Raw genomic sequence first — 144179 nt, forward strand, 5'->3', positions numbered from 1 at the left:
CCACTGTGGACAAGGGTCTCCTGTGCCTTGATGTACCTGCGACGGTGGCTGCCTGTCGGGCCGGCGCATCGCCTCGGTAGCCGTCCTGCGACGCTGCTCGCTGCTGAGGAGCTGGGGTGCTCCACCAGCGGCGGGCGATGGCCCTCGTCTGAAATAATTAGCCACGACCCAGCTCAGTCTGGCCTGGGCTGCTCGTTACTGCCTCCCACGCGACCCGCCCCCCCGCATACTGGCGCGTAATTGTCGCTCGTCGTGGCCGTGCTCCAGAATCCTGCCGGGGACGCTGCCAGCGTCATTATCTGAGGAAGCTCCACTCACAAGGCACCCGCCGCCCAGCCTTAATGAACGCTCTTGATCGCGGTCACGGAGCTAGCCGGACAAGTGCACTAATTTTCGCAAGTACGGCGTGGACAGTAGTCTATTCAACCCAGGAATGCATAATGCCGTACAGTGAATGGCTCTGAGCACTATAGGACTTAACATCTGAGGTCATCAGTCCCCTAGAATTTAGAACTACTTAAACCTATCTAACCGAAGGACATCACACACATCCATGCCCGAGGCAGGATTCGAACCGGCGACCGCAGCAATCGCGCAGTTCCGGACTGAAGCGCCTAGAACCGCTAGGCCACCGCGGCCGCTCCGTATAGTGTGTGGCGCATGGCACGTACAGGCACGGCTCCAGGGGGCGTGGGTGGGGATCGGGCTGGGGATGATGGGGAGGGGGGGGGGCGAGGTTCGTCATGACATTCTCTCCCGCCCCCCCTCTCCAAAAAAAGCACAGTAGAAGTATTTATATTTTTACATATTTCTATCATTTTTCAAATTTCCAGAATGAGATTCGAGTTCGAGTCTCGGTCGGGCACTCAGTTGTAATCTGCCAGGAAGTTTCATTTTTCAAATTAATAGGTTGGTGCGTAAGTTCGTAGCATTTTTCTGTAAGTTTAGTAAACAAAACAGATACGCATAAAGGAGACTTTTGTCATCAGTAATATATTCTTCTTCACAATTTACATCAGGCAACACTGGAATAACTTTTCGATCCCACGACTGTAGGAATCACACAGTTTTGGGCAGAACAATCTGACGAGCCATTATAGATGACATCATATTTACGCCAGTGCTGTAACACACTCTTTATTTCACGATTGCAATTTCGGCCTTAGGCCATTATCAAGTGCAGATTTTTGTCACTTTAAGCCATGTCAACTTAAAATGTGCTCACACATTTATATGTCGTTGTCATTACTGTCAAACAGTGCATAAGTGACTAGTGATGGGCTAACGAACATGAGTGTCTACAGACTATGTTGTTTTATGACATATGGATATGTGTGCTCGCAATGTGTAACAGCGTCACGAATGTATTTAATATCCTATTTTAACAAATACTATCACTTCTCCAGCACGAACGCGAGAAAACTCCCCCTTTACAAGTGGACGCAACACTCGTCTCTGACAGTGTTCTAGCAGTAGTGGTCACCAAAAGATCCTGAGGAAGATCCCAGCGGAGAGGTCGAAACGTCGAACATTTTAGAAGAAACATGACGCGGCCTAATAACCCAGTAGATTTTAACTTCATCTGGAACGTTTTGTTTTACTTCTTACTTGAGCATAGCTGCTCTAAATTATGACTATTGCCTTTTTAGCAATGTAGCCTTACTATTTATTAAAATTTCATTCTGATGAAGACACCATAGTAGGTGTCGAAACATATGCACCTAACAGTTATTTGCAACCGGTTGGCTGTATAATCTTTTGTTGAAACTAGTATATTCTTGCGAAGTAGCGGCGATGTTTAAAACTATAAGTAAAAGAAAAGAATGGTTGAGCCCAAAAAAAGCAGCGCCTCTTCGTACAAATATCCGAGCGCATTCACAAAAGATAAAATGTTGTGTATCTGGTGGAACTAGGCTAATATTCCCGCTCTGATGCAGAAGAAGGGGCGTTGGTAGCTCATCTCCTGTGGATACCATTGGCGGTCCATTGTCATTGGATAGAAAGGCACTATTCCACACTTATGCTAGAGAAGGGTTATTGGTTGAAATGCGTGCTACCGCCATTGGTTGGTCGTCACCAGTGGCTAGATTCGAAACGGACAGAGCAAGGGAGGGGGAATGTTTACCCAAAATATTATTGTTCGCCGAGGTGACTTGCAGCGCGTTGTTTATGCCGCTCATACATCACGGCCGCGTATTTACTTCCTTGATGGCGGGGAGCCACGATGCCGGAAGCCATAGCCGTCCTCTCTATTGAAATTAGATGCATTCTTAGAAATTTCCACCGCTTCTCGGACCTTTCTTCTATAAATGTTTGTTTCTTTAGCCAGTACACGTCCGTTATTAAAATCGATGTCAGAGCCACGGTTCTCGTGATGTTCCCCTACTGCCGATTTTGCACTTTGTTTTACCCGCATGTGCCGTTCGTGTTCCTTAATGCGTTCTTTTACAGTTCTTCCCGTTTCGCCTATATACACTTTGCCGCAGCCACATGACACTTGATAGACGCCTGCATTGTGGAGGTAATCAGGTGCATCCGTCTTCCGTCGGAAAAAGTATTTTATTTTGTTTTGACTAAACAAAGATGTCTGAATACCATTTTTCTTTAAAATTCTGCTTATGTGGTCAGTGACCCCAGAGACGAACGGAAACCGGACGGAGTGATAAGGCGGTTCCTCGTCATTCTTATTAGCGGTATAAATATTCTGCCCATAAGCCCTGTCGATTGAATAACTATCATACCCATTTGCCTTCAATGTCCTCTTTAAAAAATTCAACTCCGATTCCAAGTTGTCGTCATCGCTGATACGGAAGGCACGTGAAGGCAGAGTGTTGAGTACTGCTTACTTCTGGGCTGGGTGGTGGTGCGAAGAGGCATCTAAATACCTGTTTGTGTTAGTCGGCTTTCTGTTCACTCTGTGACCTAGAGTGTTATCAGATCTTCTGTATACCAACACATCTAGGAACGGGAGACCGACCTCACTCTCAACCTCCTAGGTGAATTTGATTTAGTCGGCTGGTGGGTCCGAGCGGTTCTAGGCGCTTCAGTCTGGAACCGCGCGACCGCTACGGTCGCAGGTTCGAATCCTGCCTCGGGCATGGATTTGTGTGATGTCCTGTGTTAAGTTTAAGTAGTTCTAAGTTCTAGGGGACTGATGACCTTAGATGTTAAGTCCCATAGTGCTCAGAGCCATTTGAACCATTTTTTCAATTTGATTTTGGGATTAATTCCATTTAAGAAATTATGGAACGCATGAAGTTCTTCTTCGCTGTGTGGCCACATAACAAATGTATCGTCCACATAGCGGAGCCAGCAAGAAGGCTTCAAAGGAGCACTACTTAACGCTTGTTGCTCAAAATGTTCCATAAAAACGTCAACTGCAACTGGCGAAATGGGTGAACCCCTAGCAAGGCCGTCAGCCTGTTCATAGAATTCACCATTGTATTTAAAATAGCTCGAACGAAGACATAGTTCAATTAAGTGACAAACATCTGGAGCAACATTCTCTCCTATGATCTCCATTGTATCTAATACTGGGACGTTAGTAAATAACGATCGAAGCTAACAAGAATGTCACCTGCAGATATCCTCCGTGTGCGTATAATTTCTAAAAAAATGTTTCGAATCTTTTATAAAAGTATTTGTTTTACCAACTACATGTCTCAGTTTGCCAGATAAATGACGTGCTAAAAAATAAGATTTTAACTTCAGTGACAACGGCCACGAAAGCCTGCAGACTTACATAAAACGTTCCAGTCTTTGCTACGTGTGCCCAGCTGGGAACGACATCAGACTGATGAAGGCACCCTTAGTAGGTTTCTAGTAGGTGTCGAAACCTAGATCAATGTAGCTAACATTTATTTGCAACCAGTTGGCTGTATAATCCTATGTTGAAATCTTTTCCTTAAGTTAGCATAAAGACACCAATTCTCGTCACATGTTCTGATGCAGGGTATGAACGGACGGTGCTGTTTGCGAGCCAACTGATGACGAACAAGCTGAGATGCTCATATGGCCACCCGCAAATTTTTCTGGTTTTGGCTTAGAGCATGCGGTTCCCACACATCCGATTTTTGAACCTTCCCCACTGCATGCAAATGTCTAACGATGGTGGAATGATCGCAGTTCATCACATTTGCCAGTTCTCAATTACAGTGACGTGGATCGTTGTGGATAAATCGTTTAAACGTTCTTCATCAAACCCGAATTTCTTCCTGAACGTGGAGAGTCACTAACACCGAAACGATCCTCCTTAAAACGACAAAACTTTTTTCTTGCCGTGCTCTGTCCAGTGGCAGAATCCCCATACACGGAACAAATGTTTCTGGGTGCCTCCGCTGCTGTCGCCCCTCTATTGAACTCAAACATAAGAATATGTCGAAAATGTGCCGATTTCTCCACTTGCCACTCCATTATCTAGCGTCCATAGCACCACACACTATCTCCACATCATAAAATGACAATATGTAAATTCAGACATCAACACTGAACTACAAATTAAAAATGATAATCTATTAATAAAGCGATAGCAACCAGAAGACCAACGTGCAAAACAAGAACACTACGAACTTGCTCACCAACCTAATACGCAACTAAACACCGGAGGATAAAGTACCCCGAAAACTAAGTGTCTCTCAAATGGCAAGGAATTCTAGCAATTAAGGTCGCTTCAGTATACTAGTGTGGCTACCTGTAAAAGGCGCGGTAGTCTGTGCTAACAGCAGCTGGCGGGCTTTAGCGACAGTAACACGTCACACGCTATGCAAGTTTGAAATAGAACTAAAGAAATGGATCGTAATAAATTAGTTGCGTAGATGCTCTTTAACAGTTGCCTGAAGCAAAAGGAGAAGTAGGATGCAATATCTTCATGAAGTCAACATCATCAGGGCATTCTTTGTACATTTTGAGGACTCGAGAAACAATGGTGATATATTATTCAACTGTTTTAGGATGAGTATGCAAACTTTTGACGATCTGCACGTAAGAATAAAGGACTCAATCCAAAGCCGCAACACATCAAAGAATATATCCGACCTCTAAGCATGTTGACAGTCACAGCCAGGAAATAAAAGATTCTAAATTTTGTTTCAAAGGGTTTTAATTATTATAGTATTATGTATTTGACAGATATTTAAAAACCAAAGACGTATGCATTAAAACATAATATTATAATAGACAAAAATCTTAAATGCGAAACAGTGCTTAAGAAAAGTTTTAAATATTAAATTTAGAAACTGAATTAAGTTATGAGGTTTCGGATGATCTGAGACAACCGGAGATACACAAAATGTCCTTGTAAAGCCTGGGTAACGGAGATGTGGGATATGATGTTGACTGGCTAGTCTGTTCTGCATGGTGTCCATAGGATGTTCAAATGGCTCTGAGCATTATGGGACTTAACTTCTGAGGTCAACAGTCCCCTAGAACTATTTAAACCTAACTAACCTAAGAACATCACACACATCCATGCCCGAGACAGGATTCGAACCTGCAACCGTAGCGGTCGCGCGGTTCCAGACTGTAGCGTCTAGAACCGCTCGGCCACCCCGGCCGGCGTCCATAGGATGTCCTACGATGAGCAGTCACGTTTGCATTTAGTAGCTTGTTTGCGCGTTTTAACTTCAGAAACAATTTATCATACTCTCAACTGGAATTTCACTGTGTCATCGTAGCCGGAACCGTCTAAGGACGGAGTTATCCCACTGAAAAACACCGAGCGAGGTGTCGCAGTGGCTAGCATTCGGGAGGACGACGGGTAAACCCACTGTCCGGCCATCCTGATTTAGGTTTTCCGTGATTTCCCTAAATCGCTTCGGGCAAATGCCGGGATGGTTCCTTTGAAAGGGCACGGCCGACTTCCTTCGACGTCCTTCCCTAATCCGATGAGACCGATGACCTTGCTGTCTGGTCTCTTCCCCCAAACGACCCAACCAAGCAACCAACTGAAAAACGACGCACACGGATCAAACTTTGGCATAAGGACACCAGTTCGCTCTAGTTGATCTGGATCTGGTTTCCTTCCTTTCGTTTTAAGTAATGTTGGTTTCCAAAATGTGTACCGAGCGAGTTGGCGCAGTGGTTAGTACTCTTGTCTCGGATTCGTGGGGGGAGGACGACGGTTCAAACCCGCGTCCGGTCATCCGATTTACAGCAGGTTTTCTGTGATTTCCCTAAATCGCTTCCGGCAAATGCCGGGATGATTCCTTTGAAAGGGCACGGCCGACTCCCTTCCTCAGCCTTCCCTAACCCAATGGGACCGATGATCTCGCTGTTTGGTCCACTCCCCCAAATCAACCAACTAACCAAAATTATTTCTACGTCCGTCATGATAAAAATATATAACAATTTCACGCGAAAGAACATTAAAGCATTGGAGACTAGAACAAACGCCAAATACATACATACACTTGTTCGCCCACTGCTTCAATCTTGCTCACCAGTGTGGGATCCGTACCAGATAGGGTTGATAGAAGAGATGGAGAAGATCCAACGGAGAGCAGCGCGCTTCGTTACAGGATCATTTAGTAATCACGAAAGCGTTACGGAGATGATAGATAAACTCCAGTGGAAGACTTTGCAGGAGAGACGCTCAGTAGCTCGTTACGGGCTTTTGTTGAAGTTTCGAGAACATACCTTCACCGAGGAGTCAAGCAGTATATTGCTCCCTCCAACGTATATCTCGCGAAGAGACCATGAGGATAAAATCAGAGAGATTAGAGCCCACACAGAGGCATACCAACAATCTTTCTTTCCGCGAACAATGCGAGACTGGAATAGAAGGGAGAGCCGATAAAATGTTCAAATGTGCGTGACATCTAATTGGAGTTAACTGCTAAGGTCATTAGTCCCTAAGCTTACATACTATTTAACCTAAAGTATCCTAAGGACAAACACACACACCCATGCCCGAGGGACGACTCGAACCTTCGCCGGGACCAGCCCCAGGAGAACCGATAGAGATACTCAAAGTACCCTCCGCCACACACCGTCCGGTGGCTTGCGGAGTATGGATGTAGATGTAGATGTAGATGTACAGCCAGATGTGAACGCCAGCAATGCCAAGCTGCCACTCCATTGGTCGGTTCAGTTTGTCGTTTGTAACTGTCGGGTTTGACAGTAGGGGCTGCCAGCTCCCTAAGGCATCGACATGGCAGCCGTGCGCCGTTTAGCCAGTGCCGGGCAAGTATGAAATGTCTCACAGAATGTACCTCCCGACAACCGTGTACTGGCGCTGTATGTACGGCAGCCGGACAAGTGCGAAACGACCCTTACGAGCCATGTTTAATACAGGATAATTTTCAGTTGCTAGCGTAAAGATCTGGCCACATGGATGGGCTTGCCGCCTGACCAGTAACATTCCTACAAGATAAAATGCGCATATGCACCGTCTGACCTGCTATGAACAACAAATCCAACACAGTTCGAAAACCCGCAGGTAGAACCAGCAAACAGTAAAGGACGAATAGACGAATAACATAAGGTAGATGAGAAAACGCTCTCCACGCCCGCGGTGACTCCGTCGCCGTGGTATCCTTATATTTAACGGCGGCCTACACTTCCAGATCGGCTGGTATCGTTCCTTCTTCGGTAGGGGCTTCAGAAGCAGGAACATTCCGTTCAGCTGATGCGAGAGCGACTGAGGGCCGCCGTTCCACAGACGCACTGACGACGCCCCGTCCAGGGTTTCAGGCACTGAAACGTTGATTTCCTCAACAGGCAGTGTATCATTTTCCCGTTCCGACGTCGTACGGCGCCTGCTTTTGTGTCGTTTAGAGTAGCGTTATTGCCGGCCGGAGTGGCCGTGCGGTTCTAGGCGCTACATTCTGGAACCGAGCGACCGCTACGGTCGCAGGTTCGAATCCTGCCTCGGGCATGGATGTGTGTGATGTCAAATGGTTCAAATGGCTGAGCACTATGGGACTCAACTGCTGTGGTTATCAGTCCGCTAGAACTTAGAACTACTTAAACCTAACTAACCTAAGGACATCACACACATCCATGCCCGAGGCAGGATTCGAACCTGCGACCGTAGCAGTCGCACGGTTCCGGACTGCGCGCCTAGAACCGCGAGACCACCGCGGCCGGCTGTTTGATGTCCTTAGGTTAGTTAGGTTTAACTAGTTCTAAGTTCTAGGGGACTAATGACCTCAGAAGTTGAGTCCCATAGTGCTCAGAGCCGAGCCATTTGAACCACTACACTGGTGCAAATCTGCAACGCACCAGATTACTTTAAACTAAAAATTTTAACAACTCACACAAACTATGCACCCCGTAGGAGGGATGGAAATGGTACAAAAGACTCACATTAAAAAAATTTCTTGTCACCGAAAGTGCAACTTGTTTTTAAAAGAAAACTGTTACGGTGGAAGGGTGGCAACTTTATATGCTAAAATAATCATTTAAATAAAAACTCATGAAATGCAGTCTTACATAAAATGTACAAACATGCTCTACATTACACAAAAACCGCCTCTCAATATGATAGGCAAGATAAAAAATATATTTCAGCAATTCGGCCTTTACACCTTAAGCAATAAATTCGTTAACAACGAATCCGACAAACATGACAGAGGCAGCTATAACGTACGGCAGGCCGACAGACAGACAGACAGACATTAACTGCCTAACAAATGCGGACGGGAGTCAGACGAGCAAGCTGGGGACTAGAGACTGACCAAGAAAACAAGTAGAATTTAACAAGTAAGTGAAACAACATATCACGAATCACTTAACTTCTAATAAACTGCGATATCTGGCGAAGACATGGCGCAGCACCCCCAAAACGCTCTCCCGAAACGTCCGCTGCCAGCCGCTTCAACGGACGCAGGAAGGCGCGCCGATCTCCCGTCTCACGGCGCCGCACCTCGCACCGGCCAAACCGATATCGTGGGTTGACTCCTGTTGCGAAGCCACTACCCGTCGCTATACGACGCGACCCACTGGACTGACGTGGCGACCTCACATGCGCTCAAGGCGGACAAGTCATCTCGTGTCTCAGTGAGGGACCGACCAACCGATCGATCCAACCGCCAATGACCATTGCCTGAACAAACTCGAGCAGACTGGCGGCCTAACACATACTAGCACTCCGGGCGACAGACAGACACTGACTGCCCCACACTGACCCGGCTGACCAACTGACCAGACTCGCCCCCTAGCGAGCTCATAGCGCCCCTTAAATGCACGTGCACAGGCTACCCTTCCCCTTTCCCGCCAGAGGGAGACACCAAAGCTGCGACTGCCACAGCGGCGCCACCGCCAGAAACGAAGGGCGACTGCTTCACGCTACGCTCTGCGGCGCGCTCTTCAAAACAGCAAATTTTACCACGGATCACTGATGTGTCCCTCTTTTCCACACGCAGAACAAGTACGTGGCTGTACGTCGTACATGATTACTGCCCGGCATCCGCTGAGGGTCACATAAGACGGAACATGGTTGCACAGATCAACTGTGATCTGTCGCACCCCGTTAAGAACAGGGTATGTGCGGAAGTGGGCCCAGCGTTCTGCCTTATGATCGTGAACAGCGCCCTATGACCGGAAAGCCGCTATGACGTCCTCTGCAGGTACCTCGAATGGCAATCCGAACACCAAATAGTTCTAACGTCTGATCCCAAATGTTCGACTTTGACCACACCGACATAGTTCGGAAACGGATTCACTGTTTGGTCGCATTCAAAATGAGCTCGCATGCAGCGTCATTGATCATTTTAACGTAAACGATGTTGCTGCGAATCGACAGGTGGATACCCAGAAGCTCCGATGGAGGGATCTTCGCCTCCACATGAGGGAAACGTTCTACATCTAAGGCTTTCGGTCGTGCAAAGTCTGTGCAAAAGTTGAAACGTAATTTCACCAGCTGCGACATAGTCGCGTATACGAACAGTGATCCAATAGTGTCAGATGTTTTTTATTCCAGTCTTTGATCAGGATATCAATTCTTTTGACGATGACCGGTTTCAGTCCGTAATGACCATCCTTAGATCTACAATATACAAATATATACACCTAGTGAGCAGTGTGTCTTTCAACACAATACAGCAATACGTATCACAATATAATATCATAAAACCACGGAAATGTACAGCCTTGCTTGATGATTTATGTCGAGAACAGTAGGCATTTGCCTTACTTCCATACGTTAGTCGCTCTAATCCTGTAACTGATTATGTCCTACCTATTCATGGAATGTATAGCCAGACTATATAATTTTATTTATTGACTGTTAATATGTTGTTTAAACGTTTTCTGTGGGAGACTATCACGAAAGCCCTATAGAGGTTCAGTTCTTACGATCGGTGCGCGCCTACATAACATCCTGGCGGCCGACCCAACAGAGGGCGCTCATCATTGATCTGTCTTTTTTCAGCTGTCATACAGACATTTATCTTTCATAGGTAATTTATAGGTTGCTACTGGCTGCGTATTACATATATTAATTTGACACCGTAAATTCACCAAAAAGAGGGTCGGACCTATTATCTTCATATATTTCCGTTTAATAATTTTATATGGGTAACTGTATTCGTCTTTTACTTTATCACAATTGGTTTCTGTGATAGTTATCAATATTTAAAAGTCTGCTTCATGTATTTTACCTAATGTGTTTTTATCAGATTATGTTTTTTGCGTAAGTGATGACTAAATCCAAGCCCACAGTAGCGACATCTAGGTAGGATGTAGGCAAACAGATTTCTGGTAGCTACTGTACTTAAGTAGCCAGTAACAATAATGACTGTGTGGACGATGTGGCGTATTCTGTACCTTATTTTAGATCTATGTGACGATGCTGTGCTGACTATATTTATATGTTTTGACGATGCCATTATGGCCTTATCACTTTATGACGTGGTGTAGAAAAGGTACGTTTTACCGTATTTTTATCTGTGCATTTCCCTGGTTTTATTATAGTATATTGTGATACGTATTGCTGTATTGTGTTGAAAGACATACTGCGGGCTAGGTGTATATATTTGTATATTGTAGATCTGAGGATGGTCATTAAGGACTGAAACCGGCCATCGTCAGAAGAATTGATATTGTAATCAAAGACTGGAATAAAAAACATTTGAAACATAATGTCGATTTTCTGAACTTATTTGCCATTATCTCAGTGCGCGAAGCCCGTGCGCAAGCTAAGTCGCAATGTAAACAAATACAAGCTCACACGCTCCGCAGGCGGAAATACGGCACGTCCACTCCGGGCGACCGCTAAAGCCAGACCGTATTGCAGTATCTACAGCCGTAGTGAACTTCCAAGCGTATCTCTTCATTCACTAGTACTTCCATATCGCATTTTTTGCGTATTAATTCTTCCGGGCTAATATCTTGAACTTCAGCCTACTCTTCAACACTACTACATTGTGATCTGAGTCTGTATCTGGTTCTGTGTACACGTTACAATCTACCATTTGATTTCGGAATCTCTGCTTGACCGTGATGTAATCTTAAGTGAAATCCTCCCGTATCTTCCGGCCGTTGCAAGTATACCTCCTCCTCTTGCGATTTTTGAACAGAGTATTCGCTGTTACTCGGTGAAATGTATTGCAGAACTCAACAACTTTCAAAAAATGGCTCTGAGCACTATGGGACTCAACTGCTGAGGTTATTAGTCCCCTAGAACTTAGAACTAGTTAAACCTAACTAACCTAAGGACATCACAAACATCCACGCCCGAGGCAGGATTCGAACCTGCGACCGTTGCGGTCTCGCGGTTCCAGGCTGCAGCGCCTTTAACCGCACGGCCACTTCGGCCGGCCAACAACTTTCTCCTCTCCCTTTGCTAGTACCAAACCCATATTCTCCCGTAACCTTTTCTTCTACTCCTTCCCCCACAACCGCATTCCAGTCCCCCATGACTATTAGATTCTCTTCTCCGTTTACATACTGTATTACCTGTTCCGTCTCCTCGTATACTTTCTCTGTCTCTTCATCTTCAGCTTACTACGTCGGCGTATATACACTGAACTGTTCACAGCAACACACTCTCTGCCCTACCTTCCTATTCATAATGAATCCTACTGCCTCTATAACATTTTTTGCTGTTGTTCATATTACCCTATACTCATCTGACCAGAAATCCTTGTCTTCTTTCCATTTCACTTCACTCACCCCCGCAACATCTAGATCGAGCCTTTGGATTTCCCTTTTCAGATTTTGAAGCTTACCTACCACGTTCAAATTTCTGACAGTCCATACTCCGACTCGTAGAACGTTATCCTTTTGTTGGTTATTGAGTCTTTTTCTCATGGTCATATCCCCTTTTAAAGCCCCCTCCCGGAGATACGAATGGGGGACTATTCCGGAATCTTTTGCCAATGGAGAGATCATCGTATCACTTTTTCAATTAAAGGCCACATGTCCTGTGGATACGTATTATGTGTCTTTAATGCAGTGGTTTCCATTGCTATCTCCTCATGCCGTTGATCATCAATGATTCTTCCGAATTTAGGGCCAGTTTTCGACCCCAAGGGCAAGGGAGTGCCCTGAACCTCTATCTACTCCACCACCCTCTCTGAAAAGGTCATTGGCGGAATGAGGGTGATCTCTTATGCCGGAATGCTGATGATATCCGCGAACATATTGAATACTAATCAAAGACGCTGCTATTTGTTCCGCGTATGTTACGTCGTTGAAGCCCTCTTTGAAGGCTCTTAGCAGTGCCACAGAAAAGTTACATAGCTGCTTTTTTAAATCCGTGTTATAATGCGGCAAAAACATAAAAGATTACTAGCACCCGTCAGAAAATTTACATTGTTTGCTATAACTTAGCGAAACCTTTTAGAGAGGGTTACTAGTTGTGGATGTATCTGGCGTCGCTTGTCGTAGCTTTCTCACCATGTGTAGATGTTGCTGAGAACAACGGCCAACCTTAAATCTGGCGGTTTTTCACAGTTTTCAAGGCAAATATGTAGCTGGTTGCCTTGGTTACATGCTTCGAAGAGAGAGAGAGAGAGCGCAAGTCACGAGTACTTGTGACAGGCGACATTTGTAGTGACAGGGTATCCAGCCACAGCAATAAAATCTCGCTCTTTCTCTCTCTTTGTATCTATATACTATATTCCACATCTTCACAAAACCACTGGATTGGTTTCAACCAAATTTGGAACACACCCTACATATTGTTTGGAAAGAAATACTGTGGGTGTAAGTACCACCTAGGTCCCGTAGGGGCAGAGGTGAAGGAAAAAAAGTTGGGAGCGTCTGACGTCTAGTCTGCCTTGAATGACTGGTATGTTGTGCAGTTGGTATCGGAGTGCATTCCAGCGAGTATATGCGTGGATGGGCAGGCTGAGCAGAGAGAGGTGTTGGACGGCTGGGGGAGCATGAGATGTGCAGAGAAAGGGGAAGAAGGAGGACAGATAGCGGTGGGATTATAAGACGGACGACACAGGGTTGGAGGGGATGGACATGTGAAGATAGAACTTTGAGATGAACAGACAGCGAGAGGCGAAGAGATGGAAAGGTGGATAGGGGGTGGGGGGCGGAGGAGATGGACAGAGGGAGGTGTAAGAAGAGGTGGACAGAGAGAGGGGGCAAAGAGAGGTGCAGAGGGGGGAAGGAGGTATAGTCAGAAAGAGGGGGAGAAAGGGATGATCAGAAAAAGGGCGAGGGGGATGGACAGATAGAGGAGGAGGAGCTGTACAGAGAGAGGGGGAAGAAGAGAGGGGCAGGACATGGGCAGAGAGAGGAGGGAGGAGCTTCAGGTGTAGAAGGCAGGTGGAAGGTAGAGAAGGATAGAGAGCAGGTGGAAAAGGAAGAGGGGAGGAAGAGGGGATGTACAGAGAGAGGGAGAGAAGAAGATGGATAAAGTGGGCGGAGGAGAAGATGGACAGAGAGAGAGGGGAGGAGAAGATTGTGCGGTATATGTGACATATGCGCACGTAGACGACGCTGCGGGTAAAAGACTGGGTACTAAGTAAATAAAAAAATCACCAAATCGTAACCGGCCCAGTTAAGGTACATGATGCTTATGCGTTATTTTACTTCATCATTTGTGACCCCTGTTGCTGTGCCACTCACGGATTCCCAATACACCCATGAAAAAGCGCGACTAACGCTGCAGAGAAAGGAGAAGAAATATGCATCGTCCACTACAGCTGTACCGCTGCGTGGTGGTGCGATGAAAGCGATTCGCCTCCACATGGAACCTGAGACCTCAGCTAAAGGAGGCAGCAGTGGTTCTGCTGGGAGGGGCTACAGTGGACGCGACCTGTACACTTCCTGCTGCCGAGACTGGTCTAGAAGTAAAAGCACTACAACACTGGTTCTTTGGACGCACCACACGACCGTACCCAGAGCAGTTGTGATTTCCTTGTCGCCGCGTGCGTAGCTTGGTGTATTTCCGGGAAAATCGATCAGAATTTCATTTGTTGCATACCACACAACCCCGTGATTACGCACATTTTAATTATTTTTAGCAAAACGTTCTCCACAGATCTATTTTTGCAGAAGTTCATATTTCTACCATAAGCTGCTTTTAGTGAATAATGATCTATCGACGACTGGTTTTGTAAGGTAGTTCCATTTCCAATTCGACGTGAAAAAAAGTATAATAAAAACACCTTATCTATAATAACAGTGGTTTTGTCAAGAAAATTTACATCAAAACCTTCTGTACTACAGTCAAATTTTCTCCACGCCAAATGTCAACACTGGCCCATCACAGCTGTACGGTGTATATCAAAAGGTCTAGCATCTGCAGATTGGACTTTTGCTGTCGAATTAAAAACGGCGATGTTACAAACATGTGCTTTTCAAAGAGGATACTGCGTATTGATTTATGATTGTAATACGACCCCTGTCACAGAGCCCAACGCGTGATGTAAACAGCGACTTGTATACTTCAACAAAAATCGTCTCACAAATTTGACGCTTCATTACAGTTGTAGGTATATACACTGGTGTCCAAAATTAAAGCCGCAAACCACTATTTCTCCTTTCTGTGTCCAACTCGAGATATAATTCTGCGAACTGTCGACACATGTCCGTACGATCCTCTTCTGCACGGAAGATGGCATTCCGGCCAATGGGCAACTCCGCCAACGATGATGTCAGGCCGCGTATCTAACGCGGTAGTGTTTGCCGGGTAGTCCCACATCCACAGTCGCTGTGTACATAGTCACAGACGGTGCGGTATGGCACAGAGAAGACGCTTACTAGATTCTTTGCTTTGGTGGCCATAAGAAGAATGGAACCAGGGCAGTCGCAAACTGCTGTGGCCCAGTGGTTTAATGTGAATCGTTCTGTTGTTTCTCGGAGTGGTAACAGTTTATAGAGTCCGAATCAGTATCCCGGAGGCCAGGGTAGGGTCCAACACGTGTGCACCAGAAAGAGAGGACTGCTGTTTGGCTGTAAGGGCACAACAGTACCGCCTTAGTACTGCACAGCCTCTGGTACGTGACCTCGCAGCATTCACTGGACGAATTGTATCGAGGGAAACGGTGTACAGAGGGCTTCGGCAGAGTGGCCTTTACTGTGGGAGGTCTGCTGTATGTATACCTCTGACACGTCTTCACAGAAGGAAGCGTCTAGAGTGGAGTCTCAACATGGCACCTGGACGGTTGAACAGCGGCCCAATGTTCGTTTCATAGATGAGTTCCGATATGGTCTGGAGAGTGATTCTCGACGGATTCGCATCCTTAGGAAAATTGGAACAGATTTCGAGACCCAAACATTGTGGATAAAGCCTGATATTAAGGAGGATCCCTAATAGTGTTGGCAGGGATTATGCATGTTAACCACTCGAACACCTCTGCGCAACTGTACAAGTGAATCGGCAACGTTCAACTGCTGTCAGGTATCGTGACGAGATCTTGGGACTTCATGTGCGGCTGTTGCGAGGTGCTGATGGATGATAATGTTCGACCTTATAGAACAGGGGTGGTTGATGTTTTCTTGGAAACGGATGATATTGCACGCATAGCGTGGCGTGGGCGCTCTTTCGAGCTGCTCATATAGCATGTCTGGGATGCACTGTGGAGATGGGTTGCATCACGTCGGCATCCACCAACCACTCCCCAAGACTTATGAGCAGCTCTGCAGGAAGAATGGGCGTTATTGCCTCAACATGACATTGATGATGTTATTCACAGCATGCTCCGTCGTTGTCAGGCTTGCATCGCTGCCAGAGGTGGGCACATCACAAACGGAGCACATTAACGAGTTGTCGGAATGTATATGCAAATCCGTTAAGTTGGAAAAAACGAAGAACATTTTTGTCTACCGTTATGTATGTTACTGTTGTTTATGTTCTGCCTTCTTTACATTGTTTCTACTTTACTGTCGCCTGTTTGTGTTGTTTCGTGGCAAAATAAACGCAACGTTGCAAAATTTCCCTTTGTTGCTTTAATTTTGGACACCAGTGTAGTACTTTGGTCTAACTGTAGGTGGCAGGACAGTCAACAGAAGTGTAATTCCTGCGCAGCGCACCCCACTCTCCAACTGCTGTCATTACGTGAGGGGACAAAGGGAATTTGATCATAAAGGACAGCGCAGGATCACATGACTTCTGTGGATGAAGGATGTAAAGGTTGCAGATATTCACTGGCGATTGGTGGCAGTTTGTGGAGAGAGTGCGCCGTCACGAAAAGTGCTCTTGCGACATGACAAAACTCGTTCCACACGAGTCAGAAAACCACGCCTGCCATCGCTGAAATACGGTTCCAGGTACTGATACATCCACTGTATTTCTTGACTTGCCCCCTTTAACTTCTGTAGACACTCCTCGCCTCGAACCACTTTTCTGGAATCTGTCGCATCCACCCCAGGACAGCTGCTCTCAGTTCCTGGAAGTCTGTGAAATAGTTCCGAATTGGTAATAATCAGAAGGGGCCAAGCCAGAGAATACCGTAGCACCTGAAACCCCGTTTCAGGGATGGCAATCATGGTTTTCCGAATCGTATGGGGCCGACTGTTATCGTGCTGCAAGCGCAGTTTTGATGACGATGCACAGTCTCCATACACTAACACCAATCGGATGTAAATATCCGCCTTTTTTACACCCTCGTTCCACAAAAAAACAACGTCGTCCGCTACTGTACTTGATGATCACACTCAGTGTTGTCGGCTCACGCAATAACAGCAGTTGGGAAAATGAACTGTACTGTACAGATTTTAGACTTCTAGTGACTGTCCTGCCACCTACGGTCAGACCAAGTACTACATAGTTGCAACTGCAAGGATGAGTAAACGGCGCACCTGCATGATGGGAAAAAATAAAGTGTAAACCAATATGAAATGTCCTTTATATAATACGTAAAAATGGTACTTTCTACCGAAACTAGTCGTCAGGAAAGCTCTATTCAGCAGAAGCAGCTAAAGTTGATAACATGAATTTCTTCTAGGTATGCTCCACTTTTTTCAGTAAAATACGACCTACATCCGCCAACAGCGTTACCCACGGCGAGAGATGCTGGAGGAGCGCCCTTCACCAATGACTGCGGCCAAGTCACGCTACGTCAGGCAACGATGTAAGCCAGCCTACGTCTTTGTACCGTAAAGCAACGCGTCACACGGAAGTACGGCTGACTGAAGAACGCAGTTGGCGAGACCAACCTCTCGTCGGGCACAGATTCCTTTAGGCTCACAAAGTTTTAGCCCAGTAATGCCCAGGTTCCCCCAAATGATTAGTCATGTTCTCATGTTTGACGAGTAAGCGTCGGGGATGCTTGCGCGCTACCTCTGTCCCATATCTCATACTGCCTGTAAACACCCTTTGCCCTGGGAACTCTGCCAGGATTGGATAGTTACAGACAGTTTTGTGGACTACCCGTCCTGCCTAGGAGCTACATCGGCCTCAGAAGGTAACGTGGACACTAGAGATTCCTACACGTGGCTCGATACCTCAAACGACTGTCCCAGCAATTACCCAACCATCCCCCTCACTTACTTTCCCAGACAGCATCAGCATAACTGTAACTACAGCGATGGTGAAGGGTATCAGACGGATGGGGAATCAAGCAGTACTGGTTAAACAGTCCGATAAGTGGAATAAAGTACATGCAGTTCTGTCAGTTTTGAACGTTCTCAAGCTTTGGTGGAATGGGTCTGTTCGCTGCTGGAAACAGACGCAGTATCAGTTACTTGGCACTACTCTACAGCAGCATAGCAAAGTTTAGCGTCTTATCATGTCAAGAACATCCATTCCTCTACCAGAATAAATTCCTCGTTCAAAAAGTATTGGTAAGATGCTTTCAGTCTTCTGCACTTCTGCTCTGAGAAAATTCTTTGCTACCCGTCGAATCTTCGACATGTTTATAAAGAAGCAGTTTATCGTTCGCATCAACCTGGCTCCACTAAAAGTAACGACACTGCGTGTTATCCTCCAGGGAGTAGCCGTTATTCAGACGTTACTACCACAGTCTAATAAATACAGCCACGACGCTCTCTGCTGCGAAAGCTGTTGCCGTTTGACAGCTGGAGCAACACTAGAGCACCAAGCGGTGAGAAAGGAGACCTGCGTCGGATGGGTACTGTTTGTTTTTAATTATGTTCTACTTAATCAACGGAACAGTGGTTACATTTTTGCGTTAATAAGTTACCAAGGGACATAAATTAGCGTGAAATATTTGTTAAAACAGCAGAATCAAGCTACAATTCATTCATGACGAAATACTTTAGAACTTGTCGATATTTGCAGCTTATTCCGCTGAAAGCAAGATAATATTAACACATTTCAAGCATGAGAAGCATATATTTCTGTTGTATTCCGTTGTTATTATCATTGGCACTTTTGTCGACGTTTAAAAAAATCGTGGAGTCCAGTGATTCGCCGTTTCTTACACTTCAGTTGGCTTTCTAATCTGCGAATATTTTTGTAAATGTAATTACTTTTGCTTCAAAAGCGAAATTTTTGAAGATACTTCTCATTTGTGGCTCAAATTTAGTAACAATATGGATTTGCTTCTGCCTATGTTGGGAAACAGTTTTATTGTTATTGACGATTTATTATCACATCTGCATAGTTTTCCTTAGCCTACAGTTATGGTGGCTTATTTGGTGCCGGCCTCGGTGGCCGTGCGGTTCTAGGCGCTGCAGTCCGGAACCGCGGGACTGCTACGGTCGCAGGTTCGAATCCTGCCTCGGGCATGGATGTGTGTGATGTCCTTAGGTTAGTTAGGTTTAAGTAGTTCTAAGTTCTAGGGGACTGATGACCTAAGATGTTAAGTCCCATAGTGCTCAGAGCCATTTGAACCATTTTTGCTTATTTGGTACGTTAATTAATGTGGGTATTACATTTCGTATTGGTGTCCTACGTTCCATATTCACTGATTTGGCTGAAAGCGTAGCGAACAAAACTCTGCTTTGTTGAATAGATATACGGCGTTTTCCAATAAAAGTGTTTGCTGTCAGTTTTTGTAATTAAAGGAAAATGACACTGTTTAGTAAACGTCTGTTCGTTACAGAGCATCGTAAATAAACTGTCCTGTAATGCACCGTTTCGTGTTTCCCAAGGTCCTGAGGAAACTACATAATTACATACGTCGGGTTTAATTTATTGTTATTGTCGATATTTATGGCAGTACATACACTCCCTATTTTAAGAACTACGTTACAAATCAGTATAAGCGTTAGTATTCGCACTCAACCCATATCGTTGCCGGCCACGGTGTTCTAGAACTTAGAGCTACTTAAACCTGACTAACCTAAGGACATCACACACATCTATGCCCGAGGCAGGATTCGAACCTGCAACCGTAGCAGTCGCGCGGTTCCGGACTGAAGCGCCTAGAACCGCTCGTCCACTATGGCCGGCCCGTTCGGAAAGCCGTGCGTTAGACCGCACGGCCAACCGAGCAGGCATACGCAATGGTACTGCCTCACGTCCCCAAAGCCTACAAATTCCGTGGGATTGTAGAACAGCGGCTTTGTTGTCGTGACAGTGAACGGACACACTCCGCTCTGTGGACGACTTACATGCCACGTAAAGTCATATGATATCGTAAGATAAGAATAACGGAAGAAGGATCTCATCAAAGACCCGTGTTATACGCAAAATTTTTGATAATCTTTGTTTAAACGAGAAACTTCGCTCCAAATTCCATAAAAGACGTCTTCGAAGTACCTAAACACAACGTCAAACATTGCATCAAATATCATTTATAAATGATTTGTGAAAAAGTTCTTTTAATGTGTAATACGGTCTTAACTCATATGGCCGAAAATCTATGGAACTGGGCGTTACGAAGGTACCAGTCACATAAATAATAACATATAGACGTTTGTATAATTATTTATTACGTCACACTCGCTTAGATATACTGTGTGGTCAGGAACAGTCTGAAAATCTTTTAAGAGTGTTGCAGAGTAGGTTTCATGAAAAATAACTGTTGAGAAAAAAATTTCAATATGTTACGCCGTTTCCAAGTTAATTAGCATTGAAGTTAGCAAATCAGGCCGTTGCGCGCGCAAATTCGAGCGCCCCACGAGATAAAATTAGAGTCTGTTCAAATGTGTGTCAAATCTTATGGGACTTAACTGCTAAGGTCATCAGTCCCTAAGATTACACACTACTTAACCTAAATTATCCTAAGGACAAACGCACACACCCATACCCGAGGGAGGACTCGAACCTCCGCCGGAACTAGCCGCACAGTCTATGACTGCAGCGCCTTAGAGCGCGCGGCTTCGAGTCTGTTGTTCTCATAGAGTGGATGACAGCGCACGAGACTGCTCAGCCTCAGGTTCGATCCTTACTATCGTCCCATCTTGTTCTTTTTTTTCCTTTTGTATTGCTCCCTTGTTCGTTTTAGGAAACCAAACGAAGAACACTTTTGGCGACAGCGTCTCTGGCGGGCCTGATTGGTTAAGTTCAATGCTAATAAACTCGGAAAAGGCGCAACATATTGATTTATTTCAACAATTAGTTCTCAGCACAATCTACTCTGCAACATTTGTTACAAGCAGACCGTTTGTGACTACCTTGTGTAAAAAAATTCACATTACTGGGTACAGCTATTAGTTACCATCGTCAAATTTGCTTTGTCCATAAAAAGGTTCGTGCAGAACAAACAAATATGCTTCGGCAGTTTAAATATCATGAAATCATTTAGGAGCGAGGGGTACAGAAAAATGAAGAGGAGGGATTGAAACGGAGAGGATAAACACAAGTGAAGCCGGAGGATAACGTACCGACATTCTACATCCTGTTTTCTGTGATCCATAATGTAAAATTTGTATTTTAAAAAATGGCAATATGTCATTTTTTTAAAAAAAGACGTATGGACACCTCCTTAGTATCGTGGCGTTTAATCTTCATGTAGATTTTCTCCGGGTTCTGATACGTTGAAGTCGACTTTTCCCGAAACTTTGTTATAGTGACAAAAGATACATTTCATTTCCCTACATTTATGTTGGTGCTAGTTTCACATGCTATCGATTTCGAAGCCTTCACTGGACACCTTTAATCAATCGAAATTGACAAAGTTGTTTTGGCACAAATTTACCTAACCATCTCATTAAAACAAATCTACAGGGCTATTACAAATGATTGAAGCGATTTCATAAATTCACTGTAGCTCCATTCATTGACATATGGTCACGACACACTACAGATACGTAGAAAAACTCATACAGTTTTGTTCGGCTGAAGCCGCACTTCAGGTTTCTGCCGCCAGAGCGCTCGAGAGCGCAGTGAGACAAAGTGGCGACAGGAGCCGAGAAAGCGTATGTCGTGCTTGAAATGCACTCACATCAGTCAGTCATAACAGTGCAACGACACTTCAGGACGAAGTTCAACAAAGATCCACCAACTGCTAACTCCATTCGGCGCTGGTATGCGCAGTTTAAAACTTCGGGATGCCTCTGTAAGGGGAAATCAACGGGTCGGCCTGCAGTGAGCGAAGAAACAGTTGAACGCATGCGGGCAAGTTTCACGCGTAGCCCGCGGAAGTCGACGAATAAAGCAAGCAGGGAGCTAAACGTACCACAGCCGACGGTTTGGAAAATCTTACGGAAAAGGCTAAAGCAGAAGCCTTACCGTTTACAATTGCTACAAGCCCTGACACCCGATGACAAAGTCAAACGTTTTGAATTTTCGGCGCGGTTGCAACAGCTCATGGAAGAGGATGCGTTCAGTGCGAAACTTGTTTTCGGTGATGAAGCAACATTTTTTCTTAATGGTGAAGTGAACAGACACAATGTGCGAATCTGGGCGGTAGAGAATCCTCACGCATTCGTGCAGCAAATTCGCAATTCACCAAAAGTTAACGTGTTTTGTGCAATCTCACGGTTTAAAGTTTACGGCTCCTTTTTCTTCTGCGAAAAAAACGTTACAGGACACATGTATCTGGACATGCTGGAAAGTTGGCTCATGCCACAACTGGAGACCGACACCGCCGACTTCATCTTTGAACAGGATGGTGCTCCACCGCACTTCCATCATGATGTTCGGCATTTCTTAAACAGGAGATTGGAAAACCGATGGATCGGTCTTGGTGGAGATCATGATCAGCAATTCATGTCATGGCCTCCACGCTCTCCCTACTTAACCCCATGCGATTTCTTTCTGTGGGGTTATGTGAAAGATTCAGTGTTTAAACCTCCTCTACCAAGAAACGTGCCAGAACTGCGAGCTCGCATCAACGATGCTTTCGAACTCATTGATGGGGACATGCTGCACCGAGTGTGGGAGGAACTTGATTATCGGCTTGATGTCTGCCGAATCACTAAAGGGGCACATATCGAACATTTGTGAATGCCTAAAAAAACTTTTTGAGTTTTTGTATGTGTGCAAAGCATTGTGAAAATATCTCAAATAATAAAGTTATTGTAGAGCTGTGAAATCGCTTCAATCATTTGTAATAACCCTGTATATGTAATCTCTGGGAAGAAAAGTAAATATTTATTTGTCTGATCGGTGTTGAATCAAGTGAAGTAACCGGATAGGTGTCGCACTCACCAAAGATTTCCATGTTGCGGTGAGATCACTGCAAAGATATTGTAACAACGCGACATGTGACAGTAAGATCAGCGATATCGCACTGAAGAGAAATTTCCTTCTAAATGGAGAACAGGAATAGCATTTAACATGTGAAAAGTGGAACAACACAGTGAAAGTAAAAGAGGTAACAGACGCAACTGTTTCGGACGCTTCGTATAACAGTATGCATATATACACAACCAAAGCGTGTGGAAAATGTCATTTTCAGTAAAGGAATTTCACTGACAGGAAGTAAAGCAGTTTACGTGAAACAGATGAGGTACAGCTGTGTGTCGAGCTGTTATTGTATTGTATATGTGTACTGCGTTGAAAACTAGAAGGATAATGTGGCCTCACAACATTTACTATGCGTTAATTCCAGGAAATCTGTACGCAAGTTGTTCAGCGGAAAGAAAGTAAGGGAAAATGCATCCACGCCAGCGACCACTACAATGGGTGATTCTCAACTTGAAACAAAGCGCAGAAAAATGCAGTTGTGAGTTCAGTCTGAAATTTTGAAGAGCTATTCAAGGGAGTAGAATAGTTAGTGAATGTGCTTTTGCAGAGAGTATTGTTTACTAAACGAGCGCAATGGCAGTCTTCACTCGGACGTTTGTCGGTTGTATGGAAGCGTGTTGGTAAGTAATCGCCGTGTTTTAGGATTGAGAGTGTTACTGATTTCTTATTTATAAATCAGATCTCTTTTGTTATCTTCGAAGCTGATCCACCAACATGCCACACGCTCTACTGTGCGGTACGTGGTGAAGGGTAGTTCGTACTAGTTTTGAAGGCTGTGTCTCCTATTCCGTTTACATAGCGTGCGAAGGAAAAAAAAGACAGTTCATGTGCATCCGTTTAAGTGCACTAACCTGTCTTATTATCGTATTCCATACTCTAAATATACGAGGTAGGCAGTAAAACCGTCCTTAACTATCGCTCGTGTAAATGTACCCATCTGGATTTCGCGAGAAAGTAACATACCTGCTAAAATTTTTAGGTTAGACTACTTTTGCCTTAAGAATACTTGCTAACTTTGAGAATGTAGAAATTAAGAACTTAACATGTTTTGCATATTTCGATTCACTGATGTGTTGTGGAATAATACTCTGGGCTAACTCCTCATTCAAAGGCAAAAAGGAATTGAGAGTAACAGAGATATTCACAAGTGCAATATTAGAAGGAGAAATGATCTCCATTACCCTTTAATGAATCTAACTTTCGCACACAGTGGGATTAAATATGAAGCCATAAATCTCTGTGACAATCTAACCATAAAAATAAAATGTCTGGCAGGTAGCAGAAGTGTTTGTTTTCGAATGTAAAGATAATTCTCCTTAGCTTCTTCTTCTGTACCATAGAGGAAACGTGATAGAAAAAAATTAGTCATTCTTACAAAGCAGTAAATGACCAGTGTGCAGCCATATAATGTTTTTCGACATATTTTGTGTTTGTGTGTGTGTGTGTGTGTGTGTGTGTTTTGTATGTTTGTTCTGTTGATATGGACCACGTCATAACATTTATCGTGAATATGATCTATGGAACAAGTTACTAACTATCAGCGTCACATTCCTCCCAAAGAACTACATTTAAGTTCCTCGTACATATATGTTACGCCTTCGTCATGTCTTGTACTGGCCTGATAACAGTCCTTGCGAAACGTCTTAATTCATTCAATATACCCTTTCCTATTTGTTTATTGCGACAGTGCAGTTTTCTAGAATTTTTGCACTATCTACTTGTACACTATTTACTTTGCAGTTTCATCACACTTACCCGAAACTCAAAACAGTTTCTCACCTTCGTTCCATTTCATACCTCTTCACACTATTGCTCTTAAATACACTCTGAGACAGAAAACAAAACGACGGGGCATGAAGGAATTATCCGAATGGGACGGAAATCGGTAGATGTGATGTACATGTACAGACAAACAAATGATTACAAGTTCAGAAAAATTGGATAATTATTTCAAGATAAAGAGCTTCACAAATTGAGCAAATCAGTAACGGGCTGGTCCACCTCTGGCTCTTGTGAGCGGATTTTCGGCTTGGTATTGATTGATAGAGTTATTAGATGTACTCTTGAGAAACGTCGCGCCAAATTCTCTCCAATACCGAGCTGGTTAGCCGGCCTTGCCCATAAAGATCCAAACGTTCTCAATTGCGGAGAGATCCAACGGCCGGCCGGTGTGGCCGAGCGGTTCTAGGCGCTTCAGTCGGTCGCAGGTTCGAATCCTGCCTCGGGCATAGATGTGTGTGATGTCCTTAGGTTAGTTAGGTTTAAGTAGTTCTAAGTTCTAGGGGACTGATGACCTCAGATGTTAAGTCCCACAGTGCTCAGAGCCATTTGAACCATTTCTTTTGATAGATCCAACTACCCTGCTGACTAAGATTGGTTTTGGCAAGCACGAAGACAAGCAGTAGAAACTCTCGCCATGTGCGGCCCGGCATTATCTTGCTGAATTGTAACCCCAAGATGGCTTACCATGAACGGCAACAAAATGGGGCGTATAACATCGTCAGCGTCTCGCCGTGTTGTAAGGATGCCGCGGCTGGCAATCCAAGGCGTCCTGCTATTAAATGAAATGGTACCCCAGACCATCATTTGGGGACGACAGTTAGGTTTATACCCCACCACTGTCTGGGGCGTCTTTAGACACGCCTTCAGGGCTCAGTTCGAAGCAGGACTCATAACTAAAGACATTTGTACTGCAGTCAATGAGATTCCTGGTCGAATGCGCCCGACACCAATGCAAATGGGTTTGCTGGTGTACTGAAGTCAACTGTAGTCGGCGCAAGGAGTGCCGTGAGCTCAGCCTCCTTTCTGTGAACCGCCTATTAATGATCTTTGTGGTCACTAAGGCACCAGTTGCACGTCGTATCGATGATAATGATGAATCCGGGCCTCTGAGTCCTAAAGTTCTTTCGTCTCTCTAGTTCGACCGTTTCCCTTTTGTCCCTATGTTAGGCCGTGGTTCATTCATTCCAGCCAACATACTACTACTATTGGCATCGCTCGTATTCAAATTTCGAGAGATTCGCCGATTACTCCAACCGTCTTTTGAGCCCAGCTACACGTACTTTTCAAATGCAGATATTTGCATATATTGTTCATGCTCCCATCTCCGATGCATAATTACAGCCCAAATGAGTAAAAAGAATTAAATCGCTGTTCGCTGTCCTCGCCAGCTGCGCGGTGAAACTGTGCAGCAGCGTCACACTTTCATCCATCGGTCGCCAAACTTTACAACTTCCTGTTTTCCCTCTATACCCGCAGAACATCAATTTGTGACCAATTTGCACAACTCTATTTGCCAGGGTATTCACTTAATTTCATCCACATTTTAAAAAAGGCTCCGTTTAATACAAGTGGAAATATGTTTTAAGTCGATCTGAATTTCCCTACTGTATCTGAACGATCTTACTTTCCTTCAGACAAAAGTATCGACAGCGAGCAATCTGGGAGAGACTCTGACCTTACCAGATACATCGTTTACGTATAAAGCGAACATTGGCATTCTGATACATTTCTCTGGAGCACACGCGATGTTGTTTTTGTTTCTGTTGAACATTTGCCATCCAGTATAGTGCACTGAGGTTTGTTGGTCAAACATTTTTTCGAGCCAACACATATTTTTTGAAGCTACTTTTCAAGAATCGTTTCTTAGTTATCACTGGACAATATTGCACAGTCTCGACTGACTTTCAGAAATCTGGGATGGTGGAATCTATCGGTTGACTTACATCTATTGTTTGCAAAATATCGTGTGTGAAAGAACCCATTTGTGGAAGAGAAGATTAGAGCCCGTCGACAATGAGGGCTTTAGAGACGGAGCACAAGCTCGGAGAAGGGAAGGACAGAGATGGAAATAGGCTGTGCCCTTTCAAGGGAACCATCCCGGCATTTCCCATAAGCGACTTACGAAAATAGCGGAAATCGAAAATCTGGGAGGCCGGACGAGGGGTTTGCACCGCCATCCTCCCGAATGCGACTCCAGTGTGTTAACCACTGCGCCACCTCGCTCGGTAGCGAATTGCATTTTAGAGTGATTGGTGCTTCCAGAACCCGTGCTGCTTCTTTGAAATAAGTTACTTTCCTTCCAGGAAAGTCTCAATGTTTGACCTTAGAATATGCTGTTGGATCCTACAACAGACGGACTTTAGCAGTATTGCTCTGCAATTCTGTATAACCATTCTCGTACTATTTCTCTAAACGGGAATGACCTACTTCCGTTCCTAGTGAGGTAAGACTCTTGGAATGGGAGAGATCCTCGTTAAGTATGGTGTAGGAGAGGAATTACGAGGCTGAGAGAGCATCCCCGTACAGGCTGTTGCGTCATGGGTGACAGAGTGAGTGTTGGCTGAGGGGGAACGGCAGTGGGTAACAATAAGCTATTGCTGGTCAGAGTGACTATTCACCCACGGTGCACATACTGTCGAGCTCAACGAAGGGACAAGTGAGCCTCACTCGCCTTCCTATCGACCACAGCGTAATGACGCCTGCATATCTTTTGCAGCAAGAACATCCGCCGGAATACAGCGCTCACGGAGTCAGCACGGTGCACCATGTTTTAACGTTCTGTGTGTTGCATGCTGATAGGAGGAAAGCCTTTGGCCTAGCGAGGGACGTGCCGTCCATTTTAGCGATGACGAACCAATGGCACGATAATTGTTGACATTTCATGTGGCAGCCAGAGCGAGAGCACCAGCAGCAGCGAGTACTGTTTGTATAAAGTTTATTTTGCATTTTGTTTACGACCTTCCACTAAGGAAGGGATTCTATTTGTGTTTATCTGCTCTGCATAGTAACTAACAGTTCTTGATAAAACTTTACGTAGTTTTCGTGTTAGATTTCTTAGTGTTTTCTTGATCGTTTAGAACAGAAAGCGCCCTAAAACCGTCTTTTGTTTGTTTCGCGGCCGTTAGCCACTAGTCACTCGAATCAGCAGTTGTCTTGTGACAGCCAGAGCGAGAGCACCAGCAGCAGCGAGTACTGTTTGTATAAAGCGTTTTTGTACTTATTTGCTGCGCTTAGCTTTTAAATAGTTTTTCTGGGAAAACCTAGCGTAGTGAGTGTTTCTTGATTATCAGAGTAGCTCATCAGAAGATTATCTTGGGAATTTGGCACCGTATAGAGTAGGGTAAACATAGTCATGTGTAGGGACTGTGGTTGTTGTGAGCGGACGCAAGGAGAATTGGCCACTCTTCGGGGGCAGGTGGAGGCTTTGTCTGTTAGGCTCATCGAGCTCGAGGCGCAGGCGTCGGCTCGTAGTGGCGTTGGGGCAACTGTGGTGAGACCTATGCCTACTTCGGTGGCCTTGGAATCACATGGAACCCCTGATGTCGCTGCGTCTTCCGGCAGTGAGCATCTTACCGGTCAGCCATCACTCCAGGGTGAATGGCGGACAGTGGTGGGCTCGCGCGTGCCTGGCCGAAAGGCGAAGGTGGGATCTGGCCGCGTGGCAGCTGCCTTACCCCTTTCCAACAGGTACGGGGTGCTTCCTAGTGGTGATGACATCGTTTCCGAGCCACCACAGGATGCCTCGCCTGTTGGGCCAGTGGCCGATTCTCCGGCAAGGTCCCGACAGTCACAGAGGGCGGGCCTGTTAGTTATAGGGAGCTCCAACGTTAGGCGGGTTATGGAGCCCCTCAGGAAAATAGCGGGTAGGTCGGGGAAGAATGCCAGTGTGCACTCGGTGTGCTTGCCGGGGGGTCTCGTCCGTAATGTGGAGGAGGCCCTTCCGGCAGCTATTGAACGCACTGGGTGTGACCGGCTGCAGATAGTAGCACATGTCGGAACGAATGACGCCTGCCGCTTGGGTTCTGAGGCCATCCTTGGTTCCTTCCGGCGGCTGGCTGATTTGGTGAAGACAACCAGCATCGCACGCGGAGTGCAAGCTGAGCTTAATATCTGCAGCATAGTGCCCAGAGTCGATCGCGGTCCTCTGGTTTGGAGCCGTGTGGAGGGTCTAAACCAGAGGCTCAGACGACTCTGCGACTATAATGGTTGCAAATTCATCGACCTCCGTTATTGGGTGGAGAACTGTAGGGCCCCCCTAGACAGGTCAGGCGTGCACTACACACCGGAAGCAGCTACTAGGGTAGCAGAGTACGTGTGGCGTGCACACGGGGTTTTTTTAGGTTAGAGGGACCCCCCCTTGGGCGAAACGATAAAATACCTGACGGCTTACCAGAGAGGACATTATCATCGTTGATAAAGAACGTCCGTCCTCAGAGACCAAAAACAGGAAAAGTTAACGTAATATTGGTAAACTGCAGGAGTATCCAGGGCAAGGTTCCTGAATTAGTATCTCTTATTGAAGGAAATAGTGCGCATATAGTATTAGGAACGGAAAGTTGGTTAAAACCGGAAGTGAACAGTAACGAAATCCTAGACACAGAATGGAATATATACCGCAAGGATAGGATAAACGCCAATGGTGGAGGAGTATTTATAGCAGTAAAGAATTCAATAATATCCAGTGAAGTTATTAGCGAATGCGAATGTGAAATAATCTGGGTTAAGTTAAGTATCAAAGGTGGGTCAGATATGATAGTCGGATGCTTCTATAGACCACCTGCATCAGCAACCGTAGTAGTTGAGCGCCTCAGAGAGAACCTGCAGAACGTCGTGAAGAAGTTTCGTGATCATACTATTGTAATAGGGGGAGACTTCAATCTACCAGGTATAGAATGGGATAGTCACACAATCAGAACTGGAGCCAGGGACAGAGACTCTTGTGACATTATCGTGACTGCCTTGTCCGAGAATTACTTCGAGCAGATAGTTAGAGAACCAACTCGTGAAGCTAACGTTTTAGACCTCATAGCAACAAATAGACCGGAACTTTTCGACTCCGTGAATGTAGAAGAGGGTATCAGTGATCATAAGTCAGTGGTTGCATCAATGACTACAAGTGTAATAAGAAATGCCAAGAAAGGAAGGAAAATATATTTGCTTAACAAGAGTGATAGGGCACAAATCGCAGAATATCTGAGTGACCACCATCAAACGTTCATTTCTGAGGAAGAGGATGTGGAACAAAAATGGAAAAAATTCAGAAACATCGTCCAGTACGCCTTAGATAAGTTCGTACCGACTAAGGTCCAAAGCGAGGGGAAAGATTCACCGTGGTATAACAATCATGTACGAAAGGTACTACGGAAACAAAGAAAGCTTCATCATAGGTTTAAGAGTAGTCGAATCATAGCTGATAAGGAAAAGCTGAACGAAGCGAAAAAGAGCGTAAAGAGAGCAATGAGAGAAGCATTCAACGAATTCGAACATAAAACATTGGCAAACAATCTAAACAAGAACCCTAAAAAGTTTTGGTCATATGTAAAATCGGTAAGCGGATCTAAATCCCCTATTCAGTCACTCGTTGACCACGATGGCACCGAAACAGAGGACGACCGAAGAAAGGCAGAAATACTGAATTCAGTGTTCCGAAACTGTTTCACTGCGGAAAATCGTAACACGGTCCCTGACTTCAGCCGTCGCACGGACGCCAAAATGGAAAATATTGAAATAAACGATATCGGAATTGAAAAACAACTGCTATCACTTAGTAGCGGAAAAGCATCCGGACCAGACGAGATACCCTTAAGATTCTACAGTGATTATGCTAAAGAACTTGCCCCCTTTCTATCAGCAATTTATCGTAGATCGCTGGAAGAACGTAAAGTACCTAGCGACTGGAAGAAAGCGCAAGTCGTTCCCATTTTCAAGAAGGGTCATAAATCAGATGCGAATAATTATAGGCCTATTTCGCTTACGTCAATCTGTTGTAGAATAATGGAACATGTTTTGTGTCCGCAAACAGAGATCATGTGAAACTCAGCTCGCCCTATTTGCCCAAGAAATTCACAGTGCCGTAGACACTGGCGAGCAGATTGATGCCGTATTCCTGGACTTCAGGAAGGCATTTGATACGGTTCCGCACTTACGTTTAGTGAAAAAAATACGAGCTTACGGAATATCGGACCAGGTTTGTGATTGGATTCAGGATTTCCTAGAAGAAAGAACACAACATGTCATTCTTAACGGTTCAAAATCTGCAGATGTAGAGGTAATTTCGGGAGTACCGCAGGGAAGCGTGATAGGACCTTTATTGTTTACAATATACATAAATGACTTAGTTGACAACATCGGTAGCTCCGTGAGGCTATTTGCAGATGACACGGTTGTCTACAAGAAAGTAGCAACATCAGAAGACTCGTACGTACTCCAGGAGGACCTGCAGAGGATTAATGCATGGTGCGACAGCTGGCAGCTTTCCCTAAACGTAGATAAATGTAATATAATGCGCATACATAGGGGCAGAAATCCATTCCAGTACGATTATGCCATAGGTGGTAAATCATTGGAAGCGGTAACGACCGTAAAATACTTAGGAGTTACTATCCGGAGCGATCTGAAGTGGAATGATCACATAAAACAAATAGTGGGAAAAGCAGGCGCCAGGTTGAGATTCATGGGAAGAATTCTAAGAAAATGTGACTCATCGACGAAAGAAGTAGCTTACAAAACGCTTGTTCGTCCGATTCTTGAGTATTGCTCATCAGTATGGGACCCTTACCAGGTTGGATTAATAGAAGAGATAGACATGATCCAGCGAAAAGCAGCGCGATTCGTCATGGGGACATTTAGTCAGCGCGAGAGCGTTACGGAGATGCTGAACAAGCTCCAGTGGCGGACACTTCAAGAAAGGCGTTACGCAATACGGAGAGGTTTATTATCGAAATTACGAGAGAGCACATTCCGGGAAGAGATGGGCAACATATTACTACCGCCCACATATATCTCGCGTAATGATCACAACGAAAAGATCCGAGAAATTAGAGCAAATACGGAGACTTACAAGCAGTAGTTCCTCCCACGCACAATTCGTGAATGGAACAGGGAAGGGGGGATCAGATAGTGGTACAATAAGTACCCTCCGCCACACACCGTAAGGTGGCTCGCGGAGTATAGATGTAGATGTAGATGTAGATCAGAACTCCTGCCCGGTTCAATTGGATATAGGTTTTAATGTGTTTTCTAGTGGCTGGCTCCTCTTTTTGGTTTCGCAGTTATCCTCTGTTTTCTTAATTCTTTGAATAAGTGTCAACAGTATGACTAAGTCTCCTGGCACGTCTATATGTGGCATTTTCTATTGCTGTGGCTATCGTTATGTGGCCTTAGCTTTCCGTTCATTGAGAGTAGCCCTCATTCAGCAGTACCTCCATATCGTGGAAGGGAGTTGATGACGAAGCTGTTTAGCGTCTAACAATTTTAAATCCATCCATCCATGAACTAGAAGAGGAGTTAATTTCGCAGCATATTCAATATAATGTCTAATTGGAGTTTCGTTAGTGCTTCGTACCTTGTTTTTCATTACCGGGAGTGTTGTTTCAAATTGCACGCATGAGGCGGTATAAGATTCTCTACGTGATAGTAGCATCACTCGTGAAAGCATTTTAGGTGCAGAATGTAACATTTTGGCTTTCTGTCTCTTGTCTTTCGTTGAAGTACGAGACTGAATCTCTAAAGCCTTAACACAACTTTTGGATCAGTTTTTTACACAGGATTACAAGTTCCTGGGTTTTTCGGATAAAACTTTAGCCACGATTTCTGACTAACATGAAGGCCATGCCTACTAGTCATCGCCTATTTCGTCCAGATTTGTGATATATAGAGAGCTTGGCCATAAATGAAAATGACGGAGGTGGAAGCTCCAGATGGCTACGCGTTTAGCAAAAAAACAGCATTTTTGGCGCGGGACGGGTGAGGGATGAGCCAGTTACGTTTCCAGACAGTAGTTGGCGCAGCGGAAAGAGTGCAGAACGGTAATACGAGAGTCGTGGGGTCGAGTTCCTATGAAGGAACTTTTTTTAATTGTTTTATTTTAAATATTTATGTTACTTACACCGAGATATGAATGAAGTAACGGACAACGCAGTATGCTATAACCGTTTCTGGAAAATCATTGCCAACAGTCTATGTAGGCCTACAAGAGAGTATTGGCTCTTTTGGGCTGAGGATTCAACAAACGTTGGATGCATAGGCGGCAAATTATAGGAATGTTGGCATTACTTCGTCAAAATCTGGGAAACTTACAACAGTTTCGTATAAAAAATGTCTGAGCGATGTGATGAAACTCGACGTGCAGAACAAATTTCTTGTCTTAATTGACTCGTAGGAAAGACAAACAAATCCAAAATTATACGACGAGATTTTTCAAGCTGAAGACAGATTGCCATCGTGTGGTATTAAAGTGATTTCTCCCAAATGCCATGCGCTAGTGCAACCCTACGATGTCTATTTTTGTCATCAGGTAAAGAATTCTATCAAAAAGCTTCGAAACTGCTCTTATCACATCGAAAGAGAAACAGAAATCACTAGCCGAGAAGACTTCTTCAAAGTACTTTCCATTGTAGGTCATCAGCTCTCCTCGTCCAGCTATCCTCGCCCAGTACGTGTAAATCGTCAACCGTAAAATAATAAAAAGTATCTCTTTTTATACGAAGTTCTCGTACACGTCTTGTAATCTCATCCCGGAAATTTATTACCAATCTTAAATTTTCCTTCACCTTTTCATGGCTTTTATGAAATGTATTGGACATTGCAGTGTGTGATGTCCTTAGGTTAGTTAGGTTTAAGTAGTTCTAAGTTCTAGGGGACTGATGACCATGGATGTTAAGTCTCATAGTGCTCAGAGCCATTTATTTGCAGTGTAACATAAAAGCTAAAAACAAAAAAAAGTTCATACGTAGGAACTCGACCGTTGCACTCTTCTCTGCTGTCTGGAAACTAAGCTTACACAAATGGCTGAACTGCATCCAGCACGCGCCAAAAATGCTTTTCTCTAAACACTTGGCCATCTGGAGCTCTCATTTCTGTTACTTTCATTTCTAGCCGAGCCCCACATACGCCACAAATTTTGACGAATTTGGTGATGTCGATTAGGCGCCGTCTCCTTGTAAGAATGTTTGCACACATAGCTCATTTTATGAAAGCACGAGTTGCCCTTAAGTCCTCTCTACCAGTTTTCCTACAGTCTCTTAGTTGTGATTGTGGGACCACATCCGTATTCGCTGCATTCTTCGAAACATACCATTATACCAGTTTGGTCTTTGTTGTCTTGTATTACTTTATTAGGTACTTTTTTTGTGTAGACCGCTATTTGCGATATGTTTGAGCTTTATACATAGAGGGTTTCATTGAATATAAGAATCCCATTGTTCCTCTATGAAAAAAATCTGAACATGGAAACTATTTGATGAAATTTATAATCAGTCAACATTATTCTGATACTTAATGTAAACATATGTTAGGTGCATTGCATATAGTTGCAATAGGCAGTGTCGGTGAGAAACTGGTTTTGAGTGTTTCCGATATGCTGAACTGCTGGACAGTTGCTGAAGGAAAGAAAGCTAAACTCGGTGGTAGCTTCGTCCTCTCGAAAAGTACAACGTTACCCCACTTCCCAATCCGATGAACGGGTTACCGCTAATTATATTTGTATCTTTATTCCATAACACACTGCGTAAAGTTTTTGAATTAAATACAGGAATGGGAGTCCAACCTGGTCAACATAAGATCCGAACCATCCGCTCTACTCCTCTTTCTGATGATATTACGGATTTGAACTTACTTTCTCCTGCAGGATTCCAGCCTGTTAGGGAAGGATGAGCAACGAAATCGACCGTGTTTTTCTATTTTTTTTAAAGAAATAATCTCGGTATTTGCCTGAAGCGGTTACGGCGAACTACAGAAAACTTAAATCTGGATGCCCGGACGAGACTTTACACTATTGTCCAACAAAATGCGAGTCAAATGTCTAATCACTGCATCACACCACCCACTAAGAAGAGGATGAAGGGAGTTAGTTTACAGGCTAACGAATCGTTCACATCGGACTCTTTAGAAATGGAGCACTAACCGTTGGTGAAGAGAGGGTAAGTAATTCAGTTGTGCTTTTATTGAAGGATTAATTTTTTGATCACGGAAGACCTGAAGTTGAACCTTCTCCCACCTCTCCCTCCCCCCTCGAAATATAACTCTGCAACACAAGTGTCTTGAACAGCATGTCGCTTCACTTGGACTCATCAGTGAGACTTAATTACCTCGACCAATGAGTTTCCAAATCATAGTGCTTATTAATGAGCGTATTGTCATTAATGGACGTACCGCATTTTTATGGGGGTATGTCCGTGGTCGAAATGGTTTGCCGTTGTCGTCGTCCGAAATGTGAATATTAAACACTGCTCAGAATAATTACGGGAACATGACTTTGGACGTTTGCCATCCTCCATTGAGCAATAATTGAGGACTGGTTTTGCTACCAAATTATACCTTTACCTTTCACAAATTGAGTGCATAACAACACACCACTACATCCTCGTTCATTTTCGTAATAAGAACTGAAACGTCCGACAAGTGTTGCAAACAAAGTGGATACAGGCATTCATCCCGTCACCCTGGATCCTTTTCAATGGACTTTGAAAGCTTCAGTTACATGTATGCCCTCCGTGATTGTTAATCACCGCCCGACACCTAAGTGACGTGTTCCCATATAGGTCTACGGAGGTCGCCCTGTGGTATTCGTTCCCATTCTGCAATGAGAGTTCTCGGTGAGTCAGCAATATAACAGTACGACCACGAACACGTCTGTCAAGCATGTCCCATATGTTTTCGATGGGGTTTAGGTCAGGAGCCACCATCGGGAGTCATCACTGGCCATTCCATTACTTCAATGTCCAGGCTTCTCAGGACATCCCTGTTGAAGCCCGCCATTGAAGCCCGCCACATCGTCCCTGGCATTATTGTGCATAAGAAGGAACTCAGGGCCACCAATGTATTCAGCAGCCACCAAAAGGTCCACCAAAGATCTGGTTGATGTACTGCCGGGCGGTAAAGCGACCATGGACAACGAACAAGATTCGCACACCTATCAAAATTGGCGCCTCCCCACACCACCACAGGACCTTCGCCGAATCTGTCGATTTCCTTGACAACATTTGGCAGCTACCGCTCACCGCTGCGTGTCCACAGATGAACACGCAAGAAATTTGGAGTCTGTAGATATCACGTTTCACCAATGACGATGTTGCCAGTTGACATGGGAAGGACAGAACTGAAGGCGAGCTGCGAGATGATGTGTCAAGCGGGGTACTCGAACAGTACGTCCGAGTTGTAAGGTCCTTCCTCGTAACGTGTTCTTTACAGTCCGACTGGACACAGCGGCTTCAGTGGCCCTTAAGAGACTCTTGCAGTGCTCTCGAGTTAGCTGTACGATGTTGCAATGCAGAGATGGCCAGATATCGGTCTTCACCTGGGTCTGTAACGCGTCGGCGACCTTGTCCAACTCGCCTTGTGTGGCGACCTGTCTTCTTCTTGTAATCTGTCCACAGCCTATGGATGACAAATGGAGGGACATTAGCATCTGCAGCAACATGACGGGAAGTTCGTCCTTCTTGAATCATACAGACTATTTTTACAATTTGCAATGCATTAGGATGTTGCTTTGCATGCGCTTGGTTGAATACAACGTCCACAAATGACAAATGTCGTCTATGTACCTCACTAGAAAACACTAGGACGCCGGTGCTGAGTTCCTTCCTAGGAGTCACCTGACACTGTAATGCATAACGCAGAATATAGATGACGAATGACTTAAGTTGTGGCCTACAGCGAAGATCTCATGCTATGCAACAAGACCACAGGTACTGCCAGTATCTAAATAAATTTTAACATACTGGTCGTTGATACACGGGTTCCCCTAATTCTTTTGAGCGGTGTTTACCTAAACTTTGTGACTTTTTGAACCGTGAGGATTTGATGAATACCTGTGCGGTCTAGTGTAGTACTGCGTTATTGTGTATGATTACAAAAACGAAAAGAAGGGAGAGCATCAAAGTCGGAGATGGCATGTATAATCAAGGAGGCGACTGATCTAAAAGTCCACACGTATAACAATCACCAGTGTTACACACCCTCCCTAAAAAGAGCTGTAGGACTCAACTCAGCACTTTGGAGCGCAGATGGGCAGTCAGGTCACCACACTCCATGGTGTCGATAATGTGACATAAATATTTACGTGCCAGCGAAATAATATACGTGACCTGTCTGAAATGAATTGAGCTTGTGCTTCAGTATGATCGTCGTCCTTTCTGTGTACCACGCTCCTAGTGGTATAGGAAATGGTGCATCGATATTTATAGCAATAAAAGAAAACAGAATTTACCGTCTCTTACGTTACGTCGTGAATTTCAGTGATAGAGTGAGTCAAACCCTAATGTCAGTGGGATATTCTGTTAAACCACTGAAGTGCCATATTGTTTCTTTGTGTGTATGTGTGTGCTTGTGTGTGTGTGTGTGTGTGTGTGTGTGTGTGTGTGTGTGTGTGTGTGTGTGTGTGTAATGATGATTTTATAGAAAGTCACAAATATTGTATGACAAGCAGTTGCTAGGTGCCGTACACAACTAAACAGAGTAGCGTTTGTAGAAAATGAAGGACTGTCAGTTTAGTGCTGTTATTGAAGGTATTTTTCATTTGGCTATACGAATAGCTGCAAAGATCAAAATGGAACTGAATTATGTCCATGTGGACTCAGCCCTTACATGCAAAATTATTTCTTTCGGAACAAATGAGTTTAATCGTGTACACAGGAGTCGAAGCGTGCCCCGACCGAGCAGTTGAGATTATCAGACGGCAAAGCATTGAAAAAAATAAGTGATAAGGTAATGGAAGGTTGCGTGAGAACACACATTGAAGGCATTTCAGCTGAATGACTCCATTAAATTCTTCACGAAAAAGTCGTTGTGAAAAAATCCTGTCTGAATTGGGGGTCCCACGATAGCTGCCGTTTGGAAGAGACAATAGCTCACGCGGAAGAACTTTTCAACGTAGAATCTGGCAATCCGGACACTATTTACGCAGTTTCATGACTGTAGACGATGTTCGGACCCACGCTCACGTTCATGAATCCAAGAAACAACAATGCTGTAGTCAACAGTTTGTGAGAGTTGGCCAAACAACTTGAAGATATATTCTGGAAAAAAATTCTTATGCCAACAGCTGTACAGTTTTATTCTTTCTCTACCTGTTTCGGGACTGGGTATCATCTTCATCAGTTGGTCAAAAATACAGATCATGCTCTGAATGAGCCTCTGATGACTATTCGATGTTTAAGATCAAGTGTGTACATGTTATCACACTTCGATAAGTAGAAATTCAGTGGAACAATTATTGCGGTAGTGTGATCAAGTGTGTACATGCTATCACACTTCGACAAGTGGAAATTCAATGAAACAATTATTGTGATAGTTCGTCACCTGTTGCAGTTGATGTTGCCGTATTTGGCAGAGATGTATTTGTGACTAAATGATGTACATTAGTATCCCCTGTGAAGATGGTAGCCGGGAGTGAATAAATAAAATTGTACAGTTGTTGGTACAAAAAATTATTTAAAAAAATGGTTCAAATGGGTCTGATCACTATGGGACTTAGCTGCTGAGGTCATCAGTCCCCTAGAACTACTTAAACCGAACTAACCTAAGGACATCACACACATCCATGTCCGAGGCAGGATTCGAACCTGCGACCGTAGCGGTCGCGCGGTTCCAGACTGTAGCGCCTAGAACCGCTCGGCCACATCGGCCGGCAATTTTAATTTTTTTTTTTTTTTTACAAATATTTAGCGGTTGAAGATAAACACTTGAAGAAAGCTTTATTAACTTGAAGATAATTTTGTCGGATGAAAAGTCATTGCATTTTGAAATTCACAGGTATATTGCTTATATATTACACGGACAAAAGCAAAAGAACAATAGTTGGCTCTTATTGTGGTTGTTTATTAAACTGTTTGAGACAGGGCTTATTGAAAGACAATTTCGGCTGCCAAACAAGATTATTCTGTCTCACTAGGATAGTGCTGCGTCTAATAATGGCGAAAAACCACCAGATTATATTCGAATGGGTACACCTTATTCTCTTGACTCAAGCCTATTCTGTAGTTTTAATGTTTGGCTTTTAGTGTTAAAATTTTCATCAATGAGATAATAATCGTGTCTCCAATGGCCTATTTTGCGTAGTTCAACATAAACTCCTTCTCCGATAGAATGGAAGAGTGAGAATCTCGTCACTTCAAGCGCGTTGTCGTCGAAGAAGGATTTGCTGAGATATAATAAAAATAAGTACAATTCTTTGTTGTTTTTTACCTGATTCATCTATTTAACGTCGAAAGACGCGTAGTATGTGGAAAATACTTTTTGTTGAAGCATGACTTTAAAATTTGTGCACTAAGTAACAAGTAAAAAAAAAAAATCCTTTCTAATCAAAGAAAGAGTGTTCTTGAAGTGTTTTCCATACCTGATGGCCGTGCGCTCATTTTCCTTTTCCTCCCCAATATTGGCGTCCTGTCCTATAACTCACGCACGTAAAAACAACGCGTCAGCAGCTACCGGACGTCTGTCTTTCCCTACATGGTTGCGGAAGGCGACTCACCCGACTTTGGTGTGTTTCCTTGCTCTTCATATTGCGACGTCGCTTGTTGTTAACTCCCAACGTAACACAATAAAGCTCCAGACCTTGCATTATCAATGCCTGCCGAACTTCAGTCTAAATGTTTCCATCTGATACTCATTCTTATCAGTGTAATCAGTCTTCATTTTCAAAACAGATGTCTTCAGAGGTCGGCCTGCAGTGCTATTAACGTGGCCTCTTCCTAATCCGTCCTGACCAAGGGCAAAGCAGCGAGAGGGTCAGGTGCCGTCCCAGGGACGAGGCGAAAGCGAAAACGCGGCTGCCAGCTGGTTGTCGAAGGAAGGGGACCACATCGGACGGAGCCAGCAGCCCAAGTGCGTGCATGTGTGCGTGAGACTGCTCGACAGTGTTGTTCGCCTCCCCACCAAGTCGGACGAATGCGGTAATTGGCGGGGGAGAGGGGGCGGAGTAGGAGATAACACGGAGCGGCTGCCGCCGCCGCCGTAACTACCACGCGAGAAGTCGGCGTCGCCGCACCAGTGCGTTGCTAGCCACCGACGAGGAAGCATCGGGTGTTGTGGAACGCCTTCTTCCACAGCATATCGAGGGAGCGCGAGCGGAGACAGGCTACTGGAGTACCCCTGCGTGCTAGGCAGCTGGACGGACTGCGCACCTCACCTTCAGTCGCTTTGCGATAGCGCAGCCTGCAGCTCGGCGGCAGTCAAGTTTCCAGTTTTCTCCACTGTTGGCGCTGCTGCGGCACTGGCGCCGCTTTGACAAAAGCCTTCAGTTGAGTCAGGGACGCGAGCGCGTGCGCAGCTGCTAGAAGGAGCTGGCGAATCTCTTGCTTCTTCGACATTAACCGAAATCCGAAGTGACGACTGCTGTTGAGGAGCTCGCTGCCGGCATGACGGACGCGATCGAGACAATGATGCTACGTAGCTGTGCACAGCGGGAAGCCTGCTCTTGCTGAAGACGCGATATCTTAACCTCTTCGTACCTATTTCAGCCAGACAGGTACGTCTGTGTGTAGCGTTTGGATTAGTCGTTTCGAAAGTATTAGTGTAGGCTGTTCGTGATGTGACTGCTTATTGAGGCTGTTGTCGCAGATAGGTCTTGCTTGACCATCTGCTACGCGGCACACTACATTGTTCAGTGTCCGTGAATGTTTCGTCTAAATGTCCCAATTTACAGTCTTAGCATCTCTTCTATTCTTCTATCCATACACGCTGTATGCTAATATTGACTCAGGGAGAGATCAGCATATTCGCATGAGCTACAACGCAATAAGAATAATGCGTGAAATTGGCAACTAAATTAGATTATCAAGACGAATTATGCACGCAGCATACTACCAATAAGAAATGAATAACACGTAGTCGACAGTGAAGTGCTTAGTGATAGACGATGTAGGGGTGCAGTCTCTCCTTTTCCAGCATCGTCTCGATTGCAAAGTTGGTAAAGATTTTAATTTGCTTCAACGTTTGCCAGAAGAAACATGTTGTTGGTCATTACACACCGCAAGCTACATATCGACGACTTGTTTACATCATAAATGGTAAATAGTTTTTTATATTTAGGCCAGTTCTATAGTTTGTAGGGTATCTATTCCCAACGTAGGCACAATAAAACAGGTATATTAGTTTTCTACTGCAGGCATATTCACATGATTGCTCAGTTAAACGTAAGGAAGCTATTGTAGTATATAATGGTACTGTCACTTGCCCTCTTTCGGAGTGAGTGTCCGATTTATTAGAACAACTAGGTGGTTCTGTCTAGAAGGCTTGCGTCTAATAGAAGTAATCTGACTCTTACCTAATATTGACTTGATCTGTAGTTTTGTGTTACCACAGAATATTCTTGTTTTGAAACAATAGCTACAGTATAATTTATTGCTTGAAATAAAATCCTCAGTTGCGGCTGACGTGCGCCAGCATTGCCTTTTGAGGCAAAAATAAGCTGTTTTGCTCTGGTCATTGTGATGAAAGAGATTGTTGTTTTAGCACTAAAACATTTGTTCTCAGTGTTATCAAGAGTTTCCCTAAATGTTGTATCAGCAAGGAGGTAAAGACGGATATTGCTTCGTGATAAATAATAGGCCAGACAAGCTCACAAACTAAGCAGTTTTTTTTTTTTTACGCAAATCTTGCTGTTAAGAAGTTAGCACTGATAATATTTTCCTATTGAAATCAGAATAAATTTTCACGGGAAAGTAGTAATCGAGAGCATTTATGTTTTGCAGCAGTGGTGTTTAATGCGGGGTGTCTATAATTTGTGTACATGAATGCTTGGTATTTAGTCTGTAGCGTGGTAGTTTTGATGAAGTCTGGGAGAAAGGGATTTCTGCCTTTTTTTTTCGCTTTCGAGATGAATAGATGTTGCGGGTAACGCATACAAAATTGATGCATTATTCTTCCTTTCTTTCGTCACAGATCTGTATCAACATCTCACTTTTGCTTCAATATTTGTTCAAGACACATGAAAGAAATTGACTGCACCGCCATGCATTGCACTAGAATAAGGTGACTATCATGTCAAACTTGCGGATATTGCCAGAAGTTTTAATCAGAATCGTGCCGCCCTAAGAGAATCCTCAATCTTTAGCTGCATTTGCTTGTCGCAGTGTGATAGTATTATTGTAGTGACTCGGCATCGGACAGGCCTTGCAACATTGATCAAAGTTTCGGCTGTTTTGCGACGTCTAACAGCTTCCCTGGAGCAATATAAACGACTGCTGTTTTGGGGAGGTAGCTACTTCATTATCGATCCACTCGTTGCGGCTCTATCCAGTGTGCTGCTCAGCAGTACGATACTTTCATAGAATGTTTGTCAGATGTGAGGAGACATTTGCCAACTGTTTCACTAAGTGAAAAGAAAGTGAGGAAGAAAGGCCCAGATGGCGTATGTGCATAGCGTAGGCAACAGGCTACGAGAGTAGCAGGCGTCGTAGAAAGAATCCATGAGTTATGTTTATAATTAGCAATGAGTCTATTCTGATGTAATTTACGCTCAAGCTCTAAATGGAGATAGTGTCAGAAATGCAGTAAATTGCTAAATTCCACTCATATTCGAAGAAATATATAAGAGTTTCATATGAGAGTTTCATAAATGCCATTTACTCAGCTTGAAACAGGTGTTAATTATGCACGCATCGGAATTGCATTTGTTGATTGACATAATGTGGGTTCACAGCTTCTATAATTTATTTCAGTTTCGTCATTTTCGCTTCAATTTGTAACTGTCTTTTATTTCACAAGTGCAGTGTCACTATTTGTACCAGTTCCAAGCGTTGTACATATTTGATATAGGTTGTGATCTGCCTCGTATTGAATTAATTAAACCTACCAGGCAGTTACTACTTGTATTTTTAATAACGACTAATAGCTGGATCCCAAATGCCGAGATTACAATTGTGAAATAATAATGTTACAGCTAAAAGCGAACATGAAGTCACTTAAAAAACATTAAAACATTCTAAAAATCTTACCCCAATACCAGTCTTCGTTAATATTTCCTTTACTTATTCGAGAATCCTTGACTTTTACGAAATATTGGGGCATGCCGTCAGGTGTACTTACCACGTACTGCGCAATGCAGCTGCAGCAGTTTACTGTAGATGTTTTTCACGTACCGAGCCACTGAATCCTTAAACGAACCTCATGAAACTAAACGGTTAAGTGCCTCTGAAGTGCATCCCACCATAATAGATGCCCACCTAAAATGGGCATCCATAATATTTCACTCTCCCTTCAGAACGGCATTTTTATCGTTGTAGTAACTACGGACATTTTTGTTTTACACCCTCGACATTTTTCGTGCAACAATGAACTAAAGACTCAGTGTTGTACTTGTCTCGGTCGTGAATCTGTTGTTTAATGGCGCGACTCACATTTTAACAGCAAAGTGGGGTGTATATGTATATGACGTCTGATAACGCTGGGCTGGACCTGAACCTGAAGTTTGCAGCACGGCGTTGCTGTAGGCGCGATGTTTACCTGGTACTGGGGATAAAACTGTGCTGTGTTGGAAATTGGGACGTTTATGCAAAATAAAAGGTACTAGCATTTATATTCTACTTTACTGCTATTATGAGGACACGAATGTCTTAAATGAAGTGAATCGTTATTATGCGCTGTCTTTGCTGCAGTATTTTCGTAGATAGAAGCCAAAGCTGTTGTTGTTTTCAGTCCTGAGACTGGTTTGATGCAGCTCTCCATGCTACTCTATCTTGTGCAAGCTTCATCTCCCAGTAAAGCTATTAATCGTACGAAAGAATATTCTCTCCTTTGGGTGGACTATTACTTGCAAAAAATGATTTTGTTGTCTTGTTATTTATGATATAGTGTTCATTTGTGTGTGTTGCAGAATCAACCTGGTTACAGCGCTGGGGATCGGTTGACGGCACTCCTGTCTGTCCTTGGTAAATCCCAACGTGCGATGTGACGTGCTGCTTAAAAAAAATTTAAAAAAAACCGGAATTCGAATTTTGGAGGAGCAGCGTTCAAATTCCTTTTCAACGTTTCCCGTTTGACGCATTACTTCAAATTACTGTTGGGATGGTCCCTTCGGCTAGACCGCGGAAGTTTGCCTCCTACATTATTAATCTGTCCTTAATGAATATGCCGTACGCTCATTTCATTTTGGATATCGACGAGACGGCGAACTCTGCTAACCTTGTGTTGCAGGGGGACCAGTAACGTTAAAGACGTAATAATCTGTCCGTAGAACCACTATGCTGTTTGCAAGCTGACAGAACATCGCGTATGATCTCATGTATTTAGACGTGTTTGCCGTTCGCTTTTTGTGCTCGTCGCCCGTGTGGTTAGGGACATGTGTGCGGCGATGGTTGCCGGCGTTTTTCTGGACGCGCCTCACGCCGGTGACCACAGGCCCGTTTGCTCGTAATAGGCAGCGCTTACGTTCTGTTTGTTTGGTCAGCCCGCGGCAGCAGCAGCAGCAGCAGCGACCTGGTCCCGTTTCGAAAGTAGTCCCGCCGCGCCGCGCCTGCAGCCGACGCCGCCGATACGGCGCCCAGGGGGGACATTTGCATGTGATACCAGCCGCCAGTGAAACGCCACTTTCCCACCGTGGTGAGCGTTTTCGCAGGTGGAAACCACTGGCCTAGTTCACCGTTACGAAATGTGTTTGTATATTGTACAGTGTGTTACGTGATTGGCAGTTGCTGGGCGAAAACACATTGCCAGTTCGTTGTATGTCGCGCTTTCCCCGTACCATATGACAACGAAAATGTTCACCGAATGGGTAACAGTGCGTGCTGTTGGATGTAACGAACGCTGCTGTAGGGCGATGCGCTTCTCGATTGTTTCGGAGAAATGGTGGTTCAGTGTTTTACAAGCCCACTCATTAGCATACAGAGCGCCAACCGCCAAGCAGCAGCGTTAACACAACAGACTACGTCGGCATACTACAGCAGAACTCTGCTCGTGCCGCGTTCGTTTCAAGTGTCTCTTTTTTTCCTTATCTAGCAAACCCTTGTATCATGTTTCTTCAGAAAGGAATAACAATAATGACTGTGATTAATTTTTGGTTATGTATAATAACGATCGTTATGAAATCATCGATACATTGGTGCGTGTACGCGAAATACAATGTAAATTATTCACAGCAGTTACATCCTAGTATGACTGTGCTGTGTGATACTCTGTAACACACCCGCTTCCGAGACACGATGAGACGCTCCAGTCCCGGTTCGAAACCGACCGGCGAATTGACGAGATTCGGTGTGGAGGCCAGCGTGGACGTGGTTTTTAGGCGGTTTCCTACATCGCACTATGTGAATACCGGGCTGATACCCATGCCCCGCCTCAGATACACGCTACGCATTTAGAAAAGTGAAACTTACTGGTACATTAAAACTGTGTGCCGGACCGGTATCTTTATCTTTCTCAAGGAAGTGCTCCACCAATTGAGCTACCCTAGCATGACTCGTAACTCTTCATAGCTTTACTTCCGCCAGTACTTCACCCCCTAATCTGCAAACTTTACGGAAGTTCTCCTGCGTAACTTGCGGGACTGGCACTCCTGGAAGTTAAGGGTATTGCGGAGGCGTAGCTTGCCCACAGCCTGGGGACAATCAAGAATTAAAGCTGTGAGGACGGGTCGTAAGTCGTGCTCGGTTAGCACTTGCCCACGAAACGCAAAAGTCCTGGGTTCGAGTCTCGATCCAGCACACAATTTTAATTTCCAGGACGTTTCATATTACTGCACACTCCGCTGCAGACTGAAAAGTTCATTCATTTAGAAAACATTCTCACACTTGCATATCGAATTCACTTTCAACTCAAACAGATGGGACACACACATTTCGCTCTGATGAATGAACTGGACACTGATGACCTTACATGTTTCGCCTCCTTAAACACTCAATCAGCAGATACGCTCTATCGCCGCAGTTTGCGGGCATGGCACAGTATACCCCCGCGCTAGGGGAAGTCGTAGCATCTTGTAGGCATGTCAGTTGGCGCCGACGCTAGTCTCAGCTGCCAAGCTTCGTCCACTTACCACAGTTAAAAAATGTTTGCCGCTAGGATCCAGCTCCCCTTGTTGCTAATGTGCACGCTGCACATACCGCGTTCTGTGCCCCTCTGCGACAGCGGGCATCTCATGGCGCGACTATAGTTTTCAGAAGGAGCATGAACTTCGAATCTCGACTTCTAGAAATCGCTTGAGAAGTCTATCGTACGAGAGTAGCATTTTTTTAAAATCTTGTTTGTACTACAGTTGTGTGAAGAATGATAAATGTTGGTGATCCGTTGGATGTATGCTTCCCTTGTGAGTGTGAAGGTTTCTAGGACCAGAAACTTAGTATTTTGGCTACATGCATGTTGATACCATTAGAGATGGAACGCTACCTCTGATTGGGCAGGGACAGACTGTCTCCAGTTGTTTCATCAAAGGAAGCAGCATTCACCCGAAGCGAGTTAGGTAACTGCGGCAAACCGAAGTCTCGATGATAGGGAGGAAGGAGTATTGGAGTTCTGAAGTCAGGTCGACGGCACCAGTGGCGTCGTCACACAACCACAGATTCTGAAGAAAATCGGTCTTATCCTTTTTTAAAGGAACCGTCCCGGCATTTGCCTTACATGCAGTTTTTGGAAACAAAGCAAAATCTAAATCAGCTGTGTCTTAAAGTGCGCCAACCCGGCATGGTGCTTCTTTGGTAATATTAGTGGTTACAAAAAGCCGTTACATAGGCATTGGAGAATAATTTATCGACACAGTATTAACAACGCTTGACACAGCATGCGAAATTCGTTCTCGCTAAACAGTCCAGTTGGTGAAGTATTGCAATGGTCAACACACTTGATTTGTGTTCAGGAGGACCGCGTTCAAACTGCCGTTCAGTCATCCCAAGTTAGATTTTGCTCTGTTCCTAACTCACTCCAGGCAGTCGCTAGACTGAAAAGACTGCTCTTGATTCCCTAGCTTACAAATTACGAAATGGTCTCCGTCTCTGACGATCATGATGTCGCTGGGACATCACATTACGTCGTAATCAGCTACGGTTGAATTCCACACTATTTGCAGAAGAGCTTGTGGGTGTTTTCAGTTTGATTCTGTTAACAGAAAATTGAGGGAGAAGCAATCCAAATTTGTGAATTAGCCAAAAAACAAAAATTCCAAAAACTTCAGTCAGAATCAGAAATACTACAGCAGATATCCCTTATATCGTAAGCAGATGGAAGGGTCTAGCTAAAGTGATCACATCTAATATTTGAAGAAACTGAAAAAATCAACAATATCCCACAGCAGGGACCACTTATAGTCATTAAAAACCCGTTTTTACAGCCCCCGGTGTTATTTATTCAAACAAATCCATAGTTTTTTCGGCGTCTCTTGTTAGAGTGATATGAAAATCAAGCACGCAGTAAAATGCTCGTACCTTTACACTCTGTACTTCTTTAGGTATCTTGAAGTGTTAGAGTTGATTTTCCGTACTGGCGAATTCTATATTCATCGAGCATTGAAATCTTGCAGTAATCTTTGATAACACGTGAGACTTATCAAAGCGTGGGTTTGTTCTCTCATCAGCCTTATCCATCGGTAACAGCTCTGTAATTGTTCTAGGGATTTTGAGATAAGCAGGTTTCGAAGAAACAGGGTAGTGGATGTAACCATTCATCTGCGGTCAGTTACCGAAATAGATACGTTACGAAACAGCGAACGACCTGTGCTAAGTGGTTTTTGCCATTCTTCTCCCAATATGAACGCTTCGATTGGTCACATGGTCTTAGCTTACTGGCTCAAAGGCCTTCTTTCTCTTCAGTCAGTCTCAGGATTCCATTTCCATTAAAGTCGCGTGAGTGCTGTGAAATAGATTTAGCACTAAAATGGTCCAGTTACAACCTTAAGAGTCCTTAGGCTTTATAACTTCGTGTGCGTGTGCATATGCGCGCGGTTTGGGGGGGGGGGGGGGGGGAGGAGACTAAAGCTGAACTTCCTGAGTGTTAAATATTATCCTATCTGAATTTTCATACGTATTCAATCTGTTCGTGACACGGGAGCTGAATTTTGATGTCAACTGGAAATAGCAGACTGTACCAGAGAGTGCGTCGGCTAGTTAAATGGAATACAGAGAGTGATCCACGTTCCTTGCTGCGACGCACCTGTGTATTGATTCCCTAGGTGTACAACTGACCTGCACCCTCCTACTGCCGATCGCATTGCTTTGTTGTGCGTGTGACTTCGCAGCCGTTACATAATGGCCACTGCTATAGGGCGTTCACAACCACGTCCGGTACGCGCTGATGATGCTCCGATCGTTTGGTTGGTTCCGAAAAGCACAGATGATCGCCAGCCCATTAACACTGATTCAAAGTTCTGTCGCTGCATATAAGTGTAATTGTATTGTAGTTTTGGAGCCTAAGTCGGTCTTTCCCTCGCCACCCCCCTTCCCTCCTTCAAGGGGGAAATTGGTTAAGAACCAAAAGAGGGCCATGCAACTACTGACTGGAAGTTGCCAAGAACATTATTCTGTTGATGGAACCGCTGTCTGTTCCGCTCAAGGTCGCTTGTAATTTAAATGCCCTGAGAGGTGAGGAAGTGCAATTTCGTATAGCCTCGAGAACTTAACCGCTATTTTTTTTCTTCTCGTTCCTCTTCTGTCGCCAGGTTGTGACTTACGCAGGTGCCCGAGAGAAAACTAGCAGCTAAACGAACGAGTTTCTTGAAAAGACTCCACGGACATAATCGAGGTGCCGCGGAGTATCCTCCACCGATCCTGTGATCCATGTGATAGATAGTCGTGCATGTAGTCTTTCGTGGCATCCATGGGCCAGGTTTTATAAATCGCTCATCAGAAAATCTGTACTAGTATCCTAAAAATAAACGTATGTTTATTCCCTGTGCAGTTTTTCTAGTTTTTTCAAGGCGCAGGAGGGTGGAGTGCTGCGCCTACTGTAGGATAGTCGCTACAATACAAGGTCAGCCACCAGGTCGTGAAAACTAGGATCATTTCCAGTGACAGTTGTTACCCAGTATGACGTAATCACATTCATAACATTCGACAGCCAACGCAAATGGATGCGACTGCTTATACTGCACGTAAAAAAAGTGAATGGCTGTTTATACAGATCGTGATAGCACAAAATTTAAGCCAGTCATCTGTTTTTCGGGAAGTTCAGAGCTCATATCCCCATCCTGACATACTAATTTAGTTCCCATGGTATCTGCACCACCTGAGGCGAAAACTTTTTGTTTGTAAAAAATTTGAAACAGACTAGCAAAATTTTACACCTTTTACTTTATTCTTTCGCCTCTTCTGTAATCAAGATGCAGATCTTACTTCGATGAAACCTCAGATGAAAGTGACGGCTAACAGTATTTTAAAAATTTACAGGCGACAGAGGGATTCTGCAACTGTGTTAAAGTAAAGAGTGTGCTAGAATGGTAGCAGTCACTGATTCCGTGTATAGTCTCTTACATTTTTTGTGATTTTCTGCTTTCGAACTTCATAGGTACCTGACTTGGTATGCTTTAAATGAGCAAAAACCGAACATTATTTTCACTATTCCTATATAAAACTTTCACTAAAGTTTCGAAGCTTCAACGACGTGCTCTTAGTCAAAAGGCGAACAATTTATTCGTCTTGTGGCCTTTGCGTAAAGACTGGATTACTGGCATTTCTCCTTATTTATAACGATGTTGAACTTTCTGGGGTCACGCTGTTGCGCTGACACTTCAAGTAGGAATGTAAAAATCGTTTAAAAACGATATTTGTTTCAGCATTGAGTTGCGTGTTCGCAGTGATTAAAACGCGCAATGTGAATTTTTTTCGTAATAGGTTCAGAAGCTCGCCCGTCCATTAAAACGTAGGTTGTCTGTCGGTGTAATCGCCAGAGAAGATCGTCTGTGTGGTTCTACAGACTAACCCTCGCACGATTTGTGTCTGCAGTCTTCTCCTAAGAGAGCGTGCGCTCCGCCTCTCATTATCTCCGTATCGACGGGACGTTAAACCCTGACAGTAGTGATACCTTCTGTCTGCTTTGTGGCGCTATCAGCGGCGTATGTATTCATTTTATGTTCAAATAAACTGTTGTTACCGTTTGAAGCCAGTGTTTATCGTTATTGTGAACTGAAATTTTGTAGCCGCTGCGTGAAAATGTGTACATTTTTGCCCAAGGAACCGGAACAAGTTTTTATGGTGATGGTGCCAAAGGTAGACGGCGATTAAATTTGCCGGTCATGGCACCGCTAAAAAGCTGTGGAGTGGCTGTAGCAGCGAGTCGCGGTGCCAGCGGAAGTAGTCTTCGGTTCGCGGCAGTGTTTCTTGCCGGCCGTGGCCCGCTGCGGCTCTGCTTGGGAACCGGCGGCGGGTCGACGGACTCCGTGAAACAGCAGGAAGTGCGCCATAAAGAGCCCAAGCTCCGAGCCAATTCAGCTCTCTTTCCGTTTTTACTCCTCCCCGTAGAGCTGAGTCCGTTCGTAGAACAATTAGTGCTAACTGTTCAGAATAGTTCAGTCCGATCGGCGTTCGTTGGCTTTCGCGTGCTGCCGGTTTTTCATTGAGCAGGGATTGTCGGTAATTTATCAGTGTGGTCCATTTCTGCTTTAGTTACGTGTGGGCACATACCCTTCCCGACGCCACACCGTCACTTTGGTCTAACGACGGCAAAGTCTTATACGTCGTCTGTAAATTAATTTGGGATGTGGCGCAATGGTTAGCACATTGACCTTGCATTCAGGACGACGCTGGATCTAATCTCCGTCCAGTCATCCCAATTTAGGGTTTTTCCTTGGTATGCCTGACTCACCCACGCCAAATGATGGGGCGGATCCTTCGAAAAGGACAAAACCGGTTCCGTTACAATTCCTTCCCCAATCGATACTTCGGGTCCGTCTCTAGTTTCACCGTCGTCAGTGGGAATTTTAACGCTAATCCTTCTTTCATTACCTTCACTGTAGGTACAACATGCAAAAATTTATTAAATGGATGCAGCGTTTGCCACTTAGACTGTTCGTTTCACAATTACTTTCGTCTTTGTAAGCCGGTATCTAGTGATTAGCTAGGAAAAAAGGTGCCATAGTTTAAAAATAGCTGCGTATTCACATTATGTGTTTCCGTCCGTTTTGCTTTACAAATTTGGCTCAAAATGGTTCAAATGGCTCTGAGCACTATGGGACTCAACATCTGTGGTCATCAGTTCCCTAGAACTTAGAACTACTTAAACCTAACTAACCTAAAGACACCACACACATCCATGCCCGAGGCAGGATTCGAACCTGCGACCATAGTGGTCGCACGGTTCCAGACTGTAGCGCCTAGAACCTCTCGGCCACCCCGACCGGCGGCGCACAGGGACATTTTCCGTCTGGGCAGCTGTAACCAACATGTACAGTATCAGCCTTGTTCAATGAGGAAATCCCATCTACGTGAAACACGCTTGGTACCAGAGGAAGAGAAAGGGCGGTGAAACATGTAAAGGAAGTAATGTGTACTCCTGCTTTCCTTCCGTTTCTCAGGAGCTGCATTGAATACGATTTGATGACGTCGAGTTGACTGGTTTCTGTCATTGATATGTAGTATTCTTAGAGTTTTAAACTGCAGATGCCCTGTTGCTATTTCGTCATCTCTAGTAAATAATATGACACTAAGATTAGTTTGCAGTATACGGCACATACAAGTAGTACTTGTGTCTCTGAAGATGTCTGCTGTTGGACTTGTTGCTTGGAAGATATTTCTTCAGCTCTGATCCACTACGGAATCAAGACTCGCTATTACGATCTTCTTTCGGACAATGTTCGTCGATATTGAAAGAACGGAAAGTTTAAACTGTTCGTGTGAATTGTAGCGACGCGTTAGACAGATTTAAGACCCGGAAGCAAGGCAGGTGTTACGTTTCCGTGAGAATTCGCGCACCTGTACTGTGAAGCGGGGACAGGGGAAGTAGGCCCTCATGTACGAACAACTCCCTTGTCTTTACTCTATAACAACGCGATAACGGCGTGGTCCTTTTTCTTTGCACTTGAAGTCCTTGTTTAACTGCAGGAACTATTTTATAGTACGTTGCTTAAATTGGTGGGCTGTTCAAGGTTCTATCAAGGAAATTAAACACATTCTCCCTATTTGAGTAGTGTCGTGTATGATCAAGTTGCACAGCTGGTGAAGTATTAGATAACATTTCAGAAGTTTGTGGTTTTCTGTTCTGGCGGTACTACACGAGCATCAGTGACGGCGTTTCCTACGATAAAATGTAAAGCTGTCATCAAACCGAAGGATGGTTTGAACACAATCATGCTTTACAAGGCGTGGCCTTATTCTGATGCGGTGCTCTCGTTCTTCTCCCGACTCACACCCCAGTTATAGGGAATTGAACGTGGATTCCGAACCGCGTTATCAACTCGGCATTTTTCAGGTAAACAAATATTGCCAGGGGTGAAAGAAATGATAAGTGACAGATCAAAATGCTACGACTAACGGGGAATCGAACACCAGATCCGTTGTCTGGCGTTTAACCATTAAATCAATGAGCCACGTGCTTCCGATGTGTGTGATATAAATGAGTCTCGATAACTACACCAACCATCTCATGTATTGGCTCGTTTGGATCTTCCTCGACGAATACTTTCCGACACACTTTTCGGTTGAGTCGATAAGGCTTGAGTATTGATTGTCGGTCGTTATCAACCCGTGCGTGCCCTACTTGGACAGCGCCAAAGCTGCTCTAACGTAAAGAGGGAGTATTTATAGAAGTTAGAATAAAAATTGTGGAAAACGTTGTTCTTAACGACAATAAACTACCCGAACCGAGAAATTAGGACAACAGAGCACAGCTGAAAGCACAGTTCCCTTCAGCAACGCGCAAAGAGGCGGAGTTATGCAAACAGATTTCAGTTATCTTAAGTCTTTGACAATGGCGTACTTAACATTATCGATTACCCCGTGTCATTAGTGCAATGGAACTTACCTGCTCGTATAGCTTAACGCCTACGCTAGCTTGGGAGACAGGAAGGTAGACCAGACGGGTGTCGATTCCCCGCTGCGAATTAACGACTATATTGGTCTGGTAGTACGTCCACACTGAATGTGGTTTTTAGGGGGTTGTCCACGCTCGCTTTAGGCATATTCTGGGCTAGTCGCCCAGTGTACGCTTCAGGAAAGACGTGACACACACTAAAAACACGCAGATCTAAGTTTAGACGATTCACAAAAAGATGACAGACATGCTTAGGTTAGTTGACGACAGGAAGCACATCCGGCCACAAGTCAAGAACGTTAGCCAAACCATGGAAACAGCATACGACGGCAGAAACTCGAGGAGACATAGTTTTGAAATATCGATAACCTATCAGAATCGAAATGTTTTATGACAGTTCGTAGCTGACAAGGTTACACCGCCGACAGTTGACGTTCAGTTGTTCATTCGGTGTGAGGTGCCGTTGATCGATTGTGGCAGGCCGTTACAATGTCGACTTCTAATTGCGAGGCATCTTGTTATTTTGAAGTGTGCTGTGGACAAACCGTTTGGCTTATTGCCGTCTCCAGTGGTGTGTACGTGGTCCGCCAGTGGTGTGTACGTGGTCCGGAGAGCCAGGCAGTCCACTGTCGGGCTTCGGGCGGCCGCTCGCTTCAGGCCGAAGATCGACCGCCCCTCGGCGCCGAGCGCAGCGGCTGCTGCATCTGGGTTACGTCATCGCCGCGTGTGGGCGGATGTCGCACCGCAGCTATCGACGGTTGACCTCTTCTGGTCCGCCTCGCCCATCCCGCGTATGGCGCATCCCGTAACACCGCGGTATTCATTTAACTGAGCACAAGAGGAGAGCCTCCATATATTATCGAGTAGTCAGAACATTATGACCACCAAATACTCTCTTTCACCCTCCACCCCTCCATCCCTCCACCCCTCCCCCCTCCCCTCCACTATACATGGTGGCATTTTTAAGAAAATCGACCAGTCTCCAGCTTCTTAAATTCAACAGCCTCATTTCTTTACTTTCCTTTAATTCGGAAGGGTCGTACATCCATTGCGATTCAAAATAACGATTTGTTCGTTCCAACTGGATAACTAGTGTTCCAGATATGATACCTAGACAAGTGTCACATCCTTAAAGCTGACAATCATGAATTCATTTTGCGCTTGCGTAGTTCGCGACGTTCGAGAACCACGAATGTTAAAACTGTACTGAAGCCAAATTTCATATTTCGTGAACAAGAGGAGACTTGAAAGGCTGTGTCTATTCCTAGCCGAATGAATCACGTTTGAAATTACTTGCACGTATCTGTGGCCCATCTGTGTGCGATTGCGCCCCTATACGCGACATCGATTGAGACGCTTTAAAGTCAAAAGCTCGCAGGGCAGGAAGTAAGTTGCAAAGAACAATGCGTTCACAGTGCTACGGCGTGTTGCATTGTTTAGTGGTTGGGTTTGGCAACAGGGAAAAACATTCCCCACCGGTCCGAAGTCATACGAGCTCCACCGATTCCTTCGCTCCCAGAAAAGGGGTCGAGTTATAGGCCCTATTGTGCGTACAGTACAGTCTGAATGTTTGAATGTTACCAGTTATTACCGGTAGAGTAGAAAAATCGCTACCTCCCATCCAAGAAACGGATAGTATTAAACTATGCGATCAACAAATCTGTATGTTTTGCAATAGCCTTCCGTCCCTGTTAGGAATATTGTTTACTGTCGATAGTTTTTATCTGTCTTCGGATTGTTATTTTATCAATTTCGAGACGTCTTAAGAGAGAGGAGTCATCTTACTAGCCTCTCGAGACACAAGACAGTTTTAAATACGTCCTCACCTTTGAGGCTTTTGATGATAGCCAACATGTGTTTTGATTTCTCGGGGTGATAGACTGAAGGAGTATGATTTCGGCTGTTCACCCTACTTGTTGATCCTATTTTTCTGCACACTGTTTCGGCGTCTGCCACTGTCTTTATATGTTGCAACTTCGTTACGCGTACTGGAGTCCAACGCAGCTCGCAGCATCTGAAGACGACGACTCGGCCTTCGAGATATTGTACATAAAAATAAAATCAACAATTCGGCTGAAGCGATCTGTCAGGTTTTCTCGCTACTATTGATTAATGACATTCTTCCGGGTGTTATGCCGAGGTGGCGCTACCATTTTGTGCACAGGATTTCGACGACCTACCCACCCGTCTTGTTCACGTACGCGAGGTGTGCCGTTGGTTACTCGCTGTCTGGACTAATCTCTCGCCGAAATATATGGCAGAGTTCGATTCCTGGCGCCTACTACGCCCTTTTATCTCTCTTTTTCAGAGCTCGCACTGATGTTCCGTGAAATACAAATTGTATCAGCGGTTACCTACTATGTTTGACCTGGTGGCCGGCGAGATTTTGACAAATTAAGTGCCAACCCCCAGGCGTTACGTAAATTCAAACCTCTGTCCCTGCTTGTGAAGAGTTCCGACATCTTTACTTCGACAGTCTCTTTAATTATACTGGCCCAGAAATTTGGCTTTTGCACGATGATACAGATCTCATTGTATTTTATTTCATTGTTGTATTCCAGGGAGTGCTCGGCGGCAGCTGATTTTCTTGGTTGTTGTAGTCTGGTCGCTGAAGTTCCATGCGTCTCTCCTTGATGTTCTGCCACATTCGGATGGAATGCGATACACGCGGGTCTTTCGGAGACAATGAATACTTTTGCCTTAGTGCGAGACATGGTGATACAATAAAGGGAGATGGCGCTACAGATTTAGGCTGCACGTTCCTTTGACGTCGTTGCCGCCATGTGAGATACTCCAAAACATTAGCAGACTACTGTTTACGATTCTTTTTTGTTCTTAATTTCTCTCGTGTACACACAACAATTGCATGAAATAGTAAATGTTACAGCGCTTTCGTGAATAACACCGTGTCTGGAAGGCATTTTCGGACGTTTTATGGTCTGACATGCATATTGATCCAGTAGCTTTCGTAATTCAGCATTTTCCTAAATACGGACCGAGGAAGCTGAGATTTGGCCTACGTCTTCTCGAAAACTATAAGAACATATTTTACTCTGTTTGGCTGATTTCCAATATTTCCTTCCCACAGTATTGGCCGAGAATGGTTTTCGAGTTGGGTTGGCAGGAAATGTAAAGTCAAATGACGAAAATAAAAGCACTACGGTAAAATTAAACAGCGCAAGCAAAATTCATGTACGTAAGAAAAACATTGGTGAAACAATTCCATTTACACATGAAATGTGATTCCTTACCACTTTAGATAATAATCAGAATCATTGGTAAGTACGTAAATTGCACAAGCTGGCATTCTTTATCAAAAGGCTTCCAACGGAGGACAATATTTGCTGCAGCTGACAGGCGGACGTCGACTTCAGGTTCGTGACGACGTGATAAGTCTCGGCAAGGCCCACGAGAAAGACAGGCCGCGGCGCGTACGTCATAGCACGTGACACTACAGGTCTTACGAGCTGCAGCGACCGTCTCCAGCAGAAAGCGATTTACTATTTGAGACCAGTTTAATACTTCGTAGCTGCACGTTAAGAGAGATACACGCTCTCATTAACATGTGACAAATATAAGGTCTCGACTGGGTGCCATTTCTTTGATATAGTGATTCCCTGCCTGGCCCCGGACGAATCGTGGTGTATGTCGGATACAGAGACTAGTGCGACGCCGTAAGTTCGCTGCTGGAGTCCCCTATTTCCCAGGGGCTCGACGGCCCGCACTCGTGAGTGAGGAACGAAAGAGCATAAAAGGGCATAATGGCCGGCGGGAATCGAAAGCGGCTATAAACAGCGATGTGAGACCAATAGATCAATCTGCTTGCAAACCAAGCAGCGAGTACACAAAACAGCAGAAGTGGCAGCGCAGAAGGAAGGTGGGTCGGGTGTTGAAATACTGTGCAGGAAATTGGAACAGCAGCTCGGCAGAACAGCCGCAAGTAGACTAACTCGGCGGAACACCTGAAAGCGTTGCTGAAGGAACTCGCGGCTAGCGACTGCCTCGCGCGTAATTTTGGGCAGGAAGCAGGCAGCCTGGGCCACGGAAGAGAGGCTGCCCAGCTTGGTCTGAAGTAGGCCACTGGGTGCCTGCCTGCTGGTGAGGCCGCCCGCTATACACGCAGACAGCTGGGCGCCGCGTCATACGTGCGCCCTCTCACCGCCTCTCCTGGCTGCCACGGGCGCCACGTGTCTTGAACTCCACTCTACAGAGGTTTTACAAGGTATTGGGCAATTTCATAAAGCTATATACCCAGCACCACTGTACACGATCTCACGTTAACCTGAAAGAGAGAAGATATAAGTTTCCACACTAATCGTGGATCCACTAGATGTGAGTCTCATATGTACTACGACAGACAGACGAAGTGCAGCAACAAGACGTGGCATGGACTCAAAAAGACGATACAAGTCCCCGGCAGAAATATTGAGCCATGCTTCCTCTATAGCCGTCCATAATTGGGAAAGTGTTGCCGGTGCAGGAATTTGTGCACGAACTGACCTCTCGATTATGTCCCAAAATGTTCTATGGGTGGCCAAATCATTCACTCAAATTGTCCAGAATATTCTTCAAACCAATCTCGAACAACTGTGGGCCGTTGACATGGCGCATTGTCATCCATAAAAATTCCATCGTTTCTTGGGAACGTGAAGCCCATGAATGGCTGCAAATCGTCTCCAAGTAGCCGAAGTTAACCATTTCCAGTCAATAATCGGTTCAGCTGGACCCAGTCAATTTCACATTAACACAGCCCTCACCATTATGGAGCCACCATCAGCTTACATAGTGCCTTTTTGACAGCGTGGGTCCATGGCTTCGTGGGGTCTGCGATACATTCGAACTCTACCATCAGCTCCTTAAATGGACCAATCTTTCAGTCGATATACGAGTGACAGTAATCGTAAAGTTTTGATTATAACGTCGAAAAATAGTTACTTAATGAATTTTTTGTTTCAAGTTATATGTCTGCAGATCTGTGGTCTACACTAAATCCCCGCACCACAGTACTGTAGAACGCCGCTAAGGGAACCAGGGTTGCACAGACGGCTGATGAATCGTTCACGGCGTTACAGAGGCGATGTAGCTGCGTCGGATCGCGGAAGTTTTTCTACGTTCGCATGGAGTGAGTTTCGCCTCAGACTTCATAAATTTCAAGCAAACAGCATGTTTAGTGCGCTACATAAGGCTTTCCCTGTTTTTGTATTTCTGCGGCTCTCGGGGTTCGCGTCCAATATTGTCGCTCCGTCGAAAAATTGCGACATCATCCGAAAGCCTCAGCAACATACGAACGTTTCACTCCACTTGCGGTTAGCAAAGTGAGACATTTTTTTGTATCTGTCTTTAATATACCGCAACGACTTTGCCGTTACCTGTAATCGCAACTTCTTGCCTTGTAGTAAGATGTTATCCCATTGTTACTCCTTCCACGGAATTTGCAACATATATTTCGTGATGTAGGAAGTAATGGTAAGCAGTTGGCGGTAAGGCCTCTAGTCTCCCTGAGGTACTCTCGTCTTGTGTTACGTACGACCATCACCGTATTTAGCGTATCTTAGCATAAGTATAATATGGGAGGCGTCAAAATTCGAGCTACAGATAAAAATTCTATCGAGCAGGTATTTCTTTGTGTTGTGGTCAGCGCGACAGAATGTCAATCCTAAGGGCCCGGGTTCGATTCCCGGCTGGGGGCTGGGTCGGAGATTTTCTCCGCTCAGGGACTGGATGTTGTGTTGTCCTAATCATTATCATTTCATCTCCATCGAACCGCAAGTCGCCGAAGTGGCGTCAAATCGAAAGACGTGTACCCGGCGAGCGGTCTACCCGACAGGAGGCCCTAGTCACACGACATTTGTTATTTATCATCACCATTTCGGAATATAAAATCGCTGACGCACGTGTCAGCGACCTGACGTTTCGTCTGTAAATTCCAGAGGCAATCTTCGGAAGCTTTATGACGATGTCTCCAGCATCACGAGACGAAATATTAGGCAAAGACTTCGGCCTAATGTCCACACAACTAAAATCATAAACGAAGTAAATACCGGCCGTGAAATGAATTGTATGCCTCGAAACTATTTTTCAGAGCTCGTGTGACGCCTTGAAAAATCGTATATATGGCACTCAGCAACAGTTAAGTTCATGTATTTTTTTTACTTTATATACACCACTATCTAGACTGGCGGTGCGTAATGTTAAAAAATTAGTTGATGATGTGATTGCTGTGTCGCCTTTCTAAGAAAGAACTACAGTATAGCAGAGGTCTTTCGTAATGCATCCTACAGTGTAACTGGGCTCTTTTCTGGTAGCAAAGAAATCTGTAGAAATCGCATGACTTCGGGCCGATACGGAGTGTTTCCCCCTGTTGCCGACATTAGCTACGTAACAATACAAAACGCCGCAGCGTTGTTGTAGCAGTGGTATGCCGTGTTGATTCCAGGGCCACCTCTCCGTTTACCCCCACCCCTTTCTCCCGGTGGCACACAATGAACTAGACGGCAATAACTTGCCTACGTTCATGGCGTCGGCCGCAAAAGGGCGAAGTAATATTGTGCTTCTGTTAGTAGTTTTTGACAGTTACTTCTGTGATTTGATTTGAATATGAATGTTCCCCTCCATGGTGGAACTTCGTATGAATGAATGAAAATGATTGACTGAATAAAGATATACGCTTTACCAACCTACTTTAAATTAAGTTTCGCAGGAAAGACGCTTCGTTAGCTGCTACGCAGAGCTGACAGGTAACTCAGTTGTAATTTTTCGTGTGTTGCAGGAAGATGGGAGAGAAACGAGGCATGAAGGCGCTGGAGATGTGGTGCAAGCGCGTGACTGCGGGCTACCCAGGCGTCAGAATTGACAACATGACCACGTCCTGGCGGGACGGGCTCGCCTTCTGCGCGCTCATACACCACTTCCGGCCGGACCTCATGTGAGTACCGCTGTGACAGGAAGTCACTTTCGGCGTGACCCGCAGTCCCTGCCTGACAGCCGGCGCGCCGCTGTGCAGTCTCTCTCTCTTACAAGTTACGCAAAGAGTAGGTGACGCCGGCCTACGTGTTCGGTACGGTATTCCATTGCTTTCATGTTGATGCCTCGCAAACGTTTATGGATTCGTGGAAACTGCGAATGTTTGCGCGGGAAGGAACATTCAATGCAAAACATTGCAAGACTCAAAACATACCTTCCAGTTAGTGTCAGGAAAGCACGAAACCTTTGCCACTTAGCAGCAGAATTGTTACAAATAATCTGCAGAATCCATTTAAGTTTTACGACATTGCCAGTCCCACACACTGATACTTTGAACAAAATCTCACGAAGTGGTAATAAAAGAGGAACACAGGGTAGTTGGCACCAGATTTGAGTCTGATATTACCACAGTACTTTTGTTCACAGTGGAATTTCAGTTCACTTCCGTTGTTCTGGAGAGGTCAACTGTGTATCTTAATAACGGTATTACAGTTGGTACTGATATTTTGCAGCTTAATGTAGCAAGTAATGTTTGGGGGATCGTTTGAGATCAGACTGTGATGGAAGGCCACTGATAGACAGCCACTGACAGCCTAAAATCAGATGGAGGTTGCCAGGTGAGACGTAGGATCGTGCATCTAGGTAGACGTAAAATGTCCACAAACTAGGTTAACATTTGGTGCAGTGGATGCTGGGAGTGACTGTAAAGGCGTTTCCCATATGCAGTTACTCCCGTCAGACCACGCCGAGTGTCAGCTTTGTTTGCGCGTATAATACAATTCTCCAGAAGGCAGTGGAACTGCACAGGTCTACAGGAGATATCATTAGTGCTTATGTACAACCTTCATCTTGTTCAACATGTGACAACTGCATCTTACAAGACAACAGTCTGTGACATGAGAGGATTGATCCTGTGTGTGATAAATCTTCAACAGCAATAATTCAGAGCGTATAAATGGTCAGCTTGATACCCAGTGTGTTTGGAACGCTTGTCCTACTCCTTAGGTTCTTGCTGTGCTACATAGTAAGACTTAAATTTACCTTCTATGGATCTCATAGACTTGCATCATTAATAGCATCACAGTAGTACTGTTAGAGAATCTCACCCAGCGTACTGGAATGTGAAATATGAGAACGATGAGAGCATTTTGAACATTTTAAAAATATTCAAAGTTTGAAATGTGTTATCAGTTTTTATGCATGCAGCGCCACATGTTTCTCATGTTGACTCAGTTTTATTACAACAGAGATAAAAAATTTTGAATTTTTACTTTTGTATGTTTTCTTAAATTTTGCAGAAACCAGTGGATGTAAATGCTTAGTAAAGTAACTGTGCACAGCAGTAAGTGTAGCAGCATGTCATCGTATCATCTCAAAGAACTTCGGCTATTCCTCAGGATTTGATCTGTCATGCTGCTTCGATCCATGTTCCACAGCTTGCTCAGTTGTTTGGCATTGACTGTTGGGGTGCTCATGGTCTCTTGTAATTGTAACTGATGACATGCCTGGCCAACAAACAGACTAGAAGTAGTTGTTAATACTCTAAAATCCTTAGTGATCCAGTTGGGCAATGTCTTTTTAAAATTTTGCCGAAGATTGCCGAAGGAAGTGCCATTTGAACCTAAATCCTAAATCACTTAGGGCAGGACATCTTTGATGTTGAGGACACATGCAATTTGTACCAATGAGGGCATTGATGAAATCTGTGACTGCCCACACCATTTCATTTGACATTCACTTATCTCAATACCCTAACTTGAATACTAAAATATACCATGTTAAGTGTCAAAAATGTGGCCACAATTTTACTAAAATATAAATGAGGCTTGTCTCTACAGAATTGTCTGTATGTGAATCCAAAACATGTGGACTGTAATTAACCATTCAATATATGCTCTAACACGTACTTCAGACCACTGTTTTGGAACAAATTACTGCCAGTGTAGGATGCAGTAGAGCACTATTTGTGCAAACAAAGTCAACACTTGATGCTGTATCTGAGGGGAGCAACCGTAAATGAGAAATGCCATCAGTCACTGTGCTGACTATCAGCTTGGTGTGGTGTGAATAGCATCACTGACAGTCTGCTATGTGTTTAGTGTGTGGATCAATCTTAGGGAAGCTAGTTTTCTTCTGCTGCCTGTTCTCAATCTCTCTTACTGACAAGACAGTCAAGGAAATTCAGTAACATGTCTTGTACTGTTCTCTTCAGTTCAGAATAAAACTACTGTGAACCTTAATTGTAGTAGTACAACAGTAAATGCACAATATTCTGCAAACACTTCTCCAATTTAAGATCACAAAAGAAACCAATTGAAATGTGATTTCATGAACCTATCACACAATATTGACATCAAGCCCTAAATTGATTCTTTTGATCTAAGATTATTTGTTTATTTATACCACTAGTGTTCATATGTGGTATAAATTTCATGTTTTTGAATAGTGTCACAGTTTTTCTATCCAGGGCTGTAGTTTAAAATATCAGAGGATTAGTGGGCTAATTGGCTACTGGGAAACCAACCTTGCTTGTAACAATAGGAAGTGAGCATCCAAGTAATGGCATTGTGAATATGCAGTGAATTGAGATTTTTGCTATGCATAAATGAGTTCATAATGATTTGATTACAACAGTTGAGTGCTCTGAAAATGCATATTACTAGTTTCATTTCTCTTTTTAAAGAATTTCTTTGCAATCCTGTTGTCTTATTTTGATGAGGTTTCTGCTTAGTATATACAAGTGTAAAAAAAACGAATCACTAAAAATAAACTATCTACTGTGATTATGACAGTGACAAGATCGTGTGTGTTCCTATTCCCCAATGTACTTTCTCCATAAATTACTTCATTATTTTATCAAATATAATGACTAAAATGGTTTCCCATCCTTTGCCATCTGAGCTAATGCTCTTTCTGTAATGACCTCCCTGTCTGTGAGGAATTACGGCTGCCTTCAGCCATTTTCCATTTAAATAACTGTTTCTGATCGAGAATTTTACTCAGCCAGAGCTAAACTGATACCACCAGGATAGATATTTGTTGTTGAATTGAGAACTGTAATTTCCATCTGTAGTATCATTGTTTTCTGTCTAAGGCAACTCCATCATCACTTAAATTAATGAAATAAGTTGCCTGCCATTCTGTACAGTGTAAAGAGTCTTAGTTTACTTGATTGCATGAATATAAGTACTTTGTTTAACATTTCTTAATTTTCACAACTTACAACATACCCAGTCTCGGCATCCATACTCTCAGGACACTGGCTTTCAGAGGAACTATAATTATGATTAAACTTTGTAGGTACATTTGATTTTGCAATTGTGATTTAGGCATTGATTGGCATTGAATTATACTCACCTTTAGAGCAGTCTCATCAAGGTATCGTGTTTTTGTCAGTGGTCATTGGCATAACCCCTAAAATGTGGATTTAGTGCTACAAACTGCTATTTTAGAGTTCAAAATATGCATGAAACATGATGCAGGAATATATGTAGTGTAAGCTACAGTTTCTTTGATTTGTAGGTAATGGAGGCATTTAGACACTATATTCCACTTCTTTAGTGTTAGCATCAATATGGTTTTCTATATTGTAACTGCAAGGTTCTCTCTTTCCTTTTTCATTGTGAACTTGTCCTTAATAGAGTAAAGGCTGTGATCTTGTTTTGTGGCAGTGTAGAGTTGGACACATGCACATTTTCGGAATTTCCCCATCATGAACATGTAAAATAGACCTTTTTCTACTTATTTGGAAGCATACGTTAGCTTTAAACCACCTTGGAGTTTCTCTTTATTGATTGATTATTATAAATAACTTAGCCTCACTGTAATAATTATTTTCAGTGGAAGTGATGTAGTCTTTAGAATGTAATAATTCAGATTCTCAGTTTAAATGAGCTGCCTCATGCAAACATAAATTTCACTACTTGTAATTGTTGTTCATACTTGGAAGGGGATACATGTTGGAACTAATAACCATTATATCTGATATTGAAGTTGCAGTCTTACGTAAAAGGACAAACCACTACCAAGAGATCACAATTACCCTTTTACTGACTTAATGTATTGTTTGCTTTTTGTTGCAGTGATTTTAACAGCCTCAATAAAGATGACATATACCATAACAATGAGCTGGCATTCCGCACAGCTGAACTTCATCTTGGTATTCCAGCTCTACTTGATGCTGAAGACATGGTGGAATATGAAGTACCTGACAGATTGTCAATTTTGACTTATTTGTCTCAGTTCTACCAGGCATTTGCAGGGAGCCAGCAAAGTGAGCACTTTTCATGGATAACTGTCAAAGCAAAAATATTTTATCAGCTATTTGAAGACATCTCTTTTGCAAAGTAAATCATGTCTCACTGACACGTATAATTTTAAATAAAAGAATATTGAATTCCTGGAAATTGTGATCTTTAAATCGATGACTTCAGAATAAAATATCTTTTCAGGTTTAGTGTTCTGTGGTTAACAGTATTTGCTTAAAAACTGAACCTGCTTCTAATGATATGTTTTGTTTGTGTGCAGATTCTCCTTTGGGGCGGTCTGTTAACAAAAGGCCATTAAGTACACCAGAAAAAGTGGTGGTTGCTGAAAGTCCACCTTCAAAGGTAAGTGAATTTCTTTCTATGTTACTGCTGAATTTAAAATCAAGACTGGAAATTTAGTTTCAAGAAGTGTGAACAATACACGAAATTAATAAGAGTAAGTTCATCACCAGATACCCTCCTGTTCTCCATTGTTGTCGTAAACATTTAAAGTTTTTAAAATATTCGACAACTGTATTTACACCTACCTTGACTCTTTTACACCTCATAATTTCCAGATTTTAATTAAGATAAAACATTTGTGCCAGAAATATAAAAAGCAATGTAAATTAGTAATTATAACCATTACAAGATTCATATACATCTGGAAGTTGTACAAATTAGCATGCAAGGCAAGGTACATTACTCCAAGATAATATGCAGGATGGTGTGTTGTGTTCAGTGAAATTTCTGGCACAGAAAATCTTGTGAAATGTTAAGTAAAGACAGAAAGTTAGAGACCTGCGCAAAGTCCCATTATCTGTACATTATGACATTTGTCATTATTGCTCCTGTTGTCTTACATGTGAGAAACGACACGGTCAGGGATCTTGGCAGATACAGTATTAAAACATTGATCACAGCAGAACCTATAATTTAAAGCAGAATTGAAACCATGCCACAAGTTGACATTTTTCACTTACAGCAACCACACGGGAGTCACAAATACCAAATGATTGACTGTCTATAGATTTAACACAAAAACCAACTAACACTGTAGTAAGAACAGGAACAGCAACAGCAGCAACACCACCACCACCTGAAAATCAAATGACCCTAATCTGTGCTGTTGTATATTTGATTATCATTTCTTTCTATTTCCAGTCTTGATTTATGTGTTTTATCATCTTATATTTTAAGAATGATTTAGAAAATGTTAGTTATAATGAGAGTATTTTATGTTTATTGTGGCTGCTTTAGATAGCTCATTCATATTTTTATATAATATAGTTTTCTCCATTAGTTCTGCATGCATGAGGAAATGCTACTAATACACTTAAACATGTTGCATGTTGTGTGCTTGGTAAAAGTTATTTCTCCCATAGGATCGCTCCATTGGGCATAGTAGGCCTATTTGTGCTATGTTGTGCATGCGTGGAATTTCTATATGCAGCTTGAAAGGGGATGTCCTAGGTTAAACAGGTCCAGGAACATATAATTTCGAAAAAAGTAAATTTCTTAATTTTATTTCATTATTTTTGTTACTTGTTCTTTAATTATTTATTGTTTGAAAACTGCTACCTGTATATATGTATATTTCCTTTGGTTTACCAGAATGTCCTACACTTGGTTTGTATGTAATCTTCTCATGAACGTAGTTTGAAAAATTGTTGTTTGTTCTTCATTTCCATGTTCACTGTTGCTTCATAGCTTTTGATGTACAATTAACATTTACTGCTTTTATAAAAATGTTGATAGCTTTCAATGGCCTTTGTTGCATGTTGGTGGATGGTATGTATCAAATCTTTTATACTATACTAAAATCTCTTTCAATGTTTATGTGTGCAATTTGGCCTGTCCCCAAATTATAGCTCTCTCTCTCTCTCTCTCTCTCTCTCTCTCTCTCTCTCTCTCTCTCTCTCTCTCTCTTGGGAGCTAAGCAAATACAGTGTGGGGATAGGTTCAGATAACTGTTCTTCTCTCTGTATTGTACATTTGAGTATAAATGGCATTGGCATTAAAAATTTAATTCATTCAAGTGGACGTTGTAGTGTTTTGCAGAAACTACAGCAGAAAACTCTGCAGAATCAGTTTAACTATATACAATAACAGAAAATGTCAGGAGAAATGCAGATCAGAGGAAGTCAGTGGCCACACATTCAGATGCTCAGCCTCACTACATCACTATCTAAATGCAGAATAAAATGTATTTAATTTGCATCCTTTGTTGGGAATGTTAAATATAATATTGCTTTAGCTAATTATTAATCAAATATAAGACTCAACTAGTTACCTTTGGAATGTTAATGGAAAAAGCATTTCTGCAAAAACAGTTACTGGATTTTAACTTTTTTGGTTTTCAATGGAAAAATATAATTTTGTAATTAATATGTTCCTATAAAGACATTGTTTTATAGTTGTGTGTGGCTGATGGGTACTACCTCTTTATGGAAATAAAGTTACTAATAAATAACAGGTTATAAATTCAGTTACTTATGTGAGAATAATTGCATAACCTGTCATTTTGTGACAACCTACTGATTCATTTGCTGGAATGCTGTTGCTGTTGCGGGAAGTCAATAAGCACTAAGCATCCTAAGGCATCCATCACTTTGACGTATTTTTTCTTCATATTTTTGTGTTCAATGAAGTGTGTATGGGTAATAGATACTAAACAGATATGCTAGTTCTCTTTACAAAATAGATGTTTTGCTGAAGCATTGTAAAAATTATTATCTAACACATACATATACTCTTGATTGGCTAAGAGCCTAACCCCACACTGTACTTTTTTTTTATTTCCTCAGGAAGAAAGCTTGGACATAATTGGCCAGTATAAACCTGAAATATTCTGCTAGAAGGTAAATTACTTGTTCCATTTGTTTTACTTTTTATTTTAGATGTAATGATCATTACATAAATTTTACTTACTTCAAAGTAAAATCTTTTTTTATGTAACTAACTACTTTTCCATATTTACACTTATTGTGTGCATTAATTTTAACCAAGTATTGTGCATTCCCTTGTGCTTTTTAATACATTAACCAGTCTGCTTTTATAGTGCTTTCTTTCTAATTTTATTGTAACATTATAATAATTTTGTTGTGGGTCTACTTTTTGCTTTTAGTTCATAAGACATTTACATGGTTGTTTTAATTTAACTTATGTATGTTTATTCATTTGTACATGTGTTATAGATTACAAAATATTTATTGTGTCCTTGAAACTTAATCAGAGATTACATTTAATAGTTTAAAATTACAAATGTCAGTCATGCCGCATGAAAACCTACACATATAATAACAGCCTTATTAGCATCAAAACTAAACTGCTGTTACTGCATAAATGGAGTGTGCTGACTATAAAAGTTGTAATAATTTTGTGACACAGTTACAGCTTTATCATCTGCACAACAGCCAACTTTCAGTTGCCAACATCTGTATTGAGAATATGTAGACTGCTATGAAAGTTCTATTGCTCTTATTAGTACAGAACTTTTATTTCATTAGCATTTCACACATTTGTGTAAATTTGTAGTTTAAAAGTCTTCTGAATATGACGGCTATGGTAGCATAATTTTATTCCTTTCTGCAGCTCTGTATTTAACATGTTGTAGCTGCATATGTCCTCTCTCTTCCTTTTAGGAGTGTGATGTAATGGTAATATTTGGAATGTAGAAACATACCTGCAAATAATGTGGCAAGACGTGGGAGACTATGAAAAATTTAGGTTCACTAACTTTTAGAACTTAGCCATCTACAGATAACAAGACTCAGAAGAATGTTTGTAGAAAGCATGACTTTACAAAGATTAATCGACAGTCTTCATTTGCTTATTTCTTGTAAAGTCTGATTATTTCCTCAAAATATCATTACTCCTTCTCTTGCACCAAACTAAGGAATCCAACAACGGAAACTCTAGGTAGGAATATCAGCAACGTAGGAAAATACAGATTGCTACTTACTGTAAAGAAGACACATTAAGTTGCAGAGAGGCACAGTTAAGACACTTGCACAAAGCTTACAGCCACAGCCTTTATCAGTAAAAGAAACAAACACACACACACACACACACACACACACACACACACACACACACACACACACACACACACACACACACAGAAGCACAGACACACAAGCAAGCACACCTATGCACACGTGACAGTCAATTCCAGCGTCTTGGGCAGGAATGCAACTATCACATGAGATGCGAGCAGTAATCTGGAAGGGGTGGGGAAGGGGAAGGAATAGTAGTGCATGGGTGGGAAAAGAGACGAACACTGTGTGGTGGAGTGGAGGGATTAGAATGCCAACAGGTGCAGTGTCAGGATGTTGTGGGGCAGGGAGGCGGAGAAGAAAGGAGAGGAGGAGTGGGGGGAGGGGGGGAAGATGGGCAGATGCATTGGCAGAGGGCAGCATATAAACAGGATGGGAGATGAGAATGGGATAGAGGTGATAGGACAGAGGAGTTGGAAACTGTTGGGTGGTGGATATGGAGACAGTATGTTACTGTATGTTGAGGCCAGGATAATCATAGAAGAGGAGAATGTGTTGTAAGGATAACTCCCATCTGCATAGCTCAGAAAAGCTGGTTGCATAGGAAAGAATCCAAGTGGTTGGATAGTGAAGCAGCCATTGAAACAAAGTGCGTTACGTTCAGCTCCACGTTGTGTCACGGGGTGTGCCTGTTGGCATTCTCATCCCTGCACAGTCCACCAAACAGTGTTTGTCTCTCTCCTCACCCATACCCTAATGTCCCTTCCCCTTTGCTCGCCCCGCCAGATCACTGCTTGTATTCCACATGTTAGTTGCATTCCGGCCCAAGATTGGCGGTCACATGTGTGAGGTGTGCTTGTTTGTACATGTGTATGGACTGTGGCTGAAAGCCTTGTGTAAATGCCTTTTAATTGTGCATCTCTGCAACTTATTGTGTCTTCTTTATGGTAAGTTACAATCTGTCTTTTCCTACATTGTTGATAAACTAAGGAATCCTATGTTTTGAAAGCTAATCAGTTTTTCGTATTTTGTATATGTCTACAGGTCTTCTGTGAGCTGCAAAACGGACATATTTTTCGATAATTCGTTTTGAATTTCAATTTGGAATGATCATCTTCATATATCATTTAATGAGATACTTCACTGTGCATCAAGCAGCTTACATGCTGCTGTAAAATCTCAGATAAATATTTTTGCTCAGTTGCTTCTCTCTGACAGTTAAGAAAGCCTGAAGAAAATCTTTTGACTGTTAATACCTCGGCCTGTACAGAAAACTCTTTACAGTTTACAGAGAAATTAAAATGTATGTGCTATTGGATATTTCTAGCTCATTCCTTTCTGCAGGAATGACAGACTTTTGTCAGTGAAGTAGTGTGTGTCCATGTTATATAGGAAGACTGTGAAACTATGGGTAACTGCAGCTTCACTTTGAAAAGATTGCATATAAATACTTGTTTCCTAATCAGTTGTCAGAGTCAGGCTGAAATTGCATGTATTGTGACTTTTTTCCCCTTCATGTACACAATACAAATAAACATGATAGCATCTTAGAACAATGCGACGTGGTGCAAAAATAGTTCGAACACTTTGCTTACCAGTTAGTATGTATGTCATGCTAGTGAGTTTACCAACTAGGAAAAACAAAATCTGTTTCTTTTGTGTTATCCAAAAAATATCAGGAAGCAAATACTTTATTCCCTAAACATGCTTGTTTTATTGGTGGACAATGGCACCCATCAGATAGAATCCGGAAAAGGAGATGAAAACAATTTCTTTGTTGATTAACTGTAATTTTACATTCATATACTAATTTTAGTAACAGTTATTACATGCTATCTATGGTCAGGACAAACACTAGAAACCTGATCTGAAATTAAATCCAAATTATAGATAAAGGCTAATTTAATGATCAGATTAAAGAAATATTGATCACAGATTTATGGTTAGCTGTACTACTCACAGTAGCATTAAAAACCTGTTTATGTCGTTACTGTGACAGCTTGACAAACTGACATTCTCAGACTACAATAAATATATTAGTCTACTGAAATTTTTAGATGCATAAATAAGTCATTATTTTCATTATTGCTCCCAAAGATGGTCAAATTGATCAGTGCGCATGACTCAAGACAGTGCTCAATATGTAATAAGGAACATGAAATGAAACTTTCTATTCTACATAACATATGGATTGTTAACAGGACCATCTGTGTCACATGAGACTAAAATAGTTGAAAATCTCAGGTAATAGCAAGTAAACTTATATCATCTAAACTATTTGTTTCTAACATCACTTTACCTTCAGGAAAAAGTTATACTGCTGAAGACATTCTATATAGTTATAGAAATGCTACATCAGAGATAAATTGCACAAATTGGGACACCAGAAAAGAAATTGAAGCTTCAGGAATTAATCATACATTTTCAAGGACATTAAAGCATACTTTTTCTTTTATTTTTTTTTTTAATAGGAAGAAATAAAAATGTTGTTTTTTGTACAAAGCATACTGTATAAACTGTTCACATTTTATTCTACAGTAGTTTGGTGATAATACGCTTAAGTTTATTTATTTGGTGCAGGGATAATAATCTCACTGCATGTAATTGGGTGATCAGGCAGACCAAGTGATGTTTTCATGCAAAGAAACCAGTTGACTTGGACAAACATTATTTAGTTACCACCTTAATAATGTCATTTTCATTATATATTCTCTGTGTAAAGTGTTGTGCAGTCCTTGTACAAACCAATATTTACTGGTGTTCAAAATTTTCTATCTACAACTTTGGATGTGGGTCTCTATTCTGCTTTATCTTTGGATGTTGCCATAAATTGTTTCTGTAAGCTCCTAATACTCTATTAACTGTTCGTTGTATTGCAAATACCTAACTGTGCAGTGTGCTATATCAAAAGGGAAATCACTTCAGAAAGCTATGAAATTACAAGAAGACAGAATGGCTAGCCACAGGGCTGATTCAAACCCCCAAGTGACACAAGCAGCTGTTTGGGGTGCCAGAGACAGCCAAGTGCAAAACTTGTTTGTAGGGTGAAAGTATAAGAGTGAGCAGGGGGTGGAGTCACCAAGTGATATGTAACTTGATTGCAAGAATGTTCTTGAACCTGCCATGGCTAGCCAGTACTTTCTATCAGAAGCTGATCAAAATTGTGTAGGAGTTCCACCTCCTGATCATAGTACTGGCCAGCCATTCTCTCTTGCTTCAATGCTGGAGAGTTTAAGCTGTTTTATGGTGGTCATATATTTTCAATGCACACTGGTGCTGTAGTAATTGCTAACAAATTTTAGTGTCAACATTCTGTGGATAATTTTGAGCGAAAACTTTTGAATTGCTCTAGAAGTACTAAACAGCACATTTGTTGCAGTAATTACTAAAATTTTAAAATAACTGAGAGTAAAAGTATCATTGATACATGAAATATGCAGTCTTTGTACAGATATTACAATGTTTTAAATAGTCACAACAAAAAAAGTTCTGTTTATGGACCAGTGTAAAATGGAGTACTGTTGTGTCACAGTTAAAGTCCTGTAGTATTCACCTGCACCATTAATTCTTACGTGAAGCTCTTTTTCCAGTTAGTGGTTATGGCATTGACATCAAGTATAAATAATTGTGAGAAAATGAGAATCCCAGCTGGTGAAACAGACTTTTTGAAGGGTGTTTATTTGTGGGAAGGAGATCAGGGAGGAGTAACTAAAAATTTTGTAGACTGCAATGTCATCTCAATGAAAGAGCCACTCAAATGACTGGAATCTTTAATAATGAATTCATTAAACACAGATATCGAAATTGGCTCTCTAAATAGGATGTTACACAAGTAAGTTATACTGTGGCACAATGATTCTCATCTTTTTTCAGTATGTGTCTCATAGTATATTTATGCTGGAAAAACAAGTCTCTTACTGGGGTCAGTTTCTCAGCATGTAGTCAGTACCATAATATATTTGCTGCCACTTTCTTTTGGAGAGTCCATTCATAAGAAATATGTTTCAATCAAATCACCAGAGTTCACAATTTAACAAATCAGAATTATTCATAAATGTTAATATTGTGTGTGTTGGTGTTATATATTGTTGGCTTCTGTGGTAATGAACAAATTTGCATCCACTCTGAAATTTCTCACAATCAATGAAAGCAGTTAATCTTGAAAAATTGTCAAATTTTAACTCTGATCCTTTCACTGTTTTCACACTTGAATACTGCTTATTGTTGTAGAAGTTCAGATCAATACTCCAAAGAAATTTAGGTTCATTTAACATGATGAGCGGCCTATAATGGCTGTACAGGTTGCCTGATGATCAAAAAGATTGAAACTGTTGCAAATAAAGTTTCATTTATTAACAGACTATAGTGTTACATAAAAATGACTTTCTGTAAGTATTTAGGAGCTATGGGACACTGACTTCACTGCCTGTGCAAAATACACTGATGACATTAATATTTACATCATCATTATAGATTATCACATAATAACTTAAAAATTTGTTAAATCTCATATAAAAATATAAATTATGGCACCAGCTGACATACATAATGCATATGACTTAAAATTTTTTGGTGAAGATCTTTCTCCACAATCAGTAATCGAAGCTGGAACTTCTTAATTTTGCTCTTTGTTTGTCATGGAGCTTACTGTAGCAAAACTTACATTTTGCATGGAGTAAATTTTAAGAACATTCTCAATAATTGTGGGTAAACCATTTACATAATGGAGTTCACGAAAACTGTCTTTGCTTAATTCGGCAATTACAAAATTTTGATGAGCTCAGCATTTTTGAGTTGAAACTACCATGATCAAAAGAGGATTAATATATGAGGTGCTGAGAACAATGAGGGCATAGATTTTGAGATTGTAACATGTATCCTTGTTCCTGGCATATGTTTATCTTATGGTGAACCAACTTTATCTGTGCTATACCCTTATACTGCAAAAAGCAGTGTCACTGAATTTTCTGATATTCACTTTCATATGTGCCCAAAGCAAAAATTTTCATTGCTGCAGGGGTAGTCAATGGAGCTGTAGGGATACTCAGCGGCTGCACTGATGCCCATTTCTACATAAAAGTTGGAAGCTCCTGAATGAATCCTCCCCAACCATCTCATGTTCCATGGTGTCAGCATTCAAGTGTTTAAAATGAGGCACTGAGGATTTCCAAACCATTGAGTGTTACCTACCTCACTACCAAACCAAAAGCTGATTTTCATCATAAAAATGTACATTTCTAAAATATTACGAGGATGAAGTTCTCACAAGGTTGCTGTGAACTGTTGCTTAAAGTAACATATTCTTCATTGGAGTTGTGAGATGTCGCAGTTCTCTTCAAGTCACATTAAGGGAGACCACAGTTTGTCATATTACCACAGTTAGTGCCCAAATACATAGGTGGAAGGCAAGTATCAACCTTGAAACACAAAGACTTAACAAAACTACTAGATCCAATTTAAAACAGTTAGATGCCTGAAGTGAACAGAAAGTTTCATCTGAACCTCAATGCAGAAAGTGTGCTTATTGAAAATGCAGATAATGAGGACTTCGAAGTGTTGGGATAGGTCATAATTGTATGTGTGGTGCATTTATTATCTGTTATTTATGTTCTGATTCTAATTTCACATTAATTACAAGCCATACAACCATCAAAAAGACATTGTCACTAGTCTATATACAAAATTTTTATGAATTAACATTAAGAGTAATAACTCTAAATATGAATAAAAATTGCATAACAAAGTGGTCACATTTTTTTATAGAAAATATAAGATGTTGAGACTTGGTTAAAAAAACATGTCAAACCCATGAGACTGGTGGTTTGCCTATACATCTGATTCTCACAAACATCTATTTTACTCAAAAATTTGTCTCTGTGCTTTGGGCCCTTCTGGTTCTCAGCAACTCTCTTAATCGTATATGACTTATGTTGCAAATAAAACATTATGGACAGTGCTTAGACCAGCCCTGCTGTCAGAGTTGTAGAGAAAATCCAACATTGGTCTGTTTCAAACTTTATAACAGAAATTGGCACTTTTCACAAAAAGCATACATAAAACCAGAGAAGCAGCAGAGAATTATGTGGTTGAGAGTCATAGTGATGTAGTTTTATATACATATACAAATGTAATGTATTTATTATTTGTTCATCTGTAATATATATCATTTAACAAATAATAAAGTAAAATGTTTTGAAAGGCTGCCACAGAGGAGGCTCCAGTATTACAGAGTAAGGAACCCAAATAGAGAAATCAAGAACCTGCTGACAAAAAGTGAAAAGGTGGAGATGTATGACAAAAGTAGTATTCTGATAGATTATGTAAATGATGATAAATATTCTACTACTGTATCACACAAGATTAATCAAAAAATACCTCTCCCCTCCTTTTCAAAAGTGTATGGTGGTCAACTGTTTTGTTAGCCAATTCCTAGGTTAAGAAGTCTGCCTAACATTTGTGATCTTATGTTAAAGAATGTGAGTATTGTTAAGTGATGGATGTAACATCAAATGACACGTGTGCATGGGACAGTGTAACTAGTTTACGGAAGCAACATCACTTGCCCTCTCAATATAATAATTCGTCACAGCATCTGATGCATTGATTACCCTACAAACAGAAAAGTAACAAAAGATGAAATGTATTGTCTATCGTCCATTTGTAAACTATGTCACATCAGCATAACACTGCAGGGTACTTAATGTAATACGTATAATAGGAGTAGCAAAGGTAGTTAAAGGCATTGAGCCATCAATGGCACATTCACAATACTGAAAGTGTTGCTCAGCCTTCAGACAATGTTTTTCAGTGCTAACACATACAGAACACACATGTAGACATGCACAGCTTAATCGTCCCAGCTTGTTATAGGGACACTGTCCCAGCCAGCTACAGCAACATTGTCTGAAAGCTCAACAATGTTTTGTCTGTTGCATCGGTTATTATTTGAAAGTTTCTGCATGATAGGTCCTAAAATGTTTGGCTGAGGCCTATAACAGCTCAAAGAAAAAAATATCAGCTGAAATATTACACTGGTTAGAGAGAGGAAGAGACTTTAATTGATCATTGTGATGACATATCTTTGGACGAAACACCAGCCCATGGAATGGTGACATTTGGCCTTACAAAGCAAGAAGACTCCCAAAAGTTTACTGCTGCTAAGAAAGATAATGACTTGTGGCATTTTAGTTATGGAATGAGTGTTTTATTCTTATTTCCTGGGTCAAAGAGTCACAGTATGTTTAAAGTGCTATACTGAAACTGTAAAGAAAGCTTAGAGACTGGCTGCGGTAGTTTCTTAAAAGTAGAAAGAGCCATTGTTGTTCAGTTTCTTTTAATTAATTTCACAACTATGTAGGACCACTTATTTGTTCTGACGCTATAGGCAAAGTTTAATTGTTTCATTGGCAGACTTCACAGTGTCCACCTGACCATCCAGACCTAGCACCATCTGATACATCCATAGGACTCAAAGTGAAGCTTTGAAACACATCACATTCTGAAAGTGTCTGAAGTAATTGCTACCTTATTTAACTTCAACAAACACACAATCCAGACCAGTGGTGGACAGAAACTACACAAAAATAAGTAATTTATGGTATGACATACTTGAAAACTAGGTTATAAACATATTTGGTGTAACTTCATCCACTGTTTCCAGGGGGAAAAGAATAAAACAGTAAGTTTATCGTGTGAATTCAAATTCTGGTGCAGGAATGTGGTTCATTCTTGACTCATTATGTGATGATAAAATTTGCTAATACATTCTATGCAGGAAGTTTAATGAAAGCAACATAATGCAAAGTTTTCCATATTTTCCTGAATCATATAAAATAAGACTCCAAAACTGGCTACACCCATTTACTTACTTTGATTTGAAACTCAAGGATTAAAAACTATATCTGTTGAGTGTTAATGAATTCCAGTGCTTCAGTCAACCAAACATTGTGCAGAGTTTTGAAATTTATTTAATTTAATCCAGGGGATCATCCTATAATTGCTCTGTGTTGTAAGACCGTAGGGAATAAATTTTGATACAGCTTCCTGTGAGATGAAGTTTCAAATTTATCAAACTGCAAAGGCTCTAGGGACATTATGTAAGTATGTTTTGTAGAACTACAGACTACTGTATTATTTTGTAGTTCCCATAGTGTATCAGACCAATACTGTAACTCTTCACCTAATGAATTCCCCAGTTCCTGTGAATGAAGAATGTATCACACCAAATGAATTCCCCAGTTCCAGTGAATGAAAAATGTATCACACCAAATGATATTTATTTCAGCCAGAGCGACTCTTGCTTAGGATGACTACTTTTTTGAGTAGTGCAATTCAGTCAAAATGGTGTAATGGTTTCATGTAGGCAATTCCATTGGAAGAATCAAATATGCTTATGATTTTAAATGTTGTTAAATAATTGATATTTAATTTTATGACTATATTGCACAAAGTGGGTTATGAGTTTTACTGACTTTGTTTTTATATTATTTAAAAAAGTAGGTTTTATGTTTTGATTTCTGAGGTCTTCATTGGTGTCTTCATATAAGTTTATGTTTATGATTTTGTACTAAAAATGTTTGACTGATGTAGTCTGATGGTCTTTTTTGTCCTTTGCACCTGCCATCTCATCAGAATCCAGGTAGACTCATGGTCCCCTGATCACTGAAAGCGAAAGAGAAATATTGTGTCCAGAAATGGAATTTGAAACTTGAATGAAAATCTGGAAATATGGCTTCAGTATGTTTTAGTTAATGAATATAGAAAATTGACAGCTTTCATTTTTTGCCCATTAAACACAATGTAGAAGCCTGTACATAATAAATGCAAACTTAGCTGTCATTCACTGCCACTGCCACTGACAGTAATTCTTGTTTTTATTGTGTTCTAGGTTGCAGTAAGAGCAGCATCATGGCGAGGCCGTGAACCATGTGTTGGCTGTGGTATGCCTGTATTCTTGGCAGAGCGACTCATTGTGGACAAACGTCTGTTCCATCGCTCCTGTTTTCGCTGTGCCCGCTGTCATAACCAGATGAGCGTTGCCAACTGCTATGAAACGGAAGGTGGCAGCTACTGCTGTGAGACGTGCCCTGATGAAGTGCTTGCTGTGGATGGTGTTCGCATTCCTGACACACCACCTACAGAGAGCAGTGATGAATCAGTAATGGCAGAAGAGGAAGCAAATGATACTCCATCCAAATCTTCAGTACACCTTCCTCCAACACATGTAAAGGACACCGGAGCAAGAGCCAATTTCTTAAGTAGGCTTGTGGATGCAGACGTAAGTTCATCTGCAGAGAAAAACCAAGCAAGTAATTCTTCTGTTTCTGAGTCATCACTGAGTCCTGCAGTTGATGAGTTACAAACTAGGACATCTGATACGAAATCAGGAACTGCCGATTTTACTGTGGACTCTGTTAGTAAAGTTGGTGATAGTGGTGAAACTGAAACAAAAATTACAGAAGGTTCATCTGAAAGGACTGCTGGATCAGATCTGAAATACAGTGAAAGTGATATCACTAAAAATAATAGTACTGTTAAAAGTGAAGTTAGCCAACCTCTTACTGCTGTTGAACTGCATAAAGACTTGCCTCAGGAAAACAGAAAAGCAGATTCAAAAAATACCAAAGAAAGTGACACCCTGTCACCTAGTTCATTAGTGAAAATGCGTCTTAAAATGTTTGAAAATGGTGAGTCTTCAAAAGCATCAAAAACAGATGTAAATAAAAAGTATGCTAATTACCGAAAAAATTCTGAGGAAGAAAAGGAAAGTAAAACCGAGGAAAATTTAAGGACATTGAATTGTGAAGTTTCTCCTGCACTGTCTAGTAATAATTTGCCCTTAAATGATGATAGTGTAGATAAAAAACTTGATAAACTTAAAACTATTGAGTGTGAAAATAACTCCAAACAGGTACCTGTTCATACCTCAGTGAAACCCACACTGCCAGTAGAAGGAAAAAGTGAACATTCTGAAGTGCATTTAGAAATGTATTCACCTCTCTCCAATCTGAAGGACACTAGTGACACCTCGGATATAAGTGTTTTGAGTACTCAGCCAGAGGATAGTAATCTTGACAATAAACCATCCTCCATAAGTGACAGCAGAAATATTGTAACTAGTCCAGAAACTGCTGTCACTGTAGCAGACCTCCCAGCACAGACTGAAGTAACTAACTTATCAGATTATCCTGAAGAACTAAATCCTTTTGGAGACAGTGATGATGAAAGTGAAAGTAAATCTCAGATAAAAACATCCACCCCAGTTAATAAACAAAAATATATAAATCCTTTTGAATCCAGTGACGATGACAATGAGCTCAAACACAGTGAAAATATTGTAGGGGGAAATAAAAAGAACCCTCCCAGGGTAGATACAAAGCTGGATTCACCTAAGGACACAAGGAGATTAATAAAAGCCCCAGATTTTAGTCTCAATCCTTTCTCAGATGATGATGATGAAGTAACCAGTGAAGAAGAAATTCCACCCTCTGTACGGGAACAGGCTGCAAAAACCCCTGTGCCACTGCCTAGGAATCTGAAGTGAGTAGAGCTACATATATGTTAAACTTAGTAGTGTAACTTCATATACCAAAGTGTTTTTACTGTTAGTGTAGAAAATTATGAAAGATCTGTATCATAATTGCTCATACTTTGTATAAAAAATAAAGTTTATCAAATATAGATAAAATAAAAAATTTGTGACTGTGATTATGTTGCATTTAAGGAGTTGTATGTTTTAACCTGCATTCAGGTTTAAAAGTGATGTGTCTACAGGTTTTCAAATTTAGAAATGAAGTAATGCTGTACAATTCTGTGTTATGTATGGAAATAAACTGTTTTGTAATAAAAGTAATTCAATCAAATCACCATTACATACAAACATCAGACTACAAAATTTAAGTTGTCTTTTAAACGGAAGACTCATTTTATTGAGAATTATTAAAGTACCATAACATGACCACACACACCATTGAATATTAATGAATACAGTAGGTCTAATTCCCACATTACTATGTTATATATAATCTTTATGCATAGTGTATCATTACTTTTCATACCCATCTTCCATAGCTGGCAGCTACACCGGTGATAACATAAAAGAAATGGAAAACTTTGACAAAAATAAAAACTTTGCTATAGACGTAGTACCGACTAGCATTGAAAACATTAAGCATCCTCACTTGCACTATGTCAGTCAACATACACCAGAAGTACATCATTATATATAGATTTTTCTAGTCAATATGTCTCTCATTTCATTCAAAGTGGACCACAACTAAAAAGTATTTTTAAATTCAGTTCACAAAGCTTGTCCGTGAGATGTAACTTAGTAAGAAATGTAAGGTGTTCTGTTGCTCCAATATTGGGGTTACCAATTACTCAATGATCATGTTGCTGCTGCATGCATTGCTATTGATCTAGCATGGCAGGGACCTTATCTGCTCATGTACAGTGTGAGGTGCAGGTTTCTCATGCTTTACCAGTGACCTGATGTCTAATATTCGCTTATGAAGCAGTTAAATGGAATGGGTATTTTATTTATATTATCTCACATCATGAGTAATTCACAAAGTTAACAGAATTATCCTATTTAACAAGTTTTACTTTTTTTTACTTCACATTTCTCTGAATTCAACGCCTATCACTATGTACTGCATCACGCCTCGACCATATCAAGCAACTTGTACCATAAATTTCCCTTAACAAACTCATAATGTGTGAATAATCTTTTTGTTGGTGCACACTGTGAGCAGTTAGTACTATGAGACACTGTGTGCCTGTTGATGAGCTGTGGCAAAGACAGTATTGCTAGCTGTTTGATAATAAATGACCAGCTTAATTCAAATGTGGTCCAGTTTCTCACAGTAATGAATTTGTGTCTTTAGATCATAGTCACCAACTAAATCATACCTTTCCTTCTGCTCAGCTGTTAACCAAGAAGAACTGTTACTGAATGAATGTGTCAATGTACACATTTATTTTGTGTATTTCTTGTGCAGTCATTTTAAAAATATAAGAAACAAGCTCTCTCTCTCTCTCTCTCTCTCTCTCTCTCTCTCTCTCTCTCTCTCTCTCTCTCTCTCTCTCTCTCTCATTAGTGCCATTAAAGATACATAAAACATGTTCCTTTCTTTATTGACTTAAAGACACTGTATAGCTCTATTTCGGACACCATTCCTTTCATGTATATTTATCACAGGACAAACTTTTATTTATATACAATACTTGTACTGTGCAGAAATGTCTATTTATTGGAATTGCCCAGTTTGTTCTACAAAGCGCAAGTAAGCAGGGTGTAACATGAAAGTGTTTCCAGTGCAGTGTTACTGCAACACTAGTATGATTACATTTTTGACATTATAAAAAAGTAAAAAAATTAAAGAGCTGGAAATTGAAACCATTTGCAACATTATAGCTGCTAGTGTGAAGTAAAATGTTCATATATAAATTTTTTCCTACCTAGTTGGCCTGTGAAATATATAAATTTGCTGACACAGTATGGCATAATATTTATAATATTAATATTCTGCTGCAAAGGAAACAGCTGAATGAAGGATAGGTGAAGGTGTGCATGTTGTTACTTTTTATTCTCTCTTTATCATGAAGACATAGTAACTGGAATACATGTTTCTGTACAGGGTGAAAATGTAAATGATGCTCACATTAGAAAATTGTTCTAACAGAAACTTGGATGGAGACCAAATCTGAGCCTTGATCATGAAGCTTATTTAATTAATCAGAAAGTGAGAATAAGTTGTTAACTATGATCTCTAGCAAACAAAAGAAACAAAACATATTTTGTATTTCTGTCCAGTGGGAAAGAAGAAAATTAATAGTTGGGGCATTTTTAACTTTAGAAACAGGTAAATGGGTTGGGTGCACCACAAAAATTATTTTCCTGTGTTAATGCAAAGTTCCATTTTACTTGAGAGAACAGTTTCATACCCGGAAACACACATTTGAGGATGTGCCGTGCAGTGATTTATTTGTTACTAATTACCCGAGGCAATGATGTGATCAACATGCATATATGTAATATGATGATGCATCATCTCAATGTGAATGATTTGTAAAAGTTGTCATGTCCATTAATGAGTGAGTGCTACTCAGATCAGTGCTATTACACTAGATAGAAAGGAATGGTATAGAAGAAAATCTATAATTTTTTAGGCAAAAGATGCATCTTACTAGCTCTGTAACCTTACCTTCAATGCCTTTATACTTGTGTTTACTTTCTCGTAGAAAATTTGTGTTGCTGTCAATTTCATATTTAAAATCAAAGAAAGACACATGAAAGTCAATCTCTCTCTCTCTCTCTCTCTCTCTCTCTCTCTCTCTCTCTCTCTCTCTCTCTCCCCCCCCCCCCCCTCTCCCTCTCTCCCTCTCTCCCTCCCTCCATGTGAGGGTATTGCAATAATAATGCTTGTTTTTGCCATCACAGTCACTTCCATTCTTATTTGTAAAGGCCTTTCCTTCATGCAGGTAATGAAGTCTTTAAAGTTCATTCATTATGAAATGCAGTGTTTCAAGGTTACTGTTTATCTTACTTTTTAGGACGCTATCTACACCTGAACCACTGCCACGCAAAACCGCAGGGCGGAAGGATACTATAAGTGGCAACAGTGATCGGTATGATTCAAACACTTCACTGTCCAGTGTGGGGGGTTCAGGTACACCAGTGGGTAGTGTTCCACGAAGAAAGAAGAAACCTGCCCCACAACCACCTTCTGCCCAAGAGCTGTTCCCTCCAGTTTCAGCTGGCTCATCTCGTGCATCTTCACCAACACTCAGTGTGGTAAATGTCCTGTACTACTTCCTATGCCATTAAGTAATGGTATAATTATGAGAATCGTTAGCATCTTAAATAAATTTGAGTCCAAAAATTAATAAGCTGTTTCTTGTTTATTTGTGAGTGAGTGGTAAGCTTATTTTTAGTTTTAGAAAGCACTGTACTTATGTTATACTCTATCATATAGTTATGAAGAAATTCCATCTTTTGCAACTGAATGTTATATTTGTCTCCCCTAAACACATTTCACTTATTCATGCTAGGCATTGTCAGTGGTACATACAGGATGTTTATTTTAACTGAAGACATTGAATTATGTTGAAAACTACACAGTGGGTCAAAAAGAGCTGTAATTCCAATTTGTTTGTCTCTTAGGAGGACATCCAACGATACCACACTTGACCTGCCACCCCACCCCTTGCGTGGATGGAGGTGGGGGGGGGGGGGGGCAACTTTTAAATCTTCATGGGAACACCCCATTTTTTATTGCAGATTAAGATTCTATGGAAAAATCAACATACATTTTTTCTTAAGCATTTATTCACTCTGCCACAGATGGCACTGTAATCAGAGGATTGGAAGTGGGAACACAATTGTAATTTATGACGTGCTACTCAATGGCCCTTGAACATGCAATGGCACATGAGATCCCAACTCCATGCTGTGAGGGTAGAACAGTCCAGTACTTCATAACTTCTTATTGGAAACCCCTTTTGCATTGTTGTATTCCTCCAACATATGGAACAAGGGACTACTCGATGCACCACCATGACTGTGTAGTGAACTACGACCCATTAGGTTGCCAATGGGGCTTGAAGGCATAGTTGACCACATCAGAAATGCCTGTGCTGACATTCGTGCAGATTATGCTTCTGTCCTGTGTAGGGTTATTTGAAAATCAGATCACTAAGTGTATTGAATTTGGTGGTACTACATTTGAACACTTACTCTAATTTGAAAACTAGAGTAGCATTCGCCTCAAGCACCAGCCACAGTGGTGCACTGAGTAGTCCCCTGTTTGATATGTTGAAGGAATACAATGTTGCGAATGAGATTTCCAATTAGAAGTTATGAATACTGGCCTGTCCTAACCTCACAGCATGAAGGTGGGGTCCCATGTGCCATAGGATATTCAAGGACCATTGAGTAGCACGTCATAAATAATGAGTGTGCATTCATTTCTATTCCTCTGATTACAGTGCCATCTGTGGCAAAATGAAGGAAATGCTTCAGACAAAACAGTATGTAGATTTTGCCGTCCGCAGCTCGTGGTCGTGCGGTAGCGTTCTCGCTTCCCGCACCCGGGTTCCTGGGTTCGATTCCCGGCAGGGTCAGGGATTTTCTCTGCCTCGTGATGACTGGGTGTTGTGTGCTGTCCTTAGGTTAGTTAGGTTTACGTAGTTCTAAGTTCTAGGGGACTGATGACCATAGATGTTAAGTCCCATAGTGCTCAGAGCCATTTGAACCATTTTTTTAGATTTTGCCATAGGATCTTAATCTGTAGTAAAAAATGGGAGTTCCCATTGAAGATTTAAAAGTTGTTCCCCACCACCCACTCAAGGGGTAGGGTGGGGATGGGGGTCAAATGTGGTATCAATTATGTCCCCCTCTGAGACAAACAAATTGGAATATTAACTTTTTTTTAATCCTTTATGTAGTTTTCAAGATATTTCTGTGTCTTCAGTTAAAATGAACATCCTGTATGTATATGAAATTATTTAATTCTACATATTTTGGTAGGATATCTGCAATGGTTCATGGCAGCACATGTGGTCATGTGTTTTTCTCATTACATTAATTTATATATCATGTTTATCTATCAGTGTGTTGTTCTGTATGTACTAGATGCACGTCAGCTCTCCTGTTACGCATAGCACATTGTCTTCCTCATGCTGAAGGACTGACTGATGGATCGTGAAAGTGGGCAATTTTCTTTTATTAGTTCTGCATTAGTGGAGTTGGGATACGTACTCTTCAGTGCCCCTTTATGATCTTTGGACCTGATATTAAAATATCTTGCAGGCATCACAGTATATTTATAGAGTTCCAACGATTACACTCTTGTATTCATCTTTCTCCCCTGTCACAGTTTTCAATTTCTTTTGTGTTGTGCTGTTCTTTGTGAAGAAGTTCTAAGCTTTTAGAAGATGTTACTACTTTTGTGAGAGAGTTGGTTGTGATATGTTATGGTTGTGCCAGTTTGTGTTCATTTTGAGGGCTGAGCTTTCCTTTGCGAGTGTGCATTGAGTGTTGCTGTTATGTGTTGATACATCTGGATTTTTTAAATCTGCTGACTTCTATTTGTATTTGCATCTTAATGGTGTTGTTTAGCTTTGTGTGTGGTCTTCTTTTGTGTCCATTGTTTTGTGCTGTGTTGATAATCATGTTTATTTCATCTTGATAATTATCTTTACTTAGAGGTGTTGTGCATAGCGTTTATTCCAGATATCTAATCACTGCCATTTTTTGTGAATGTCAGTGCATGGTTTCATGTTTGTAGCTGTTACTTTTGCAAATGTTGAAGCTTTACCTGTTGTTACATCTTGTGATAATGTATTGTCTTCTGTTTCCATTTCCATAATGAACTGAATGTTTTGTTGTATTCTGTTTACCTGTCTGAGTAACTGCTTATACTGGCAGTAAACACTAGTTTACCACAGTGGTGTGAAAGAAGTTGACCCAAACTAATTTATACAGGACACTTGTGATCTATCATTTTGGGTCAGTACCTCAGACTGGCCTACTAAGACCACCTAAGCTACAGCACATATGTGTCATGCGAATTTTCATGTTGTCTCACTCACTATGTACAGAGTATTAGTCTAGAGAAAAAAATGAAGAGGACTTTTTTTGGGAATTTAATGTAGTTCAGTTTGGTACTGGCATATATTTGTGTAAATTGTGCATAATGATTTTGTGAAGTGTAGCAGCATAAAATTAACAAATAAATCTCAGTATGTTTGTCTGGCCTTCTCAGGAACTACTGTGTTTGTAAGGATTACATTTGTATCAAATTGTCAACGTAATTAGTTTCTCATAACATTTACAAAAGTTAATTCTTTTTCGGAACCCAGAAGGGCACATTTAAATCAACAATGCTAATTAAACATGTGACTATGCCAGTGATGTGATATCCCAGTCAACGAAGATGAGAAAAAAGATTGAGTATGGGAGGTAATTCAAGTAGTCACAAATTTTTGTGCAGTGGTAGAAGAGTGACATGAAAAAAAATTAAAAATCCTGAACGTTGGACCGTCAGTGTAGGAAATTTTTTACTGGGATATGCTTTTGCTAGAGGCCTTGGTTTTCAACTTACGCAAGAAAAACGTACAAAAGTGAGCTTCAAATGCACCCCTACTCCCATTAATTGAAAAAAAAAATTGAATGTTTAAGAACTAAAGATACTCCACATGGGTTTGAGTTCTCATATGTTCACTGACACAGACATACTACTATGTCTTCATACCACATAAATTTTATCCATCATTGCTTCTATTTAAAATTATTTATTCTGCTACTATTAATGGTCTTCCAGTCATCATCGGGTGGTAGCTGCATTACAATGCACAATAAATTATTTATGTAAATATGTTGTATATAAGTTTAATTACATTATGATGAAAAGATGTATAAGAGAGTTAGATATAGCTCACCATCACCATTGCCACCATTTATCATCAGCCATTGATCATCCACTGCTAAATACAGGCCTTTTCCAGATTTCACCATACATTATAATATTTTGCTTTTCACATCCAACTTAGTCCTGCATGTTTCCTTATATAGTTACTCCATCTTCCATCATGTCAGCATCTAAGCCTTTCCCTATCATGAGGAATGAAACACAGAATTTCCTTAGTCCTTCTCATATTCGTTAATCTCACTATATGCTTAGCCCATCTCCAGTTCAGTTTTGTAAGAGCCACTATTATGTCCTGAACTTCCATCCTTTCTTTTTTCTCTGTCTTAATTTATCTATCACTTCTTGCCTTGACCAACATGCATTTCTCCAATGCCGATTGGGCTATCCTCAGTTTTGTGTAACTGTTTGATCATTTAACATCATTTTTCTTCCACACGTTAATACTGCCAGTATTTCAGCAGTTGTGGACTTTTCATTTAAGGCCAATTGGGTATTTCCTTGGAATACAGAATTTATTTTCTCATATGAGTTCCAAGTAAATTTTCACTCTCCTATGTATCCTTCTGAGTATCCATCTGCTTGTTGTTTTCAGTTGCCCTAAGCATACAGATTCATTGGCTGTTTCTGTAACTTCTTTATTACTCTTTAGTATTCTCTTATTAACATCCTGATTTGTGCACAGCTGTGCACAACAGTAGATATTATGCCAGAACTGTAATCTACAATTCTTATAGATTCTGACTCAAAACATAACCTAATATGAGAAAGGAAAACAAATACTGAGGAGACTAAAGTAAAAAGCATGCTCTGATCCACGGTAATAATATCCAATATGCATGTAAAAGGTGTAAGAGCCCAGAATGCATGTAAGGTGGAGAATCTGCACATTCCTCCAAAATTTTCACACATGTTGCATGTATGACAAATGTCAATGAGAACTGTTTGCAGCTAGAGCAAAGTGGAAGGCTGAAGCAGGCAGAATACTGGAAATTCCTTGATGGAACTGTATGTAAAATAAGGGAAGACAACCACTCACCTGTAGCAGAATGATAAGTGGCTCATACACACGCGGAATGGAAACCAGTATACTAGCTTTCGAGCTTGAGCCCTTCTTCTGTTAGAACGGCTAATTGATGTGCAGAAGGATGCACAAGGCAAGAAGAGAGTAGCAGGGTCATGCAGCAAGGAAAAGATAGGGAAAAGATAGAGAAGACAGAGGAGGGGGGGGGGGGGGGGGGAGAGAGAGAAGTAATTGCAGCATAGCTAGTATGTAACATGGCTGCTTTTACATGTGGCCCTACCATTTGGCCAGACAGTTGTAAATCACAGTACTAATGAGTCAATAATGTATTCATATGGTTGTCATCACATTAATTTATTCTAACTACAAAAATGATACTCATGAAAATTTGCACTACAAAAATTGCTTACTGTTGCAGAAAACCATCTATTATCCGAATTCGGTCTGCCATATGCAAATGCACGTTTCGCAGGAACGTGCTATGTGTTGAGCTAAATGATGAATAAAATAGTTTGGGTTTAGTATGAATTTATTTTAAATTACACTTGACATGTACTTGCCCTGATTTTAAAGTCGAAGTTTGTTTCAACTGCAGCATTGCTCAAAATGAATGAATGAATGAAAAAGACCTACAAGAGTTCATTACCAAGAGTGTCGTTTATGACTGGAAGCAAACTAATGAATGATTAAATTGGACGCCTCTTATCAATTGATCAATTGTGTTTGGTATGCCTTCTTGATTTGCACTAAGCTGAAGGCAAGGACTAGTTGTGCCATGGATTCAAGACAATGGAAGAAAGTTGTTATGGCACTGGATTTTGTTTAAGAGGTATAGGTTTCAAATCTGTATCTGTCTATCAACATTCAGGTTTCCTGTGGTTTGTCTTTATCACTTACAGGAAATGTGGGGGCATTTGCTTTGACAAGAACAAGGCAAATTCCCTTATCCATCCTTTTCTAGTCTGAGCTAGTGCTAAATTTCCTACGATCCTATCAACAATGCAATAAAGCCTAGCCTTCCTTCTTTTCAAAATAATGTGTTCTGCAGCCAGTAGGATGTCTAATAGCTCTTCAAGAGACTTCTTTTTTGTCTTGTCTGTGTAATTAATGTTGAGTTCATGATTTATTTGCTGCCTAATTATGAAGACCTTTTACGTTGAAGAGCCAAAGAAACTGGTACACCTGCCTAATATCGTGTAGGGCTCCCGTGAGGACACAGAAGTGCCACAACATGTCATGGCATGGACTTAACTAATGTCTGAAGTAGTGCTGGAGGGAATTGACACCACAAATCCTGCAGGGCTGCCCTTAAATCCATAGGAGTACGAGGGGGTGGAGGTCTCTTCTGCGCAGCACATTGCATCGCATTCCAGATGTGCTCAATAATGTTCATATCTGGGGAGTTTGTTGGCCAGCGGAAGTGTTTAAACTCAGAAGAGTGATCCTGGAACCACTCTGTGAAAATTCTGGATGTGTGGGATGTTGCGTTGTCGTGCTGGAACTGCCCAAGTCCGTTGGAATGCACAGTGGACATGAATGGATGTAGGTGATCTGAAAGGATGCTTATATATGTTTCATATGTCAGAGCATATCTGTACATGTCAGGGATCCCATATCACTCCACCCGCATGTGCCCACACCGTTACAAACCCTCCACCAGCTTGAAGAGTCCCCTGCTGACAAGCAGGGACCATGGATTCATGAGATTGTCTCCATACCTGTATATGTCCATTCACTCGATACAATCTGAAATGAGACTTGTCAGACCAGGCTACATGTTTCCGGTCATCAGCAGTCCAGTTTTATTGTTGACGGGCACAAGCAAGGTGTAAAGCTTTGTGTCGTGCAGTCATAAAGGGTACATGAGTGGGCCTTTGGCTCTAAAAGCTAATACCAATGATGTTTCATTAAAAGGTTTGCGTGCTGACACTTGTTGATGGTCCAACAGTGAAATCTGCAGAAATTTGCGGAAAGGTTGCACTTCTGTCATGTTGAACAATTCTCTTCAGTTGTCATTGGTCCCATTGTTGCAGGATCTTTTTCTGGCCACAGCAATGTTAGAGATTTGATGTTTTACCAGAATCCTGATATTCATGGTACACTCATGAAATGGTTGTAAGGGAAAATCCCCACTTCATCACCACCTCATAGATGCGGTGTCCCATAGCTCGTGCATCAACTATAGCACCACATTCAAACTCACTTAACTCTTGACAACCTGCCATTGTAGTAGCAATAGCCGATCTAACAACTGTGCCAGACATTCATTGTCTTATATAGGTGTTGCCGACCACAGCATTGTATTATGCCTGTTTACATATCTTTGTATTTGAATATGCATTCCTGTACCAGTGTCTATTACCAGTGTGTAACAACATATTACATCTGTTTCCAATTTCTTCTTCTTTGGTTTTACAACTAATCGTTCTTCTCATCCAAATAATGATGTATTGAGGAGTGACAGTTCTAGCAAATTCTTGTCAACAATCAATACCAGTAAATTTCTTTAGTTACAGAAATAGTTCTGTAATAAAACTGGAAGCTCACCAAATATTAGAAGTGTTGAATTGTCAATAGACATATAACCAAAACTGAAAACTCTGGTAGCTTTTGTATGAATAATGGGTAATATTTAACTATGATCCAGTGGTTGAGTGGGTAGGTGTACAGCACGACTTGCAATCGAAGCAGTTGCAACCACTGCAAGTAGGTGGCCACAAAAAGACACCTACAACCATGCTGGTTTGGGCTGGTAATTTGTACGATTACTGACAGTAAGAGAGAGAGAGATAACATAAATGTAAAATATGAAACTGTAGCGAAGGATGGATGATGCAATGTTTAGGGTGGAAGAGAGCCATGTGATGACCAGAACTTTTCCATAACAATATGTTGTTAAAGAAAGCTTTTGTGGTTTATGCTTTTGTACTTCTAGTACTTTGCTTCAGGTGCCCTGTGTGTTCTTGCTTCACTCTGTGTTTTGTATGATTAGAATTGCATTGAGTAAAGCTATCAGTGTCATGGAATTCATTGAGATCTGTGGATGTATAAAAAAAAGTATGAAATAATTTTTCAGTTTGTCAGTGCAAAGAGTCTCTCAAATTTTCCTTACTTACAGCCAGAGAAACAGTCAGCTTCAAATCTTAACTTTCATTTATGCTGTTCTAGCACGTTTTAAACATTGCTTCTTTGATGTACATGTTAAACAATATTGGTGCTAAACTACATTTGTGCCTTACAGCCTTCTCAACACAACTTTCACCCTTTAGACCACTTTTATTATTTCTGCATGTTTTTGTAGGTGTTGTAGATTACTTTTGACCTCTCATGGTATTGAACATGTTATTCCTCAGTACACTGATGAGAATTTCTGTAAGTCCACAGTTTTTTTTTTTTTTTTTTTTTTTCCTTAAGATCAAGGAAATAGCTCTGTCTCTTCGCATATTTGGCTTTGATGTTTCTTATCCAGTACTCCTTATGAACTTTTTTGTAAACTTTTGTATAATGTACTTGTCAGCATTGTAGGAGTGAGTGACGCAAAACTAATTATACAGTAGTTTCCACTTTGTCCACTTGTTTATTCTTTGGTAGTGCAATGACAATACTTCTTGCAAATCTGTTGGTAGGTGTTCTGTTTTATGTATTCTGAACATAAGATCATATAACTTTCAATTTCCTATACACCACACTAATTTTGGGCATCAGAAAGACTGCAGCTGACTTGTTTGGGATAAAATAATCAGATAATTCAGTGGCCAGTCAGACTGTGTGCAGTATTGCATCTTCTGTGACACCAGTACCGTATTTACTCGAATCTAAGCCGCACTTTTTTGCCTGTTTTTGCAATCCAAAAAACCGCCTGCGGCTTAGAATCGAGTGCAAAGTAAGCAGAAGTTCTGAAAAATGTTGGTAGGTGCCGTCACAACTAATTCCTGCCGTCGAATATATGTAGCGCTACACAGGCATGCTTTGCAGGCACAAAGATAAATCTGGCACCAAAACCTCTGTGTCAGTAAATAAATTTAAAAAAAAAGGTGGAAAATGAGCTTTTTTTCTCCGCCCCCAGTTTCGATCACTGCATTTTCATACATTATCCAACGAAGTAAATACAAATTCCGTATTGTTCATCTTCGAATGTAGCAGCATTTCAATGTACTATGAAAATCTGACTGGCAAGACTGTTTGGGATGTTTGTCAATATGGCCAATTCTACGTTCTGAATTTTTTCCTAACTGTGAGAAGAGATGGTTGCTAATAGGAACTTTTATGTATTGTGTATCAAATGCAGTATTCTCTTCACCATAAGAATAATATGAATACAAACATTTTACCATGTATTGTTGCGTGTTTGCTGCTATCTCATTTAAATCCTGTCTGCCCAATAAACTACGAAACTAGAGTGCGACAACAGAAAACGCGGAAGAATATACATATCATGTCATATTTATATCCGTATTATTCTTACGTGTAATAGTGATACAGTCAGAAATGAAGCACTGCAATTGACTAGATTTTTAAATCTAAGATGACTCTAATTTCTGTGCAGAATGTAAAGTACTAAAGAGGCGTCTGCAAAGATTTTAAAACGTAGAAAAATTTTCGCTAAACTCCTGTTCAGAACATCTTCTATCATACGCAGTCTATTATTTGGTTCTTGTTGATCATTATCAAAGAAAGCAGCAGTGTAAGTAACAACAAATAGCAGTCTCTTGCCATTGTTTCGCTAATAAGATGATTTCTCTCTCTCTCTCTCTCTCTCTCTCTCTCTCTCTCTCTCTATCTCTCTTTTTAAGCCATGCCACGAGTGGCGACAGTCCGTAAACACTCATTATCAGAATGCGACAAACAATGAATGACACAGTACAGTAATGCATCTTCAGCTTAGAGTGACGTAAACACCTATAACAAAGAGAACGGCACTTATTAGATCAAAGAAAAATAAGCAATCAATTCAAACCAGACGAAGCATGTGAAAAAGGAAGGGTACCTGTATAAATACGGATGGAGTACCTGACACATAGCAATGGCTACATGGTAAAGCTTAACTGCTAAGCTTACGACTCGAACCAAACTACTGTAGCTGTATCGTCATTCATTTGACCTAAATTGTGTCTCATATTACAATGGACCAACTTTGTTTCGATTTGGACGTGCAGCCTAAAACTTTTCTCTCCCCTTGAATTTCGAGTCTCAAGTTTCAGGTGCAGCTTAGATTCGGGAAAATTATTTTTCCCTTGATTTTGAGTCTCATTTTTCAGGTGCGGCTTAGATTCGAGTGCGGCTTAGATTTGAGTAAATACGGTACTTCAGGCAGCTCTGTTGTCTGCCTGTCTTTTTCTTTTCTTTTTTTTTTTTCTTTTTTTTTCAAACACTGCCATCAGTCATATTTGAGTTTTTGATTATAGCTTCTTCTTCATTTCTGACTCTTTTAAGCCATTTATTACTTACTGTAATTCTAATTCTAATCTTTTCCTTGGTCTGCCAATATCTGTCCTTGTCTTTTATTTTGATTTTGATGTGGAATATTTTTAACTTTACTGGTAATTATTGTTGATCCATTCTCTTGATATTTTCATTATATCTTCTGCTATTTTCTTATAACTTTTCTCATACAATACTTGCTTGAGAGTTTTTCCGTAAAGTTCTAATTTTTTATTTATTTTTTTTTAAAATATCCATACTCTGAGAGATCTCATTTCTGCTCTTTGAATACATATTTCTTATTTAATTTTAGTGACTCACTTCCATATAACAATGCTTAGAGAGCAACCACACTGAAAAAAATTTCTTAGGCTTTCTTTTGATGTTTTAGTTTCTAGGTGCCAGTTAATTGCTGTGCATATCATGCTAAATGTGTTGATTTTACTTTATATGCCATTATCACATTCATAAGAGAAACCACAACAAAGTTAATTTAATTAGTTTATAAGGAATAACATTTTATAATTAAAAACAGTTTTATTTCAGATGGGCCTCTCACCCGAAAAACCTTTGCTGTTTTCATAATATTAATATTTTCATATTATATTTAGTACATACTTCGTTAAATTTGTATAATACTCTTCATGGATCATCCTCTTCTAAAATGTAGAGTGAGTTCATTAGCATAAGGAAATGAATTCAGCAGTCATTTGATGTACAGTGCCATCTGTATGTAGCATCAACAATTGATGTAATGAATACTGCAGGATATAAACTATAATACTAGTTCACACCCTTATTTACTGATTCTGGATCTGTTGAGTTTCAATCAATATCTATCACAATTGTCATGTATTCATAATAATATTATGAGTAAGGCATATCTTCATTACTTCATTATATTGCAGTTCTTTTCTCTAAGTACATTGTCAAACCCTTTTTCAAAGTTTATAGAAGCTTAGTGTATTTGCAAATTAAATTCTTTGTTTTTCAGTAAGATGACATAAAAGAAACATTGTGTCAGTGATGGAATGATAGTTTCTAAATCATTAAATTACAGGATGGTTATAATTAAACTTCCACTACCCTAGCCATTGTAGATGGAAAAGTATCTACCAAATGGTCACCCAGTTTATAGGAATTATGCTCAGACTGTGCACTCCAGGATCTGTGTTGTTAGTAGTGTTAGTGTCATGACTTGCCTTAGTCGCTGGTACTGGTACAGCAACAAAGGGTTGAAACTTTAGCATCAGCGTGCATTACAGTTGCAGTCAGTCCATGCAGGTCTGGACGAGGTGAGCAGGCCTTTACTTATGAAGCAGTTTTACCTAAACAGGAATATTGCTGCTGCTCTTCACAAGTATTGATGCATTAAAGGAAAATGTGAGGTCCTCTTTCTGCACTGGCATTGAACGTACTTCAGGAGTTCGAATTAACTGGCCGTTTGGGAACTGCTCTTGAGAGAGTCTGATGGCTAGTTGTGCCACAAATTGTTGAAGTTACTTTACTGTTGCTGTGGCTGACAATGCTGGATGCACGTGTTTGCTCTTCAAGCAGCGTACAAACTTTGTCCTGACAGCTGAACATTCTGTGCTCCACACCCGAACTGAGATGTTTTGGGCAGCAGCAGTGTGGTTCCAGGATTTTGTGGATGCAGGTGTTTGTCACATTAAGCAACATTTAAAACCTAGAACATTAACATGTACACAATTAACAAATGTTACCTACTCATGTGGAAATTAAAATGTGTTTCTGTCAATCATTATTTCTCTTCTGCATGACCTTACAAATTTTTTCCATTAAGTTTCGTTCTCCTACATTCATTCATTTTTTGTGGGGGAATGGGAGGGAGAGGGGGGAGGGGGGGGGGGCTCTCAGGTGCCACAAGTGTAATTATAAGTGCCCTGTATGTGTTGCCATCATTTTCTCATTTTTATTGTGTATTTTCATAGTTTAAATTTGTTGAACATATGATGTATATATTATAACAAACACATAAAAATGCACACCAGAAAATGAAGAACCTATAGGTTATTAAATTTTTGTTTCAACCTGTTCCACAAGCAGTTAATATAACTTCCAATCTTGTGAATAATGTTTACGTTAATAATTATCAGACACTCTCACCACGAAGTGCACGTAAGCAACGTAAGTCGAGACCAGCTCCTCCGCCACCACTGCCATCATCATTGCCACCAAATGCGACACCAGGTGCTGAATGGGAAAAGACTGAGAAAGAAGCAGCTAATCGAAACCGGCAGAGTCAAACCAGTATAACACTAGGTAAAAATATTTTACATTCTTTTCATAATTATTTTTGTAATTATGTGGTGCTAGAAAATCTAGTATAGTCATTATAGGTATCTCTTTGAGTCCTGCATCATAACAGAAAATTTCATCTCAAAAGTGAATGCATTGTAAATTGTAATATTACATCAGAAGAAGTCAGGTGGTAAATATTTTTTATAAAATTAAGGCATAATACTTTTTGTAACAAGATTATATCAGTTTGATAGTGAAAGAACAATATTCTCTTTCTGAATTCAGATTCAACATCTCTTACTGACCAGTCACCATCAGCACCAAACAAAAGTACTTTTGGGCAGTGGAAGAGAAAGAAAGGTCCTGCACCTCCAAGACCAGTGCCACAGAGGAGACAGGTAAAGTATACATAAATCTGCATAACATTTCTTAATTTTCTGATAGTTGATCACAAAGCTAGTAACGATAATTTAATATATAAAAATGACTATAAAATATATGTAAAAGTATAGTATTTCTGTTTATAAAATCTACTATAGCCAGACCAGGTGCGTACCTGGAGGGACACCAATACAATTTGGAACAACGTTACAATGTTCACAGCCATTCTTCAATTTTTTTTATTTTTCACGTCCCCAGTAAGCAATATTCTTCCATCTATTTACACTCGTAGTTCATCATAGCACTTTGCTGTCTTCATTATCAGACTTGGGTGGAGTTTAACTAAGTTACAATTTGAATGCTACAGTGCTCCTGCTGATCCTGCACTTCTGTGCTATCAAATCATCTTCTGCACATAGTGCACTGGTTTACCTACTAAACTCACTGTCAGGAGGAGTGAGGCCGAAATCTGCATGAGACTATCTAGATTTAGTTTTTATGTGATGTCTTGAAATCAATAAAGGCAAAAGCTTGCCAGTGGCCATCATAGTCCTCAATCAGAACATGAATCTGGTTTTAATTACCTCAACATTGACAAGGTGTTAAATCTTCTTTTTCCTTCCTTCATTCTGGTGTTGCACATATAGCAGTTTCATTTATTTCCTCACTTTTTCTTCAAATCTCAGTATTTAATCAACATTCTGTATAATTTGTTCCACAGTCTGGTGTTTTAGTGGTTACAACTTGGTACTGTCATTTGTTAATAATTAATAATTTATCAGTGTCCCCTCTTTGATTTATGATTCATTTCACATAAATTATTCATGTTGCTTAAATGTATTATGCATTCATCCTTCTTTTGATCTGACCATGGTTGTATTACCTGCCTTGCTTCCTCAGTTTCTTACCTTTTTTTGACATAACTCTCTTGCCCCAAGAGTGCATAACTCTCATTTATCGACAGTTCTTAACCATATCTTACTTTTCCTTTCTTTTTTCTTTTCTTCTTCTTCTTCTTCTTCTTCTTCTTCTTTTTCTTTTTCTTTTTTTCCCCATGTCTTTGTGGACTAATCCTGTCTCCCATTTCACATAATTTTCTGTCCCACAATAAATTCTGGTTCTGGACTATATCTCATGCTTGTGTAAAACATTATTTAACTTATTGCCACGTCAGTTCTGCGTAAAACCTCAAACTCTTGATGATTACCACTATTGTGTTTGTTAGGATCAGCTGATTGTTGTGGCTGCCCGCTGATGAACAGGATGGTGGTAATGTGTAGAGCTTGAGACATTACCCAGAAATGATGGTAGAGAAGTTTGAGAATGTTTGATACAAGTGTGTCATCAAAAAACTTTGTTCTCAATCATGTGATGTTTGACAGTGATAGAAGCAACTTGCAATATGTTAGAAGTAAAACCACTTTATTCATAAAGCGGTGTTTTTGTATTTTCCAATCAATAACATTTCATAACGAGATTTTCTTTTTCCTTATGTTATCTGTTATGTTGTTTGTTGTTCTCCTAGATAAAATCCATGCCTATGCTGGAAGTCAAGCGTGAACTGGAGGACATTGAAGTGAAACAACAAGAGCTTGAAAGACAAGGAGTGAAACTGGAAAAAACCATCAGAGACAAGTTTGAAATGACAGCAACTGAAGAAGGTAGTGCATTTTAATATTGACCTATCATTCAGTTATACATTTATTTGTATTTGCCTGACAAATGCTTGGTTGTATCTTCTCATATCATTTTGATTTGCAGAGGCCAGCATGACACCTGATGTTGAAGACTTAGTCCTGCAGTTATTTGAGTTAGTAAATGAGAAAAATGAACTGTTCAGAAGGCAGGCAGAATTGATGTACTTGTAAGTATGACAGCAGAAGAAGTCATATGTTAATTTAAAATGAGTATGGTATTAATTTCCACTTGTTTAAACAATTATGAGACAAAAGTCTAGCAAGAATAAACATTAAAAAGTAAAATCAAATTTCTGAATGCGAAAGCCAGCAGTTACAGAGATTCAGCTGTAATATTTTACAAGTGGCTCAGAGTTGGATGTAGGTACAGGTAATTAGATTTGGGTGTGTACAATTATACAGTATAATGGCTGTGGGGTGTTCAACTTCCATTGTGCGGAAAAAGGCACAGACTTTGTTCATTTTGTAGTGCTTAGCTCATTACTCAGCTTTGGTGCTATGCACAGCCTTTTGTGCCTGACTTTAAATTGTGAGTGAATGACAGCCACACAGTGATTGCAAGGCTTCTTTTCCTTGTTATCATACCACATCATGTTACTTCTCTCTGGATCTGGATAGCTGTTTGTTGTATATCAAGGAATATGGCTGAAGGATGGTCAAGTGCAGAAATCAATATTATAGTTCGCAACTGCTTCAAAATCATTGGTGCTCTTGTGAGAGGATACCACTAGCTTCAAGGGACAATCATATTTACAAAAGGGATCCAAGTAATGTGTGAATTGAATAAGCAAATTTAGGTTCCTGTTTCTGTGCTACTTAAAAGCTTTTGTTTGGTAAACAACCAAAAGCTGTCAGTAACAGGTAGTTATCTAATTTAAAAATTGCAAGGAATGACTGGCGAGACAGAATTTTTCCATGTTACTGGGTACAGACAGAAAGGTAGCAAACCTAGCTTCAACTGATTTTTGTGCAGTAATGTGTTCATTGTAAATAAGTATTGTAGTAGTTCTGTTATATGTTTATTACCTTATAAATAAAAAAAAGTTTTTCTTAAATTCAGTGCATTAATGCGATCTTAGTAAATGAATGTCGTGAAATGATCATTTCATATAGTGTTCACTAAAAAAGGAGGGGGGAGGGGGGGGGGGGAGAGAGGGAGAGGGAGAGAGAGAGAGAGAGAGAGAGAGAGAGAGAGAGAGAGAGAGAGAGAGAGAGACGGTCTTTCCACCTGGGACCTGTGGAAGGTACGTACTGGACAATAAGTGCACCCTTATTGGCCTAAAAATGCAGAAAATTATCATATGGTTTGAAGAAAGTTTAATTTATGTTCCACATATAAGAATTTCTCATTCAGCTGGCTTGTAGATCACATATTTGATGTGGAAAGGTAACCATTAAGAATCTGATGTAAAACACACTAGCCACATGCAGTGGCTCTTTCAAGGCACCATTAACATTTTTATACTTGTGTGGAAGAACATTGAATGTGTCAGTGTGAGTAACAGAGAACGCTACTGATCTACAGGTTCTGATTTAGCTAGCAAGGATACAAAATCTAAGTCAATGTTTTTTATTTTTAAAACAAAGATTAACAGGCTACTAGCAAATGTAGAACAGGAATCTAGGAAGTTACTGATATTCATAACGAAATTTAATTGTGTACACCAGCAGTATAAATTATCTCTGTTATAGATCTCAGTTGTCCATTATCAAATCATGCTACAATATTTCTCATAAAGCTAAGTTTTTCAGCTTTACGAAATAGCTGTACACACAATTATATTCCTTAGCATTGTATTGTACATTGTTTTAGACGCAGACAACAACGTTTGGAAGAGGAACATGCAGATCTGGAATATCAGATACGCTGCTTGTTAGAGAGGCCAGAACATACAAAGACAGACTCAGACAAAGCACGTGAGGAAGAGCTGATTCAACGCCTTGTGGAAGTAGTAGAAAGACGAAATGAAATTGTTGAATGTCTTGAAATGGATCGTATACGTGAAGCAGAAGAGGACCAGAGTATTCACACACAGCTCGGCATCTTTGCAGGTAAACCTGTCAAATCAACTATCATCACATTATTTCACAGAAGCTCACATACAGTAAGTAGTCTGATGTTTCACTTGTTGCATGACATGGGTACATTTCTGACAGTATCATCATTACTAGTACTTTATTGTCATACAGCCTCTGTAGTGTGTTATACAGTGTGGGTATATGTTCCATCTAGGTTACAGAAAATGGGTTTCCACAAAAATTAAACTTGTAGAGACAAGCAAGCACTGTGGAAAGATGATGTCTCACATTGGATTGGTCCATCAACACTAAATCTAATTCAGTTTTGCTTTCAAAGCAGTTTTCGTTCTACGGGAAAACACACCCGCCCTATACAAGACATGAGTACTGACAAGTTTTCAGTGACTCTTTTTTCCCCCTATTCTTCTTCTTCTTCTTCTTCTTCTTCTTCTTCTTCTTCTGCTTCACTTTAACACTCATCCTTTTTGCAAGCCAAATGATCAAGCTCTAACTTTGGCATCATCAACTGTGGACCCACAAATAAAATATTGGAGAATATTATTAAAAATTTGAGTGACTTGGTTTCGTTTCATCTTTCAACACAGGTAGAAGGAAATCTGCATCAGTGCCCACCTACTGTTGCTTGATTTGCATAAATATGAAGTAGGAAGTAGAAGGCAAAGGAAATTCTCATAAAAAATTTTCATAGAGTGTGGTACAGGAGAATGATCTCCCAACAGAACTGTATACCTTTGAAATTTTCTCACAGAGCAACCCTTTGTTGGCAGTTCTTCTTTGATTTCATTTTTTTCCAGAAAAAGTACATTAATAAGTGATTTTTTATTTGTAACTTACTAAACTATTTAGATACAATGGAAGAAGTAAAGGTAACAACTCACTCTGTAAATGAGGTGTTGAATCATTGACATGCCCATAAACAAAATTAAGAATATTCCTAAGCTTCCACACAAATCTTTCTTCAGGGCTAACAGGAAAAAGAAAAAAGAAAACGCACACTCACACAAGTATGTGCAGTGGAGGAGGGGGGGGAATAGAGAGAGAGAGAGAGAGAGAGAGAGAGAGAGAGAGAGAGAGAGAGAGAGCACTATGTTGTCCCAAGTACACTTGTACAGGCCTGCAACTTAACAGGGCTGAGAGGTTGTATCGGGTGCAGTGGAGAAGTTGAAAAAGGAGGCAGGGAATTGGAGGGAAGGAGGAGGAAGGAGCAGCTGACATCTGGCTGGAAGGGAGAGCTAGCAAGTGCACAAAATAGGAATGTGGCACCAGTGACCTCATTGTGGTGCAGGCATGAGGAATTGCATGTGGCCCACAATGATGTGGATAGGGGAATGGAATTGAATGGGGGGATAGAATGACGAAGAGGGAGACTGAGGAAAGGATGATGTGAATATAGAATCAGTGAAGCGCAGGTCACAGATATAGGAATGGGCAGGTGTAAGACAATGGCTTGTGGAGATTGCAGGCACGAGATTCCAGGAACAAAGGATATAGTGTAAGGACAAATCCCATCTACATAATTTGGAGAACTGCATCTCTGAGGGACTGATCTAGATGGCAGAGACCATGTGGCAGCCATTGAAGTTGATCATGGATAGTCAGTACTGTTGTTGGCTGCAGTTTGGTAATGATCATTCATTGTGTTTGAAAAGTTGCTTGCTGGTCATGCCCATACAAAAAACTGTATGGAAGTTACACCAGAGGTTGTATGTGATGTGACTGCTTTCACAGGTGGCCTGACCTGTGATAGGAAGGGATATGCCTATGATGGTACTGGAAGCAGATGTGCTGGATGGTTGTATGAGACAGGTCTTGTGCCTGGAGCTTCCACAGTAATTTGCTTTACCGTATTTTACTGACTATAAGATGCACCTTAATTTTTCAGCAATTTTTGTAAAAAAAAAATACACATTTTTACCATTTTTATTATTAGGTTGCAAAGCCAGACAAAAAACTTCTTTGTTTATGAAACTGAACTGACCTCTCTAAAATAATTGTAATCTTAACTTTCCTCCTCCTCCTCCTCCTCCTCCTCCTCGTCGTCATTGTCATCGTAGTCATAGTCATAGTCATAGTCATAAGGTGGTCTCCACTGCCATTTAGAGCATTAATTATGCTGCACTTCTTGACAGATTTAACAATAATGTATTTCCCCACTCTAGACCATGAACATTTTACCCACTGACACACTTGTTTCATTGTGGGTCATTTTAAAGCTCTCTTGGACATGAATTCATGTTGGGTTTCATCCATTGTCCATTTGTTGCATTCCTCTCTCATATACAATTTAAATGATTTATTTATCGAGACATCAAGAGGTTGCAATTATGGAGAGTCCTCCCAGAATAACAGCAAGCTCTGTATTTCCCAGAATTTTTCAAATGACTACTAGACTGATCTAATACAAGAAGAGCACCCTTCTGCTATAGAACACCTTTCCTTCTCTCTCTCACTCTGGTAATCCATAATTTCATAGTAGCCTCTTCCATCCAACCCGTGTCATACACATGATCAACAACACCTGGAATTGTTTTGCATTTGAAGATGATCATTGAATTAAGTTTAGTACCATCAGACAAGGGCGATGTACTTGAGGGCAATATTATGGAAATGGAAGAGGATGTAGATGAAGAGGAAATGGGAGATATGATACTGCGTCAAGAGTTTGACAGAGCACTGAAAGACCTGAGTCAAAACAAGGCCCCGGGAGTAGACAACATTCCATTAGAACTCCTGACGGCCTTGGGAGAGCCAGTCCTGACAAAACTCTACCATCTGGTGAGCAAGATGTATGAGACGGGCGAAATACCATCAGACTTCAAGAAGAATATAATAATTCCAATCCCAAAGAAAGCAGGTGTTGACAGATGTGAAAATTACCGAACTATCAGTTTAATAAGTCACAGCTTCAAAATACTAACGCGAATTCTTTACAGATGAATGGAAAAGCTGGTAGAAGCCGACCTCGGGGAAGATGAGTTTGGATTCCGTAGAAATGTTGGAACACGTGAGGCAATTCTGGCCTTACGACTTATCTTAGAAGAAAGATTAAGGAAAGGCAAACCTATGTTTCTAGCATTTGTAGACTTAGAGAAAGTTTTTGACAATGTTGACTGGAATACTCTCTTTCAAATTCTAAAGGTGGAAGGGGTAAAATACAAGGAGCGAAAGGCTATTTACAATTTGTACAGAAACCAGATGGCAGTTATAAGAGTCAAGGGGTATGAAAGGGAAGCAGTGGTTGGGAAGGGAGTGAGACAGGGTTGTAGCCTATCACCGATGGTATTCAATCTGTATATTGAGCAAGCAATAAAGGAAACAAAAGAAAAGTTTGGAGTAGGTATTAAAATCCATGGAGAAGAAATAAAAACTTTGAGGTTCGCTGATGACATTGTAATTCTGTCAGAGACAGCAAAGGACTTGGAAGAGCAGTTGAACGGAATGGACAGTGTCTTGAAAGGAGGGTATAAGTTGAACATCAACAAAAGCAAAATGAGGATAATGGAATGTAGTCGAATTAAGTTGGGTGATGCTGAGGGAATTCGATTAGGAAATGAGACACTTAAAGTAGTAAAGGAATTTTGCTATTTGGGGAGCAAAATAACTGATGATGGCCGAAGTAGAGTGGATATAAAATGTAGACTGGCAATGGGAAGGAAAGCATTTCTGAAGAAGAGAAATTTGTTAACATCGAGTATAGATTTAAGTGTCAGGAAGTCGTTTATGAAAGTATTTGTATGGAGTGTAGCCATGTATGGAAGTGAAACATGGACGATAAATAGTTTAGACAAGAAGAGAATAGAAGCTTTCGAAATGTGGTGCTACAGAAGAATGCTCAAGATTAAATGGGTAGATCACATAACTAATGAGGAGATATTGAATAGAACTGGGGAGAAGAGGAGCTTGTGGCACAACTTGACTAGAAGAAGGGATCGGTTGGTAGGACATGTTCTGAGACATCAAGGGATCACCAATTTAGTATTGGAGGGCAGCGTGGAGGGTAAAAATCATAGAGGGAGACCAAGAGATGAATACACTAAGCATATTCAGAAGGATGTAGGCTGCAGTAGGTACTGGGAGATGAAGAAGCTTGCACAGGATAGAGTAGCATGGAGAGCTGCATCAAACCAGTCTCAGGACTGAAGACTACAACACAACACACCATCAGCATGTCATGAAAGTACAATATTATAGTGAATTTTTTCATGTTTACTTGCTTTTATAGTTAGTTTTAGCACCTTTCATAACAGAACTATTGTTACTCAGCACATCAAATGTCAGAGAAGTTTCATCCATATTCACTGTTCAGCTTGTTTCCACATTAGTTTTCTAATGATGTTGATTAATGAAGCGATGGAAAGATAATATTTTCACTTCTTACTCTTGTGGAATTTTCTGATATATTTTGGCTGTGGTTTGCATGCAAAGTCCATGATGCTTCATAAACCTGTAGCACCAACCAATTCCATCCTCAAAATCTGTGAAGTTTCACTATAGTGCTAGCTTACAAGCAAGCATTTGAATCATTTTTGTATTAATTCCAATGTAATTTTGACAGTGTCCTTGAATCCTTTTCAGTTTGCCATATTTTAGTTTTGGCCATTTTGCATTCAGTACTCTGCACATTTAATCTTCCTCATTTTTTCCAGTTCTTCTTTAATATCCCACCAGTTGCGACTGTTTTTTTTTTTCTGTTGATGGAGGCCCAAAATTCCACTCAGCTGCTCTGTTTCCATGTTCTTTTGCGTATGCTATTACTTTCAGTTTATAGCCCACATAAAATGAATATTTTTTTCCATTGAAAAACTAGCTACTAACGAAAATATTGCACTTTGATCAATAACACAAATCGCTTTCAATTCAGGTTCACTTGTACCAAAGACTGCAATGGTGCATCATAGGCTAGACAGTGTTCCGGGTTTGTGATAGCTGGATGGGAGGAAGATACAAGGCCTGTCTAAAAAGTGTCTGACCTTTGGCCAAAAAAAAAAATTTCGAATACCTGACAGGGTTGGGATCCTAATCCCCTTCAAAGTAGGCCCCTTGTGCTTGCGCACACTTAGCCCACCAATCCTTCCACTGCTGGAAACACCTCTGGAAGTCCTCTTTTGGAATGGTGTTCAGCTCCGTCATCGTGTTCCGCACTATCTCCTCTCTGCTTTCAAAACAGGATCCTTTCAGTGGTGTCTTCAATTTTGGAAACAATCAGAAGTCGCAAGGAGCCATTCCTGGAGAGTAGGGAGGTTGGCAAATGGCTGTAATTCCATGTTCGGCCAAGAAATTTTGGATCAAGTGGGATGAATGTGTGGGGGCGTTGTTGTAATGCAGTTGCAGTTTTTCCCTGTCCACATTTCTGGTCTTTTTCCCTGAACTGCATCACGGAGTTGCCGGAGAACATCTTGATAGTACTCTTTTGTCACTGTTTGTCCTTCCAGTGCGTATTCGTGATGCACAATTCCATGGACATCAAAGAAAACGTTCTTCGACCTTGGAGACTCGGGATGCTTCCATTGCAACCAGTGCCTTTTTGTTTCTAGGTCGTACCCGTACCCCCATGACTATCTCCAGTTGTCACGGTGTTCAGAAACTCAGGATCAGTGTTGGTGGTGTCCAGAAGGTCCTGTGCAGCATCAAAACGGAGATCTTTTTGCTCTGGCGATGACAACTTGGCACGAATTTCACGGCCACTTAGTTAATGTTCATATTATCATGCAAAATTGCATGTGCAGAATCTTTACTCACTCCAACCTCTTGGGCAATCTCCTGCATGCTCAAACAACAATGTGCCATCACCAAATTTTGCACCCTCTCAACAACAGCTGCACTAAAAGTAATTTGGGGCCTGCCAGAACGCTGGTCACTCTCCGCTGATGTGCGGCCATTTTTGAATTGGTTGAACCACTCCTTAATTTGTGTTACACCCATCGCATCTTCTCCAAACATCTGCTGAATCTTACGAACTGTTTCGCTTCGAGAATCACCAAACTTTTGACAAAATTTGATGCAGTATCTTTGCTCAAAATGCTCAGTCATCTTAAGAGAATTGATAACCTGATGAATACCTTGTGTAGCACCTCACTCTGAGCAGATTTTTAAAGAGCCGCAGTATTTTGACCGTGCAAAGGTAGCATGATCATTAGTCTCTTAATTAGGCAGCGACTGATGCTCTGGAAGGCAGGGACAAAGTTCACGCTTGTGCTTAAAGGTCTCTTCCTTTACTGTGTACAGTGGCGCCATGTTATCGTCTCTATTTTGTGCAAGAAAATCAAAGTTCGGATACTTTTTAGACAGACCTTGTAGTGTTAGCAAGCTTGTTAATCCCCACAATTCATGTTCATAGCAACTGTGCACTGCTGCTGCCAGTTGAATCCATTGTTGCCAGATAGAGATAGGTTTCCTGTAACATCGAATATATGGCCATTTTTGAGACTGGTGAAAAATTTAAATCAAACAGTGGACATTTTTCATTAATTTTGAGTATAAAATTGAAGAAAGTGCTTCTTATAGTCCATAAAATGTGGTATGTGGCATGGGGTTTGCTATTAAATATGATGTAAGGACAGACTGCATTACTTCATAGATTGAATAGGTGATGCAATACGACCACAGAAAGGGTGGGAACAGTTGTGGGTAGACTGTCCCTCATTTTTGGGGATGATGACTAGCCATTCTTAATTTAATCTATGGAAAATTTTTTAGTAATGTTGTCTGCCTGAACACTAGAATCACAAAAACTCAGTAATCTTATATGTGCTTGTTGATATTCTCATAAGTAATAAATAATGGGGAAGTGATTGGTCACCCCCTTTACACACAGATCCACATCACACCTTAATGAGACACTGCATATTTTGTGTTCTGAACCTTTTGCAGACAATATTAAAGTGTAATGTAATTAACTGCCAGCTACTTTAAGAGCAGCTGACATTTTGAAGTAATTGCATTTCTTAAGGTGAATGGTTGTTGTTTAAAATTACTAGTATCTTTACTTGAACAGAAGATATGTATGTGGACACTAAAATGTATTACAAAAAAACAAGAAATGACACCAAGATGACACTTTGCTAACTTACTGTAAGTTGAGACTTTTATTGTCATGGCATATCTGTATCATCACTATTTATTGGTGGATTAAAGCACTGTAATTTGCGAAACTTGCAGTTTTGTTGCTCATCTTATGTTTCGTGTCCTGTCTTTCCATTTGTGTATCAAATTACTTCAAATACTGTAATATTTTTTCCAGCCAAGAACAAGGCTGCAAATGAGAAAAAAGTCATCAGTACTGTAAAGGCAGAAACAAAAGTAATAAAAAAGGACAAGAAACTTAAAAAACTTAAAGAAAAGGCTCTTCATAAGAAAGCCACAAAAGCTCCTATTGATGCTGATAAGGATATTGACGAGGCAGAAGTGCTGGCTGAAAACACTAAGGAGAAAAAGACAAAGAAGAAATGGTTTATTTAATAAATTACTATGTTTAAAAAGAAAGGTTCCAATTTTTTCTTCAGTTTGGTGCTTTTACTGGAGGGGTGTATATTTATTTTTCAGGTGTCACATTAGATTATATAATTACATTATTTTCAATAAAAGTGTACTATATTATTATTATTATTTTGTACTGAATTTTCAGATGATTGTACATAGAAATACTGCTGATTACTGTGATATTGAATGGTAGAAACAAGCTGAAATTATGAGAAATAATTGTTGTATAATATTTTTGCATTTAGATGTTGTGCACTGTTTATAGATTATTTAAAGCTGCATTCAGATTTCTTTGAGAAATGCACATTTACCAAACGTGTACTTATTAAGCTCTGCTTTGCTCAGCAGGAAAAAAAATAATTCTTCACATTTCTCATTTTTATTTGAAATTCATTTACTTTGTCATGTGTGACAATATTATCGCCAAAACTATCTGTTGGTGCCAAATCTTTTTATTGACTGTAAAACTACAAAAATAGCTGCATTTTGAATTATGGTTTTCCCCAGTCCCCTTTTCCATGTTACACCACTAGTGCCTTGATGTGAAAGCAGTTCCTTTTGCTAATTACAGTACCAATATGTTTCTGGAAGGTGCCTTGTTAATGACATGATGATCAATTTGTCTTAAGAGGAAAAACATTACATTCTGTTTCCATATAACAAAAATGTAATGGGTCGCTGTTGCTTTTCACCTGATTGTTGCACAAATAAGGTTTGTCCTAAAAATTGTTGACACAAGTTATCCTCAGAACACACAGTGAATTTATGGTAGCGGAGTGCAGTTTTACAATATTCTTTGCTCAGTAACTGTTGGAAATTGACATTTGCTGCATTCAAGCTTATTATTATTATTAATAATTTAAAAAAGTTATTTGACCAAAAATTGTGATTTATGACCAGACACTCCTTTTAGAAATGAAGGACCTGTGTGTTGTGAAGTAATTGAGAGTAACGTTTTGTTCTTATAATACTAACCATCAGCAAAAATTCAAGCTATATAAATGAAGAGTGTTTACTGTAGATATTAAAATTACATTTACGTTTGGTACTTGTTCTACTAAAACTATTCTTGGACTTCCTGTTTTATTGTGCAGATGGAGAAAACCAGTATCTGTTGCATTGGTTGCTTAAGAGCTAGCTGTAATATGATATGGAGTACAAACTTTTGCACAGTCTTCTGAAAGCACTAAATCATTTTATTTAGTATATTTCACTGCAACATGAAGAATCTCACTAATGATTATGAAATTTTGATTTGCACAATTTTCATTCCAGTGGCTGTGTACTGATGCTAGGATATAAAAGTTTTTGTATTTTATGGAATAATGTACATATCTTGATCTCTGAAGTTGCTTTGAAAAACAGTTTGTCAAATTACCAAACATTACGTGAAAGATTAGCTATATTTTTGTGCAGAATATATGGAACAAATCAGCTACAGCTAAAATAAATTATTTTTTCTGAGGAGTCTTTATTATTATTATTATTATTATTATTATTATTATTATTTCTCCTATAATACCTCTGTGTTCTCATTTCAATGTGATTGAAAATGTTGTTTCAACTACTTGATAAGGTTAGGCCACTATTCTAATCTTAATGCAACTCTTAACCAGTTGGAGTTTGATCTGACTTTTCCAACACATTTGAGTACGTACTTCACTTAAGAACTATTTTGAAATAATATATTCAGGCCTCGAAATTCCAGAGGTATCATTTTACATTGAATAACCATTTTTAACTGATTTAGAACAATATTTTTACTGTCAAAATGAGTAATTGTGGACACTGCAGCAGAATATCAGTAATGGAAACCAGTGTGAGGAATTCAGGTTATTTATTTCATATCTAACAGTTATGAAAAGTAAAGTTGTTACTAAACATATAGCGGAGATGCTGAGTCGCGGATGGAACTACAAAAAGACTCTCACAATTAAAGCTTTTGGCCAAGGCCTTTGTCAACAATAAACTAACACACACACACACACACACACACACACACACACACACACACACACACACACCTGGTGCAGTCTCAGGCAACTGAAACCATACTTGGTTGCCCGAAACTGCAGTTGTGCGTGTGTGTGTTTCTCTGTCCATTTTCTATTGTTGCTGAAGGCCTTAACAGCCAAAAGCTTTACTTGTGAGTGTCTTTTTGTGGTTCCTATCTGCAACTCAGCATCTCTGCTATATGGTGAGTAGCAACTTTACTTTTCATAATTGTTATATTCCATCCTGGATTTTCCATTGTTTTATTTCATATCTAGGGAGACATCAACTTTATTCCACTCATATGTTCTAATGAGTACCAAGCTAGTCTGCCAGGCCTCTAATCTCAGCATTGGATGCCAGGCAGATTATTTTGTCCCTGAAAGTGGTTGCCTTTAAGAGACTGCTCATAAGATTTTGACATCCGAATTGACAGTCTCTCCTGAAGTCTGTAATCCAGGCAGCACAGTGCGGTGAAGGTGTTTTGCAATGTTTCAGGATGATTCCTTTGAAAGGGCATGGCCTATTTCCTTTCTATTCTTTCCCAATCTGGGAATGTGACAGATCCATAATGACTGACATCGTTGTTGATGGGACATCAACTCCTATTCATCTTTCCTTCATACTGTTTCATAAATTTGACCTAGGTGGCCACTAAGTCTTATGTGTACGTAAATGACTAGACAGTGGTAACAAATTTATTGATAAGCCAGATTACTTAGATCTATATTATACTAATGCACTATCTTATCCTAATGAGAACAAAGGCAGTCCATATCTGTAACTGAAAAGTGTTGCTAAGTTAACAGTAAACTCTGCCAAACAACTACTAAGTTGGTAACAATATTTGTAGTGGAGCAAGCAAGTAGACATTGCCAGTCATTTAATGTCCCCTGCTGGTCAGTGGCCTGTTGCTAGGATTTGATGATGATTGCAATGCTGATGCTGTCATGCATTAAATGCTCATGATGAGCTCCTATAGCCCGCATTACGTAGGATGGCGCTTTTCACGCATTGTGGCAGGGTGATAGCAAAGTGTGGAAGGGATGAGGTTGCGTGTGTCCGCCGGCGGAGTGTGGGCAAACAAAGTCCATGTTGCCAAACTGTGTTGCTGTGGACAGCAATCAGGCTCATTTGCCTTTGGTACATCATCTCATACATTCAAATCTATGAGGTCATAATACATTTTAAAACCAATTTTGATCAGTCGTCTACATGAAAGAAATTTTACTTCGCCTTGAAGGTGTGTCCACTGCTCCACACCAATTGTCCGTGTGATGTCGGAAGGTGAGGAGAGCTGACGCAGCTTTGTGAAGACATCAAGTACAATTTTTCTCAAAATGATGATTGTGTAATGACAAGATCATCAAAAATGGTTTCAATAATTGCTGTTTACTACAATTTGGACTATACAACAAGTAAAACTGCAATACACAACAAAATAAACTTCAAATTCAAACCAAAACATTATATTTGCTTTGTATATAATGAACGTATGTGGGTATGTTTCACTGCAGTTCAGTGTATATCACTATGTATAAAAAAGAATTAATGGTGGCAGAGACTAGTGCAAAAGGCTACCGTAAAAATTGTCATCATCTGATCATATTTTTTCAGTGTCAACAGGCATTGTGACATTGAGAGTTTAAACTAATTCATTACACATTACAGTGGGAGAACACATTCATTCATGATCCATTGAACAAGCTAACAATTAACCATCTTCTGTGAATAACTTGATGGAATGCTCACCAATAACATCAAAAACCACCAGTATCTCAACAGGTAACCCTCCCTTTCATTTTAAGGCATTTCCCAATTCGTGCTTTGAAAATGGCAGTGGTTTTCGTGTCAAAATATTGGAGTTTTTGATGAATTTATCCATCTGCATTCTTGTGAGTAATTAGAGCATACAACACAGACACTGTATATGTGTGGATGGATATTTGTGTGTGTGCGAGTGTATACCTGTCCTTTTTTCCCCCTAAGGTATGTCTTTCCGCTCCCGGGATTGGAATGACTCCTTACCCTCTCCCTTAAAACCCACACCCTTTTGTCTTTCCCTCTCCTTCCCTCTTTCCTGATGAAGCAACCATTGGTTGCGAAAGCTTGAATTTTGTGTGTGTGTTTGTGTTTGTTTGTGTGTCTATCAACATGCCAACACTTTCGTTTGGTAAGTTACATCATCTTTGTTTTTAGATATATTTTTCCCACGTGGAATGTTTCCCTCTATTATATTCATATCATTTTGTAATTTGTTTTAATCATCTGATGACTTTATAAAATGGTAAATCACAGCATCATCTGCAAACAGTGTAAGAGTGCTGCTGCTCAGATTGTCTTCTAAATCGTTTATTAGATCAGCAACACTTCCTTACAAACGCTAGATATCACTTCTAGTTTACTTGATGATTTTCCATTGTTTGCTACATACTGTGACCTTTCTGGCAGGAAATCATGAATCCAGTCTCACAAAGACGACGATACTCCACAGGCGTGCAATTAAATTAAAATCGTTTGTGAGGAACTTCATGTTCATTGCCGTCACCTGACATATTCATTTTTAAATCACACTAAAACATTTACAGATATGCATTCACAGCTATATTGCTACAAGAAAGTATTATCAACATCTGAATGAATAATTCAGCTGCTCTGTGAATGAAACTGCATTGTCGTAAAATACCCCAACAGCACAGCACGCAGCAGAGAGGTTCTCGCAGTCTAGTTTGTAACTCGTGGCTAGCTGCTTGGATAGAGAATAAATCTTATTGGCTGCTAGCAGTTAATGGTGAGGGATGCACAGAATGGCCAAAAGTAGGGCCGCCTTCCTACATGATGTGAACTATAAGTGTGCCTAATTTTGCCCATATTTTAATGTGTCTGTGGGATATTGTACTGCAACCCACATGGTTGGTTGGTTTGTGGGATTAAAGGGACCAGACTGCGACAGTCATTGGTCCAACAACCCACATGAACATTGCTGGCCATTGTGTTTCTTTTTCTTGTGGCACTGTCCCACAGTCATGCAGGGTCGGCATGGTTATTAATGAATTTGACATGGTTGGTTTAAGGGGTGGCTGGATGCCCTTCTTGTTGCCACCCTGTTACCCCCAAGGACAATGTGTGTATCCCAACTGTCTGCATGCAGTATTATTCATGTGAAAGTGGGTAAAAGTTTTCTAGCATTTGCAAATCATGTAACTGAGGCTTGGCTTAGGTATAAACCTGGTACTCACTTAGTGGGATTTAGGAAATCACCCAAAAACTACATCCAGGCAGCCGGCACACCACCCTCGTAAATCCACTGGGTTGGTTTGATCCTGGGCTGGAACGTCTTGTCACCCCAGAAGTAGCACTTTCACATGCATGGGTATCTGGTTGGGTCAGATGGCTGAATTGGGGTTAAGCCTGCCAAATCAGTGAAATGATCCAGAAGGGGCTGAAAGTCTAATAGCTTCAGCTGTAAATCTCTAGTATTATCATGATTTACTTGTGGACAAAAGTGTTCAAGACAAGACAGAAAAATAATTTCCACAAAGACTTTGCTTTCTTGTCTAGCGTTCAGAGTAAAGTTTTGTGATGAGAGGCAAGAGACTTTAGTTTTAAGTGATTTATTTACTGAAGAAAGAACAATACATTAGATGCATTTACAACAATAACAAAAATATGCACTCAGTGTACAGAACAAGTCAAAGGCTGTCCATTACCAGAGATGAATGCACAGCAAACAAATAAAGATTTTAATATAAAATTGTTATTCTTTCACTTGGCCTCTGTGCTGTATAATTCCAGTGTACAACTTTATACAATCCCAATCCTCATGACAGGTTTTGAAATTTTTGTTTGCACAGCAATTTTGTAAAAATGTCAGTTAATTGATTTTCTTTAGCAATGTACTTAACATCTATTTTGCTTTTAAAAAGTAAGCCTCACAACAAACTCATACTTAACATTTATGTGTGTTAATAATTTATATACTCAATCACAAAGAGAGGCAATACAAGACTGATTGTCCCATAACTTATAAGTTTCTCAGTTTTCAAAATTATTAGGTTATTGAACAGCTTCTCAAATTACAAATATCCTGCAACACCCAAGTTGAAGTGAAACAGGTTTTGCATCTCTAGAAGAGAATGTCACAGTACTTAATGTTTAGTTCCCCAACATATTGTTGTGAAATTGATGCTGTTTTTCTGTCTGACAAAGAGCTATTGTCTCAACTAGCATCAGCATAAGCTACTACAGTTTCATGGTTTTCTTGATTTTTATAATGCATCCCATAATCTAGGGTGGCTTTTATTTAATTTTATTAATTTTATTTATTGCAATATGTATTCTGTAGATCCAGTTCTGCATGTTAATGCATGGATGTGGAACAAGTCAAAAACATTTAGTTCATTATTACATTAGTTTCCGTAAGGACAAAAAACAAAGATTAATGATACAAGTTGGAAACACAATTGGTAGGATAAAATTACACTCACAAGCAGAGTTCCAGACACAACATTCTGATTTTGTCCAAACATTTTTTTACAGATCACATTTAATTCATTATTACAGCAGTATTCTCTTTAAACTTTTCCCATGTGATTCCTTTGGATGACTTTGATAATGATTCAAATAATTAACAGTTGTGTAGTTTGAGTTCCATTAAACAAACATCTTGATAATTCTCTGTAAGGCACTTTCTCATGTGGTATCTTATCACCCTCAACTTCTCCCTGATTCAGTTACATGGATGTATTACTTGGCTTGCATTCATTCATACCACAGCCATTCAACAGAGTATCCAAATAAGTTTTGCAACTCAAAATTGTTTCATCCTCCCTTTTATGTACCTTAATCCCTAAGGGCACTCTCATTTTTCATTTTAAATTTATTTCTTAAAGTTGATTGGCGTTCTTAAAATTTTAACTTGTAATTTCCTAAAATGATAAGCATCATCTACAAATAAAAAAACCTGAATCTTAGTACTCAAATTCAAAGAAAGTCTAGATCATAAACAGACTTGTCAAACATTAAATACCAAGATCTTGAGGCATGCTTGAAACTACAACTTGCTTTGTTTAGTTTATGTGCAGTACCTGGTTCTACATTGAATCTTACTGATATCTTTATGTATCTCTTCACCTAAATTTCCATGGAGAAGAGTACCTTTTACATCCATTCGATTTGCAATAGATTTTTTTTTATTCATAGCAGCAAGTTGTCAATCTTGCTACAGGGGCATATGTTTCATTATAGGAAAGAGAACATGGCCCATTCAGGCTGTAATATATTTACTGTCTGTGCTATTAGCCAGGATTAGTAATTTCAAGCACTTATCACAATCTTCAAGCTTGACTAAAAAGCCAGTACATATGTAAAGGCACCCATCACTTTAATTTGCATGTGTAGGACAAATACAATTATATTACATTCATTATAGTCAAAACCTCTTCTTTGAGATAAACTTCAAGCAACTAGTTTAGCTTTATAACTACTGATGTTGCCTACATCATTGTGTTTCACTTTAAAAACCCACTTAATGTCAATAGTCTTCTTGTTTTTAGATCAGACACATACTGTCCATGTATTGTTTTCATCAATTGTTTGCATTTCTTCTGCCACAGCATGATGCCATTCCTCTTTATCCGATATGCTGTGGACGTCACTGACCTCAGAATATTGTAAATGTTCATTTCTGCATTCAGTACTAATACAGCATGGTCTTCCATCCACACCAGATAGTTTAGTTCTTTGCAATTGTGCAGATTACAGGAGATTTCATATCTTCAGCTTCATTCTTGGAGACTTGACATTTTCTTCATCAGTAATAAAATAATAGTTTTTGTCTTCTTGATATCTCTTCCAAAAAAGATGTGTCTCTCCTCCAGAAATTGTAGCTGATACCCCTAAACACAACATCCAAGCATGAAGCACTTCTTTACTCTGGAATCAACTTCCCACAATCAGTTCTCAAGGAACCCACAAATATACCACACAACCAAACACTTTCAGTTTCTTCCACTTTGGTATTTCACCATACCACAGAGAACCAGGAACTGTCATTTTAATGCACTCACTGATGGTCTGTTTATCAAGTGAACAGCAGTCTGTACTGCTTCTGACAAAATAATTTTACAATTTTTTGATTCAACAACATCTACAAGACCTGATTGATTGGTAGGTAGTCAGAGAGCGCACAGGACAAGGTTAAGGTCGTGGATGGGGCTGTAAACAATTGTGCGAGTTGCACAATCAAACATACAACTTTATTTTTCTAAGAACCGCTTATTTACACATTGGCTTTAAAGATCACAACTAAACAATACGGCTGAAGGCCTAATTAAAGAAAACTTGAGATGCTTTCTGGGCTGAAGGCCCAAAACCACAGAGCGAACCCAAGAATAGCTGAAGGCTTGCCTTAGAAATCAAAAACAATTAAAAAAAAAATGTAAAAAAATTTTAAAAAAGCATGCAATGGAAACAATTAACGGCTGATGGCGTACACTACACATCTGAAAGACAACTATAATTAAGGCACATTAATAAACAATTTTTTTCTAAGCAAGAAAATTTCATTTTAAACTTACAACAGAACGGCCAAAGCCTGATTAACTTATTGCACGGCTGAAGACCACAAACAAATTTGAAACAATGGCTGAAGGCCTGAACAACAAGTCAGATAAATAAATTAGAATAAACCCCTTGCTCCTTATAAAAAAATTTTCCTTTAGAGAATACATGTGGCTGAAGGCCTTATTGAAGGGTTCACGCAATCCTCGGCTGAAGGCCAGACATAACACATGGAACAACTAAAGGCTTAGGGACAGGATTACAAACAATTTCAGATAGAATAATTTCTAAGAATTAAAAAAAAAATTCTAAAACAATCAATGCTCAAAATTTTTGTTTACATGGCTGAAGGCCTTTATGTAAAAAAATAAAATAAAAAAATAAAACCCTGAATTAACACAATGCCAAAGGCCTTGCACAATACTTCAACTAAAATGAAAATCACAATTTAAAACAAACAGAACAAGTGGTACTCAGAAGTGTTCCAAGGGTCGGCCTGGAAAAGTGGGCAGGTAACTGGAGTATTAACGGCCACAGGGCAGAAAATACCGCTGGTGCACTTCACTGATAAGTAACAGTCAATTTAATAATTAATCACAACATAGGAAGATGGCTGCAAGATTTCATCGACTCCAACACATCATACCATGCAGCTAGCCCAAACGGCCAAGGGGGTAACAACCTGCAAATGAACGAAGAAATCTCACAATAGTTGAGGTTTCATAACAGATTAACTGATCACTCAACTTCAGCATCCAGGTTCAGTGAGCAATGAACTTGTCACTCTCGCAGCTAGCACCTCACGATCCGACAGCGTGTGCACACCGCCAGTGGCCCCGGCCTGGCCTCGCACCCTGGAGACTTGCTTGCTGCACCATCCCAACCGACTCACTGTATGCAGCATGCAGACAGCATTAAAATAGCTGCTCAGTCAAAATCACACAAGCTAAACACAGTTCCACGAAAACACTTCCACAAACAATTCAATCAGTATTAAAACCAGTGATTGTGGAACAACAAGGATGAATCATAAGTCGACACACACAGAGAACCCAGAAGGGTCGGCGACCAAATACACATCGTCCGATGAGACGACGGATCGAACGACCATCCAAGTCATGTGTCGGCAATGGTCGGGCGAGTCATGGCTGTCTGTACCTCACTGCTGCCCCGTCCCAACTCCCTTGATGTCTGTTCGCAACTCGGAGACACAATGACCTGGAGACACTGGCTCAGACCCAACCATGCAGAGGGAACACTTGCCTGTTGGCCAACCAACATCTGTGCACAAGAAAGGAACTGACCCACGTCCTGCAAGATGACCAATTGAAGGGGCCCAGAAACGGTGGGGCGAGTACTGGCTGTCTGGACCTCACTGGAGCTCCATCCCCGACTGAACTCGACGCACACCACGACCCGGAAATACTAGTGGTCACTCCAAAGATAGTATGATGGTGCTCTTATCAATAGTGCTGCTGCTGGCACTCACGGGCCGGCAGGCCAGCAACTTAGTGACACCAGTAAATTGAATAAGGAACAGAATGGCAGTACCACAAATACAAAATGTGAAGCAACAACAGTGTGAACACAAGCCGTGCACAGCTCAATATAGCAAGCCTTGTTTATAATATTCTTTTTCAGGAAGTCACTCACTCTATTTTGTTGTGGTGAATAACTCATTGTCAGTTCATACTGGATTCTCTTCTCTTGAAAGAAGCTTACATTTTGGTCGACAAATATTCATTCACGCTATCATAGGGGAGTCTACCAATCCTCGTGTTCAAAATGAGCAGGTGCTATAACTTCATATTGTTTCATGTATTCCATTACTTCAAATTTCTTTATATATACAGCTGTGAAATGGGTATAATCATCCATAAACAAATTTGTGTTCCTCTTTAGATTGTAATATGTGAGACTAATAGCATCCATGGCACTATTGCGAGCTAGCTCCAGTGGACGTTTTACCCTTGTGCTCTTATAATGCATGGAAGTTTTCTTTGCTTGCCTTACATGCAAGTGATGCATGGTTATGGTGTCTCCATATCTTCAATGTTCATTCCTTACACATATTTTGCAAGCACTTTTAGATAGGTATAATTCAAATATCCTAACCTTTAGTGCCAGAGTTTCAGTAGAAAAGTTGCACAGGTGTCTACAGAAAATTTCAGAACATATATTTTCACTGCAGTCCCCCCCAGCCCAACAGCAAAATCAAATAGCGGTAACACAAGGGTGGGTTTAATAATGAATTAGAAAACAGGAATGCTGGTAGGCTTCTATAAACTGCATAGTGAATGCATTATCATATTCATGATGGATACAAAGCTAATGCCTACCACACTAGCACAACTTTACATGTCGACTAGCTCCACAGATGATGAAGAGATTGAAGAAATGTATGATGAGATAAAAGAAATTATTCAGATAATTAAACGAGATGAAAATTTGGTTGTACTGCGGGACTGGAACTTGATAACGGGAAAAGGAAGAGAAGGAAAGATGGTAGGTGAATATGGATACAGGGAAAAGAATGAAAGAGGAAGCCACCTGGTAGAATTTTGAATAGAGCGTAATTTAATCCTCACTAACACCTGGTTTAAGAATCATCAAAGTAGATTGTATACATGGAAGAGACCTGGAACACCAGAAGGTATCATATTGATTATATAAAGGTAAGACAGAGATTACAGAGTGAGATTTCAAATTGTAAGACATTTCCAGGGGCAGATGTAGACTCTGATCACAGTGGGTTTGTTATGAACTGTAGATTAAAACTTAAGAAAGTGGAAAAATATAGGAAATTAAGGAGATGGGATCTGGATAAGTTGAAAGATCCAGAGGTTGCTGAAAGTTTCAGATGGAGCATTAGGCAATGTTGATTAGAAGTGGGGAAAGGAATATAGCAGAAGATGAAGGAGTTGCTGTAAGTGATGAAATAGTGAAGGAAGCAGAGGATCAAATAGGTATAAAGACAAGGCCCAGTAGGAATCCTTGGATAACACAAGAGAGATTGAATTTAATCACTAAAGGGAGAAAATATAAAAATGCATCAAATGAAGCAGATGAAAGGGAATACAAATGTTTAAAAAATGAGCTGGCAGGAAGTGCAAAATGACTAAGCAGGAATGGTTAGAGGAAAAAGTAAGGATTTAGAAGCATATTTCACTAAGGGAATGGTAGATACCACCTACAAGAAAATTAAAGAGGCATTTGGAGAAAAGGGGAGTAGCTGTGCAAATATAAAGAGTTCAGATGGGAAAACAGTTCTAAGAAAAGAAGAGAAATCTGAAAGATGGAAGGAGTACATAGAGGGTCTATACAAGGGAGATAAACTAGAAGGCAAGCTTACAGAAAGGGAAGTGGACATAGATGAAGATTAGATGGGAGATATGATACTATGAGAGGAAAGATCTAAGTTGAGAAAAGGTCCCAGGAATAGATGATATTCAATCAGAACTACTGAAAGCCTTGGGAGAACCAGCAATGACAAAACTCTTCCATCTGGTGTGCAACATGTATAAGACAGGTGAAATACCCCATACTTCAAGAAGAATGTAGTAATTACAATTTCAAAGACAGCAGTTGCTGACAGGTGTGAAACTCATTGAACTATCAGTTTAATAAGTCATGGTTGCAAAATACTAACATGAATTCTTTACAGAAGAATAAAAAAACTGGTAGAAACCGACTTTGGGGACAATTGTTTGTAGACTTTGAGAAAGCTTTGGACAATGTTGACTGGAATACACTCTTTGAAATTCTGAAGGTAGCAGGGGTAAAATAGAGGGAGCAAAAGGTTATATACAACTTGTACAGAAACCAGAAGGCAGTTATAATAGTCCAGGGCATGAAAGGGAAGCAGTGGTTGAGAAGGGAGTGAGACAGGTTTGTAGCCTATCCCTGATGTTATTCAAACTGTACATTGAGCAAGCAGTAAAGGGGAAAAGAAAGAAAAATTTGGAGTAGGAATTAAAGTTCAAGGCAAAGAAATAAAAACGTTGAAGTTTGCCAATGACATTGCAGTTCTGTCAGAGACAGTAAAGGACTGGGAAGAGCAGTTGAATGGAATTGACAATGTCTTGAAAAGAAGAAGTAAGATGAACATCAACAAAACAAAGATTATGGCATCCAGTCAAATTAAATCAAGTGATGCTAAGAGCTACTGAACCATCAGCCTGCAACCCATCAGCTTGCTCCCATCCCTGTTGAAGGCTTTTGAGAAGCTGTACACGAGAAGACAGATACAGCATGTCCCCAGAAGGGCATAATCCTGGATGAACAGTTCGGGTTTCTAGAAGAACATGCTACTTCCCACCAGCCCCTGTGAGTGGTAGAACCAGTGATGAGAGCACTGGAAACAAGGGAATATCTTGGGGCAGTGTTCCTCGATGTTTCCTGAGCATTTGACTCAGTGCGGCGTGATGGTCTTGAGTTCAAACTTTTTGAACACAGGATACCGACATCCCATATGACACTACTGTGGTTGTACTTGTCTGAATGAACCTCCCACGTGAGGCTCAACGATGGTACGTCCGCAGATTGGCAGATACATGCAGGGGTGCCACAGGGGATGGCACCTTGTCCCTTGCTATTAACCTATTACACTGCTGACGTGCCCCATAAGTGGCAGGAGTTGAACTGGCACTGTACACAGATGATACAGCCCTGTTCACTCACAGAATGAATGTCCAAGTGCTGAGAAACCACCTCCAATGTGGGTTTGATGCCTTGGGCTTATGGACAACAAAGTGGCAGCTGAAATTCAACACCACGAGGAGCCAGGCAGCTGTCTTCACCCGAAGTCTCCTGCCACCAGGGCTTATGCCAGTCGAAATCCTGGGAGAACCTATTCCATGGAGTGGGACGGCAAAATGCCTATGGGTTACTGCAGGCTCACCTGGAAGCATCACATTCTTGATGTCAAAGGGAGAGTGAGTTGTTGGGTTGTTTGGGGAAGGAGACCAGACAGCGAGGTCATCGATCTCATCGGATTAGGGAAGGATGGGGAAGGAAGTCGTCCATGCCCTTTCAAAGGATCCATCCTGGCATTTGCCTGGAGTGATTTAGGGAAATCACGGAAAACCTAAATCAGGATGGCCGGATGCAGGATTGAACCATCGTCCTCCCAAATGCGAGTCAAAGGGAGAGCAATAGGACGCCTTCGTGTATCCACTGCTAAACCCATATTCGTCATTGCCACTGCAACATGGCATCATGCTATACCTAACATTGGTTCACCCACTGTGAGTATGCGGCCATGGTCTGGGGGAATGCCGTAGATATTCACATTGTGACTCTGCAGCGGATACAGAATCGCACCCTGAAGACTACCACGCATCTTCCGAGGAGTTATTCGATGCACCAGCTCCATGAGGACACTGGGATCCTGCTGCTCTGAGATAGGATCTGTGCCATTGCTAGGAGGCTCTACCAGAAAGCGAGCTGCTCCTGCTAATGACTCATAAGGGGACTGGGCCAACAACCACACCACAGGCCAACCACACATTGGCCTGACCTGCTGAGGGATTAAGTTTCACTAATCGCGCAATAGAGTGTGTTTACATCGTCTACAGGTTTCTACCAGCAAGAACAAATCAGGAACACAGGTAATATTGAATCCCTCCCCCTTAGGAACTGTAGGAATAACAATTCCGTCTAAACTGCACCGTCTCGAGCCAAGGACCAGCTTGTTATTTAGTGAAGTCGTCAGCTGTCAGGTGATGCTAAGGGAATTAGATTAGGAAATGAGACATTTAAAGCAGAGCAGCAAAATCAGTGGCTGAAGTACAGAGGATATAAAATGTAGACTGGCAATGGCAAGAAAAGTATTTTTGAAGAAGAGAAATTTGTTGAAATTAATTATAAATTTAAGTGCTAGGAAGCCTTTTCTGACAGCATTTGTCTGGAATGTAGCCATGTATGGAAGTGAAACATCCATGGTAAACAGTTTAGACAAGAAGAGAGTAGAAGCTTTTGAAATGTGCTCCTACAGAAGAATGCTGAAGATTAGATGGGTAGATCACATAACTAATAAGGAGATACTGAACAGAACTGGGGAGACAAGAAATTTGAGGCATAACCTGACCAGAAGGATGGATCAGTTGATGGTACACATTCTGAGACATCAAGGGATCACCAATTCAATGTTGGAGGTAAGTGTGGAGGGTAAAAATTGTAGAGGGCGACCAAGAGACAAATACAGCAAGCTGTTTCAGAAGGATGTAGGTTGCAGTACTTATTTGGAGATGAAGAGGTTTGCTCAGGCTAGAGTAGCATGGAGAGCTGCATCAAACCAATCTTAGGGCTGAAGACTGCAACAACAACAACAATATCTTGATTCCATTTACAGCATTATCATATACTTGTAGCATTATTAACAAAAGATGGCACAAAACATCTGTTTCTTCATCTGTCACTCCTTCCCACTGAAGATTACAAAGCAGCTTCTCACACTCTAAAGAATGGTCACCCAATGTACTTTCTTGCTTTATGGATTTTCAGTTACAGTAACTATTTATCTAGAGGTTATTGAAAATGTTTTTTCTAGATGTGTCACACAAGTTTTTCTACATTAAAAATGCAATGCTGCAGTCTTCCATGTATTCCAGGTGGCTGTCTGCAGTTTGTTGTGTTGTTTTTGAATGACACATTTATCACGCTCTGTAAGAATTGAGTTGGTAGTCTTTCTGAGTTTGTTGCTTTTCTGTGTCGCTATCTGTGTATTCTTCTGCAGTGAGATCCTGCAAATCTAATTTGTGTAGCATACATTGCATCCGAAATTTCCAATTTCCAAAACTGTATTCATCAAAAAGTGGAACTCAATGTTTACTTTAATATTCTTCTGACATCTTGGCATTCAAAGGTCATGGAACAAAAATACAAAAATGCTTGTGCAATAGCAAAAATTTTTAAACTTCCTGGTACAGGAGTGTAGCTGTGAGTGAGAAACTTCAGTTTTAATTAATTTGTTCACTGAAAAAATCTCAACACATTAGGCATACTTTACAACATTAAAAATATGTACTCAGTGTAAAGAACAAGCTAAAGACTCTCCATTGCCAAAGATTAATATATAACAAATAAATCATAAGGAGCATAATATATAACTGCTATTCTTTACAGAAAAGAGATCTTCAACAAACTCCTGTTCGATGTAAAACAAGAAATTGAGAAATAAATTAAAAGCAAATCAAAAGCATGCCTTATTAGCTTCTTTTTCTTCAAGTTATCTGATTATCTAAATTCAAGAATTGGTGATTCATGTCAGCTGCATGATATTTGCAATGCTCATTGTTAATAGGCATTGATTGGATGGCAAACAGATAGCCCACACACTACTCTATAATAAATGTAATATGGTCATGGACATATGAAGCAAGTACTAGGACAAGTAATGGGCCATAAACAACAGCTTGTTTTATTTAAGTGGAAAAGCTGAAGTTTTTTTAAGAGTTTCCATGGTTTATTGATAGCTAAATGTTAATGCTGCTTCTAATGGCTGCTTCACTTTATATCTCATGTTGTTCCACTCCCCTGTGGGCTGTGATGAATGAATAAATGAATGAACAATATTTTAATACATAGATACACAGTTATGCTACAGCAAAACCCCATTTGTGTGGCTGGAATCTTACCTCCTGAACAGGAAATGAAACTTCGAGACAACAGACTTCACTGTAGGAATAAGCATGTTCTCAGAGCATCAAGTAAGGTTTGGTTGTTGGCTTACTTCCAGTTTTGTCCCATATAAATAGTCCACCAATGATACTAAAGTGCCTTCCAACAACTGATGACATTAGCATACTAATAAGTGGAACAAAGTCAGCCACATGTCACCACCAAGAATTTAACTTGTACATCTAGTTGGCTGTGATGTCTTCTTCCTTCGTGACACCAAAAGCCAGTAGTATCGAACTGGAAAATGTATCTGGAAATTCTAATTAAGTTCAGCAATAGTGACTGCAACGCCATGTGATTTCAGATTCACTGGTATGCAAATTTATTCTTTTCAACACAGAATTGACTGATGTCCAGTCTCTAATGCCTGACAGTAACCTATCATCGACTAGTAGATATCATAAAAATTGTCCTGTCAAACTCTGAACAAAACATTGTTGTGAAGCCATCAAGTAAAGCATCCTTACTTCTTTAAGTTTTAAATAAAAGCAACAATACTAAGAGAACATTCCAAAGTGTCAATAAACAATATATAGGAAACTTGACAGGTGTGAAGAGGGGGCAAAATAATGCAATATGTATTTATTGTTTGTGCCCAGTTTCACTTTTAAGTTGTAAAACACACCCTGGAAGGTAATTTGGAATATTAGGTTTGGAGGGAATATTTTCAGAACAATAATATACAGAAAATATTTCTCGTGTGAGAGTTGATACGCAGTTAACATTCTTGAAAACTGCATAATCAAATTTTGTAATAATTTGAAATTTTGAAAAATACTGCACTGTCATTAATTAATTGTGAAAAAATAGAGCTTTTGTTATAACATAAATTAAACAAATTTTCAAGCTACATAGATCTGTGTGTAACAATGCTGGTTTCTGAAACACAATTTTTGGTAAATAAGCTGTACACAATGTGCTGTCAGAATATTTTCTGCAAACATAGTTAAAACAGCTAAACACTCATTATTAGCCTAGTTCTTTAATTTACTTATATTTGTTTTATGTTTTAAATGATTATTTTACATTCTTTTTTTAGCTTTTTACTTTAAGCCTTCACATGTTTGTATTTTGCTAACTGAAAATATAAGAAAGTCATTATTATAACACAAAATCGTTTCAATAATGATAATCTGTAAATACATACTTAAAACTTACCTTCTTCTTAGTCCATCTGCATAAAATGAATGAAATTTCTTCACATAGTATACACGGCAGAGAGAACAATATACTCATAAAACAAATTTCAGCAGGATTTCAAGTTGTTGTGGGTGATCTTCTAAGTATCCTGATTTGTATCAGTCATTTTCAAATATGTTTTGACCTGGTAAGATGTTTGTTTACAATATTTCAATGTTGTCAAGGGATATTTGGGGTTTCAAAAAGAGACTCTCAAATTCTTGGTCCAAACTCACAATTACTTTCTTTTAAAACTATGAAACAGTGGGTAGTCAGTTTGAAAAAATAATGATAACTATCATACCTGAGAATAAGAAACTCATTCATCTTGTGATCCCAAAAGACTCGACATTACAAGTCAGATGTGTTACATATATGTCTTTCAAAGTTGGAAGAAGCTTGTGAGAAGATTTTCATGATTTTGATGTCATTTTCCACTTGAGAAACAATGTAATTAAACTGCAGTCACTAGTACATAATCAATTCTTTTTGCCAGTGCTAAACAGTGTCCTGAAATATGTCTGATACAAATTAGGATATATAGAGGATCAGGAAGGAGAGGTACATAGCAATCTCATTACTTTTTATTATTCTTGCAAATCTAGATTTCGGCTATAAATAGCCATATTTAGTGCTAAAATACAAGGAAAAATTACAGAAACAAAATTAATTTATCTTATATAGGACCATAAGTAAACACCATTTCATTCACTAGCAGCTATCCACTCTGGTCAACATACCATTTTTGTTACAGTTCAACAGACTTGTTGCAGTTCATGTCACCATATGTTCTTACAGGTGTATAGGTAGAAGAAACTGAGGTGGTTGTTTACAGCAAGTACAACAGACTTAGCTTACATCATGTAATACAAGCAACACCCTCTACGTTATGAATCATGTAACATAATTTGTTTCAATACAGTAGTTTAGAAAGCCTTTTTATATAACATACAGGGTGTTACAAAAAGGTACAGCTAAACTTTCAGGAAACATTCCTCACACGCAAATAAAGAAAAGATGTTATGTGGACATGTGTCCGGAAACGCTTAATTGGCATGTTAGAGCTCATTTCAGTTTCGTGAGTATGTGCTGTACTTACTCGATTCACCGCCAGTTGGCCCAATTGAAGGAAGGTAATGTTGACTTCGGTGCTTGTGTTGACATGCAACTCATTGCTCTACAGTACTAGCATCAAGCACATCAGTAACTAGCATCAACAGGTTAGTGTTCATCACGAACGTGGTTTTGCAGTCAGTGCAATCTTTACAAATGCGGAGTTGGCAGATGCCCATTTGATGTATGGATTACCACGGGGCAATAGCCGTGGTGTGGTATGTTTGTATCGAGACAGATTTCCTGAATGAAGGTGTCCCGACAGGAAGACGTTCGAAACAATTGATCGGCATCTTAGGGAGCACGGAACATTCCAGCCTATGACTCACGACTGGGGAAGACCTAGAATGACAAGGACACCTGCAATGGACAAGGCAATTCTTTGTGCAGTTGATGATAACCCTAATGTCAGCGTCAGAGAAGTTGCTGCTGTACAAGGTAACGTTGACCACGTCACTGTATGGAGAGTGCTATGGGAGAACCAGTTGTTTCTGTACCATGTACAGTGTGTGCAGGCACTATCAGTAGCTGATTGGCCTCCACAGGTACACTTCTGCGAATGGTTCATCCAACAATGTGTCAATCCTCATTTCAGTGCAAATGTTCTCTTTACGGATGAGGCTTCATTCCAACGTGATCAAATTGTAAATTTTCACAATCAACATGTGTGGGCTGATGAGAATCTGCACGCAATTGTGCAATCACGTCATCAACACAGATTTTCTGTGAACATTTGGGCAGGCATTGTTGTTGATGTCTTGATTGGGCCCCATGTTCTTCCACCTACGCTCAATGGAGCACGTTATCATGATTTCATATGGGATACTCAACCTGTGCTGCTAGAACATGTGCCTTTACAAGTACGACTCAACATGTGGTTCATGCATGATGGAGCTCCTGCACATTTCAGTCGAAGTGTTCGTACGCTTCTCAACAACAGATTCGGTGACCGATGGATTGGTAGAAGCAGACCAATTCCATGGCCTCCACACTCTCCTGACCTCAATCCTCTTGACTTTCATTTATGGGGGCATTTGAAAGCTCTTGTCTACGCAACCCCGGTACCAAATGTAGAGACTCTTCGTGCTCGTATTATGGACGGCTGTGATGCAATACACCATTCTCCAGGGCTGCATCAGCGCATCAGGGATTCCATGCAACGGAGGGTGGATGCATGTATCCTCACTAACGGAGGACATTTTGAACATTTCCTGTAACAAAGTGTTTGAAGTCACGATGGTACGTTCTCTTGCTGTGTGTTTCCACTCCATGATTAATGTGATTTGAAGATAAGTAATAAAATGAGCTCTAACATGGAAAGTAAGCGTTTCCGGACACATGTCCACATAACATATTTTCTTTCTTTGTGTGTGAGGAATGTTTCCTGAAAGTTTGGCCGTACCTTTTTGTAGCACCATGTATAAAATCAAAAAGTATATTTGCATATCACTTTGAAATATACTAGAAATGTCAAATTATAATGTACTTTCTCATATCTTAGTGGTGAAGTAATCAAAGGATCATTAATAAACTCATATAATTATCTTACACAAAATTATTACATCACTTTAGAAATAAAAATCAATGAATTAAAAAGTTTTTGTTGATAACTGTCTTGATAAAATAAAGTTACATACCAAACTGAAATTCATCAGAAGCTAAAACCTAGTGTAGTCACTCATATCATCATGGTTATGTGATCCACAAAATATTTAATAAAAATGAAATAAAGTCCTTTCAAACAATTTTTATGAAGATCTGTTAACATCATAATAAAATAATGAAGATAAAAATGACAAGGCTGATTTAACCAGGTACATTTAATAAAATATACAAATCCCCTCTACTGATGTAAACTGCATACATAAATGTATTGAGTAGTTGCAACTCCTTTTTAGTGTTTCCACGAAGGCAATAAAACAAACTGCCATTATAACTATCCTTTAGGCTAAAATTGCATAGTGATTTACATGTTTGGTGGTAACATAGATATAGCATTAGATAGTACCATCAAAATGGAAGACAAAATGATCCTCTAATAATAATAAATTATGTTCTCGCATATTACCATGACAAGTGCTGTCTTTTTAAAGACAGGCCAAAATTCCCATATCAGCTCCCCCCTGGGTTGTGATGCGTCTTGCCATGAAGCACGTGAGTGTCATTGCAAGAGATGTCAGGACCCAGAAGGGAGCTGATATGGGAATTTCAGCCTGCCTTTAAAAAGACAGATCTTGGCATGATAATATGTGAGAATATAATTTATTATTATTAGAGGATCATTATTATTAGAGAATCATGGTGTTTTTCATTTTGTTGGTGCTACCCAATGCTACATCTATTTTACCACCAAATAAGTAAATCATTATTCAGTTTTAGTCTAAACAATAGGTAAAATGGCAGTTTGCTTTATCGTCTTTCTGCAAATAGCATAAAGCAGTTGCAACTACATAATATCTTTATGTATGAAGTTTTATGTCAATAGAAGGTGTTTGTTTGTTGTGTTAAATGTTCCTGGTTAAATCAGCTTTTTTTCATTTTTATCTTCATTATTTTATTATGATGTTAATGAATCTTCATAAAAATTGTTTGTAAGGAATTTATTTCTTTTATATTAAATATTTAGTCGATCACATAGCCACTGTGATATGAGTGACTGCACTAGGTTTAAGCTTCTGATGAATTTGAGTTTGGTCCAGATCAACCACTACAACATTGGTTGATCTGGACATGGTGTCACTTTTTCTGAAGGTGTCAGTATAAGTCATGCTGGATCTTTTGGCCCAACAGTTTCCACCTGGAACTGTCAAGTTGTTCCACCATGTTCTAATGACAATGATCTTCCTGTACTGTGATGAATATTATGAAATGACAGATGGCACATCAAGTGGCTCACCACTGTCTCCTGCAGTTGCAAATTTATTCATGGAGCACTTTGAGGAGCAGGCTCTGAACTCTGTGGTATTGCATTCATCTTGCTTCCTAAGGCATGTCAATCACACCTTCCAGATATGGCTTCACAGTGAAAATACACTGTAGCAGTTCATGGGTAACATGAACGGTGTCCATCCCAACATTAAATTTACCATCGAGATGGAGGATGGCAAACTACCATTCTTAGATGTTTTAGTTTAGTGTAAGGCAGGAGGCTGGCTGGCTCATTCAGTGTACAGAAAACCAATGCACATTGATCGATATTTGAGTGCCAATAGTTTTAAACCCCCTGTACACAAAAAAGTAGTCATGAACATGTTAATATACAGAGCCAAAGTTATTTCTGACGATCACCACCTATAGTCTGAATTGCAGCACTTGAGACACAGAGATAATGGTTATAGCAGAAGAGACATTGCAAATTCTTTCAGGTGTCACCAAAGAAGGACACCTTGTGTACTGCAGACTCGTGTTGTGGCCGACCCCCAAGATACGAGATATGTTGCCCCCTGTTAAAGATGTCTTAGCTCTTTGTGTGCCCGGTGTGTGTGGTGTCCCTTGCGAATGAGGCAGCATCTATATAGGCCTGACAATTCATACAATTGCAGAGTACTGTACCAAGAGAATATTAAACAAAGGAGCTTGACAAGTTGGCCATAGCTGAGCCGTTAGAAAATGGACACAAAATATAGCTTGAGAACACGAGAGTCTTGGCTCATGCATCACCATACTGGGGTCCTGTTACAAAAGAGGCAGCTGAGATTACAATGAACAGCAACAATTTTAACAGAGACCAGAGGTATACACTGAGTAGGGCATGGGGGTGGGCTTTGAATGTCGAAAGGAAGCAATAACATATGCTTAACACTTGTAGGGAGTTGGGAGTAGCAATTTAAAATGTGGCGTGGCCCCTTATGCCATGTCATGTTACCCAGTCCTGTGGCAGGCCAGAGCTGCTATGAGCTGCCCAACTCACCTTCTGTGCATGCATCATTTCTGCCCTCTGTGATTGGTGCCAGTAGCCATAATAGTGACCCAGCCCTGGCAGTCTGTAGTTTTACTCCTGACAATGATGGCAGAAAGCTCAAGAATTTTATTCGAATTGACGTGGCTTGAAAACTGAGAGGATTTTATTAATCAATTTTCATAGTTCTACCTTCAAAATTGCCTTAATAGTGACATATTTTCACAAAGCCTTTTATCGCCTATTTCACCCCCTTGGGAGTGGAATTTTAAACAGTTTCTTCTTAAATGATGCATACAATATAAAATCAACATCCTTTCCAAATTTCTATTTTCTATCCTTGGTCATCTGGGATGGGCAATGATGAGTCAGTGAATCAGTCTGGCTCTGTTTCACTGCCTTAGAAGCTGAATTTCCAAAAACAGTGAAATGTCCATTTTTTATTTTTTTTTATTTTTTATTTTATTTTATTTTTCTTAAACCAAGGAGCCTATGCCAGTCTTCAAAGACTTGGTTTTAAATATGTTTTCACCGTGAAATATTTTCATAAAACATTTTACCCCCTAATGCACCTCCTTTGGGACTGAATTTCCAAAAACAGTGAATACGTATTATTTTATTTCTCATAGAGAAGCCCAATACAAATTTTCATAGAGAGAGCTTCAAAAATGCCTGTGCAATGAAATACATTCATGAAATATTTCATCCCTTATTCACACCTTAGGGGTTGAATTTCCAAAAGCAGTGAAATACTTATTTTTTTAAATTTTCATTCAAGTTCAAATTTCCATTGATTTAGCTTTAAAAATGCTTTCATAATGAAATATTTTCATGAAACATTTCATCCCCTGTTTCACCCTCTTAAGGTTTGAATTTCCAATAATGCTTAAACATGTGCTGTAAAATGGGATTACTTTGAACACTATCAAAGTTTATTACATTACCACAGAAATAGTTTTTATTATTTTAACGTAAGGAGTGTAGTTATGCAAGGGGACTAGAGACCTCAAAAGATTGTTCATGCCAAAAATAATCATACATGAGCTTATTATATGTAATACAAATAAAAGGCAGTGTTTAAAGTTACCCTGAGATGGGGGTAACTTTGAACGCACAGTACCTTTGTAATGCTGTTCAGAATTTAAGTCGTTGACAGTAACTTTGTGGAACAATACTGCTTTTAAATGAAATTAGTGATTTAATAACACTTTATTAAGATGAAATGCCATCACAATTTAACTTAACTTAATTAAAATTGGAAAATAAAGTTTGTAAAAAATGTTTAGCAGTCATTTTTAATGTCCTAAAATAGAACACAGTAAAATAAAATCATTAGTTTGCTGCTGTATATAGAATTTATTTTGGTACACTTTAAATTCTTTCATGCTGAAAAGTAAAAATCCCTGCCTATCAACATGTGGAGCACTACAAAACCTTTCAACATTCTTCTCACTGGCAGTTTCTTCATCAGATACGTTAGGCCAGTAAAATTTAAACTGAACTATATGACTGTGACAAAGAAAAGCTAAATTATAACTTATTTGCTCATTATCTTGACTGATGTTTAGAATTTTACCTACATAGTGTTTCAGAGTCTTTTTGGCAATAGAATGAACCAAACAAATGTCTCCAATTTCAGGAATATTGTTAGTACCCAAAGAGCATTTCCAGAATTTTTGTTGGAATCATCACTGATTGATAGTCTGTACTCATCATCACTGAGTTCCAGGAGTTATCTCTCATGTTCATCAGCACTTGTACTAGTAGAGTCATCTCCTTGCAAAGAGTACAGTTTTTTTTTTTCATCTTTATTGGTTCTTCCAGCCCTCTCACTTTCACAGCATGTCAATTACTATCTGTGACACAGTATGTGATGGTGAATATTTTTCACCATTTCCAGAACTGCTGGAGGACTGGTCATGAATTCCATCTGGTAGGTGCAACAGCACCTTGTTGGCATTGAGAGGACATATTCCATATTTGTCAAAACCAGACACTAGATTTTCACTTATTTCATGTTGTGTTAAATATAACTCCTTGTAAAGTTGATTGAGGAATCATGAAAATTGATTTTTGCTGAGTGTTAGAAATTTCTTTCATCCAGATGATTTCCAAGTGTCTAGTACATTTCGCCAGCAAAGTTATAAAGATCCATAAAAGGCAACATCCTGTGGTTGCAGCAGGTGTGTTCCATTTGCTGATAGCTGTGAATATAATATTATTTTCTTGTGTCTGTTTCAGAACATACACTTCTGGAAATTGAAATAAGAACACCGTGAATTCATTGTCCCAGGAAGGGGAAACTTTATTGACACATTCCTGGGGTCAGATACATCACATGATCACACTGACAGAACCACAGGCACATAGACACAGGCAACAGAGCATGCACAATGTCGGCACTAGTACAGTGTATATCCACCTTTCGCAGCAATGCAGGCTGCTATTCTCCGATGGAGACGATCGTAGAGATGCTGGATGTAGTCCTGTGGAACGGCTTGCCATGCCATTTCCACCTGGCGCCTCAGTTGGACCAGCGTTCGTGCTGGACGTGCAGACCGCGTGAGACGACGCTTCATCCAGTCCCAAACATGCTCAATGGGGGACAGATCCGGAGATCTTGCTGGCCAGGGTAGTTGACTTACACCTTCTAGAGCACGTTGGGTGGCACGGGATACATGCGGACGTGCATTGTCCTGTTGGAACAGCAAGTTCCCTTGCCGGTCTAGGAATGGTAGAACGATGGGTTCGATGACGGTTTGGATGTACCGTGCACTATTCAGTGTCCCCTCGACGATCACCAGTGGTGTACGGCCAGTGTAGGAGATCGCTCCCCACACCATGATGCCGGGTGTTGGCCCTGTGTGCCTCGGTCGTATGCAGTCCTGATTGTGGCGCTCACCTGCACGGCGCCAAACATGCATACGACCATCATTGGCACCAAGGCAGAAGCGACTCTCATCGCTGAAGACGACACGTCTCCATTCGTCCCTCCATTCACGCCTGTCGCGACACCACTGGAGGCGGGCTGCACGATGTTGGAGCGTGAGCGGAAGACGGCCTAACGGTGTGCGGGACCGTAGCCCAGCTTCATGGAGACGGTTGCGAATGGTCCTCGCCGATACCCCAGGAGCAACAGTGTCCCTAATTTGCTGGGAAGTGGCGGTGCGGTCCCCTACGGCACTGCGTAGGATCCCACGGTCTTGGCGTGCATCCGTGCGTCGCTGCGGTCCGGTCCCAGGTCGACAGGCACGTGCACCTTCCGCCGACCACTGGCGACAACATCGATGTACTGTGGAGACCTCACTCCCCACGTGTTCAGCAATTCGGTGGTACGTCCACCCGGCCTCCCGCATGCCCACTATATGCCCTCGCTCAAAGTCCGTCAACTGCACATACGGTTCACGTCCACGCTGTCGCAGCATGCTACCAGTGTTAAAGACTGCGATGGAGCTCCGTATGCCACGGCAAACTGGCTGACACTGACGGCGGCGGTGCACAAATGCTGCGCAGCTAGCGCCATTCGACGGCCAACACCGCGGTTCCTGGTGTGTCCGCTGTGCCGTGCGTGTGATCATTGCTTGTACAGCCCTCTCGCAGTGTCCGGAGCAAGTATGGTGGGTCTGACACACCGGTGTCAATGCGTTCTTTTTTCCATTTCCAGGAGTGTATTTTTTAAATGACTGCTGAAACTGTCACCTATTAGTACTTTTCTCCCTGGACTACTTTGGACATGAGGAACAAAAACTGTTTCAAAACAGTCACTGAACACAACTACATTGAACCAGCCACTCTTACTCTGATTATACCATGTATTTGGTGGACCACCTTCTGTCCAAGTAGACCAGCTTGCTCTGCCTTATATACAATGTAAGCTTGTAATGAAACACGAGAGGTTGAACCACATAACATGAGTGAAATGTAGCTTTTGATACTGTTCCAGATTCTATCTGGGCATTTGACTCCTCTCTTAAATATACAATGTCTCTGGCCAGGGTCATCCAACAAACTGGTCTTGTCATAATTAAATATATTATCATGTGGTACATCAGAGCCATTATCATTTTGCAGAGTGAAACTCAGCTTGTTAAAGTAATCTTAAACAGTTCCTGCAGATAAGGAAGCACTGTTTGCTGTAATGTTATGACTCATGCACAGTGAAATTCTGTTCAAATGTCTTTTCGGAAATCCAAGAGCCCAATCTGTACCTGGCACATTATTTTTAAATGCAGGTAACTTACATCCCTGTGCTGTCAAATAGAAGTTTGCTATCATTTGTAAGTCTACCAGGTCCAATGGAAATTCCCAGTCGGACACAGTTGAGAAATGATCAACAAAGCTGCTTTCCTCCTCGTCAGAAAATGCCAATGCTACCCAATATTGTTGGTGTGTTTGTTTCTCAATTTATTGCTGAGAGTTCCTATGGCAATGGAAAAATGTCTGCTAGCTGTTCTTATAATCATTTACCATTTCTTACTACATTCACAGCTTCCTCCAAGATCTGCATAGAGTACCTTTTGTATGGACAGGAATCAACTTTACAGAGGTATATCCTTGGCATTTTAAAACTGAAACACAAAAAATCCACCATGTAATGCCAAAAAACACAAACTTTAGTATAAAGTTACAATTAACTTCATACAAAATGGCAGGAATTGTGAGTGGTAGATAATTTAACTTGTGGGGTAGCTTTGAAAAGTGTTCAGTGTTACCCCATTTTGAGTTAGAATCTTCCCCCAATAAATATTTTTTGACATAACCTGAAGATACACAAATTCAATGCAAAACTCATGCATGCTACATTTAAAGAACTTATTAAAGGTTATTATACAAATATTTTCAGAAGGTTAAAGTCAATACTAAGCTGTATGCACATAAAATAGGTCACATGTGAAAAAATTAGGCAAGTGTTAGCATCATTTCAAATTCCAGCCAAAGAATATATATACAAATGCTAACAGACGCAGACATTGGTACCAACATGTTCAATATAATTATCCTAAATATCCCAAAGAGAAATTTATTTTCGAATATTGTTTGAATAGTATTTATAGTAGTATATACAACTTTCTAGAAAACTGTTTAGTGTTACACCACTGTTCAAAGTAACCCCATTTTACGGTGTGTGTTTATTTCTAGCTGAGTATAACAATTTTCATAGATGTAGCTTGAAAGGTTCTTTAATAATCATTTATTAAAAAATAAACCCTTTCACTCATTATTTCATCTCCATGTGGGTAAAATTTCCAAAAATGCTGAAAAACATATTTCTTTATTTCTGACTGACAAATCAGACACCACTCTTCACATGTCTAGCTTGGAAATTCCCTTAATAGTGATGTATTTTCAGAAAATGTTTCATCCCATATTTCATGCCCTTAGGAGTGGAATTTTGAAACATTCCTTCCTAAATGACTTCTACAGTTCAAGCTCGACAACCGCCCCAAATTTTAAGTTTCTATCCTTAGTGGTTTGAGCTGGGCAATGATGGGTCAGTCAAGACGTTGCCTTTTACATATAAATATAGATTATCATTATTGTACTGATTTTGTATCATAATAATGAGTTACTTATTATTTTGTTGTTGTTGTGGTCTTCAGTCCTGAGACTGGTTTGATGCAGCTCTCCATGCTACTCTATCCTGTGCAAGCTTCTTCATCTCCCAGTACCTACTGCAACCTACATCCTTCTGAATCTGCTTAGTGTATTCACCTCTTGGTCTCCCTCTACGATTTTTACCCTCCACCCTGCCCTCCAATACTAAATTGGTGATCCCTTGATGCCTCAGAACATGTCCTACCAACCGATCCCTTCTTCTGGTCAAGTTGTGCCACAAACTTCTCTTCTCCCCAATCCTATTCAGTACTTCCTCATTAGTTATGTGATCTACCCATCTAATCTTTAGCATTCTTCTGTAGCACCACATTTCGAAAGCTTCTATTCTCTTCTTGTCCAAACTATCTATCGTCCATGTTTCACTTCCATACATGGCTACACTCCATACAAATACTTTCAGAAACGACTTCCTGACACTTAAATCTATACTCAATGTTAACAAATTTCTCTTCTTCAGAAACGCTTTCCTTGCCATTGCCAGTCTACATTTTATATCCTCTCTACTTCGACCATCATCAGTTATTTTGCTCCCCAAATAGCAAAACTCCTTTACTACTTTAAGTGTCTCATTTCCTAATCTAATTCCCTCAGCATCACCCAACTTAATTCGACTACATTCCATTATCCTCGTTTTGCTTTTGTTGATGTTCATCTTATATCCTCCTTTCAAGACACTGTCCATTCCGTTCAACTGCTCTTCCAAGTCCTTTGCTGTCTCTGACAGAATTACAATGTCATCGGCGAACCTCAAAGTTTTTATTTCTTCTCCATGGATTTTAATACATACTCCGAATTTTTCTTTTGTTTCCTTCTGCTTGCTCAATATACAGATTGAACAACATCGGGGAGAGGCTACAACCCTGTCTTACTCCCTTCCTAACCACTGCTTCCCTTTCATGTCCCTCGACTCTTATAACTGCCATCTGGTTTCTGTACAAATTGTAAATAGCCTTTCGCTCCCTGTATTTCACCCCTGCCACCTTTAGAATTTGAAAGAGAGTATTCCAGTCAACATTGTCGAAAGCTTTCTCTAAGTCTACAAATGCTAGAAACATAGGTTTGCTTTTCCTTAATCTTTCTTCTAAGATAAGTCATAAGGTCAGTATTGCCTCACGTGTTCCAGTGTTTCTACGGAATCCAAACTGATCTTCCCCGAGGTTGGCTTCTACTAGTTTTTCCATTTGTCTGTAAAGAATTCGTGTTAGTATTTTGCAGCTGTGACTTATTAAACTGATAGTTCGGTAATTTTCACATCTGTCAACACCTGCTTTCTTTGGGATTGGAATTATTATATTCTTCTTGAAGTCTGAGGGTATTTCGCCTGTTTCATACATCTTGCTCACCAGATGGTAGAGTTTTGTCAGGACTGGCTCTCCCAGGGCCGTCAGAAGTTCCAATGGAATGTTGTCTACTCCGGGGGCCTTGTTTCGACTCAGGTCTTTCAGTGCTCTGTCAAACTCTTCACGCAGTATCATATCTCCCATTTCATCTTCATCTACATCCTCTTCCATTTCCATAATATTGTCCTCAAGTACATCGCCCTTGTATAGACCCTCTATATACTCCTTCCACCTTTCTGCTTTCCCTTCTTTGCTTAGAACTGGGTTGCCATCTGAGCTCTTGATATTCATACAAGTCGTTCTCTTATCTCCAAAGGTCTCTTTAATTTTCCTGTAGGCAGTATCTATCTTACCCCTCGTGAGATAAGCCTCTACATCCTTACATTTGTCCTCTAGCCATCCCTGCTTAGCCATTTTGCACTTCCTGTCGATCTCATTTTTGAGACGTTTGTATTCCTTTTTGCCTGCTTCATTTACTACATTTTTATATTTTCTCCTTTCATCAATTAAATTCAATATTTCTTCTGTTACCCAAGGATTTCTACTAGCCCTCGTCTTTTTACCTACTTGATCCTCTGCTGCCTTCACTACTTCATCCCTCAAAGCTACCCATTCTTCTTCTACTGTATTTCTTTCCCCCATTCCTGTCAATTGTTCCCTTATGCTCTCCCTGAAACTCTGTACAATCTCTGGTTCTTTCAGTTTATCCAGGTCCCATCTCCTTAAATTCCCACCTTTTTGCAGTTTCTTCAGTTTTAATCTACAGGTCATAACCAATAGATTGTGGTCAGAGTCCACATCTGCACCTGGAAATGTCTTACAATTTAAAACCTGGTTCCTAAATCTCTGTCTTACCATTATATAATCTATCTGATACCTTTTAGTATCTCCAGGGTTCTTCCATGTATACAATCTTCTTTCATGATTCTTAAACCAAGTGTTAGCTATGATTATGTTGTGCTCTGTGCAAAATTCTACCAGGCGGCTCTCTTTCATTTCTTAGCCCCAATCCATATTCTACACTCGAATTCCAGTCACCCATGACTATTAAATTTTCGTCTCCCTTCACTATCTGAATAATTTCTTTTATTTCATCATACATTTCTTCAATTTCTTCATCATCTGCAGAGCTAGTTGGCATATAAACTTGTACTACTGTAGTAGGTGTGGGCTTCGTATCTATCTTGGCCACAATAATGCGTTCACTATGCTGTTTGTAGTAGCTTACCCACATACCTATTTTGCTATTCATTATTAAACCTACTCCTGCTTTACCCCTATTTGATTTTGTGTTTATAACCGTGTAGTCACCTGACCAGAAGTATTGTTCCTCCTGCCACCGAACTTCACTAATTCCCACTATATCTAACTTTAACCTATCCATTTCCCTTTTTAAATTTTCTAACCTACCTGCCCGATTAAGGGAGCTGACATTCCACGCTCCGATCCGTAGAACGCCAGTTTTCTTTCTCCTGATAACGACATCCTCCTGAGTAGTCCCCGCCCGGAGATCCGAATGGGGGACTATTTTACCTCTGGAATATTTTACCCAAGAGGACGCCATCATCATTCAATCATACAGTAAAGCTGCATGCCCTCGGGAAAAATTACGGCTGTAGTTTCCCCTTGCTTTCAGCCGTTCGCAGTACCAGCACAGCAAGGCCGTTTTGGTTAGTGTTACAAGGCCAGATCAGTCAATCATCCAGACTGTTGCCCTTGCAACTACTGAAAGGGCTGCTGCCCCTCTTCAGGAACCACACGTTTGTCTGGCCTCTCAACAGATACCCCTCAGTTGTGGTTGCACCTATGGTACGGCTATCTGTATCGCTGAGGCACGCAAGCCTCCCCACCAACGGCAAGGTCCATGGTTCATGGGGGGGACTAATTATTTTAAATTAACAAAATGCATGTATGAAATGGTAAACTAAAAAACAAGAAAAGAAGAACGTAATACATAAAATAATTTAAAATATAAAACAAATATAAGTAAAGTAAATAACTCAATTGATAATGGATATTTAGATATTTAATTAGATATGTTGAAAAAACTCTGTCACCACATTGTGTACAACTTATTCAAAAACCAGCTTTACTGTACCTGTACATATGTAGCTTGAAAGCTACTGTAATTTATGTTATAACAAAAGTTTTCATTTTTAAAAATTAATTAATGGTAGTGCAAAATTTCAAATTATTACAAAATTTGATTGTACAGTTTTCAAGAATGTTAATTATGTATGAGCTCTTACATAAGAAATATTTTTTCTTATATCATCATTTCGAAGATATTCTCTCCAAACCTAAACTGCTAAACTGCCAAATTACCTATCAGGGTGTGTTTTGCCCCAGTTCAATATTTAGTGACTGTGAGCCTAAGTACCTTTCAAATCACAGTTTGCCAAAAATAACAAAACTCTTCTTTATCATTTGCACATATGTGCCCTTATGTTTCCAGTAGACAAGTTAATGACACTAGCTCCATACAGTCTGTAATAAACATTACTGTACAAAGTGAGCCGTTGATCTTCATTGATAGAAATATCATTGACTGTTTTTATGATCATAAGTGGCCACACATTTGTATCAAAATGTTAGTTTGATGTGGTGGTATAGGGACTCCAGTGATACTGATGTTATAGGGTTTTATTGAAATGAGAGATATGGAATTAACCAGTTGACTGCCTTGCGTAGACTCTCATTAGATGTGAACTGAGTGTGAACTCGATGCGGACTGAAGATTTTTGTGGTGTGGTTGGTATGTGAAGACAAGTGTAATGATATTTTGTAATCTTGATAATTACATTAGAGCTTATAAAACTTCAGGGTGAAAATTTAATAATGTCAACAACCTATAGGTTCAAGCAGTTATTTAGTTTAACAAAAAGATAGTTGGCTGTAAAATTATAAAAGTTCTCAATACTATCTGCTTAGCGAACAGTTTGCCTTCATGGTTGATTACCTATTTTCATGTAAAGTTAATGTGTATGCAATTCTGCTAAGTTATGCATATTTTTGATCAAGGGCATAATTGATCAATGAAGTGAATTATCTAGTTCACAAAAATTAGCTTAACAGAAATATAAAATCAGATCATGAAATTTAACAAACATTATGGCTCAACTGGCAAAAGTAAATCTGGGCATGATTAATCTTTAACTACAACTATCATTCAACTTGGTGTCAGTTCTCTCAGAACACCGATTAGCTCATATGGATTTCACCATTGAACATTGTTGCAACAATTTCAGTTATCCATTTCTGTTGATTAATAAAGTTTTCAATGAAACTAAATATACCACTATCATCAACAGTTGCTAAATTCTGAGACAAGTTATGAACTCACATGAAATACTATTTGAATAAGAAATTAGCCATTGAATATGTAAATGGCATTTGCCGTACTTGTGTGGAATTCTGGTGGTGGGAGGCTTGCGGAATGAAGCTCGATACTAGCGAGTGAGGTTAACACAAAATTATTACTAACTATGGAGCATACAGAAATATCACTTTCTTACAAAAGCATATTTTTGAAAATTTTCATTAATTATGAGTGTTGTTGATAACTTATTCATAGAAAATTGGTATTTTTTATTTACAGTTAGTGTCAAAAAATAGTTAAGTCAGAACTGCAGTGTATATCAGCACAAATAAACATACATTTTTTAGAATTTTTGGAAGTTATTGTTGTATGGATGAGCTATTTCATAGTAAATTGGCAATTGTGATTTAGTTACTGTACCATATATAACTAACATATAAAATGTCACCTCTAGTTTTCCCTTTCAAGAAGAGTGTGTATTGTCTACAATAACCATAAATTAGGGCTAGTTTCAAATTTTTTACTCACTATAACCTCAGAGAGTTTTAGAAAACTAGTAATTTTTACCACAGGTTTTTTATGTTACCTTAATAGAAATATCATTTTATGTATTAACTGCTTCAGTTCTTAAAGGGAATTGGTAATATTTTTAGCTCAACAGATTTAAAGATGAGCAGCAGGCTTAGTTTAAAATTATTAGTCCATTGTCTTGTAAAAAAAATTGCAGCAGCCATGATACAGCCCCTCTGTGAATGCTGTTCTTGAATATGAGATGAGTAAGTTAGTGTTCGTAAAAAGAAATCACCCTGACCACTGTCAAATAATTGGCCGTTAGACATGTTAACATGAACTGGAGAGGGTGCTGATAGCAGAGGGCATGGATCACATTTCAGTAGTGACAGTTGGGTCTATCAGTAGATCAGGTTTTGTTAGGCATACCTCAATAGGTATGGGAAGGGAAGGATGGCAGAACTTGTAGGTGACAGTGTAGTGGGTGGTGGTGGGATCGCTCATGGAAAAATTCCTGAAGTAGTTGATATTAGAGCTGCACCTTTTTTACATTGAAGTCAGCTGACATATATACTTGCTTTAAGGAAGTCGCTCTAAGAGATCACCTTCAAAGGACGTCACATTTCCAATTAGAGAAGAAATTAGCATATTTCATCAAAATATAAGAGGTATTAGAGATAAAGTTAGTGAACTGCTTATAGATGTTGACTATGAAATTTTTGGTATATCAGAGCACCACTTAAATAATCTGACAATTCAGAGGCTTCCTTTACCAAGATACAGATTAGCTGGCTGTTTTTAAGGAGTTCCTTGTGTGGTGGGGGAGTGGCTGTGTACATAAAAAACTGTATTCCATTTGAGTCCATAGATGTATCATGGCACTGCACTGAACAGATATTTGAATGTTGTGCAGGGGTAGTTGAATTTAGTGAAACTAAGCTTCTAATTACATCAGAGCATTTCTGCTCAAACTAAAGAGGGTTCTTGATTCACTTTGTAGCAAGTACCAGAAATTAGTTACATGTGGTGATTCAATATAAATGTTGTATATGATGGTGCAAGAAAAAGGATGTTGGTAGATCTGATAAATTCATATAATCTGATGCAGGCGGTGTTTTTACCAACTAGGGTGCAGGGGAACAGTACCACAGCCATACACAATATTTTTATTCATACTTCATTACTAGATGGGCATTCTGTCAATAAAAGTTTCAGACCATGATGCACAAATTTTAAGTCTAAAAGGCTTTTGTACTCAAACAAATGTCACATATAATTACAAACTATGTAGGAAAGTCAACCCAACAGCAATAGAGAGTTTTTTAAACCTTGTCAAGGAACGAGGGTGGCAGGATGTCTATGGCACCAATAACATAGATGATAAATATAATGCTTTCCTTAAAACATTTCTCATGCTCTTTGAGAGTTGCTTCTCATTAGAACATTCTAAATGGGGTACTAGCAGTAATAGGCAGCCCAAGTGGCTGACTAGTGGGATAAGGATGTCATGTAGAACAAAGTGAGAATTATATCAAAATGTTAGAAGCAGTCACAATCAAGCTACAGTAGCTCATTACAAACATTGTTATAAGGTGCTTAAAAATGTTATTAGGAAAGCAAAGAGTATATGTGATATGCATATAGTATAGCTAATTCACAGGATAAAATTAAAACCATAAGGTCAGTTGTGAAGGAAGTGTCTGTTCCTGATAAATCAGATACATGTACAGTATTTAACAATCATTTTCTGAGCATTGCTGGTGAATTAAATAAAAATTTAGTTTCTACAGGAAATCATATAACTTTCTTGGCAAATATCTTTCTGAGATCAATGTCTGAAATACTCCTCTGCAATACAGACAAACGGGAGATTGAGTCCATAATTACATCACTGAAGACTAAGGACTCTCATGGATATGATGGAGTGCCTAGCAGAATATTAAAGTACTGTGCTGCACATGTTAGCCCTGCATTTAGTAATATTTGTAATTTTTTCTTTAGGAATCGTCAGTTTCTTGAACTATTAAAGTACTCAGTAGTAGAGCCGCTTTATAAAAAGGCAAAGAGGGATAATGTAGACAATTTGAGACCTATTTCTATGCCATCAGTGTTTGCTAAAGTTATTGAAAAGGCTGTGTATGTAAGGATAATTGATCATTTTACATCACGCGATTTGCTATCAAATGTACAGTTTGGCTTTAGAAGTCATTTAACAACTGAAAATGCTATAATCTCTTTTCTCTGTAAGGTATTGGATCGGTTAAATAAAAGATTTTGAACACTAGGCATATTTTTTTTTTTATTTAACTAAGGAATTTGATTGTGTTTATCACAAAATATTGCTCAAGAAGTTGGACTGTTATGGAATATGGGGAGTAGCTCACAATTGGTTCACCTCTTACTTTAGCAACAGGCAGCAAAAGGTCATTATTCAGAATGTTGAGAATGGCTGTGATGTAGGGTCTGAGTGGGGTTACGATCAAGTGGGTTGTGCCCCAGGGATCAGTGTTGGGACCACTCCTGTTTCTTATTAATAAAAATGACATGCCTTCTAGTATTATGGGTAACTAAGATATTTCTGTTTGCTGATGACACTAGCTTGGTAGTAAAGGATGTTGTATGCAACACTGGCTTGATTTCAAATAGTGCAGTTCATGACATAAGTTTGTGGCTTGTAGAAAACAAATTAACACTAAATCACAGTAAGGCTCAGTTTTTACAGTTTCTAACATACAATTCAACAAAACCTGACGTTTTAATTTCACAGAATGGGCATATGATCAGTGAAACTGAACATTTCAAATTTCTAGGTGTTCAGATAGATAGTAAACTGTCGTGGAAAGCCCACGTTCAAGTTCTTGTTCAAAGACTCAATGCTGTCATTTTTACTATTCGAAAGGTATCTAAAGTGAGTGATCATTCAGCATGAAAATTAGTCTACTTTGCTTTTCATTCACTTATGTCATACAGTATTATATTTTGGGGTAACTCTTCCCACTCTAAAAGGGGCGGTTCAAGCAATAAGTGGTATAAGTTCACAAATCTCTTGTCAACCAATGTTCACGAGTCTGGGTATTTTGACAATGGCCTCTCAATATATTTATATTCCTTAGTGTGATTTCTTGTTAAAAATATTAGCTTATTCCTAAGAATAAGCAACTTTCACTCAGTTAATTCTTGGCAGAAATCAAACTTGCATTTGGATTGGACTTCTTTAATTCTTGTGCAGAAAGGTGTGCAGTATACTGCTACATCCATTTTCAATAAGCTACCATTCGAATTCAAAAATCTTAGCAGTAATCCACATGCTTTCAAATTGTAACTCAAGAGTTTTCTGATGGGTCACTCCTATCCTGTCGAGGAGTTCCTTGAAAAATTGATTCTTGTTGCATTGTTGATTGTGTTTGCTTAAACTTATGGACTGATGTTTTTCAGGTTCATAAACATTTTATTTTTATCTGTTATTACTTTTATGTTGTAATTTCATCTACTGACACATTCCATGATGGAGATTTGCTCCTCAATTTGTTCCTGCAGAACTTGACGTGTAAATAAAAATAAATAAATAAAATAGAGCTTCTGAGAGCAGTGTACCAGAGGTACCAAAGGTACCTCAAGTACTATCTACATTTACACACATACTCCACAAGCCACTGTAAGGTGCATGGTGGAAAGTACCCTGCATCAGTACTAGTCATTTCATTTCCTGTTCCACTCGCAAATATGGTGCGGGAAAAATGACTATCTATATGTCTCTGTACATGCCCTAATCTCTCAGACCTTATATTTATGGTCCTTTTGTGAAATGTGCATTGACAGCAGGAGAATTGTGCTGCAGTCAGCCTGAAATGCCAGTTCTCTAAGTTTTCTCAAAAGTGCTCCTCAGAAAGAATGTCACTTTCCCTCCAGTGATTCCCACTTGAGTTCCCAAAGTATCTCCATAATACTTGCATGTTGTTCAAGCCTATTGGTAACAAATGTAACAGTCTGCCTCTGAACTGTTTCAGTGTCTTCCTTTAATCCAAACCAGTGCAGATCTCACATACTCAAACAGTATTCAACAATGGGCTGCACTAGTGTCCTATTACACTTTCCTAAAATTCTCCCAATAAATTGAGATAGACCATTTGCCTTCCCTACTACAATCCTGAGTTGCTCATTCGATTTCATATTACTTTGCAGCATTATGACTAGATATTTAAATAAATTTGACTGTGTCAAGTAACACACTATTAACACTGTACTCAAACCTTATGGGTCTGTTTTTCCTACTCATCTGCATTAACTTACATTTTTCTACATTTAGAGCTAGCTGCCACTCATCCCATCTTCTCGGTATCCTCATCACTATCCTTTTCTGTGGCTCCTGTCTCCTCTATGGGAAGTATGGGATCTGTCATTGCTCATCCACTTGACTTCAGTGGCACGTCAGTGGTATGTCTAGTCATTCTCTGCAGGACAAACAAGGACCAAAGAGGACACAGTGTTACACCAATCCTCCTAACAGAGAGGTTCATGGCACTGCATTTTACTGAAACTGAAACCGAGCCGGTGGGACTCAATTCACTTGTGGGGAAACTTACTTTGTCCTGTGTCAAGAGGAGGCAAGTGCAAAAGGGTAGGGGTCTATTAATCATTGGTAGTTCACATGTATGGCAAATAATGGTACCTCTTTGGGGAATGGCAGCAAGGGATGGGAAGGAACAACAGGTGTACTCAGTGTGTATGCCTGTAGGTCTCATTCAATATGTTGAAGAGAGTATCCCAGCAGCCATTGAGGGAACAGGGTGCAACCAACTGCAGATTGTGGTGCATGTTGGAACAAATGATCTGTCTAGGCTTCGAGGTCATACTCCAATCATTCCAGTGACTGGCAGAGAAGGTAGAGAAGACCAGCCTTGCACACGGAGTATCAATGAAGCTCTGTCCCCAGAACTGATCGTGGACCTCTGGTTCTCAGCCAAGTCAAAGGATTGAACCAGGGACTTCAAAGGTTCTGGAACAAGCCAACAAGCTAGGTTGAAACTTCCTGGACTTGAGAACTGTATGATTCCCCTGAACTAAATGGGTCAGGTGTGACCTACACACCAGCTGATTGTGTGTGGGATGCACACAAATGTTTTTTACAGTAGGCAGCTCTCCATTCAGTCCAGATAACAAAAGCTGTAGAAGACCTAGAAGTACTGTATTAATGTAAGATCTGAA

The 144179-nt window shown here is 40.4% G+C and overlaps 1 protein-coding gene across 1 annotated transcript; it reads left to right on the forward strand.

Annotated features, from left to right (window-relative positions):
* Nucleotides 1-39910: 39910 nt before the first annotated feature.
* LOC126473450 (MICAL-like protein 1) lies at nucleotides 39911-107236 on the forward strand. The gene is made up of 12 exons (XM_050100510.1): nucleotides 39911-40406; nucleotides 59595-59750; nucleotides 63871-64061; nucleotides 64316-64398; nucleotides 76921-78572; nucleotides 81588-81828; nucleotides 94025-94190; nucleotides 94455-94567; nucleotides 96076-96211; nucleotides 96312-96414; nucleotides 98061-98299; nucleotides 105528-107236. Exons 2-12 carry the CDS (start codon nucleotides 59599-59601, stop codon nucleotides 105743-105745), a joined length of 3294 nt encoding a protein of 1097 aa, XP_049956467.1. The 5' UTR covers nucleotides 39911-40406; nucleotides 59595-59598; the 3' UTR covers nucleotides 105746-107236.
* The last annotated feature ends 36943 nt before the right edge of the window (nucleotides 107237-144179 follow it).

The sequence above is a fragment of the Schistocerca serialis genome, chromosome 1 (assembly GCF_023864345.2).
Source record: "Schistocerca serialis cubense isolate TAMUIC-IGC-003099 chromosome 1, iqSchSeri2.2, whole genome shotgun sequence".
NCBI lineage: Eukaryota > Metazoa > Arthropoda > Insecta > Orthoptera > Acrididae > Schistocerca > Schistocerca serialis.

What these genes read in the sequence shown, in the direction of transcription:
- LOC126473450 (XM_050100510.1), top strand. Translation starts at nt 59,599, where the DNA reads ATGGGAGAGAAACGAGGCATGAAGGCGCTGGAGATGTGGTGCAAGCGC. An exon ending in ATTTGCAGGGAGCCAGCAAA is followed by an intron (nt 64,062 to 64,315) that starts GTGAGCACTTTT and finishes GTTTGTGTGCAG; the next exon opens with ATTCTCCTTTGGGGCGGTCT. An exon ending in CAGTGCCACAGAGGAGACAG is followed by an intron (nt 94,568 to 96,075) that starts GTAAAGTATACA and finishes TTGTTCTCCTAG; the next exon opens with ATAAAATCCATGCCTATGCT.